This window comes from Limanda limanda, chromosome 2, assembly GCF_963576545.1.
Source record: "Limanda limanda chromosome 2, fLimLim1.1, whole genome shotgun sequence".
NCBI lineage: Eukaryota > Metazoa > Chordata > Actinopteri > Pleuronectiformes > Pleuronectidae > Limanda > Limanda limanda.
Genome location: NC_083637.1, coordinates 25,985,657 through 26,095,704, shown reverse-complemented (window position 1 = coordinate 26,095,704; position 110,048 = coordinate 25,985,657). Strand labels below are relative to the sequence as shown.

The following is a 110,048-nucleotide window of genomic DNA, read 5'->3' as shown; positions in this document are numbered from 1 at the left end:
AGACATTCAGTTTATGCACCATATACATTGGAGAGCTTCATTTACATTTTCTACGGTAAGTCATCAGATGAATTGAAATTTACAGAACACACGTAGGCACAGGGAGACAAAAGACAGATACAGTAGATCGATGAACAGATACATACAGTAAATGTTGATAATTTTCAAAGAAAAGAAAATGTGTGTGATGAAAATCTGAAAATACAAAAGGCTGGAACACCAAATTTGTCTTTGTGTATTTAAATAGGGACTTTCTGCAGAAAGGATCAACAGAGAGAGTCACAGGGATCTCAGGATCGTAGTTTGAGACAGGAAATTGATTTGCATATTCTGCATTTGAAGATAAAGCTGACAGAAATTAAGTTCTTGGACAGTCGATAAGTAATAGAAAGGTCATAAAGGTATTAGAAATGTCGTATAGGTTTCAGGTCACAAACAGCTGAGGTATGCAAAAGCTACTTTTCAACTAAAAATATTGTTTTCCACCACACTACATTAGCTAGCTAAGAGGAATGAGTTGAGACAGAAGGAGTGATGATCATCAAATGATGAAATGCTGCCGCCCACAGCCCCTTCACCCATCAGCAGCATATTTGTGTCACTTAGGGCACACAGTGCTAACAGATAAATAATGGCCCTTCAAACACATTAAATACACCCTCCTGTAGCAGTGGGACAGGGTGCAGACCCACTCCATCTTAGCCTCTGTCACATGGCAAGCAGGGGTGGGCTTATATAAACATTATTTTTTAACACCAACCTGCAGGGAGCAGCCCAGTTAGAAAAAAAGAGGGGAATGTAAATGATTGAATGAGCAAGCGGTGATGTAAATGATACATCCACCAGAACATCCATCACTACAATTGATGGGAAGTGCATGGTGTACTACCACCACCCTAAAGCTGTAAATGGTGATGAGTTGTTTGGCTTCCGCAGGGGGCTTTTACTGACACTTCATCGTGTCAGATCAGAGGTGAAACAATTCATTTTATTATTCTTCACACAGATTTCATCACGGAATGAAAACAGACACAGTTTTAACTTGCTACAGCGTGAAATTTAATTCATGCTCTAAAATGTCCTTATTTCAGTTGCAAAGCCTGGTCATCCAGTTCATTTAATTTCACTTTTCATTTTGTGCACTCGGCTCCAACTAGTGTGTACACAATGAAGGGCAAACAACTTCACACATGCATGATTTATTTCTGAAACTCTTTTAACAGCGGCATCTAATGTCCCCTAACCTCCTTAATTAACCTCATTCCTCCCAAATCAATCCTTTCAAGAGTCAAGATTATGGTCTATGAATAACTGAAAGCACTGCAATGTGCTGCTATAAGGATAAAAGTCCCAATGAAGAGGGAGGAAAAGGATTGAAGGAGTAGATGAGATTATATGCCCCAGTCACTCTGAAACCAGATTAACGATGTTTTAGCATCCAGCACACACACTTTCATCTCAGTGGATTAAGTCAGGGGGAAGAGGACACGTTTCATGTCTGAAACAGATGGGTCCAATGGAAAACTCTGGTTTATCGTTACCTTTTTTAACCCTTTGATACACAAGCTATGCACACCCCCTCTAAGGCACAACATGGGTCAAAAATGACCCGTATTGAATTACAATGTTATTTCATGCACGGCTGAGTGTTTCTTTGCTATATTTTTGGAAATCTAATTATTTCATCATTTAATATTCAAAGTTTTCATTGAATATCTTGTTTTTGATTAACACAAATCATTATTTTCATTTTATCTTTCATAATTTATGAGATAAAATAGTTTTTGTATTTTTAAATCAAGTTTACACACATGGGTCAAAAATGACCCGATGGAGTTTAAATTGTAAATATCTTTGCAATAAATTTATTTCATCATTCAGAATTTCAGGAATTCCTCAATTAACTTGTTTTTGATCATCACAAATTCTTATTTTCATTTGTCCTTTTCTACTTTTTTAATAAAAAACATTTTTGTATCACTATCCTTCCATGGGTCAAAAATGACCTGTATTCATTTCACATGTTATTTCATGCATGGCTGTGCTTCTTTGCTATATCTTTTAAAATCTATTAATTTAATCATTTAATATTTCAAAGTATTCATTAAAATATCTTGTTTTTGATTACCACAAATCATTATTTTCATTTTCTCTGTCTTCATTTTTTAACTAAAATAGTTTTTGTATTACCTCATCACTTTTACACACATGGGTCAAAAATGACCCATGTATGCAAGTGTGAATTTGATAGGATCCTTTGATTTGTAAATGTTTGTAGTTAGGAACATGTTTACTGTGGACAACTTTTCACATGCCACACTTGTCAAAACTACTTGTCAGAACTAAATCATGTTGACCAAGCTATCGTTAGCTAGAATTGACCTAGCTTACATAAGCTAACATTAGCTAGCTAAAAGAGATGTTAACAGCTAGCTAATAATATTGGACATATTTATCTTTCCCACCAGTAGAGGGAAGTAATGTTCAAATGTTATGTGCAGTTATCTTTTCACAAGATATCAAATATTTTCTTAGGTTAAACAATTGTCAAATAAGACTTACATGAATCAGATGTGCAAAAGCAGCCCGTTTAGTTCTGACAAGTAGTTCTGACAAGTGTGGCATATGAAAAGTTGTCCACAGTAAACATGTTCCTAACTACAAACATTTACAAATCAAAGGTTCCTATCAAATTCACACTTGCATACATGGGTCATTTTTGACCCATGTGTGTAAACTTGATGTAGTAATACAAAAACCATTTTAGTTCAAAAATTAAGACAGAGAAAATGAAAATAATGATTTGTGGTATTCAAAAAGATGATATTTTAATTAATACTTTGTAATATTAAATGATTAAATAAATAGATTTTAAAAGATATAGCAAAGAAGCACAGCCATGCATGAAATAACATGTGAAATGAATACGGGTCATTTTTGACCCATGTTGTGCCTTAGAAGGGTAGTGATACAAAAATGTTTTTTATTAAAAAAGTAAATAAGGACAAATAAAAATAAGAACGTGTAATTATCAAAAACAAGTTATTTGAGGAATTCCTGGAATTATGAATTATGAAATACATTTATTGCAAAGATATTTACAATTAAAACTCCATCGGGTCACTTTTGACCCATGTTGTGTATCAAAGGGTTAAACAGGACTGAAAAGGAAAAGCAGAGATTTAAAAATAATTAAGATATAAAACACACACAGTTGATGACAACAGCTGTGGGACAATGAGGACCGAATACTTGGCAACTAATCAAAACGATTGTGATGAGGAGCACAGAATAACAGTGGGTCAGCCTCGTGCTCTACCTAGAGCATCGTGTCATTTTGTTGTAATGATGCTGACAACTGTGATTGGAGCTGAAGAGAAAATGTGTGATTACAGAGGATTTGCATTTTTGCAATCATATTTTACTGTCCAGGTTACGCAGGTTGTTTCATTAAAAGTTACACCACTGCAGGAACTTTCAGGGTTTCTTAGCTGTACAGTCAGATAGTTTCATGATTGCCTCGCATCAGATTTAAAGAAAATCGTGCTGCGACTTTTCTAAACCTGCCTGATTAGAATGGTCTTTTCACTTGGCCTGTGTTAACACTCCAGAGCTACAGTACTTCAGAATGAATCCTTGTCATTAGTGAGTCGCTCTCAAACAGTTCTAACATATACTGTCACATTTGATTGATTTTGTGCTGTAATTTGTGTGCAGAGCTTTTTATAAACAGTCTATGGTGAAGAGTTAAGTCAGAAAACTTGGCAATCATCCTATCTGGATCATCTGCACTGAAGATTTTATAGTCAATGTTTTTCAACAAAAGAAAATGCATGTATTTCATTCACATATGTTGTTTATATGAAAGTTTGAATGAAATATAAACCACACAGCATTTGAGATATGTGTTCCACACGCAGTTAGATAGACATTTGTGGAATTAGTAGACAGAAGCTAGTTCAGACTTTTGGTAAAATACAGTTAATTTCTTACTTGCCGAGAGTTAGATCAGAAGGTCAACATCACATGACCCACTTTCCGTTGTATGGATTAAACAAATGAGATACAAATCAACTTTAAATGTGCTAATCAGTGGTGGCTATAGTGATCAAATGCATTAAGGGGATGAGAACATTGATCCAGCTCTTTTCTAATGTTTCCAGTGTTAATGCTATGCTAAATTGCTGCTGGATGAACCTTCATACTTAGTTTACAGACATGACATTCCAAGATGTTTGATGTATTCATGGGTTGATAATAGCAATGATGCAGACTCATTTTCATGGTTTGAAAGAAGAGTTTTACAAGATACAGGTCCCAATGAACAGTATCTGCGGACGTGACCATACATAAGACCCCTACCTCAGTTATGATGAGGTAGGAGGTCGTGCGTGGTCATTTCTCTCTGAACTAGTAAAGTGTCCCCACCTGAGGAGGAGCAGGAGTGTGTATGCTTGCAGGCGATTATTCTACAAAACAACCGGCCTTAGAGATCTCACAGGTAGGTCAGGTCGGTGGTCTTTACATTACACTAACTGCACAAAGTCAGCAGAGATCTGTTCTAGCTGACCTGGCACCAACAGTGCTGACAAACATTGTTCAACCTAGCACCCCTCCCCCACAACCCAGGTGGTCTGTTCCATATCAGGACCAGAAAAAGGGGTGAGACATGCAGGCTGCAGGGTGGGGCGGGGTAACTAGTGTTGCCAGATGTAAAATACAACAGTTTCAAGCTTCTGGTACAACACTTCAACATTTCCATCTGGCAACACTGGGGGACACTGTCTCTGTCAGCTCCTTGTCTACTGGCAAATGGAAGGCTTATGTGTGTGTGTGGTTGTGTGTGTTTGCATGTTGTGCTAGTGAGAGGTGCAATTCCAGTCACCAACAGTTGTCTGTCTGCACTAGTAAAGCCTGGCATTACATTTGAACAATCTGAACATGTAATCATTGCTGAGTCCCCACAGTGTGTGTGTGTGTGTATTTGTTTTGATATACTTGTGAGGACCAGATATTGAGAGACAACCGTTTCTTTGAGGACATTTCTGGTTGTGAGGTCCTTTTGGGTGATTGTCACAAATGAAATGCTGCGATGTCCTCCTGAGAGCCTATTTACCTCATGCTGTGTGAGTTTTAGAAAAAGTCTCAATAATGGAAATTAATTTTTTTTCCTGTGCTCATAAGCTCCGACTTATGTCACACTTGTGCACAGCACCAGGCATCTGGTAGATAGATTTTTTTGATTGTCTGGCAGGGGATTTCTGTGACTTCAGTCTCATTACTGTACTGGGTATAGAGGGAAGGAGGGAGTGGGCAATGGAGTTGCAGTCCTGTGACCAGCTAAATTCCAACTATGAAAACAGAATAATCAGTACAATAAATACAAATATAGTTAAACACACAATTCATGATGTAAAATGTGTGCACATCTTAATTACCATTTTTGGTATAGGCTTTATTTGATGTGATGTTATACCTGATTCAGACATGCATTTCGGATATGTTGACTTGTTTCCGGACTTCCTCCATAGTTTGCCTTTGACACATGAACAACACAGCAAGAAATTCTCTTCTCAGGCACGTTCACAAACACAAAAAAATCACCTCTTCGTGTAAGGAGGGGTGCAGCAGATCCGCTGCGGCAATCACATGTTTTTGTTTTCAGCACATTGACAGCGGCGTGGCCTCTTATCTCCAGAAGCTCCCTTGACATTTTTGTTTTGTCTTCTATGTGTATGGCTCCAATTTTTGCATTCTTAGGTATTTGTATTTTTCTTTTGTTTGTTTATTTTTTGCAGGCTTGCATCTGTCACTTGTTTGAAACATTGTCAATTAGCCCACTCGCAGCCAGAAATTACAATTCATCCTCAACCAAAATTATGGCTGGTGGTATTTCAACATAGTAGTCTACTAGTAGTCAGGTAGCCTATGTCCCCTTGCTATAATACCATGGGAATCCAAGATTAACCAAGCTGTCATTAATCTGCATGGCATTAGACTGCCAGCATCCACCCTGTTATCCCGGTCACTTCAATAAATGACGACAATCTGACGTGAGGAAAGCATAGAAGTTGGTGAATTGCAGCATTTCAGCCACCTCAATACAAGCAATTAGCATATTTCCTGTTTATTTGTCACAAAAGTAATGTACAGTAATGTATCCATTGAAGGAGAATGTATCACACTGAGCAGAGAGGCACAGACCACAAGAATGACACTGAAGTCGACAAAATACAACACCAGTCATAAAACAAAGTCTGTGATAGCTAAAGCATAAAGGTTTCAGCGTCAAAACTGGGAAAATCTATTTAACCCAGAATTCTCTTTATGTTTTCGTTACAGAAAAAATAAGAAATGCTGAAAAGAGACCAATAACAATAAGTAACAATGTCATGTGTGAAAGTAGCATGTGAAGAAAACAGTTCAATCCAACGTTTCAAAAATTTTACCTTCAATTTTCATATTCCCTACTGATTGGTGTTTCAGCTTTGTTCTCTCAGATGACTGCGTAGTTTTCTGTTTTCACATCCAGTAGCCCCTGAAACTTCCAATCTGTTAACTCTTGTGGATGTGTCTAAAATTGTCTTGCTATGGCCTGCAGCAGCTGCTTAGATTATTTGAGCACGGGGACTTGTCCAAAGACGATAAAATTCTTCTACCAGCTCTTCTAAAGCTCTCTGATTACTGTACTTCTTGGATGGATGAACGACTTCCTGGAGTCTTGGCTGTTTGCCTATGTGCTAAGCTAACACAGCCTGAAGGCTGTAGCTTTTCTATACCGACATGACAGTGGTAGTGATCTTCTAACCGTCAACAAGAAACTAAAACCAGTTTACAATCTTGTTGAGCGTTGAAATTATGGTGTTCCCCCTAACATTACAAAACATTTTTATTCTAGACCATATTTGTGATTTAAATGTAGACATAAACAGGCTTGTGAGGATTAATTACTGTTGATTACATTTTCAAAACCGAAATAAAAATAAATGAACATTGTCCGCATGAAGAGAGCTGCAAAATTCTTCAGCCAGCACAGGCTTCAACTATTTGTCTCTGTTTATTATGAGTGGAAATGACATTTAATTGCTTTACGGTGTCGTGACCTGAAAGGTTGTCACCAGGTTGCAGCTATTTGTCTTAACTCTGCCCGTCGATTGAGTGTAACTTCAATTTCAATGACTCTTCCTGTCGCAGTCCCACAATGAACTGCATGTTGCTGATTTTGTTCGGGCCTGGTTACTCTTCAAGAATTTACTTGAAGTGGCAAAGTGCTACGTCTGAGTTCAGTCGCTCGCGTAAAAGTGGCAATTCACTTGTGTCTTTTTGCGCTGAGGATCAGAGAGGACGCTCTGGTGGTGAAGAGATTCGAGGTTCAACACAAATCTGTTACATAAGGTGACACAGTAATCCATGTTGCTGCTAGAGATTAGAGAATAAAGTGTTTGCCTGTTGCTGAGTATTATGAGAGTAAAAAAACAAAGGGCTCTGCAGTACAAAAGATTAGTACCAAATGCATCTCTACCAGCGTGATGTTCCTTCAGACTACATTTAAAGATTTGTCATAATGATAAATATTGTCTTTCAATCATTTCTTGCCGTGATCTTCTCATCTCATTGTGAATATTTATCTGAACAAGCGAGTGATCTAATAGCCACAGTGTATCATATTCTAATCACTATAAATATACTGTTTAGCACAAGGGATGGAAGCAAAGACAGATAATGGGAGACCCCTTCAAAAAATGATTTATACATTAACTCAGAAAAAACGGTAAATGTCTTGTATGTCACAGTTAAGTGTGACTTGGTAAAACCTTTCATCTTCACAGGTACATCGAAAGTAAGATGTAGATTTATTTACAAAATACAAAAGACTTATTACTAGAATAGAGGCCTGAGGGGACTGTCGACTATCGACTGCACTACGGTGGAGAAAGGGAAGTGGGAGAAGTAGCAGAAAAGAGAGCTGGAGCGGATTGAGTGTGAGCAGTGTGTTGTGATGAGACATGAGCTCAACTGGTGGGATGTAAACAATGTGGTGCAGTAAGGACACAGATGAAAAGTGCATTAGTGTGTGTTTCTACATAATTAAATATTGCGCGTAGCCTCAACCTCCTACGTAGCATATCATGAGAGAGCCACTTTAAAATTAAAAAAACACATCACCCCAATACACCAAGATATTAGTGACAAATATGTGTAAAAAAAAAAAGGAAAAGATTGGGTCTGAAGAACTGTGACTTGTAACAACAGCTAAAACATCTTGATCTTGTGTTACTTCACATTGCAGACACAGGGAGGCTATTGTGGCTCAGTTCTAATCGTTAAAGGATTTTTAATGTTAGCTTTGCCTCCTTTGTTTTCTTTAGAGAGGGGCGATATCGGCCTTATGTGAAGTCTTTAGACACAGCCTCGATGAAGTTGGGAGCTGCCATGAGAATGGTGAAGGTGCAGATGATGGAGAAGAGCGAGAAGGCCACCAGGCATAACCTATCCACCACCGCCGCCGCAAACTTCCACTCGCTGCAGATCGCCTCTCCCTCATCCTGCGCCCTGAAGCGCCTCGTGATGTACTGCACTTCCTCCAGAATCTGGGAAATTTCCGGCATCTGCTCCAGCAGCACAGTTCGCATTTGCTCTGAGTGGATGTCGTGCGGGCACGAGCCGTTCGGGTGACCGCCACCGCCGCACGCCACCACAGCGGAATCGGTGCTTGGTGGGAAAGCCGGGTTTTCTGTGCCCATTGAGTGATAGCCAAAGTACAGGTTCATGTTCCCATTGGTTGTAGTCGTCTGGGTGGATGCCTGGCCTGGTATGGTGCTCATCTGGATGCTGCTGGTGCTGGTGTGATGAGGCGGAGGAGGGTGGGAGTACTTGTAGTTTGAGGGGCCAGTGGAGCTCACTGCGGTTTTCCTTCCGTCTCCAGGCTTCTTCATGCGGAGGAACCAAGCACACCAGTTGAGGAGAATGACTCGAACCTGAACAAAGAGACGAGAGCATGCTGTGAGTGGAAGGAAAGAGGTGAGGAAGGGAGGGGAGATGGTGTGCGATTACAGATGAAGAAGCATGTGGTAAAATGAAAAGAATAAATAAGAGGCAAAGGGAAGAAATAAAAAATACTGAAATTTATTTGCCAGTTCTGCTTTTACCAATGTGACATTTGTCAATCAATCAATTAATTCGACTTTTCTTAGTTTTAAGTTGGAGAAAGGAAGGAATTAAAGGAAAACTACATTTTCATTTGAAAATGCATTAACTCTGCTATGGATACGCCTGTTGTCCACACTACTTTAAGGTGTGTTAGAGCAGCTAAAACAGTGCAGTTTAGAAACGCTGTTGTCCCTGTTTTAGTTTGAAAACTCCGGGGCTTTGTTTTAGTCTGGATGACTAGAAACAGAGATTTTTGGAAACGATGACAGATATATTCACAATGGCTTCCTTATTGAGTCTTTTCGGTCATGACGTAGCCTTCGCTGATTTGTCAGGCTGCTATTACATCACCGTCTTCCAGAAAAAAAACAACCGGCATAGGCCACGGATACCAGTGTAGCACACAATGTGGGTAATCGATTAAAAGCATTGCTGTTGTCGTTGCTAACAGCTGTTGTGCAATTATATTCTGAATTTTACAATAATACAACTGTTAACATCTGTAGGAGATGAGCTACTATTCGAGCAATCTGCGACAATTCACAATTCCAGCAGGAAATGAGCGGGACCCGCATTCCAGTGTAAACAGAAGCATGCGCTTCCCGCTCATGTCCTTCAGGAAATGGTTTCAAACTGATAAATATCCAAAATGCTCATTGTTTAGTTTGAAAATGCCCTCTTTAAACAAGTATTTTAATCATATAATGAGATTGTCAACCTACCCATTTAGGCATCTTCCCTCCATGGGGGTCATGGTGGTGGAACTGCAGCACAAGCACGGTCACCACCACGGACAAGCCCACGATCATCATGGTGCTCGCAAAGTACTGAGCTGAAGGGGAAAACAACGCATATTACAGCAATTTATTTTGGGGATAGAGAACATTTTTTACCAATTTTAGACAAAGAAATTATAGTATGTTATCTGAGATTAACCAGTAAATTTAGAATGAAACGCTAAGTTGTGTATCTAAGGAAGAAACATAAGAGGTGAGCTTGGTATTTTGGCAGGACTGTTTCCAAGTCTATAGGCCCGTAGGTTGGTCAGTGGGGAGCTTACCCCTGTCAACATACCTACGGTCATAACAGCTGCATCACAGCGTCCTCACAGACAAAGTGGACCAATTAAATGATTCTGTATACTTCCCCATTTGAAAATATAATTGTATGTATAAAAACCTGTCAGAACAAATGCTGCGAATGCTGAGGAGCGTTTTATTTTGTCTTTAATCTGCAATGTGTTAATACGTCGACTCCAGTAAAAGTAAGTTGGGTAATGGTTCCGTTTTACATCGCTGAGCTGCCAAATGATGCGGAGCAGCATCTCTGTCTGCAGCCTCAACTCTCATCTCGTAGCTGACGGCCTTGTCTCTTTCGCTCTGTGTCAGTGTGGCGTTATACAATGCAAATCTGTTGGTGTCCTACGTATCGTCTGTGCATCTTGCATCACCAGCCTCGTGCCCAGCTCCTCCCACTGCTTTAGCACCACATATCTGACAGTTTGCGTGGGGGCTGAAAAATGTTTCTACACAAACTGCCCTGTGGTGAAAATGTGAGGTGTGAACATCACAGCAGTTTGTTATTCAGCTGCTCTTTTCATGCCACAGCCCACATTGCTCTACCGCCTGCTGGGTAAATGATTCTTTGCATCCATCCACTTTGTTGTTGATATTCTAAAAATTGGTAGGAAATATCTCTGCACTGTACAACCAACCATCCTTTATTATAATGTCCAGAATGTGCCCGGTGCTCCCTGGTGAAGGTCAGATTCTGTTTTTTTTGTGTAAATTATATCATCATTTGAAAAGATTTTGAGATTCAAATTGTATGATTTCTTCAGTCTTTATTGTCTGATTTCAATCAAATTTCATTTGGTGCAGTGTGATTTGGTTTGTTTTGTTGCCAAGGATTACATGAGAATATCAGTACCTCTCGCAAATAGAACATGAGGAAAATGTAAGACAAAGTCAATAACGACTGCCACTGAAAACTACTTCATTATCGTGCCTGGCTAACTGAGACTTCTGCCATCAGAGGCAGCTGACTTCCGAACGGCTCTCCCCACATATGAACTTGAAAAAATAATTCAGTCATGGAGCTCCTCTAGATTATCCAACTTTGTGATGCTGAGAAAAAAAAATGAATTCAACATTTAACAGACACTCCTTTTCCACTATAGGAGTATGGGGAAAATGCTATTGTGGATCAGAGTACATGATGAACAAGAAAGTTGCAATACTCGCAGCCACTAGACCAAAAGTCCCTTCACAGCCAAGTGCCATTCCTTGGGGTTTGTTCTTGTCTGAGGTCTGTCCCTTCAGTATAAAGCCTTTAGCTTAGCTTAGCATTAAGAATGGAAACAAAGGGAAAGAATCATCACTTTCAAAATGAAACAACATGAGCAATAATTAACATGCAGCAAAGTGTCTTACCAATCAGAGGAACGGAGTCAGAAGTGGCAGGCATGATCTCTGCCACCAGTAACATGAACACGGTTAGAGACAGCAGCACTGTGATGCCTGGAGAAAACAGACAGTAGACAGATAAGCAGAGGCACAAAGGGGAAAATACTTTTTTTCTTAAAAAGTGACTTGAAAGCACTCAGAATAAGTGCAGCCGGTTGCTTCAAAGGATGTGAAAACATGTGGGATTTATTTTGGAGTAAACTCTTTTTTTTCTTCCCTCGTGGGAACACCAAGTTATATATTTACTCCGAGCCTGTCTCATTGAATGACATTTTAAAAACAAGCTGGCATTTTTCTGGTCCAGGTGATAATCTTTGCTTGCGTTTGTGACAAAGCTTTTATTCTTGCTAATGAATGGAATCCAACACAGATGCTAATTACGAGCCGTAATGTCAGAATTAGCATAGAGCAGTGACAGATAAATAGAGATCCGTTTATCAACAGCATCAGGACCTGGTGGGCTGAGATCTCAGAGGCTGGGGAGAAAGAAACATCTTTGTCTGCATGTATGATAATAATAATTAATCACTGTCTTTGTGTTGGTGTGAGGGAATGTGTGTACTTGTACTCTTATATTTGTGAGGACCATTTTGAGCACAGACCTTACTAAGTGAGGATTAGAATTAGGTTTAGTTTAGGGTAAGGGGCTAGGGAATTCAGTGTCCCATCGAAGATAGAAATTAAAATTTGTATTTGTGTGTATGATTGCTGCGATTGATGCTTATGTGCGTCCCCTGCTCAGTACCCAGTGAAATCTTCTCTCCGGAGTCAGCAGGGAGCAGGAAGACCAGCAGGGCCAGACCAGAAATGAGAACGCAGGGGATGAGCAGGTTGAGGCCGTAGTAAAGTGTCCTGCGGCGCATGGTGACCGTGAACGTCACATCGGGGTAGGGTTCCTTACAGCAGTCATAGTACAGCTCATTACGCTTAGCTGGCACACCTGGGGGGCAAGGGAAGAGATGGGAAGATAGTGGAGTTATAAAATGAAATTCAAACATGTTCAGTCTGGCCGCAAAAACACAACAAAGTTGAATCTATAATTGTACACAGATTGTAGTTGGTAACCAAGCAGCTTGTCACTGTAAAAAAAGGAATTGCAATCTCGCCCATGAGTACCACTCATGATGCACTGATTTTACGTTTTATATAAAACAGCATAGATCTGTCAGACAGAGTCCCAGGTACTTGACTTTATGTTTTGAGTCATGAATGATATGTTTCCTGCATGAAGTGCAACGTAATGACTCCTGTTTGAGGGCAGACTTTGTTTTCTGAAGCTGTAGCTATTTCTGAAGGGCCCTGAGGTAGGAAAAAGGCAATTACAGGAAATTGAGATAAAGATGAAGCAATTAATAGAAACACAAATTACTGTAAATCCACATCTCTGCACACTGATGGTTACGCCCACAGCCATTACAGTAATTATGGGCTACAGTACAGACTAGAATTACATTCACATCTGAAGTTCAATGACAAACCACTCACTAATACCCCAGTGATAATCAGTGTGACCTACTCTTATGTGTCTCGTTTGCATATTTACATATTATCAGATAACAAAACCAAAGGAATACAAAATTAGCTTGGTCTGATCAAAGTCAAAATATACCTTTGTGTGTGTGCGTGTGTATTTGAATAATTGAATCACTATGAGACCAAATCTGTAGCAAGATGATTAGTAAGTGTGACTTTGGGATGAACAGTCCCTTGTGGCTCACAGTCAAGAAACTGTTGTGAATAAATATCCTTAAGTGCCATGAATTTGATTATGTTTCAAGAATCACTGTATGGCTGCATTAGCCATATCAGCATCATATTCAAACAACCAATTTTGAGGTGAGTGTCACAGAAACAAATTAGACCTTTACCCTAGAGAGAGAGAGAGAGAGAGAGAGAGAGAAGAGAGAGAGAGAGAGAGAGAGAGAGAGAGAGAGAGAGAGAGAGAGAGAGAGAGAGAGAGAGAGAGAGAGAGAGAGAGTGTGTTCAAGTGTGTGTTTTCCTATGGAAATTCAATTCAGATTAATTGTAGGGATCAATTTCATTTCATTCAAAATGTGTCACCTGAACGCTGAAGAGAAATCGCCGCTGTTAGCCATTTATTAATTTGATGGATTGCAGACCTGCAGATGCATCAACCAAATGTGTGTGTGTGTGTGTGTTTTTGTGTGTGTGTGTGTATGCTGGCATGGGCATGGGCATGGGCATGGGAATGTTCTGTGGCACCAGGATAGTGTGTATGTAGTCGGGCCGTTCTCCGCCTGGCTGTGCCTGAATTAAGTGAACCATCCCTGGGCCAGCTGTCACCTAACACACCCATGCCCCCCCATTCCCCAAGCCAGCTGGGTCCATTCATTTTGTATGTAAGTGTTTGTGTGAGTGAATATGGATTCCTCTGTCTGCCTCTGATAAATATAAAAAATTGGGTTAGTGTTGATGAGAGTTGATTTGCATGAGGAGAAAGAGGATAGTGAAAGAAAACAAGAGAAAAATAAACCAAGGAATCAGTTTTTTTAATCTTATCTTGAACTTTTCAATCTCTCTGTGTTTCTGGGCAACAGACAGACAAGCTGGGGAGCAGTGCAAGAGTTTGAGAGGCCGGGGGCAAGAAAGACACAAGGCAACACAAAGAATAATAAACTGGGCTATTCCCGATTTGAGCCCTTAGTCCTATTATTCCAGATTTTATTGACTCAAGACCACGCTTGCATATGGAGCAGGAAGAAAGTACACAGTACAGTCATGACTAAAACAATATCACAGCAGGACTGAAGCACAACATGAATTATCAACTAAGTTTTCTTTTTTTTTGCTTTGTTTATATTGTGCTTACATTTTTGTTTATTATAAATGTTTGTGCTGTAGCCTACGTGTTGGTGCTGTATTGAAATTAGCATCCCTTTGTGCTCATCAGAAGCAGGGTTTGATTTTCTTTATTTGTAAAAGAATGTGTCAAGAATTCATCGGCAATAAGAAAGTGTGTGGATAGAGCGACAGTAAACAGCAGCAGAATACTCCAGGCTGACTGAAGCAGTTATCTGCAGCTGTCTGATTTAACCAGGATTGATGCACAGGAAAGTGTCAGTACAAGGAAACACCTGCTGTCAGAGCCGGTCAACACTGACTGGACGTCTGAACTTCCACAAATATGACACTAAGGCCAAACGTCGTAAGTCTTTATGTCAAACATGTTGTTTTAGAACATATGACAAGATGTAGAATATCCCTTCTATGTTTGAAGGTCAACGTTTGTCTTTCAGTCAGGCGCTCAGGTAGTTCTCCTAAATATTCATATGTCTTCTCAACAAATCTCTGCATCAGCCCTCACGACTTCACTATAATGCCACCATGTTGATACTTGTTCAGGTATTAAATCTCTTTTTGACCTAACAGTTAATGCTTGATTTATTTTACTTTTCACTTTTATGAAATCATGTTATAAAATAAGGTAATATTGTATATTTGATGCCTGTAAACAGACAGACGCTGCAGGAGGATTGTGTCTCTGAATCCTCCCTCTTCTTTTTCTGGCATTGTGTGTTTGGCCTGTCTGTTTATCTTCTTACCTACAAGGTCCCACTCTCCATTGGGTATGTAGGTAGAGATGTCTACATCCATCATCTGGAGGTCTAGAAGCCAGCCATTGTGGGTCCAGGAGCCAAACTTCAGGTCACACTTCTGCACGTCAAACGGGAACCACCTGACATCTATGTAGCAGGTGCTCTTCAAGATGCCTGGAGAGACATGTTGGGGAAAGATTCATTTGAAACTAAATTCCTTACTTCATATTGATTGGCTCTGACAAGCTACTTTGCCAAATTAGTTTTATTCAAAATTGAATTCTTCATTTGAACATTCCTTTGAAAACGTCCACTCTGACACCAGACATAGAGACAGATAGTATGTCTTATAAATATGTCTCTGAGTCGTTTCACTTTTTCAAGTCCGATGCATCACAGAGGAAAACATCAAATCCCTACATCTATCTACTAATTCCAGATATTTCTGTCTGTCTGTCTGTCTTGTGAATGGGTCAACTTATCAGCTTCATATTGTTATGGGCCCAAGGAAGTGCAGTTACAAATTTGGTGCGATTTTGACACATTATATGTACAATACTAATAGATTTAAAATAAACAGTGCCTTGCTATCTGTACAGTGGAGGCAGGCCAGTGTGTCTCAATAGACAGACTGCAGACAAAATTAAACATGTCTTCTTCTACACCCTAAGAAAACCTATAAGAACAAATGTCTTCCCTTCCCTAAGACTTAATTCTGTAGGAACACTGCAAAATGCAGACAAATTAAAAATACCTTTTTAATTTATTTTTGCAGTCGCAAAAAAATAAACTCTCTGGAAGGCAAATACAACTTTTAAACTTACAACTGATAAAACAATTTTTGTGAGCCATTCCACACAAATGTAGTCTGATACCTTGGGCAGTGGAGTTTCCCCTCATTCATGTTATTTAACAAACAAAACCAAGTTACCATAGTTTTGATATGCAATAACAAAACATCTTTAAAAATCTAAATATGTTGGTAATAAAGATAGTAATGATGATAGATGCTAATGATGTTTAAGAGGATGAAGATGGTGACAGTTGTGATGTGGAAAGAGAGCAATGTTGGTGATGATACAATTACAACATCCACGGACGATTGTGTGAGAGACAAGATAAGCTATATCCTTAATGTGTCACCTGGTGGGATGTACTGGCAGGCTCCTGAGGCATTGACCAGCACATTCGTGTGGAAGGTAGCATCAAACCTCTCATCTGCACTGCAGGGGAGAAAACTGTGTTTAGATACAACATGAAAACAGTAATGGAGTGTTAAAAGAAAAAGAAAGTGAGACATGCTTTTATAGAAAAAAGCCAAAAAGCCAGGAAGTTGAAAGTATTAAGGTAAACACAATGCAAAAGTGTAGATAATAAAAGCAGGCCAGAATAAAGGTGACAGAGTGAGATTAAAGTGCATCCGGACCGACAGTATTTAATTTCATCCTCTGAATAAACATGGTTATCTGATATTGAGACGTCATTCAAACAGAGCGGTATTATCTCTATACCCCGAAAGCCAAGTACAGACATCATTGTGAGAAATTTACACATTTCAATCACAGTAACAAAAATCTTCCCCCACAAATTAGAGCAATTGAATTATTTTGCTTAAAAAAACCGAGGGAGCTTTAAGTTTTTGAGATAAGACATTTTAATAATTGTCATTACAAATGTTGAAGACTCTTTTATGCTGGATATAAAGTCTTTGTGCATTCATTAAAGTAAAAAGAAGCAGGGAAATAGAAACATTAACTAAATGCTTTTGATTAATCTTTCTTGAAGTGCAGATTTCAAAAGAACTCAGAAGTGCATTCAATTAATGAGTAGAAGAGTGTAGATCTCTCCGCTGAGGATATGAGGCGTAAATCTGCATTAAAATACAAATGACAGAAAACATTGGTAAATCAATCAATTAATCCACTTATTCACCAATTTTTATTGTTGAATCTAACGATGACAATGTCGGTCTATCAGTTTACCACTTTGGTTTACGACACTGACAGTTCATGGTATTAAATGACATTCCTAGACAACTATTGGACAGATTGCTTCACATTTCCAGTCCATAAACCTTTATTGCCAAGTCAGAATATTTATTTTTCCACTAATACTTTCATTTATGAGGAAATACCAGAAAAAAAGGAATGACAGTCCCTTTAGTCTTAGCTGAGGGTCTAGTGCTTATTAGCAAATGTTGCCATGTTGACACATTGAACTAAGATGGTGAGCATGGTAAATAAAATAACTGCTAAAAGTCAGTATGTAGAATGTCAGAAAGCTGACAGCAGCCCTTAGCTCAAAGTGCCAGGGAACCGACTTGTTTGAGTTACTAAGAGTCTGCAAAGAGAGCTTTATTGAAAAATACTGACTGACTGTAACATACTGACAAGCTGATATTTGGACAAATAAAAATGCAGGATTGAAAACACGACCTCCTTGACAGATTCAATGAATCAATAAAATATTTACTATCAAGGCAAAATAGTATTTATTCATATAGTATGGCATTGGTTCTTTTAGAGTGCATCCATGCCATAAAAACACTGAATCTTGTTGGCTACACTGTAGACTGAATTAGTATTAGTTTGTGAATGTATCAAGGGCTCATCCAATAACAGACAATATCCAGACACACCATCATCTGTTATTCTCCATCAGTCCATGTCTACCATTTACAGTATGAGCATTGAAGCAGGGGGAGACAGTGAGGGGCGTGCTTTAACTCCTCTGAAGGCTTTTAGTTGGACAGGTTCAAAATACATTGAAGCAAAGTGAGCTGGGACTGAGTCCAAGAGGCATATAAGAGTACAATGCTTTACCCAATACTAATGTAAAGTCACTACATCAATACAGAATAGCTGCAATCGCCCTTATCTATGGCTCGGAATATATACGGTGTATTACCATTCAGTCTTGTAATGGTATTTGGAATCCATTGACCTTATAATGATACTTTGGCGGTAGCATTTGAAATTAGAAAGCTTTAAATTCTAATAACAAAAAGAATCTATCACAACACAAATGCAGGGTACGGTTCATGTTTGAGCGATTCTTTCAAGGCTCATCCGAAGCCTGGTTGATTTTTTAAATTGATTTGGCAAACTTTAAAGCAAGGGAAGATTTATGCCATGGCAAAAACAATAGATAGCAAGCATACTCAGGTGTCACAGGATGATTCAAAACCTTAACCACACCTTAATCAGAGTAAGACATGGTCCCAAAAGATCATTAGCCATAAGGGAAAGATAAGGGCACGATGAAGGCCCTGGATCCCAATAGAGTGTTGTTGGTACAAGTGACCCCAAAATAATACATAGTGCTGCAGTGTCCTCTGAGCCAATAAAATGTCATCAACCACATTTGTATTTAATACCTGTGAACACCATCATCAAGAGGTGCTGTCAACGTCAGGAAAGCAATGCCCAGTGTAGATGTACGAGCAAAACCAGGTCTATTTGAAAAGCAAGCAGCTAGAAAGAGACTTGGTTTACATTATTTACCCAAGAAAAACAGCAAAAGCTAAAAAGTCAGTCCCTTTTGGTGCCATTTCCCAAGTGAAGAAAAAATGGTGAAATATTCAAAGTCTTGCCTGGGAAATGACAAATGGTTCCTTAATTATTTATCTGAAAAGAGTTTAGGGTAGTTCCTGTGCTATCATGGGAACATACAGAGCTAACTTAGAGATACCACCCATAGTTCCAGTATCCTGCATCCGTTTGAGTGGATATTTAATAATGCATAACTTACAAGTCTAAATGAAACAATATCATTACTTGTCTGAAGATGTGGAAAACCTGTGGACGCTGTAAACAAAATGTGTTGTATTTATGTGTTCAGAGCATTTAAACAACGCCTTGACACATCTTTCCAATATTTGCATGATTATGATAACATAACATAAAGGATCAGATGTGATAGGCATATAAATAATATTATGTGCATGAAGATCATAACAACTTCTGCATTAGGTACAAAGTATGGTGTCGGGCAACGTTACACTGTGCACATCAGGGCTCTTCTAAAGTATTGAATGGCATATGTCATCACTCTGGACTCAAGATCAGGACCAACTCTGACAGTGCTGAAGGGTATTTTGGTTTTACCAGTCTTTTCTTCTGTTATTTTGAAGTTTTGCTCCTCGTGTGTTTCCTAATTACTTCCTGTCTTTGTCCCGTTTCCCCGCCCCATTGTTATCTGCACCTGTTCCTCATGGGTTTCACCTGTGCCCAATCAGCTCTGCCTCCCTGTGTATATAAGTCTCTGTGCTTCCCTTTGTCCATGGCGGTTTGTCATCTAACATGGCCGTTTTACCACCCTGTCCTCTTTTCTTTTCCGTCATACCTCACTTGGTAGTTTTTTCTTATTTGGATATACTTTTGTCTCTGCATTTTTGAATTCATCTGCTCCCATAAAGCTTGCCAACGCACTCAGTTATGTTGTCACAGTTCACATGTTAAAACCTTCTATTTTTATTATGTGACTTAGAACCAACTTGCAGTGTTCTGGTATATAGTCAAAATTATAAAATTACTTGGCGATTGTTACATAATGCGCTATGCTAAGCTTTTTATTGAGACAGTTATAAATGCTGTTAACTTTATTTCAAAAACTTTTTGTATGAAAAGGCTGTTATTTATTTCTGCTTTTCTCAATTGAGCTTTTTATTTCACTTTTCCCTTAATTACTTTTGATCTTTCCGACCAAATTTTTCAGTTCTAATAATACATTTCATTCCTCTTTTTGCTTTCTAAAAATAGTAATGATTCATTTTACTTATGATTTATACGGCATGCATAAGGACTGTCCGTTTCAATCTGGGTCTGTGTCAGGACTGTATACTGTTATTGTTAGTGACCGCTGATCCCCACCATAAGCTGCTTAATGTTCCGTATCATCCCCGTTAGAGGAGAGCCTCTCACTTGTTTCTCCCTTTCTCTCCAAGCCAAGCTGGAACTCTCTCTCCACCCCACAATAATCCTCAATCACCTTGAAGGTAAATCCAAAAAAAGTGCCATCAATCAACTTCACATCTACTTTGTATCAGGTTGTCTTTTTTTTGGTTATGTTCGTGCAAAGGAAAAGAAATGTGTTTGCATGATTCTAAGGAGGAGTGGTGCATTAAAAACATCAATTAAATAACCGTATCAGGCCTTTACTGATGAGTAATGGTCAATGATGGCCAATCCCCAGGGCCCTTTTATAGTTGGACACACAGTTTTACTAATGGGTTATTCAACTAAGAATAGTTTGTTATTATTAACTGTAATGGATGCTTTAAGTCACGTGAAAAGACCAAATTGCGGGTCAAAAAAATCTATTATGAAACCTTAAAGACAGAAACTCAAAGATGCTATGCAAGGTAGTCATATTTATTTTCTTTTTATGCTTTCCCTCCTGTTGTAATTTCGGATTCTGTGGTCCATAATTACAGGTCTCTTGTTGTTTGTCAGCTGAGGTCTCTATCGTTCACTGGGTTTTGCTGTTTTTTTCATTGTGTCGCAGCTGTTTTGTAGAGGGTAAATGTTCTGAACATTATTTGTTTACCATGTAGGCAGCTGCCTTTAAATATCTGAAAGCAGTGTGTGCTTCACGACCAAACTGTGTACCGCGAAAAAAGACTTTGGAAAATGATAAAGTCCCTCCTTGGCAGACCTGGGGTCTGGGGGGGGACTGACAAAGTTCACACCACATTCTGAAAAACAGGCTCAGAAAGCAACTGAATTTCTTTGTATCTCTGTGATCTAGCCAGGCAGAGGAGCCTCATTTCTATCCAAACAACAGAACGGCAAAAAGTATTCAGACGGTTGAACAGGAGCAAGATTCTGTTAGAATGACCATGAATAAAAGAGCTGTTCAGGAGACAGGTTATTTCTCTTTTCCATATTATAAAAGGCTCATTCTTAGACAGAGGTATGAAAAGTAATCTGGTCAACCAGATGAATACTTCCACAAAGCACTGTAACAGTTAACCACCTTAATAAACATGAGGAAATTATATGATGTCCCAAACAGAACTAAAAGAAATGACAAATATTGGATATGAACAGAGGTATGTTACAGAAATTTTATAAAAATTGAAATAATTTTTCTTGGGCTGGATTGTTAACAATAGTCTAATATCAGTTGACATGTATTTATTCAGTTGGCGCAGTGCACTTGGAAGGCTAATTCGTACTGAACTTCACATTACAGGCAACAGATGCAAACTCCCCTGGGAGTTATAGTTTATGTCCTCCCACAGGGAATCCACTCAATCCTCTCATTAAACAAGTCTTTATCCATGAGTGAAATTGTATCTGGGGAATATTTCTATCAGCTGTGTTATTGGGAAAAACAGAACACCGGAAATCTGGAGTCACTGCCTATGTGTGACGGGAAAACAAATTGGTGTAAATAGAAGAAGGAAAAAACTGAACAGAAAGATGCTGAAATGAAAAGGCAGGAGCGGTGACAGACCACTGTGCTTATCAGTGTTGTAGAAGTTCACATTTAAAATTAACTTGAAGCTTGAAATAACAAATGGTTCTGTCAGAAAAATAAAAATACTGAATTCTCGAGATTATATTTGACCAGTAAAATGACCAAATATAGTCTAATTATAATGTCTATTAGTGTCAAATACTGTATTTAATGTATTTTTCTGTGAACTAGCTTCTACGTATTTTGTAGTTGTTCAATGTTGCAACAGATATTTTAAGCTGAGATCATATATCAAATAATTCTCAACATTTGTTTAGTTTAGACTGAGGTCCACCTGACCTTGAAGACCTTAATCAAAAAGTGGTAGTGTTTTCGTTTTAAATACTGTATTGATAAAGGGTCCCTGTTACTTTCTGCTTTACAGTGAATCAGTTTTACTATACAGAATATAAAACTTAGATCGCAGCAAAAAACATATTTACAAGATCACAGTGTAAGACATTACCTTTGACAAACCTTTACTTTAAATCTTGTTTAATCATCCAATTAAGATTTGATTTTGAGTCTTCTGGCTTTGTTTGTTTCATCAATAACTTCATTTCAAACCTTTCAAAATCTGAGTAAACACTGAGTAAACATGTTATTTCCTTCTGTTTCTGGGCAGGCTATTTCAAAGCATTGAGGCCCATGGCAATGGGAGATGTAAGGCACATATGTGATTAAGAAACAAGTTCCATATGTGAAAATAAGGTTCTTATAAATACAAAAAGCCATTAACAGGAAGTCAGTGAACAAATTAAAATTGTCATTCAGCGAGAGATGTGATGGGAATACAGATCAGAAGAGAAGGATGTAAATTCAAACCTACCTGTTATAGAGGAGAATGTCTGGGACCCAGACCTGGTGAGAAGGAAATCGAAGGTTCTGAACCCCGGGGTAGCTCTCTGGATTCCATGAAAGGTAAACATCTGTCCAGGTCTGAAATGACAAAATTAAACCTTTTTTGTATAGTCTGCTTTTTGTCTCGCAAACCTATTTGTTGCTGTTGTTGCCTTGTTTGACGATAAAGGACATTTGCAATGTTAAGTATATATCCTGGTCCATAACAGCAAAGTCTTCTCTTTGTGATTATTACAAATCGGAAATCTAAAGCTGTTCCTTCACACAGGCTAATTTTTCAACAACTGTTGACTCTTACACTTTGTCTCTTTTGCTCTGATAATGAAATCTGGCAGTGACATCTTGGCAAGCCAACAGTTGTTGGCACTGACCCCTGCACTCCCATTTGAGCCTGAACCTATGTTCAGCGAGGGGCTAACTGAGTCCATAATCAAAGTGTTTAAAAGCACAAACAGTGAGTGTGTGCTCTGTCCACTGTGTACCTATTTTCATGACTCACATCTGTTGCAAGTGAAGTGATCTGTGCAACGGTATGTATTATAGTGTGTGTTTGTGCATGTAGTACATTTGTGTATGTTAATGTCTGTCCTTTTGAGTGTCTAGTATATGTATTCAAGTTATATTTATATATATATATATATTAGAGCTGTCAAACGATTAAAATATTTAATCGCGATTAATCGCATTTTGTCATAGTTAACTCGCGATTAATCGCAATTAATCGCAAATTTGTATCTATTCTGAATGTTCCTTCATTTATTATTTTTCCATAATTTTACTTTCGTTTTAATGCTCGTATCAACATGGAAAAGTGGATTGGCTTGCTTTATGCAAATGTTTTATATTATTGAAAAACAACATTGCCAAACAGGGCGGTACAAAATAAAATTATAAAGTGCACATTTCAGGTAAACAAGGACTCAGCCTATAGTGCAGTTAAACCATGGCTTAATATTTTCTTTTTTTCAAGTTTGCTGTGAACATAGCAGTCAGTCCTCTTATTTCAGAAACAATGAACCATAACAGTTAGGTTACCAATAAAAGGTAAGCCTACTACTTCTTTGCTTTAAACTAGCTACTCAAACAGACAAGCAACAAATAACAAACAAACTAAATACACAGGCAGGTGTCGGCCTACTTTGAAATAAATGAAACACAGAACTTTGTAGGGCTATTTGAGTCCTCCCCTTATTTGTGGAAAATGTATGAAATAAGAAGTACCCTATTTTTAAATAAATAAAAACATATAGCTGCAGCCTAATAGTGTAACGGACTGGGTTTATGTTTATGTTTGGTTTTGACGTATGCTCAGTAAAACACTGTTGAAGGAGCGCTCTGATGTCTGACGGTCATGAAGGGGTCTGGGTGGGACATGTGACTGTTTGGACCAATAGGATGGGGGGATCGGGGATCAATGAGGAAGTGAAGTGTTGATGTCTGCGAGAGACGGAGTAACAGCGAGAGGTGCACATGTTCGTGTAGAGGAAAATACCAGTTACTAAACCACGAAGAAGTTCCGTGTCCTGTGGGACGCTACAATAGCTTTAAAATATATATTTTAGGTGGCGAAATATTAAAACAAAAAGCGAGAGCAGGTCAGACTGGAGGCGAAACACAGATACTGAAGCTGCAGCTGCAGCTCTGCTTTAACTCGAGTTAAAAAAATTGACGGCGTTAAAATGGGTTTGCGTTAACGCCGTTAATAACGCGTTAAACTGACAGCCCTAATATATATATATATATATATATATATATATATATATATATATATATATATAGATGGAAGCACTCAGATGTTGTAGCCATAGGGCAAATTCCCTATGGAGCAAACACAGTCCCATTACTAATGTGGCCAAAGCACACACTCATGGCTGCACATACACAAGTGGATGGAACTTATGTGTATTTTTGTGTTTGCATGGATGAGCTCTAGAGATTGTTTACTTATGTGCATGTCACTGTACATATGCGTCTCTGTTCAGAGATTTTACACTTAACCCCAAATCATAGTTTCTTCAAAGGGATCCATCTAACATGGACCTGCTGACAAATGTCTCCACTCACGCAGCTAATGACTTAATCACTAGCCTTGTCATCTCATGGCCTTAGCCGTTTGGTGCTAGAGAGACTTCTTTTCATGTTTGTTGGCTGGGAAGGCTCAACTAACAGCCAACAAAACAAGTCAGAGCTCACTAGCTCTGTAGTCTGTTAGGAACAGATGAGGAGGACACTAGGCAATGTAAGGAAACAGCTGTCTAAGAATAGGTTTGCAGTTACATAACAGAATGTTAAGGGAGCATCACTAATTGGAGACAACTAGATTCTTATTAAAAGAATGTGAAGTTCATTCATTCATCTTGAATGCAAGAGGAACTGTGATGCATTTTTAAGGTGCATATGTGATACTTAAGTCACCAGTCTATTGTAAGCCATGTATTAATTTGGGGATTTCTGAAATAAATGGTTACTCTCTTAACTCAAAGACGAAGTAGAGGTGAAAGAAATTGAAATTCTGTTGCTTTAAGACATGGTAAGGACCGCTCTAGCAAAATTGTATTTCTTATTTCAATAATATATAATAAATTTTATTTTGCAATATAGCTCTGCTCTGAGAGCTTCCCGCCCTTCCATGTGCATATGTGGAAAGACTGAGGAAGCGGGAGCACACCTCCCTACCCTTCCATGAGCCTTCATTGAAAGTGAGGCACGGAGAGCAGCAACTAAAAGACCCTGGCACCAAACAGTAGCAGGCATCAATGACGACACATTTATTAGGTCTGATTAACTTGGAATAGGAGGGGCTGGGGTGGAGTGGATGCAGGAAGAGTAGGAAGCTAAAGCAGCCTAAATAGAGCGCACAATATGAGCTTTGCCCATTGAATGCATAGAAGAGGATCAGCTGAACCATCAGCTGATGTGGGCTGGCATAGAGACCTGCTGCTGTCAGCTGATGTGGTTCGACGAAATCTCAAGGTTACCATATGCCTACATCATCAATGTCTTAAGACCCTTCTGACAAAGTTTGACATGGTTGTGGTCAATGGACAAGGAGGACTACTTCTAAGTGTAAGACGTGCAAAAAACAAGGCCTTTCCTACAGCCACCAGGGTACTCTAATTGTAAGTCATGATTGCTGTGTTAATGTCATCAAGCTGGGACTTTTGGTATACATGTGGAGTTTGGAGTAGATTGGACCATGTATGTTTGAGAACAACCTCCTGTTTTGATGGCGAATCATCAACATTGATGCCACGCCACTGTTACACCGTGTGACAAAAACTCTGAATCTCCATGTTGTTAAGATGACACTCATTGATTTTGAAGTTGATCTGATGAAAGCTCCCGGAGGAGTTTGTTAAAATACATAATGTGTAAAATTTCTAAAATGGCCAATAAATCCAAAATGGCCAACTTCCTGTCTTTTTTGAGTCGCCTCGCCATGGTACACGTGTATACTGAAATTCATGAGCTTTTGAGCATGTTTCCGCCCTGAAAAAGCGTAAGTAATAAACTGACCCCTTATTAATTGCGTTACTTTGGGCAGTTGAAGTTAATGTGAAAAAGGAGGATGGGGTAGTGGTATATGATTAGCACAACAACTCTGTACTTCTCAAAGTGCCGAGGCAGGACCTGGATGCTAGCACGGCATGCATAGCACTGTCTGGTTTTCTTTTACTGGATCTGGAGAAGTTGCACTCCAGCAGCCTTTGCCAACTTGAAACTCAATATGATTAATTTTGGTGGTTTGTACTTGTCTGGTAAAGCTTTTTTTCTTGTAACATTAAAATTGATGTTTGGTATTTTGCTGCATTGCTGCATTGATTGGCTTTGTGCAGCGCTATTATTCGCACACTCAAGAGCTTGCGTTAGCATCCATACGGTTTTTACTGTCACCGCAGAGGGCGCACAACAGTCCGACCTTATAGTTTCAGCTTTAGTTGTGCACGTACCCATAAGAGGCATGGAATGCAGTTCTCTAACACAATAAATGATTTCACTCCTTAGCTTCTAAACCTGTCTGTTGCATGTGGGAGCAACCTGTGTGCACCTGCAAACCTGCTACTGCTATAGATTGAATGAATTCAATGGAAACTGATGCAAAGAAGGTGAAATAAATTCCTGGATCCGCCAATTTATTTGTATCTACTCCAAAATGTAATGGTTGCTCTCTTTGGCCATATCCCACCCACTGAAAATGTAATAGAAATTGGTTTAGTAGTTTTTGCATATTGTGCAAAAGATATGTTTGCATAATATTCATAACAAACCAAAAGTCTGGCTTCAAAAAGCTATAAATGATTTCTCTAGATTAAACCTCTATGCCTTCAAAAAACAGTGATGTGTGAATACAATTTTAAAATATGAATGACACAGCCCAAAGGACACAAACATCACACACAAACACCTTCCAAAAAAATGCTAAATGACAACTATCACACAGTGATTACACAAAAACCACTTGGAGAGGAGACGTACCAGCTGCAGCCAGGCATTTGTGATCATCACTTGGTTCTTTTCATCCTGGAGGGGAACAGAAGGAGGGAGACAAGCAATCAGCAGCCAGTAGATGTGGCTTTAGACACATATTGAATGAGGATATTCTGCAGGGCGAGAAAAATAAATTTAAAAGTACTACTCGTTAACATGAGGTGAGATTATGAGACAGATCGGCAATGAACTCAAACTTGGTCCCAGATGGCTCAGAGCTGGTGCTCTCAATGAATGAGAATGACTCACACTTTTGTTTTTTTCTCTTTTATTACATCATTGTAACGCTATCCAAGAGAATTTGTGTTTGCCAATGTAATCATCAGACATCAGATTGGGTTACACGTCATTCAACACGTCTTTCCACAGGCTGTCCTGGCCACTTTTTGGCATTTGTGTAAACCCCTGCATAAAACCCTGATTGAAATTAATAATGGTGTAATGATATAAGAGTTGCTGTGTAATTGACCACACTAACGATAAATTCAACATCATCTATAATTTCAATTATAACATTATTGGACACAGTCATGGTCAAATTACACAATAAGATTTCAGCTTGGGCCAGTTCCTCCTATGAGATATTTCAAGGGTAGAACAGTGGCAATCAGCTTGTTTGTGCTCATTAACTTTATTGTAGCTAACTTCTTGTATGTAACCTAAGATACGTAGGTTTTAGTGGGGCCCAGGTTCTTTGTAGGCCAAAGCAAAGGAACAGTTGGAGTACAGTCTCAGGCTAGACTGACCTGTTTAACCTATAATGCAGAGAGCAGTCAAGTATTATAAAGTAAAAAAAATGTTTTGGCCATTGTGTGGGATTATGCTGCAGCTAGATGCTGACTGGAGGGACATGACTAGATTCATCTTTTTGATGTATCTTTCCCTTCTATGGCAGACAGAGTGGACATTTAATTACATTGCGTCATTTAAAAACTACTCCTGATGTTTTTGTTTTGGAAAGGGTCAAGGGCATGTCGTCTAGATGTGCCAGTCTGATGTGTACGAAAATTATAGAAGACAAAACAGGACAAAGAGCAGTTTTTGCAAGAAGCTGACAGTGACGATGAGCAGAAAGGATGGACCTCTTCAACAAAGACATGAGCTTACAGCATTTTCTATATGCGTCATCAAAACAGAAATATACAGAGGCTCCAGCTGCATTTTATGATATTTTACAAAGAGTCAGCTCATGCTGAAATGGTCGAAGAGAAGGATGGGAAAACGAGAGCTGAGAGGGAGAGGAATCAAGACTGAGAAAGCTTAAGAAAAGATAAAGAGAGGTCAGAATTAGAGGTGCAAGTTAGTAGAGCCAAAAAAATGAAGAGTGGCTGGACTTTTTCAGAATCCCACATGGCAGCTTCAAGTTATACTCGTTACATGTGGGTGCAAACTGCTTGACAGTGATAGTGAGTCACAGCAGCATTTCTTATTCTCGCTGTTCTTTTGTGTTTCTTTTTTTCCCCACGTTATCTTTCTACCCATGACCGATGCTGGAATAACACCGCCAGCTCAACCCTTTGAAAACTTCTCTTTTAATATTCCTGGGGTAAAGTCATGAAATCAATTTGCTCACTTCATTTCTTTCTATTCCTCGTCACACCAGAACTAATGTAGTTTAAGGTTTTCTTTCTTATCAAAGAGTTTCATACTATTCGTACTCTCTTCATGCTGCTTCTTTCTCTTGGAAAAACAAATCGGACTTGCTCCCATGTTGTGATACTATAACAGGGGTGTGTGCTTTGATTTGACTTTGACAAGTTTCCATTACTGGCTCATGGCTCTTTATCTAACAAATACATGAATGCCCCTGAACATGCTTTGCCTTCATTTAAATGTAGTTAGCCCGAAGACATGCACTCATTTTAAGGTTTATTTTAGTACCAGTGTGCAGTATTTTAATCCAATGTTATTACATTTGATAGACTATCATGTATAATATTTAAACTGAGTGAGTGTTAACACAATCATATTTATTTACTTGTTTAATCCACCTCCAATACCTCAGTTTTTAGTAATTATGAAGGATCAATTTTGCTTATTATAAAAACCTGCTCTGGAAATGAAGGAAACAAAACTGAAGGCCAAAAACCCTCATTCACTCTGCCAGGCTAATATTAATCTCCAAAGGCAATCTGTTACACTGTCTAACCCATTCATCTAAATAAATAAGAACAAGTAAACATTGATATAAGTTGCAGAGTGTTTATACGTAACAAACCTCAAACCCTTGAAATTCATAGGGTTAAAGAGTTAATTTTACATTCAGTTTTTCTCTCCAAAGATCTAAAGGTCTAGTGGAGTGAAGTATCTGAGTGGCCCAAATTCTAAAATTGTGAATCATTTTGTTAAACTGACTGAAGGATATGAATCACACACACACACACACTCAAAACAGGAACCCACTATATTGCTCCATAGTGTTACGACTGGTAACACACTCAACAGAGTACGTTTAACCAGTGACTGATTTAACAATTTGGGGGCCCAAGGCAAACACAGGCATGGGGCCCTTCGCATCAGTATTTCTGCATTTTTTTCAATCCTTATTTACCTAAAAAAAAAAGTCTTTCTTGTAACTTCTTCCCAACCCATCAACAAATATAAACAGTTTAACAAATGCACTCACATTAAATCTTATTTTGGTAAAAAATATGATCTCTGTACAATAATAATGGACTGTATCGTCTGTGTCCTCCTCCACTCTGACCTGCTCTCACTTAAACTAATAAACACTCATCACTAGTTATCAGGACCTGATCAGTACATGAAGTCACTTAGTGTTTGTTTGCTTCACTCCAGAGTTTATGAGACTGCATTTAAACATCATGAAAAAAGACTCGTCAACATTTTACGGCTCAGTACAACACAAGACGTGACGCTCACAGTCAGGACTCAGTGTTAAAGTGAGAGGAGTGACACGCAGACAAGATCAGACACCATTGATTCATAACCAAACACATGATCGTAACTTTCTACCCTAAATCATTCCAATAAAAAACATAACACTGCTCTTGAGTTTGTGTTTTCCCCCAAATCACCCAATCGCTCATGGAATAGTCCATTGTAGTGGGGACTGAGGGGGGAGGTGGGTTGCTGAGACACTAGTTACTCATGAATAATAGGCATTCTGATACCGCTTCATCACCAGGATTTTTAGAATGATTGATTCACGAAAAATCAAATAAATGAAATAATCTGTCTTTAAACAGCAAAGAAATCCAGAAATGAAAGCATCTTCACTGAAATAAATCTCCCATTAACTTGATAAGCATCCTATGAAGAATGAGAAAAATATATACATCAATAAACTGTTCTAGTCACACGAAGTACCTATTTTTAGAGAAAACACCCTCGTATTATCTGACACTCCTATAGTACATATAATTCCATTAACGTTCTGTATCACCATCATTATTAAAGACATGTATGAGCTGCTTCAGAAGGTGCCATCATCAACGACAACCAAAGCAAATTCGTCGTTCTTACTTCACCGTGTAGTGAAAATCGATTCACACACAATCGTCGCTCCTCTCTTTCGTCCCCGCCCTCTCTCCTACCAATCTCCTTGCACGCTCCAATCTTATCTCCACCTGTCCTTTCTGATCTGTCCCTCTTTTAGCAGCATCTTTTCTCTGCTGCTGAAATAGAGGGACCTCCTATTGTGTACACAAAGCAACATTTTTGCCTGTCCCTTGGGTGAAACGATCTGGTGTGCAGTTCTGGAGATTTTGCTTTGCTTCCACGTTGCTGTTTTTTTGCTCTATTTTGTGCCTGACCCTTGCTCGGCTGCAATGGGCAGTATCAACCCTGTCACACCCACTATAAACACTCTAATCTCCCCCGTAAATCTCCTCTGATTGGTTTTAGACAGACTGGCAAGGGATTGATGGACACTTGTTTTCAATGAAAGCTCCTTAACTGTATTTTTACTAATCATTTGACATTATTTTGCCAAGGACATAAACATGTTTTTCCATGTATGCTGATTCAGAAATGGAATTTCATTTTTATCCCCAGTAGGTGAGATGAGGACAGATTCTGACATATTTTCAATCTAGATCAGAGGATAAGTGTTTGAGACATATTGAATCAACAAACAGTGAAAAGTGGAATTCATGAATCGTATCTCAGAATACTCCACTGTGCTTGGCATTACCTTCCTGGAACAAAAAAATGATATTTGACAAGGCATTGTGACGTGAAGGATGAACAGGATGCCCTCTGCTTTTAACAGTTCAACCAATATGGCTGTAATTCTGTGTGTGAAGGATCGTGGCCTGGTTTAACACGAGCACAATGAGAAGCGTCCCGTCAAGTACTTTCTGTCTCGCGGTTGAGAGAATCAGTGTTTGTTAGGAGGAATGTTTCTGGCCGGGTGAATCTCCGTGAGCAAGTTAGTCCAGCCGGTCAACACAATTGAACATTTAGCAGCATGGAGCTAAATGAGAGGGAATAATTCATTTAGAGTCCTCACATGACCAAAAACTAATGCTGATGTTGCTTTGTAACTGCTGGATGTGGAGCAGGAAGTAGAGCGGGTTTAACACTGACCAGAAGGTCAGCGGTTTGATCCGCATCTCCCCCATTCTGCAGGCCGAAGTGTCCTGTACTGACGACAAATTGCCCATAATGGCTGTGCTGGCAGTGTATGAATGATTTGTGATAGAGAAACTGCTGCATATAAATGCACTGTATGAATGTGTGAATGACAACTGTACTGTAAAGTGCTTTGATCGGTCATCAAGATATAAATACAGATCAAATAAGCAATTCATTTCAGTTTACCACAGCAATGATATCAAATTTGTCTCCACTGCCCAAAAAAAGCTGTCATAAATTATGTCATCTTAATTATTTCTTGCTAATTTGTAACATTAAGAGAGGCTGGTACAGTGGGTACATTTTATTACCTTAAGACAGACAGGCCAGCTGTTTCCAGCCTTTATGCTAAGCATAGCTAACCAGCTGCAGCCTGTAGCCTTGTGTTAAATGTACAGATGTAAGAATGGTATCAATCTCCTCAGCAAACTCTGTACTAGAGAGTAAATAGGTATATTTACCAAAAATGTCCAACTCATGCTAAGCAAACGTATCAGCACTGCAATGTAAAAGGGCAACTAGTCAATTATAAGAAAGTGCATTGCAAATTACACTTTAGTAAAAATACATTGCACCACTCTAGTATATTTGTAGTATTGAACTATAATTAATGATATATTAATATTTAAGTAGAAATTGAATGTGTCAATGATTATATATTGTTGGGTATTTTAAGTAATAGGCTCATCTAATTGTAAAGATTAGATCAAACTGTAAGTTACAAGTAAATGAAGCAGTAAAAAAGATGAACTGAAGTCAAAACAGAAATATCCCTAGCTGATTTTCAGAGTTAAAACATGAAGTTGCACAAAATGGTAATACTCAGTACAATTAGTACAGGTTCTTCAAATGTGAAAGTAAAGTTCTATAGTTTCATTCTACCACTCGACCTTACTGGTTTCTTTATAAGGTACATGAGGCATATGGTGGCTTCTCATACTGGTTAGTGACCAGTCCTGCGCTCTTCTGTCAGTCTGTCTGTGTATCTGTCATTATTCATGGAGATGAGCCCAGTCTGTGGGCAACAACCTGCCCCAGTTCCCTGGTTAGAGAGGTAACTCGGAGCAGATGGAAGAATCAAAGGCCACACACACATGCACACACAAGCAGCTTTACATTATTTACAACTGCTGCCCAGTAAGCATTAAGTCATATGGTCTTTCCAGTTTATCCATTATTTATGGAGTCAGCAAACAGTGAAGTTAACAATACATACATAAATAGAAAACACACACACAAACACAAATATTAACCCTAATTGTAACTCAAACCTTGAACTAAGCTTAAACCTACCCTTAATTTAAATGTTTCTACCTTTAAAATCTATTAATGGAATCACTAACATTAAAATGAAACTGTCTTTCATGATACAACCTTAATACTCTTGTCTCATCCTGTTTTACCATATGTTCTTCTTGGAGACTGCCTCGCCTCTCCACTCCGTGTTTGTGGTCAGTCATTTGCAAGCTTAAAGAATGCATTAAAATGTTGTTCCATACGTGCTGAAGGAGTCTTGACCATATTAATAATAGAATGGAAATCCTATTGTATAGCCCGGTGCGCAGCTATTACCACCATGTAGCTATGATGAGGAGACGTGCAAGTCTTGTGACATGGCTGGCTCAGGGATGTGACAGGGTTGTCTGCTTGGGGTTTTTGGATGAGTGCTTTGGCAAGGCTTGGTAAGGCTAACCGGCAAGAAGTTATGTGTGGGTTTGTGCGAGGGTAGGTGCAGGAGCTGGGGAGCGGGAGGAAACACAAAGCCAAGCGCGGGGCAAACACAGATGGGACAGAACATAGCATTTAATGTGACAGGAAATCTACCAAAACCATAGAAGTGTCAATCAGCTGTGGGTATACAATGTAGAACACACGTAGGAACTGATGTTTTGAATGAAGCTTTTCTATGAAGAAACTACTTAAAATGGTGTGCATGAAAGGAGAGGAAACGGCTGTTGTTGTTAGGTCTGGAGAGTTCACAGAAAGTGTGTAAAGAACATTTTGCGAAAATAGCGTTCTCATTAAGACGCAGAGAAAAATACTGTACTGTTCTCATGTGTAAAACACAAGGCTACACCCAGTTACCTTTACTCAGCTTACCTCACACCAAACTTAAAAAACTGCTACTACCAACACTTCTTAAGCTCCCTAAATACACTGCTAAAAAAACATTAAGGGGACACTTAATCTTTACAGTATAACACCAAGTCAGTTAAACTTCAGAGATATCAATCTGTCAATTTAGGAAGAACGAGTGATTGTCAATCAGTTTCACTGCTTGGTGCAAATGAAAAGGACAACTGGTGCAATGGAGAGGCAAAAGCAAGACAAACCTCACAAAAGGGAATGTTTTTTTATGTACTGGCCACAGACAGTAGTTCTCTCTTTATCCTCCTTCACAAATTCTTCTCGTGTCATGTGTTCTGCTAGTGGCCTTGTCACAACTAGTAGAAAAATCAGGTTGCACTGGTAGTCCAGCTCTGCCAGGAAGGCACATCCATACGTGCGGTCCCAAGAAAGTTTGCTGTGTCTCCCAGCACAGTCTCAACAGAATGGAAAAGATTCAAGGAGACCGGCCTTTCTACAGGTCAGTAGAAGGGCATCAACCAAGCAACAGGACTGGTGTCTGCTCCTTTGTGCGAGGAGGAACAGGAGGAGCATTGCCATAACCCAACAAAATGACCTCCAGCAGGCTACTGGTGTGCATGTTCCATACCAAATTGTCATGAGGGTGGTATGAGGGCCTGACATCCTCCAGTGGGACCTGTGCTCACAGCCCAGCACCGTGCAGTTCGATGGCATTCGTCAGAAAACACCAGAATTGGAAGGTCCGCCACTGCCACCCCATCCTCTTCATAGGTGAGAGCAGGTTCACACTGAGCGCTTGTGACAGGCGTCAAAGAGTCTGGAGATGTGGGTTATTGATGGTCTGGGGAGTCATGTCCCTGGTGGGTCAAACAGACATCCATGTCATAGCCAACGGTACCCTGACTGCTGTTAGGTACTGCGATGAAATTCTCATAGTGATTGTCAGACCTTATGCTGGTGCAGTGGGCCCTGGGTTCCTCTTGGTACAGGACAATGCACAGCTTAATGTGGAAAGAGTGTGTAGGTAGTTCATGAAGACAGAGGCATTGATGCCATTGACTAAATTTGATTTACAGTGTCTGGGACACTGTATCGGTGTTTCCTTCGCCGCCAAGTAACACCACAGACTGTCCATGATCTTGCTGATCACTGATCCAGGATGAGATTCCCCAGGACATCAGGAGCATTCCAGACGATGTTGGGATTGCATTAAGGCAAGCAGAGCGTGTGGACGTGTTCATGACATTTGTACCACGCGACAGACAAAAAAAATAATATTTTAAATATCTCAGGATGGAAAAGCAGAGCCATACACGTAGAAGACCCAGCTTGGTGATAAGAACCGACGCCAGTGTTAATCTCCAGTAAACAAAAACATGCAGGCGATTGAAGAAAAAAAATGGGCGAAAGTAAGCAGGCATATCTCAGCACTGAGACTGGATTTTGTTGACGAATACAAGAAAAGACTGAGGGCCTGTAAAGCCATGAAATGAATAAAAGGATCAAGAGGAGAGAGATATTTCAAAGATTAATATTCTCACTTGGTTGGGTGAATCCACTGGTGGAATAAGGTTTTAGGTTGGAAGAGGAGGAAGATGAAGTGCAACAACCACAAGGTATGTCCACTAGCATGTGCCACAGTCACTGTAGATAAATTAGTTGCCTTTAGTGTAAACAAGACAAAAATATGTAACTTAATTTCTTTTAGCTCACTTTGTGATTTCTGAGACTTATTCAAAATTTGATTCTTCCCTCTGTCCTCAAGCACTCTGTATTTTACACTTAAAATGAGATGGAATCACACACAAACACACACACTCACCACATCAATGATCTGTAGCAGTGTGAGGCCAAGGTCCACCACGATTGGTGCTGAGTCGTTCTGGACCGGTCTCTCCAGCCGATTGTAGTTGACCATCAGGTCATGGTACAGCTTCCTCTGGTACACACCCCCATGACAACCTGATGTAATAGACAAAATGAAAGAAAACTGAGAATGAGAGGGATGTTAAAGAGATGAGAGGAAAGGAAGGAGGAAACAAATAGAGGTAACTCTGGGTGTTCGAGAGGGTTACATAGGTTAAGACATCAGGTATGAGAAGGGTTGGGTACGGTTCCCGTAAAAAAAATAGAATATTGGTTCTGCTTATCGGTTCCTAAACTGCAAGGACGCTGTGTGTATATCAGGACCTGCTAAGCTCACCAAACATTTAAGGAAATACAAAGACATAACCAACCCAGAATAAAATCAACTGAAAGTCTTCTTCCACACGCATTAATGCCAGTAATCTAATCAACGATATTATTGCAATTATTTCCAACATTGATCATGCGGAGCCAAATCCCCCAAGAAATCCTGATTAAATTAGTCTAGAATGCATTGCTAACTTGGCTGAGATGAGCCATTATAAAAGGTAAAAAGTCAAGTTGCACATCTAAGCTCACCAAACATTTAAGGAAGCACAAAGACATAACCAACCCAGAATAGAATCAACTGAAAGTTTTCTTCCACACGCATTAATGCCAGTAATCTAATCAATGCTATTATTGCAATTATTTCCAACATTGATCATGCGGAGCCAAATCCCTCGAGAAATCCTGATTAAATTACGATATGTTGAATGAGGCGGGGGTGAAATTCGCCTAAAAGCCTGTCTGAGGAATACCCAAAGTAAATTGAAAGCTGTTCTTGAACCATTTGGAGTACATGCATGGTCTTGGTCTCTTTTGAAAGGTAACATAACGTTTTCCCTCAACAGTCAGAATCCCTCTAAGTGCTACTGGCATTGAGTAATAGCAGTTGGAACACACTTAAGTAGAAGGTTTTTATTTCCGCCTGAATATTTTTGGGTAAACAGATGCCTGCAGATGACTCTAGCTGGGATTTATAAGCTGGAAAACACAATGGGACCACAGCATGAAGCCTTACCTAGCCCAGGTTAAAATGTTATAACAATACCACAGAAAATGAATATTTAGGGCCCGAGCACTGACAGGCACTGACAGACAGTGAAGGCCCTATTGAAAGTGTAAGGATTATTATTATTTTTCAGGCAAATTAATTGGCTTTTTGAAGGCTTTAACATGCTTAAATTCTAAACAAAATTTGCAGAAAATTTGAAAGTGATGAAAATTGACATATTCTGGAGGAATTTTCAATGGGCGTGGCGAAATGGCTCAACGGTGCCCCCCGAGACCCCTGGTTATTAATATTATTGTTTACAAAATATTGGTTAATTTATTGTAAGACAATTTCAAGGTGTGTTAAGGGTTTTATTACAAATACCAAGTCAGTTGTACTTAGGGTTGCAAAGGGGTGGAAAGTTTCCGGTAAATTTCCGGAAACTTTCCACGGGAATATTAAGCTCGGGAATTTTGGGAATTTTTTAAAAAATTAAACCCTGAGCAATAAAAACATCATTCAAAACTCTATTTTAAAGATGTATGGAATGCAGCACATGCTGCATGTTGAATTTCAACCCTCCACTGTGCATTCTTCCATCACATGCACAGATAATTCCCAGCATCCTGCACACTACAGACCTATTGAGGCCTACTGAGGTGTGCAGGACTTGTCAGGTACGTTTCGATGATATTACTCGGGAAAATATATTAGCATGCTTATTGAGGATTGTTCATCTGTTCATCTAGCCTATTTCCATTAATTTATCCATCAATTGTAAAATGTTTTTACAGACTATTCCAATTGTTTGGGTAACTATTTATATCTCTGGCATTGCATTAATGTTTTTTTAAAAACTTTTTTCTCATCTAATTCTACAGAACAATGCCACGTGCACTATCTGATGTGTGGAGACATTTCACCCCATCCAATGTAGAAGGAAAGGCTGTGTACATTTGAAAATACTGTGCAAAGACCTATGTTAAGAATGACACAACGATGCAGAAGCATATAGTCAAGTGCCCAAAGTTTCCTCAGGGCTCAAATCAGCCTATGACACAACAAAATGTTTATATTTATGTCTGTATATGACAAGGTAAACACAGTTAGTATAAATTACCCACAACATTTCCAGTTTATTCCCGGTTAATTCCCGTATATTCCCGTTAATTCCCATGGAAAGTTTCCAACTTTGAATATTCCCGGAATTTTGCAACTTGTACTTTCTGACCCACAGAACAGTCTTGGGGCAAATCATATCAAGACTGCCAAGGTGACCAGTTTCTTAAGTGTCTCTCTGTGTAGTGACCTTTATCCAGGCTTGAGTTTTAGATGTTGATAGAGAGTTGAGCTGTTGTTATAACAATGTGCAACAATATGGTACAAATGAATGTGTAGGACTTTGCAGTGATGTCAATGGAACATGATACTGAATGACTGAAACTGGTAAACTGCTTTCTTTTCGTGAGTTACATAAAAAGACTCAAACTTGCTATGACTTTACTCCTCTGTATGAAATGGTTATTAATGTATCATAGCCAATTGATGTTCGTGCCTTGCGAACTTTAAATATATTTTAACATTAAAGTCACTTTAACCCAGTTCTTACAGCAATAGCTTTGATCTCTTTGAAACATGTAAAACCTGCTGTTTGTCTGGTAATGCAGCTCTGGAGCCCTGTTTAAGGTTTCATTATTATGTGTGCCATATGTATCTATTATGTTTGCAATGCATTGCAGTACACTGTTTAAAGGTAGCTGCCTTTAAAGGTAGCTGCCTTTAAACAGTTTAAAGGTAGCTGCATTTAAACATTTTGACAAAGGCAGCTGCCTTTAAACCGTGTGGCAACAAAGCTGAGGAGAGGTAAGACCATACTGTTGCTCTTTTCAATAGTGTGTTAAAACGTGGGAAAAAGAGGAAGTGGACGAGAGAGGGAGGAGCAGAGATCTGTTTCTGTTCAGAGGGAGGAAACTATTCTTCCGTCACTGGCACCATCTGAAATGGAGCAGCAAGAAAATCAACTGGACAGAGAAAGATTCTGCTGTTCGATCTGTCTGGATCTACTGAAGGATCCGGTGACTACTGGCTGTGGACACAACTACTGTATGAGCTGTATTAACACCCACTGGGACAAAGGGGATGAGAGAGGAAGCTACAGCTGCCCTGATTGTAGACAGACCTTCACACCGAGGCCTGTCCTGGGGAAAAACACCATGTTAGCTGATGTAGTGGAGCAGCTGAAGAAGACTGGACTCCAAGCTGATCCTGCTGATCACTGCTATGCTGGACCTGACGATGTGGTTTGTGATGTCTGCACTGGGAAAAAACTGAAAGCTCTCAAGTCCTGTTTGATTTGTTTGGCCTCTTATTGTGAAAAACACATCCAGCCTCATCTTCAGTTAGCTCCATTGAAGAAGCACAAGCTGGTGGAGCCACTGTCACCACTCAGTGAATCTACACACTCATCCAGCATCAGGATCCGTCCTCGGAGGAACTTGACAGCAGCTGTGTCACAGGTCAGAGGTCCACTAAAGGCCTTTATGAGTGAGACAGGGACAGAGATTTTACAGATTTTGTCTCAAGGGGATGTTTTACTGCCAAAACCAGAGCCAGAGACCAGAGCTGGCTTCTTAAAATATTCACAGGAAATCACACTGGATCCAAACACAGTAAACACATATCTGTTATTATCTGAGGGAAACAAAAAAGTAACATTAGTGAGTGAAGAACAGTCTTATTCTAATCACCCAGACAGATTCACGTATTGGCCTCAGGTCCTGAGTAGAGAGGGTCTGATTGGACGTTATTACTGGGAGGTGGAGGTGGAGCGTGCGGTGATAGGAGGAGTTCGTGTAGCAGTGGCATACAAGAATATCAACAGAGGACGCTCAGGTGAATGTGTATTTGGATTCAATGATAAATCTTGGTCATTATATTGTGATGGAAACAGTTATATATTTTATTACAACAACATCCAGACTCCAGTGTCAGGTCCTGTGTCCTCCAGAGTAGGAGTGTACCTGGATCACAGTGCAGGTGTTCTGTCCTTCTACAGTGTCTCTGACACCATGACTCTCCTCCACAGAGTCCAGACCACATTCACTCAGCCTCTCTATGCTGGAGTTAAGTTTAATCTTGATGGAACCACAGCTAAATTCTGTAAACTCAAATAGACTTGAGTCATTAAAATCAGTGATTTAGATTCTGTTTGTAAATCTTTAACTTATTTTGTCTCCATGTTTGTTGATCAAAGTTCGTCGTGGTGACGTTTCTGCTCCACACACAGATCAGCTGTCAATCATTCCTGATGGGCGGCACCATGACGTCCTCTTATTGTTGTGTTGATAGTTGATCGACCAGCATGTTTACTTTATCACTATCCACATTCATGTGTTTCTATGTATATATAGTAAAATTAAAATAAAATACAGCTTAGACTGTGAGTAGAGCGTCTCAGACAAGGCGAGACAAAACTGCAAGGTAATAAATGTAATTTAAATTATTATTAATCATAACCAAGCTCTTGCAAAATGATACTGAATTGTAATTATTTCAAACCCTAAATAAAATGCTTCCAAATATATCTAAAACCCATAGTTTTGTCACTTTATTTATTGGGTTCTTACAGTTTAATTGAAATCAACTTTAAGCTAAACCACAAAAACTAGCAAAAATAATCATACAAAATCATATAATGATAATACCACTGTATATGAGCTTGTAAGACCCGATGAGCATGATTTTGCGGGCACATGTGTGTTGCAGCTATTAATATAAGCTCTAACTCCTTTGTGCTCGACAGAGAGAAGCAGCTTTATCAGCTTGAGTTGAAGCCTGAGCATTAATGAGCAGGTTTTCGTTTCAGGCTGAAAAAAAGGGAACACAGTCCCTTCAGCAGGTTAAATTTTGTTGAAAGACTACTTGAGACCATTCACACAGTTATTGCATCATGACATTATTTATTCATTGAGTTCGATCATTCATCACTCATTCATCATCATGAAGGAAACTAAATGTGCCTGTTCAACGCAAGATGTTGTCAGTGTATCTCAGTCCCCCAATGCTGCATTTCAAGTTTGGTCAAAATCCAGAATAATTTGACCAAATCTTTGATCCCATGCTTTTATATTGATTTTAATGGTTTTGGAAAAATAAAAATCAATAGTGCAGGTCCTGACCCAACTCCCACTCATCTTGCCAAGTTTAATCCGGATAAAAAACAACCTAAATTACCGCTGTGACAGACGGGCGGACGGACGGACTGACTCAAATGCATCAGCCTGCAACCTATTTTAAGTAATTATTACAACTTTGCATTATATGATGGACAGGGACAATGAATCAGGAAATGGTAATTAAGAAAACTATATAATGTATTTAATTTGGAAGATTTATTGTCAAAGAACATAAGATTTGAACAGAGATATTTATACTTTAACTGAGCAGTAAGACTAATAATCTGTCTGTTCTTGCACTCGGCTTTGTCTTTTGCTTGGCAGCCAGTATGTGATGATGTAATAAGACTGATAATATGACCACATGTTTCCTTTGATGTAATGATGGAAACTTCATGTCAGTATACTTTAAATATGATCAACGTTTAGTAGTTCCTTCAGCTCACTCAACACCCACATCCTTCACATGCAACTTGATGTGCATCTGGTCCTCATGGTCAAGACATCTGCAACAGGGACAAGCAGCTGTGGACCGAGGCTGAGTCTGAGAGAGCAACTTAAAGGAGCAAAATTGTGCTCATATTCAGTTTCATGATTTCAATTTGGGTTCAAACTTGAAAAGGTTTAATTGCTCTAATGTTCACAAAACTGATGACTTTCCTCTGTCCACTACTACTGTTAACTGTCTATTGCTGCAGCTCCTCGCTTTATTTGATTTTATTACGGGGCATGCCAGACTAACCACTAGGCCTCTTTTATGCAAACGTGGGGAGTTAAGATGTTTTGTGACATCACAATGTCGCCAAAGTATCAGTGACTTCTGACTATGTGTTTCAGGAGCAGTGTTTTCTGAGTAAGGAGAGAGCTTAGCATATTAGGCTATTTAACTTTGCTAATATTTAACATTCACAAAAAACTGAAAAGAAATAATAAAATAAAGAAGAAAATCAGAATAAGCATCATGTCTCCTTAAATTCAAATCTCTGGCATTGTACAACAAACTTTTTGTAAAAGTTTAGGTAGATCAAGATATTGAACAAAAGCCAATCTGTAATTTGCGTAGTTAGTTTGCATTAGCTCTGAATGTACGACCTACTTTGTTCACTATAATACAGGAAAATTGTTGTTAACCTAAATGGCCAGTTGAACCCTGTCGAAAAAATCTGGCAGTTCAATTAACTGTTGATTTGATAGAGACATTTTTCAATATTCGTATTAACCAGAAAACAATTTGCCATAATTTGATTGTCAATCTCAAGGGAGAAGCAGCAAACAAGGGCAGAGAGAGAGAGAGAAAAATCACACCTGCCTCTACAAACAACCTTCTCACACAACCCAACATTGTTGCAACAGTTCCTACAAACCACCAACGAGCCAGCAGACTCTCTCACTTGTATCTCATTAAATTCAATGCCATCAGAATAATTTGAAAGATGTTATAACAACACAAAGTCACCCATCCGCCTGCATCTCCCCAGTGACTGTTGTCCAAATTAGATGTTGTCTCAACATATTCCAGCAATCATCCAGTGACGGAAGAGACTGGAGTGCACCCCCAATGACTGAGTGGATGACTAATTATCTAATGAGGCAAAAATAAACAAAGACTGATCGCTATGTGTTTGTGTGTGAGGGTGTTGGCCAGTGTCAGACGGGGCACCCCTAAATCTTGGTGTGACAGGGAATCTGCATAATGAGTGAGAGCGGCAGCCAGCGAAGGTTTTGAGAGTCAATGGACTGAAACAAGTCGAGCTAAGACAAACTGAGATGCAAAGAAAAAGACACTGTAAAAAATAAACAAATCTCTGACTAAGGAGCACTATGGCCAATACTGATGTCAAATCTAAAAGGGTCAAATGAATCCTCTTGTTTCCTGTATGAATTATAGATAAATATTCTGAACACATGGCCTAGCTCTTACTCGTGGAAGAGACACACACATTTTCACAACCTTCTTGGAAAGACAATGTAACAGAAACAGGTAGGCTGCAGTGCCTGCATGCAGTCTGTTAGTTGTGTTGAGTTTTTCCACTGTGTTCTCAGGCAGTGGGTCTGCGATATTACAGAGGGCTTTAGTTTGCATCTACGGCAGCTTCCTGAGAGCTGGTTGTTTGTCAATGCACTGTCCCATATGCTTTATCTCAGTCCTTCAGTTCTTATGTCTTTCATTCTGTCTTATCTGCATGCTTCCTTTTATCCATATGTGCTGTATGGTTGTATTTCCACGGTTATAATGAGTCTTTAGTTTGCTTGCACAGTATCAAATAAAACGTTTGTTTTGATGATAGCTGTGAAATTCAAAGAATTAGTGCAGTGCCTGTTGTAAACACGCCTGTTTGGAATGGGCTGTTTGCCTGGCTTGGGATGCTGGGTGCAGCTTTCCATCTGTAACTGGCAAAGTGATGTGCAGTAATTGAACCGTGGCAAGTGAGGACTTGCTCTGGAATGGCGGGGTCTGGAGAACCCCAGAGCCACACCAAGAGCTGTTCCACTGTTTTTTCAAAGCTCAGTGAAGCTTGACTCAGTAAACGAACCTGGAATCAGCTGTCGTGGTCCCTGACGTTGTCGTGAACAAGCTGTTGTCATAATCTAAAAAATCACTTATGTGGATGAATCCCAGCCTTCGCTGCAAAAATGAGAGCACTGGCCACATGTTTATTGAAACCTTCTTAATATTGAATCCATCCCATGTCCTCTTAACAATACACATGCCAGGTCTAAAGGCGATAATACAAACAGTTCTGGAGATATGCAGGCCACAGACAGATTTGTAGAATTGTAAAATAGATAACTTAAAACACTTACAGTATAAACAATATAATACCCTCTAAAATCTTCCTTTTGCTGACCAATAATAGTTTTATCTCACCTAATGTGAAATAATTACTATTTCTTAGTGACAGCACTTTAATCCGAAACTTTTACGGGACTTGACCTCTGATGGCAACATACTATCATAATCTCTCACAAGGCTACAGTTTATTCATTAAATCTGTTAGAAGAGGGAGACTTTGTGTAGCCAACAAACATGGGGAAGCTCCTCTCTTGCTCAACATCGCTATACTGCCCTGTGCACTTGGCTGACAGTGTGACCCCTCACTTTAAAGGAGGTCAGAGTGGTTTTAAGGTAGTTTGGATTACTCTCTCATTATGTTGTCTATGCCTGGGGGCAACTGCAACTACTCTAGTGTCAAGAGCGATCTCGAAGCAAAAGTTTCCAGCACCGACATCCATGACAGGAAGAACTGAGGCTATCTTTAGAGCAATGGAAGAAAATATCCACTATATGTATAGTTTTACTAGGGATGAGCGAGTACAGCATTATCTGTATCTGTTAACCATATGAATTATCCGTATCCGTACTCGGAGTGGGCGGGGCCTAACCCGGAAGTGGGTGTGATTTAACCCGGAAGTGGGCTGGTTCAACATAACTTTCTTTTTAACTTTGACATTTTTTTAGGATTTTTTTATTATTATTATTTTTTTATTTATTTCCACACCGTGTGTGTGTGTGTGTGTGTGTGTGTGTGTGTGTGTGTGTGTGTGTGTGTGTGTGTGTGTGTGTGTGTGTGTGTGTGTGTGTGTGTGTGTGTGTGTGTGTGTGTGTGTGTGTGTGTGTGTGTGTGTGTGTGTGTGTGTGTGTGTGTGTGTGTGTGTGTGTGTGTGTGTGTGTGTGTGTGTGTGTGTGTGCTGCGAGGGACGTTCACTGTCTCCCGGGGAAATGAACACTCTGTGTTTTTAGTATATAAAGACGTGAATTATATTCGTTCACAAGTCATACAGACTGGTTTTGTTATTTTCACTTTACATTAACACTTAAAGTTTAGTGCAGTGTAATTGTTTGCCGTGATAATTAAATGCCAGTGTGATAATAAATGACAATTTCAAACCATACAAACTGTCATGTTGTACTGTATTTAATAGAGGTTTACTTTACTGTAAAGTAAGTGTAAATGTAAAGTGAAAATAACAACCAGTCATTATGACTTGTGAACAAATATAATTCACGTGTTTCTATACTAAAAACACAGAGTGTTCATTTCTCCGGGAGACAGTGAACGTCCCTCGCATCTCACACACACACACAGTCCCGATGCGCATTGCTCAGTGAACCTGAGTGACTGAGAGACAGAGAGCTGTTCTGTGAGTGAGTGAGCAGAGCCGTGTGTGACGGGTGGAGCGCTGTGACACTGTGTGAGGATTTTCATTCAGTCCCAGCACAGATAATGACTCTGATTACTCGTATAATAATCGTACTCGGCAAAAGTGCTTTATCCGTACCGGATACTCGTTTCAGCCGAGTATCCGGCTCATCTCTAAGTTTTACTTATCTTTCAAATGGCCTCAGTAGCATAATCTCTTTCGGATCTTTAAGTCTTGCTTATTTATTTATTTTCTGGTCCACAGCTTCTTCTACTGCTGTTAGAAGTGATGTTCCCCTCCAGGTTTTACTTGATCTTATCTTATCAGAGGCTGTTATGCCTGACTGTGCTAAAATTCAAAATGATCCTCACTACACAACTAAGTAAAATTAAGCTTTTCAAGTGACCAACAAGTGAAAACTAAATATAACAGAACATAATGCTCTTTATTATCAAACACTTACTTTTCTGCCTACTTTTCACACTAGCAACACAAAGCACAACATGCATATATTCCAATCTAGCAAAAACCGAGGTTCAGCAGTCACTGAATTACATTTTCCAAGATAGCATTCAGTTTTGTTTCAGGCAAGATAGTGATTTGAAAGTTGCAGCGCTCCGATGAACCAAAACTGAAAAAATAAAATATGCTATTTTTAAATCTTTGTGCCCAGCATGTTGAATTTCAGATGGGAGTCAGAGATGTTTACTACTTTTAGGTCATGATTGGGGAGACACATATAACTTTATGATAGTGGTGACATATGTCTCAGTAGGTAGAGCAGGTCGTCCTCTAACCAGAATCTGTGGTGTCGATTCCAGTCTCTCCCCATTGTGCATGCCGAAGTGTCCTTGTGCAAGACACAGAGCCAGTATCTTGCACAAGGCCTCTGCCCCTGACGGCTGTGTCGACAGTGTACGAGTGATGTGTGATTGAGAAAGTGCTGCACATAGATGCACTGTATGAATGTGTGAGTGTGAATAAGAGAATGATAAAACTGTACTGTAAAGAGCTTGAGTGGTCATCAACACTAGAAAAGCACAGTATAAATATAGACCATTTACCATTCACCATTTAACAAAACAAATACCAATGACATGCACTGCAAGCCCCTGTATTATTAATACAACAATCCTAAATTATTTCAGTTTCCTTAATATATCATATTTTACCTGAAAACACATCTGTCAGCAGTTATTCCTTTCAGGCCTCACAACTCCAGCAGTATGCAATTACGTAGCCTGAGAGGTTAAACTGAGGGCAACCAAAATGGTCAAATCACAAAAGCAACCATCCCCAGTTGTAGATATTTGCATGTACAATAAGAGGATGTGATGTATTGCAGCATAAGCGATGGCCACTGCTTGCTCAGCTTCACCAAAAGAATCGAAGCTGTGGAAAGTTATTTGCCGCCACAAGCAGCCACACATCCTTAACCTCGCTTCCACTTCAATTTTCTCTTGCATCGTCCAAAGTGTAACCGTTGTTTTTCCCAGCTTTAAACTCAGCGCTTGCTCATCTGCTACATGAGCCGCAACCTCATCAGAAACACTTGACATGCCAATATGGACAGAGCCCTACCGTGCCCCAAAGGCATCTATCATCTTCAAATGGCTCCCATATATCTCTCCCATTGGATTAGTGGCCGCTCGTATTTCAATTACAGAGCCAACTGGGGTCTTATTTGATCCTCAATCATTAATTCTCAGTTGTATTGTACACGGATAAAAAATGATTATTTTTAATGGCTGGAATGCTGCAGCACAAGACATGCAGGCAATTCAGTTTACGAGCTGTTCACCCTTGAAAGCGCTCGCTGCCTTCAAAATAAGTTTTATGGACTTGGTCTCCACAGTGTGCTTATTTTGTTACTGTCAGAGACAATGACCCTCACAGGTGTGACAAATCACTGAGTCAAAACCTCCCAACAGTTTGACGTGGATTATTTGACAATTTAGAAAACCAGGTCAAACATCCAAGGACTTTGATTGCGTAAACAATCATAATATTAATAATAATTATACCCTTGAGTTTCATCAGTCTCAATCGTGTCTTTAGAGGGGTAGAGTGCTATAGGGTTTCACCTCCATAAAATTGCTGGCCAATGAAGAGTGCTGCCTATTTGTTTTGCCCACTCCCCTTTTCTAAACCAACAACCGAAAAACAAACCGTCAAACCACAGTTACAATAACTAAACACTGACTCCCTAAATTACACAAGTTCTTAACAATAAGGGGAAAAGGATTATGTTGATTTAGACATAAGGTAATTCTGTTTATGAAATGACACATATGCTGCTGCTGCTGCTACACATGCATCCACAGCCTTCTGGGAGATAAAGGCTCCAAGAAATCGATCCTACAACGTACATTCCCCATAATGCAGCAGGATAGCAGATATTATATCTTTAATAAGATGCAAAGCGATGTCTTTCCAAAATCAGATTTCCACTTTATAATATTTGCTTTCTGTATTGCTCCTGTAGTCCCTCAATAATTTTAGACTTGACAAAGGTCCAGAAGACGCAGCTGTTCTTAGAGGCCGAGATACAAAAATGATTCATGTGTCAAATGAGTTGAGTACTCTTTTAATGAAGCACCACTTTCCAAGTCAAGCACTACCATTTAAAGCTGCAACAGGCTCACAAAAAACCTGTGGAGTTTCTTTTCTCAGCTCTTCACCTCCACTTAACAATGGGATCTCCCATTAGCTTTGAACCTGTAACCTACAGCACTAATAGATGAATGAAAAACACAAAAAAAACACTCGCAGGAGTTAACAAGGACTATTTTCTTTGACTGACCACCAAGCATGATGTAAAATGATAAAAGCAAACATCTCAGTCTACCAAATTTAAGAATTAGGTTAAGTACAGTCGAGAGCAGCTGTGGAAAACTATACACAATTCACAGCCCTAAGCAAAGTCTGGGCATTCCCTTCTCTGTGTGCAACATATTGGAGTTTTTAGGGACCAGAAGGAGACCCCCTGACAGCTTGCTGCTCGCAGCAAAATTAACTTGATGTGTAAGGACAGTAGGGCAAAGACTGATCAAAGCAGAATAAATCTTTAATGTCCGCCAGAGGCAGTCTAGTAAACAGACAGCAGTGGGAATGAATGCAACAAAGAAAAACAATAATGAATATAAAAAAAACACAGTGGACTACTTTCACAATGACCACTGGAGAGAATGTAGAGAAACCAACAACCCCCTGTCAATATTTACAATCTTTGTGAAAAGGAAAAATTACAGCTTGTTTTAAAATCAAGAAGCTAAAAGAATATATATAAGTGCTCCTCTTGTGACTGAAAACCACTGAGACAGTTGTCGTTTGCATTCAGCTGCTTACATGCTTTACATATTGTTGCCTTATGTTTTGACTTCTACATGATTAACCTCTGCTTAATGGATGTTCCTTTTATTTCTCATATTAATGTTGTTGATGAAAATAATGTATCCTTCACATTATCACATTAAATGGGTCAGTACACTGTTCATCTTGGATGTTTTTCTTGTCAAGACACATACCTACAACAAGATCCTGTGCAACTCAGGACCCAGTCAACAGGACACAAGGATGGTGCTACCACGTAGACAGATATAAATAAGGATTAGCCTCAGGTGCTCTTAACATCGAGGCGAGTTGGCCGAGTTTAAAATCGAATCACATTAAAGCAGCTTGTTAACAGCTATCTGTAAAAGATCAATACATATCCAGAATCTGAGAAGTAAAGGAGACAGAACAGAGCGACTGAGCAGTTCAGCTTCTTTTCCCGAAGAATATCAAACAAGGTCACTTTGTTAGCTCCTGGAAATAAGTTTTGTGGAGCGCTTCCTCTGAGCCAGCAGCGCACACCAACATTACAAATGAGAAAACAAGCTGCGTCATGAATCATGCAAAGTCTCCAGGTTAGCCCACGTGTTTGCTTCACAAGTCTCAGCTGGAGTTTGTCTCATCTAAGGAAATATCTGTCTCCTTAGCTGACATTTGCTCCATGTGTCCTGTTTGGTCCATAGTCCAATCCCTTGAGGGGAAGTGCAAGAAGTGAAGATTTGTCTGTCACTTTGAGAAAGCCATAACACATTGCACATGATTATTTTTTTCTCGATTGTGAATAAAAAACTATTGATTAGTGGATCTTTAAACAAATGATCAGTGCCTGATCATTAAAGAACTGAACATTGATTAAGGACAACACAAAAAGGTCAAAAAATACATTTTAAAGGACAAATTGTTTTAAAGCCAACTACATTTAATCAACGATAGAAAAGAACTGACCCGGAGGCCCTAGAATCAAGATCAATCAAGCTGGGATTTCCTCACCTTAAAGGTTTTCATTTAATTTGCAATCATTTACACTTAATGATTATAGGAGCAGCTGTTTTTTTAAGATGACGGTTTCATTTTTGCACGTTTCTAATCAACTCCAGGAGCAAAGACAGATTTTTTTCACAGGTTTATTGATTTTTTTCCCCCCAGAGTGATTAGACCCAAGCCGAGTACTGACAATCACTAGCATCACTACACTTTTTTTTCACAATTACAGTATGCATGAGTGTATTCCAGCCAAATGATCCAGTGAAAAAAGTCTAATCAAGACTCCATGACACACTGCACAGAGAGAATCTAATACCAGAGAACTGTGTCTGAAGGACACAATAACAGTTAACAAAGGAATAAGCCATCTTTTAGTGTCAGGATAGTTTAAATCCTCATTGTAACGTTGTCCTACAGATTGTCAGCAAAGCTTCGTAGAACACTGGCACTATTTAGGAGGGAAATCCTTCACTTAGATCTGTGATGACAGACACAGAATTCTCTTGGCACAAGCTTTTATGGGGGCATGATCTCCAATTCTTGTCAACATTTGACTGTATGATCAATTTAGGCACTTTAAGGTTGATTCCTCTTTAATCTGGTGTTGGTGTGGTGTCTGTTGGGAATAAAGACTGAAGCCTCTTTACATTTATCATCACTTGTTTGCATGTGGGGCCTTTTTTCTTTTCCACTGCAGTCCAACCGTGCAGGAATAAAATGTTCAGAAGTTAAATGTGCATATTAAAAACCCATCTAACTACAAAAGTGTAATGTAAAGCAGGGATTCAAACATATTAAAGAGATTTATCCTCCTCTGAGGCTACTCCACTGTAGTCACGCACCGAACAATCCTTTAGCTGCAGATTACACGGAGGGGATGAACGGCCCCAATGGACTCCATGCATCACCCCCTCCTTATTCTGGGCCAGATGTTGTCACTGTAATAAAGGAGGCTCTCCGGTAAAAACACAGACACGCATTTTTGCAGCAATTTCTTAAACTGCGGTGCATGTTGTGCGTTAAAATTGTTATAATATCTCAAGTCAAATCCTGCGCATGCATGTCTCTTTTACAGTTGTGGATGCAGATGTTCCTCCAACGCCAGATGGTCAGCTAACAGGCCAACTTAGCCGAAGACGTTCTTAAGTGCAGCTCTCATCCATCTGACATCTTTAAATGAAAATGGTGCTAAAAATGTCAAATCAATGAATAAATAAGAGGAAAGCAACAAACAAGTTTCGTCCCTTCTGTTTTGGTTTCATCGGACATCTGTTGACAGGCACGCAGCAGACAGACACACATCAGTGACCCACCTTGACAGCACAGCGTCGCCCACAGGTAAACTCCAATCAATACACATCCTGTACACTTCCGAGGCTCCATGTCCGCTGAGCCCGCTGGAGATGACAAACTTCAGGGAGGGAGTGCAGCTCTGTGACCGCTGCTGCTGCTGCTGGTGCTGCTCTCTCTCTCTCTCTCTCTCTGTCTGATCCTGGGCGCGCAGAAGCACGTACGCACGCACACACTCACACGCACTCGTCCCCCTCGTTGTGTTTGTGTTCCTCAGAAGTCAGTTTGTGCTCGGCTCTGTGCTCCTCTCCGTGCGCACAGCTTTACTTTTTATATCAGATATGTGGAGCGTTATCTGGTTTGCGGTGATGACGACAGACACCTGTCAGCCGGCTGCTGCTGCGCACTGTTCGCACATTACGCACAGTGCGCAGTGCCGTCAACTTCGCCGAGCTTCATCCCCTCCAGACATTCCAGGCTTTTCCTCATCTGCTTTATGGATGCTGAGTCAGAAGACCGCGCACAATCTCAACGACTATTTGCAAGGGAGACTTGGGAAAACTTTTGGTTCAACTCATCTAAATGTCTTAGCAAAAAGGAGGGATCCTGGTCCTCTCCTTTTCTTGTGTGGGAAGATGAGACTAATGTAAAAGAGCTACAGCTAGAAATTGTGTGATCATAAAATCAATCAATCAATCAAATGTTATTTGTACAGCCCAAAGCCAAAACAATTTCCCTCACAGGGCTCAACAAAGATTGAAATTTTCTGCCTTTAACCCACAACAAGAGTGAGACGAAAGAGGAAAACCTCAGAGAAGGTCATGTGTAGGATTCCTCAGGTAACAGAGCATATCAACAAAATAACAATATTTACAACATTAATGATAAAAGACAACATCTAACACAAATAGACAGGTGGAACAATGTCTAAAAGAACATTTCTGACAGAGATGAAGCGATTAGCATGGACAATTCCAATGATAGCATAATTTAATGGCAGTAGTCAGTGTATCTAAGTAATTTAGTTGTAATCATAATGCACAATTAGGATCCACGATGTGGCCGCAGCTGCGATCCTACAATCTCACTTCAGGCATGAGTCTGAAAGGAAATAGTTTCATTTCAAGTTTGTGATTCAGGAATCTTTCTACGTCCAAAGTCTTTATCATTCATGGCAAGTATTGTCCTCATATGCCTCCTCATTTCTCCTCTGACGGCCTTGTCCTCTCTAGCAAGGAGAGTCAGCTGCTGATAAAACAAACCTTTATATAGCACCATTATTTTTCATTATCCTGTTTAATATCCAGAGGCAGCTGTACAAAGTTACTGTATGGGGATTTGGGGGAATCAAACATGTAAGGTCTGTCCGTTGTGGCGCTTTTAAGTGTCTTTGTGGTCAGTTAGCACCGTGAACATCTTTCTTTCCTGCCCATCTTTTCCTTATAAGGATGTGTGTCCATAAATTTGTTTTTTTCTGAACCCAGCGCATCTTTCAGATTGGGTAGAGGGGATTTGGGGGTCCAAGCAAGGTCCAATTGTCTGAGCTGTTTGCTCATTCAGCAGGTGAGTCCTCATGGACGAATGAGATGGCAAAAGAGGAGAGAACAGGAAGCAACACTGTCACGAATCAGGGCAGAGTGGGGACAAAACACGCACAGTAAGAAGATCCAGGGGGCAGTCCTCAAAACATCCACAGTGTCAATTCTAACTACTCTACAGGTCACCTTTGACAAAGCATGTTTACACATGAGGGCTGTGGATGTTGTCCCCTGTCACTTACATTGAAATTATTTAAAAGGGATTTTATGGACAGAAGAGGGAGAACAATTACAGTAATAACGATAAAAGCACTTGGTAAAGCTCGAACCTCCGCCGAGGCCAAAAAAATTCTGATAGTCTTGTGTTGATAACAGAAATGTAAGAGCAAAAATGACGTGGTCTGATATAATTAATTTGTCAATAAACATGTATGAAAATAAAGCTGTTTTTAGACATGCACTGAGGTCCAGATTATCTCTGGACATTCTCCGTGGGGGCTCTCTGAGAGTGAGAGGCTCTCCACTTCTCCAGAGTTTGTCCTGCCCAGCCCCCTTGTAAAAGATCAGGAGAAGCAGGAGTTGCTCTGCACGATTCACCACTAGTGAGTAGATGTGCTGATGACTTCATGCGACCGATGCAAAAATGAAAACACAAAAACAAATATCTCAGGATGACGAAGTGGTGCCACAAGTGTAGAAGACACAGAAGACCGGTTCCGTCCTTCCACCAAGTTTCATGGAAATCCTTTCCATAGTTTTTGCGTAATCCTGCTGACAAACAAAGAAATATACAGGGGTGAATACAACCTCCTTGTTGGAAACAAAAATACTTTCTCAATCTCATTTTAGGATTTATTCAAAAGTTATTGAAGCTATCCTTCAATTATGAACCATCTGGTAATGAATCGGCACTGATCAATGAGCCCTATACTGTTTCTTTATAGGGCTCAATCTCATTGCACGTCACTCCTTTGGAGATTGTTTGAATTATGTCCCTTTTCCAGTCAATGTTTTAACAGCTTTGAATCCCAAATTAAAAATAAACGACTTTAGAATAACACACATTAGCTGGCGGATATCATGGACACCATCTGTAAATGTTTCTCTGTTGAGTTATGAATATTTCTTCGCAGCAGTGGTGCAGATGATAAATCAAGCTAGATGATCATAATATCACGTTAGCACGCTACGCTGGGTGAACCTTTAATCAGCACAGCAGCCGTTCAGTGTGGTGAGCTTTGGTGCCAGTTGCTAAAACATATTGCATCATGTAATTCCCTTGAATGAGACTTCGGTGTGATGCTGTCAGCGAGAAGAAAAACATCCTCTGGCAACACAGGCTGCACACTTTACACCACCTTACACGAGACACTCTGTGTGTGTTTGTGTGTGTGTGTGTGTGGAGGGGGGGAGGGCGTTTTGAAGCCTCACTATAGAATACACAGAGCTGTTAAGTTGTTGGTTGGTGTGCTCATTTGTTTGCTGATGTGTTAGCTTACTCATACATGCCACCCCCGCTTTCTTTGAGTCTTAATGTTCTCCCCTTTCTCCTTCTGTCTTCCTCTTAGTCATCCTTTCATTCCTCCTCACTTTCTCATGTCTTTTGCTTTCTTTCACTCTTCACCCATCTGCCACAACCCCCTCAACCCCTGCCGATCCTCCTGTCTGTCCTTTCTCCTCCTCCTCCTCCTCCTCCTCCTCCTCGACCTACCATATTTCTTCTTCCTCTCTGTTTCCTTCCTTCCTTCCTTCGTCTGTTCTATACTTTTCAGCCCTGCTTGTGAGCATCAGATGCAGCGATGTCCTCAGACCATTACGAGGACGCCTGCAGCGCTTCTCGAGTTCTCACTATCTATCACTTCCTCTCCCTCTCCCTCATTCGCTTCAGCTCTATGTGTGTAAACCACCACCCCCCCCACCCCCCCCCCACATCTCCTCTCCTTCCTTCTCTTTCTCTTTCTCTTTGTGTCTCCCTCCGGCTTCAGTCTGGACACATTAAACAAATGTCCTTTTGGCTGAGCCTGGAGGGATAGGAGTTGGTACTGGGCGTGTATTTGGAAGTGTAGACCGTGTGTGTGTGTTTGTGTGTGTGTATGTGTGTGAGCACCTGCTTCCATCCCTGTGTATGTGTGTTGTCTCTTCTAGTCCAACTTAAGGAGACCCCCAGCCCCTCCCTTCATCTCTCAAAGCACATTAACATACAGCACACAGCGTAGCCGCCTCAAGCACATGCCATAAATATCATAAACATGTAAGCAACCTCCCATGCAGAATCATCAGGCATAAGGCAGACTCCTGATTTACGCTGAGGCTTATGCCCTTGCATATGTGTCAGCATAATTCATCACCTTACATTAGAGTGCACTGTACATATGCAAGCTAGGTCAAATGACCAGACTGCAACTACTGTCTAAGAAGAGCTAAAAATGTATAATAACTTAAACTCACCTGCTTTTGTAGTTGTCTAATATATCAACCTGACCTGGTACATTGCTACTTGGCAACAGTAGAGTTTTAAAGACTTTATGGCCAATGAGTAAACAAGGAAACTTACTCATTTATATTTACATCCACCAGCAAAGAGACACTCTGGTCTCTGATCATTTTAATCCAGCTGAGTTTATGTGGAAACCACAAGAAATTCAAGGAAAAAGGTGGAACGTTCAGTGTATCGATAAAAGAAAAGTGAGAGTGCAAATAAATCATGACATACTGTACATGAAGGATGTGACTTACACATCTGCTGAAGTGAGACTAAAAATAGCAGATTTAAATATAAGATCTGTGTGGAGCAATAAGGAGACGTGACGTTCCTGAAATTATTGAAAACTCTATTGCAAGGATGTTTGGTTGGCCTGTGGTAATGCTGGTTGCAGCTGTCTTTTTAAAACTGCAACTGTGAGTAGCTTGCATGTACGTTTCAATGATTTACTTAACTACTGCTTTTTTTTCATACAGTGGACGGCTATTTCAGGGCAACAAAACAAACATTTTATTTTACTTTGACAAATTGTTTAAGAGAAAGTGATTCTGTGAATGCTGTTGACATGACAGAGATCAGCATCTGCGACGCCAGTGAATGTCCGTGTCAGTCTGATATGATGACATAAATCCTCAGGTGGGAAAGATATTATTACAATCCTGGCCCCGCGGGCTGCCAGCTGTGTGCTATTGTTTTTCCAATGACGTAGAAGACGACAAGTTCAACTCGGTCCACAGGCTGACAGCAAACTTCCCTACCCCACTCACTACAGGCTCTGTTGGAAAAATGATCACAGTCCAAATCACAGGAAATTAGATGCTACTGCCTGCTGGTATCTAAATTGGTAAACCTCAGTTCTTGGCATATGCCTTCCACAGACAGACAGACAGACGGAGAGACATGTTTGGAACTAGCAAGAAGATAAATAAATGCACTAAATCCGTGGATTTTATATTGTTTTTCACCTTTTAACATTGCTTATCTAAGCCTAGATAATCTCCCAGTTCCCCTTTTATTCTGATATGTCATGGCTCCAAATGTTTATTTAAAATAATTTCAAAACAGTCGTAAATAAATAATGCACATTCAGTCACTTTTGTGCAGATTCTCTACGATATATTGTAAAATTTGTTTTACAATTGGATGGAAAATTGGATGAAGAAACAAAAGCTACTTTCAGTAACTCTGGAGATCCTCCACAGTTTCTCTGAGGGTTTATGTGTGAACACAAATCTCCCAGTGAGAGGCTCTGGACTTTCTGCAGACTTAATAACAGAGGGCCAAACAGAGGAAGTCTTCAGAAAGCCCGGAGGCACTCACCGCGACATTTGTGATTCACAGAGAGCAAGTATGGGGGTTGATGAAGCTTCTGACACGAGACAGACGCAAAAAATAAAAAGAACAAAAAGAAAACAATTGTCTCTCGGTGAAAAAGCAGTGACACACAGGAAAAAGACACTGACGAAGATTTCATGAAAATTAGTTGTGATAAGAGTGTATGCTGTTGTCAATGTGCTGTTAACAAAATCATTTGATCTCTACAGTAGAATTATTGTGTCACTTCCTGCCCCTGTCTGCTGCACCACCCCTGACCTGAATCCTGCGGAGGATTTGTCACTTATGGGAACGTGTCTGAGCAGTGACCCCCCCGCTGTGCTGTGCATGTGTGACAGGTAAACTATAGAGAAAGTCTTATCTCGATTTGTCAACAACACACATCTTGGATATACACCCATTCTTTTCTTTCACCCACACAAATATAAAGATATTGATTCAGAGCATTGATGGAACAGGGTGTTAAGCTCTGTCATTTCACAGCAAGAAACCCAGCTGGGCTTGTCTCTGTCTATGTGCATGTTAGGTTAATTGGAGACTCTTAATTGACCGTAGGTTTAAATATGAGTGTGTGTTGTTGAAAATGGTTGTTTGTCTATATATTTCGTTTTTGCGATACACTGATGACCTGCCACAGTTTACCTGTCGCCCAATATCAGCTGGGATTGGTTGCAACCCTCAAAGGATAAGTGGTAGAGATGATGGATGGATGGACGATGAAGAGCAGCTTTAAATCCAGCGACAAAGTTGTAAAATCTACAGTGTTCCGTTAATGAATGCAATGATCGAATGTGAGCCTCTACAACAGACATTCTACAACATTTACTTACACAGGACCTGTAGCCTTGTGTTACAAAATCCATGAGCATTAGGTCTAACATAGTTTACTCTCCGCAGCAGTGCAAGATTTAATCATTCTTCACTAAAAATCTTTCTTTGCCTATTTTCCGTCTTTAACTATTTCTTGGCTCTCCTTTATCTTGTCAGAAGCATCAAACATTACTTTTCGCTCAGACTGTCTGCTCTCGTGACAGGAGACATACAAGTTAAAAGGTCATGTTCAAATCAGGCTGTGTTCTGTCTGAGAGGCAGATGACACCTGTGGACGGGGCGGCCGAGGTGAGCAGCTGAGCTCGTTTTGCTTCCTACCGTGACCTTTTTACTGGCAGAATGAGTCATGTTGTCAGAGAGTGACAAGCACACAGGGTTCATATATGTGATGGGATAATGGATCACATGTTAGGGCTTTGGTCACCGGCCTGGTCAGGTCTCTCCCAGAGTCCTGGAGTTGATGTAAGACTGATCTTGTGGGGTATGTGTTTCTCAGTCCAGAGGCGTTTCATCCACAGTGGTGATAACAGACGAGAAGCAGAAGATGGAGTCATTCTATACGCCCAGAAATAAGCCAAGAAAGTGCTCTTGTGGACACCTTCAATTTTGTTCCTCTTTTCATTTGCAACTGGAGCTGTAATGTGGATGCCGCCGAAAATATAGTAAACTCGTCCCTAGTGAATACTAAACCAGGAAGAGACTGTTCACTGTTGTTCCGCGGGAGCTGTTACTGTGTATTCTGGGGCTACCTCTCTGTTGAGCAGTGCCATGTCTAAACTTACAGCAGTGAACATTCACTCACTTGGCTCAAGTCACCCTGTGGCATATGGCAAATACTATAATGGGATGGATTTATTTCTCTTATGAAAAAGCGGTTTATCCCAAAAATGTTAAATACTTTAGGATAGAAACTTGGCTATTGTTACTATGATAGCACTCTCATATCACCTCTATGCTCAAGTGCAGGCTCAGATAGCCTTGAGCATGACAGCGTTTTAATATTTGACCTTATTTGTTATATTTAAACATTAAATCAAATAAATTCTGTGATTTGATATAAGTAGTATAATTACGTGAGTATAGAGAAAGCATCATGGTTTGCAGCTTTAGAAACAAACACAAATTGTCCTTTTCATGAAAATTACTTGTATTGAATTATGAATCTTCCCAACTCCACCAGAGGAATTCAATGAAATATTTGGAGGAGAAATAATTCCCCTTTAAAATATTTTGGATGATTTGCATTAGGTCACAGGTCTTCTCCATTCAAAGACCTGAGCTTGTTTATTTATGTGGACTCCTGAGGGTATAAACAAACAGACACACACACACGTGCGCACTGTCCCCTTCTTGTGCTCCCAGACGCTGTCTCACAAACACACACACACACACACACACACCTGTCTGCCTGAGTCAGATCTGTAGCTGTGAATAATAGAAGAGAATAGCTGAGGTCAGACTGTTCAAGTGCGGGGAAACAGGAGAGAGGCTTTCACTTAAGCATGCCAGCCATTTTTAATAAGACAGAGAACAAACTCATGTCCCAAAGAAACTAGGCCAAAGCACATAACACAATGATATCACCAGGCACTGACACTTGTAACAAGTTTGTGTGGCTGACAAAAGCCTGTGAGCTCTACAAGAAAGTGACAGCAGCTGAGAACTGCTAGTTTTTTGGACAGACAACCAAAAAAGGACAATAGATGAGGTTAATGAATTAGCTGCTGTCTCATTTTGTTATGATTACTTATTTTGCCTCCTAAAGCAAAACCAGCAGCACAGGATAGAACAGATATTATGATGATGTACGACCTACAACATCTCTCCACTACAAATATTTGCTCAAAACTATTCAATATTTGGACACTGTTAGAATCACAGTCATGATTGTAATTTTATTTTCTCCATCACTGTATGCACACGCCGCTCTGTCAGACACATAATGACTACACCACATTCAAATATACAGTGACTCATCCAGGCTGATACTGTACATTAAGATATATCATTAGTGTGAGAACATGGTCGCAAAAAGGTAATTAATAAATATATAGGCCATAAATATGCATCTGTGCTGCAGCAGCCTAATAACTAATGGGTCTATTAATCCTGTCAACAGGGCTTGGAAGTGTATCTGTCTGACAATAAAAGGGGTTTGCTGCCATGTAGTGTTGATACTATGTAAGTACACTCAAATTTATACACCCAGTCCATGTGGTCTACGAGTTCATGGTATCAACAGGGTCAAGGCCCGAAAAGATGAAATGTACTCTTAAAAAAATTAAAGTTTGCAAAGAATAGACTATGATCAGGTCATTGCCCGTACTGCAGAACAATAACAGAACCTAGCCTATTTTCGATCAATATATCAAAACAAGTGGCATAGCTTTAGCTTTTTTTAGGTCTTTATTTACTCCTATGAACAATTGACAGGATGTTTTATCTTGTCCTTCTTTACATCTATTAGGGTTGAAAACAATTAACAAGAATAAATCTGCCATCATTGTTTCTATTCTCTATCCCTGATTCAAAACTCTCATTATTACATGCTAATAATAATGCTCCACTGCGTCTTCCAACAGAATAAAATGTATTCTCATTTCAGCCAGATTGCATTATTAATTCTGTTCCATTAGAAATATTTTAGACTGTTGCTCATTTAATATTACTTGGGATGTAAATATTTTAACGCAAATGAAATTTACTTAAAATAAAGTATTAATGAAGTTCATCTGATTTTTTATACAATTGAACAATGTGGCAGGTGTTGCCTCAGGCTGTGTCTCTGATCGGCCCCCCCCTGTGGACTCCCATTTCACCCACTCTCTCTGCATTTTGTATGTATTGCTTACTGACTAGCAATTAGCATGTAGGGAATTAATTATACTGAATATAGACTGAAATAATGAAGGCATAATGAAAGCTTTGAATATGTCTGTAAGTGCTCTTCTACAAAATGAAACCATGAGCTGATTATTATTCGTATGTACTTCAGTGCTACAAACAGTATTACAAGGCAATCGTTTCAGTTAACATTATAACATTGTAACCAGTAGCAACTCCCACTGGTCCCCCTTAGAATGTTGGCCCCCCTGAGATCATCGATTGCCCGGTTGTAAGCATCGAGTGAGTATGAAATTCAGACTTCTTACATCAGATTTCTTTTTATTGAGATGATCATTACAGCACATACAGTAGAGTGTAGCTGGGACGACAAGGTGAATGAGACACACAAAACAACTCATTATGCATGGAGTGATATTGTGCATGTTGTTACATGTATAATGACAATGTTACACTAAAACAAACATGAATATTTTAAATCATACACGCTACTATAACCCGCTTATTGCTTTAACTCCTCTGTGCTCCAACAAATAAAATTAGTTGCATGTAGAACACTACAGTGTTCAGTTGTCATTACAGGCTGCAGGCCGAACTGCAGGGAGGTAAAGGTTTGCAGCTAGAGCTCGTTCCTACAATAGAAATGTACAGAGTGAATGTTTTATTGAGCATTATCAATAAATCATTGTTCAAAACAAACTGAACACCAGGGATGAGCAGTTTTTGGAGAGTGTTTCGTGTGTGTGTTCATGGCGAGCTGAAGTACAACTGCAGAGCAGGGGTGAAGATGAGAACAGTTCCCAGTATTGACACTGTGAGGAAAGCCCAGAGGAAGATCCTGTCCAACACCTGAGCCACAAACTTCCAGTCTTGTACGACCTGTGAGGGAGAGAGAGACAGATGAGGGAGACAGACAGGACGAAGCAAGAGAGACAAAAGTCTGCAGACTCTTTCTGCTTCACGTGTGTTCACAGGGAAAATATTGTGCAGCCAGGTCACAACACAACTCACTTATCTGTTGAAGCGTCTAAATCAGGAGACACATTTTAGGTTGGCGGTAACAATGTAAAAGTGTTAAATGTAACACAACAGGCACTGAAACACATTCATCCCACACTATCCGTCATGTCAGCCCGCTCTCACACCTCTCGTATGAAGTGCTCCTTTTTGATGTGGCGGCTGATGTAGCGCACTGAACTCGTGGCTTTCTCCAGCATGGCCAGCCAGGCTTGGTTCTCGTCCTCCTTCCTCTGTTGACTGGTACTCTGTCCAGGGACCCCCCTCCTTCCTGCGCCTTTCTTGGGCTTCGGCTCCGGGCTGGTCATCTCCATATCTGGATAGTGGTATCTGCAAAAAATGGAAACAGTTACAGTTCAAATACCTTTCAGATATTGAATGTAGTCGATCCCGAATTATCTGTAGTACCTGTCAGTGTGGCCCCTCATACACAAGAGTCTGGGCAGTTTCTGAAGGAAGAGGCTCTTTACCCAGGGGGCCATGGGATGGTAGCTGGCAGAGGAGCGGTGGTGGACGTTGATGACGAAGACAGTAACGATGATGGAGAAGGTGACAAAAATCATGATAAAGAGCAGGTACTCTCCAATGAGAGGGATAACCTGGGACAGAAAAGAGGACAGAGTTATATTTTGCTATGTCTACTTGAAAACCTACTTTATTATTGTGTGTGTTGTAGAATTAGATCAGCACTATTCATCTAAATAAGACATTGGCTGCATTGGATATCCATCAGAAGAGTTGTGCAGACATGATTCCTGTGATTGAGGAGCATCTTTAAACGTAGGTCGCTCCTTTCTAATACCGATCTTGAGAAGGTCATCCACGCTCATAAATCATCTCGTCTTAATTATTGCATTTCTCGACGATCAGACGTCAGCCATAAATCAATGTCACGATTCAATTAGGTCAAAACACTCCTGCTCATCTTTGACTAATGATAAGAGACACAATTACACAATTCCCATTCTTTCCTCTTATCACTCTCTTACCAGTCAGCTCTGATGTTCATTTTTAGATTTTACTGATCACTTCGTATCTCAGCTCCTTATTACGTTGGCGAATTGCTGCAGCCCGAGAGCCAGAGCACAGCTTCAGATCAATGGGCAGCGTGTCTGTGTAGAACCCCCTGTCTTATGTCTTGTCCATAAGTACATGAGTAATTTTGAAAACCCTTTTAAAATCATTGTTGTTAGCCTGTCAGAGCTGCTAATAACTTTTCCAGGCTGCTTATTGGCCATCGTGACTTCACCGTGAGGGTTGTATAGCTGCCTGTTGATACTGCAACCAAGACGGTTTTGTTTTCACCCCTGTCCGTTTGCTGGCTTCTTTATTATTGTCAGTAAGATGATACAAAAATAACTTGTTGCACTACCACAAAACCAGGTGGAAGGATGTACTATGGGTAAGGGAAGAACCTTAAGGGAAGAACCCCAAAAATGTGGATGCAGATCCATATTTATTTTTCACTTAATAACATTGCGAGAGAGGCCATTTTCAACATTTCCACAGTTTCCCAGGGACTTTATGAAAAACACAAATCAGGGAGCTGGTCTCGATGAGAAATTTAGTGCAGCTTGATTGAATTTAAGGGGAATGCGGGGCCTGCATGGAGGTATGAGCTCTACTGAATGCCATTCTAGTTTTGGCATAGTGACAGCTCAGTCATGTGGACAGTTTAAAAACAAAACAAAGGTTCCTAGGCTGTAGAACCATTCCTGTGTTAATATCTATATAATACAGTCACTATTTTTCACAATAATTTGTTTTTGATTTAATAAAACTGTATTCATATGAATTCTTTGAGGTATTTTAGGCAATTCTATTAAAAAAATGTATACGATGGCTCCTTTTGAAACGGTAATGCAGATTTGTTTTAATTTCTAGTTTTATTTACAAAGCATGGTAAGTTTTTTTTGAAAGGTGAATATATATCGTCATTATTATTATCATTGTTTACTCTCCTAAAGCAGTAACTTGTACTTTATCTGTGTTAATGTCCCACATTCACTTTACTGCTATTATCTTTGTCATCTATAATAACGATAAATAATCCAGAAATAGAGAATTTGGGCTCCATAATGAGAATTGCTTTGTCGTAAAAAGACAGTGAATTTGAACACTTTTTTTAAGCTGCCTATTTCAACAGAGATCTCTATTGGACTCAAGTCAATAGCATGTTAATTGGGTTGACATTTAGTGTAAGATGCAGGTAATGGATATGGCTGTGATCTGTGTTAATTAGGACATGTTGCAATTAAGATTACAATTAGGATAAAGCAGGGAAGATACAAAAAAAAAAACACAGCACAGTAAAAACTTTGAAATGAACTTATCTCTCAACAGAACAACTGTTCAGACTACCCACCTTTGAGGATGAAGGGATGATTTCCTCTATGACCAGGAGGAACACAGTGAGCGACACCAGCACAGATGTGGAAAGTGACAGTTTCTCTCCTTCGTCCGATGGCAAATAAAACACCAGCACAGTGAGAAAGGACAGGCCGAGGCACGGGATGATGAGGAAGAGGGTGTAGAACAAGGGCAACCTCTTAAGGATGAAGGAGTAGGTGACAAACGGGTACCAGTACACCTCATCCCTTCTGCTCCCTCTCATCCCTGTGGCGTTGAGGATCTCCCACTCGCCGTTATCGAAGAAATCTTTACGGTCCACATAGTGATCAACCAGTACCAGGTCCACCATGTTTCCATCGTATGTCCAGGAGGCGAACTTCATGGGGCAATTCTGTCGGTCGAATGGGAAGAAGGTGACGTCCATGGTGCAGGAGGACTTGTAGCTGGCAGGTGGAGTCCAAGTTATGGTGCCGTCCCAGCGCACAATGGCTTTGGTCATCAGGGAACCCTCGAAGCGACCGTCAGCACTGTGAGTATATGGGTAAGAGATGGATTAGAGGCAGGGACAGCAAAGAGGAAAGGAAAACTGATTACGTTAACAAACCTCAGAGAGTGCTACTGATACTGACATGTGCAAAGAGCTGCATAACTCACTTTTCATATAGGACGATGTCTGGCAGCCATATTGTCTCTGAAGGCACTCTGATGGAGGTAATACCTGCATAGTCATCTGGGTCCCACTTCAGCATCACATCAATCCACTCCTTAAAAAAGAAAAACACAACCATGCATTTTACAATGATTCGATAATTGGCTTGTAAATTCAGCACCATGGACAGCACCAGATTAATTTATTGACAGCCAATGGAAACAACTCTTGTTTTTCTGGTATGTTTGTCCTCCCCAATATGTTTATTGCCTTATCCACAACCATGTTTGTACATCTTTGATTCAACAACTTATTGAGTAAATTAATTAATTAGTATTTATTTATTTGTTAATAACAATGAAGGCGTTCAAAGTGCATTACATGAGTGAGAGAAACACAAGGCAATATAAAACCACACATAAAACGGAAAGAGTAGGATAGAAAAATTTGCTAGAATTCTATTAAACTGATTAAATAAGAGAATAATATTTACAGTGCAGCTGCATTGGTATGATTCATCAGCTATATTTGTATAGTATACAAATGTACATTGTCTATTGTAAAATACCTTTTCAGAGTAGTAAAACTAGCTCATCTACAATATCTGGTATCTCTGAATAATAGTGTTCATCATTTACCTGCCAGAGCCAGACGTTTGTTGTCATCAGCTGGTTCTTTTCATCCTGCAGGAAGAAAGAGTGGAAGTTAGAATTCTTTGTGGCACTTGCTTTGAAACGATAAAAAAGGCTAATGATGAGGTGAAGAGCAAACCAGAAGCTGCAGACAAAAAGTTGAGCGGGATTAAAGAAAATACTTGTTAAGCCTAGTTAGAAAGCACTTAATCAACTTGGTTAATTGCCACTATGAAATTAACAACTCAGGGGTTAAGCTTTTATAGTATTTATCTACAATATTTAAATTGAGATGCTTAAATCACAACACAATGACCAACACCACTGGCAAAACTAATATGGTGCTGCTGCTTCTGTTGCTCAGTATAAAGTTTTCACATTTTAAGGTTCAATAATAACTGACAGTGACACAGACGGTGGTGAAGAGAGAAAAGGGGGGGCGGGGGGGCATGGTGCTGATTGTGTACTCATCCTCTGTGCAAAGAGATCTAGGGATTATAACAGTAGTTTAACTATAATACCACAAGATGGCACTATCCTGAACAGGATTTCTGCATGGCAAGAGTACAAACATCAAATGCTGATGTAGTCAAAATATGACCCTCTGTGGAGTTAGGATGAGCTGTGTGTGAGTGTGTGTGTCCTTGTGTAAATAATACATGTGATCTGGTTCCTCTCAGCCTGATGGCCTCATTATTTCTCTGCTGCTACCAAGGACCACTTTGGACCTCCCTCATAACCTTTCTTCCTCTCTCTTCTCTTCACCTCTCTTTCCCTGTCATCGGCCCCTTTAAATCCCACGGCTCCTCATCCTTCGACAAATTTATCCTCGCAGTCATTCTCACTCAGTGTGTGTCCTCTGTGTGACAGTTCCTCCGTTGACCTCCCCCTAATAACCGCTCCTCTCTGCCCTTCTTTGTCTTTTCCTCCTGTTTTTGATAGCGGTGTTCAGCTTTACTTCCTCCCCTCTGTCCTTTCCTTTTGTTAAAAAAACAAAACCTTCAGAGGGACATAACATAATTCTATTTACTCTGTTACATAAGGCAAATTTTAGCTCCAGTTTGCTCAAGTGCACTGAAGATGTGATAATTGCACAGACAGTTAAAAACCCTCATCTATCTAATATTAATATAATACCAAATGAATGTCAAGGACAATATGGGTGCCATCATTAAGATAACTGATAACTGGCTCATTCCCTCAGTCAATTTATTTTTAGTTTGTTTTGAACATTCTTAACAACCCGGAGTGAGTTTACGTCCTCTTATTTACAACTAACACATGGTTTGGTTAGGTTTCGGCCTACAAATGTTGGGAAAAGAAATTCACAAAGTTTAACTGAACTGTTGAGTTCACTGAATATTTAAGTCTGATTTTACCTTTTAAACATTTTTTTTTTTTTTTAGGTTTCTTGTTTAAAATTCCAGAAGGTGGTAGATAGAACACAGATGACCTTGGACTTTCATAAATCCTGTAAATGGTCAAATAAATTAACCAAAATTTTGCTTTTGCGAGGCTTTTCAAATGCAAGACTGATTCACTCTCTTACTCTCCTCCTACGTCTGTAGCAGAGATGAACTTTATATTGTTGTTGCTATCTTGAAGACTGATCATATAAATAAACCCTAAAAGAACTTGACATTTATATACACTTCCTCCCGCTTGTGTGTTCATGCCTGTGAGTTTTGTTCCTTACCACATCGACCAGCTGTGAGATCTTGAGACCGAAGCGGACAGTGATGGTGTCGTTTGAGTGTAGTACGGGCCGTACCCACTTCTGGTAACCCCTGAAAAGGTTCCTCATTAACAAGTCCTCCATCTCAGCCAGCGACATAACATCCTCCTGAGCTGGAGGGATGAGGACAGAAGACAGAAGAAGGAAATACGGGAGAGAAAGTGTTACTGGGCATGAAAAACAACATTATAAATCTATCTTTTTAAGTTGTGCGGAAATTGGAAGATGTAATTAAGTGATGGTAAATTAATCTGCTTTGCCATCTACTTATATTGAAGAAAAACAAGCATCTTCAGCCACTCAAACATGAAATAATCCCAGAAACTGTCACATCTGACAATTTGGGAACATTAAATGTTATAATTAATTAAGGCAGATTTTCTTTTGATCAACCTAGTGTTCCATTAATCAAGTAATTGTTGCATTTTAGGGTAAAGAAAACAACAATTTGTACAAGTTAGATGAAAGACACTCGTGAAAACATCACTAAGATTATTTTAAAATTCTATTTCTGCCTATAGACCCCTTTTACCTTAATCTTACACACTGGACCTTTAAGTATTGAAGCATGCTATCATTTGCTTCTTATCACTTGACGTTGACACGTTTAAGCCAAAGGGCCTGTCACTCGTTTTGCAGGTCTTTGTTCATAAACCAAAGTATTGAATTAATTGAGATTTTGACCTGCTCATGGCAGCACATGAAAAATTGAGGGATTAGAAAAATGGCTACAATTCATCTTAGACAAGAAATGAATGGGTCAAATTTCCCACCTTGCTCAAGTTGTTGAGACATCTCAATTAAAACACAAAACTTATGATTAGAGAAATGGTTTTGGGAATCAACCAGTCCATTGAGAAAGAAAACAGGGAATCACCAATTTTCACCTAGTATGCACAAAAATGTTCTGACGAACCATTTAATAGTTTTTGAGATACTTCAGTCTGGACCAAAGTGTAATTTAATCATTGCACATTAAACGTCTTGGTGTTTTAGAGGCTATCTGGAACCACAACCTTGGTCTGTGGGTAACTGTATCAGACAATGAATCATACAAATTATTATATTTAAAAAAAGTAAAAAAGCTCTAATTACAGTGAGCTCACATACATGTTATATTCATGTGCACAGATGCACAGGCTACAGATGTGTTCTTCTTCCCAGTCTCACATGTTCCTGAACATGCAGAGACACAGTCGAGCATGAACAAAGTGAAGCACCTCTCCAGAGTCTCAAAAAGGAAGTGAAAGGGAAAATTAAGTCAGGCCTTAAGAGTCAAAGACACACACACTCACATACTGTCAACCCTTGCCTGACAGCTGGTCATGGCCGAGCGAATGCATCTAAGCTCCCAAGGCTGACAAAATGATCATGTTGACATGATCACCTCAGACAGAATGAATTTCCAGGGGAGAAGAGCTGAGCTCAGAGCTCTTTGTGCAGTCAGGCACGAGACATAATAGTCGGTTAAAGAGTGACGCTAACACCGAGCAGGAGACAGTGCAGCGAAGGGACCGTGCTTCCACTCCGCCAGCCACTGTTCAAATGCAGTCAGCTGGGAGATGTCAGGTCTCTTAGGTAGACAGTTACAGGAAATACACTTTTTCCCAGAGAAAGAAATGTATAATGTGCTCTTCAGTTTGGTTAACCTTCACTTAACTGTCAGAACCACTCTATAGGTGCATCTATTGAGGGAAAACAAATTGGTGCGGTGCAGTAGTCAAGAGCAACAGGACAGATGTCCTGTCCAATTGTACTTACAGCAAGACCTATCCCTTCTCTCTGTTACTCATTGTGTGTAATTCAGTTGAAGCTGACTGTGTCACTCTGGATGCTCGGAGCGTTATGTGGTATTTGCACTTAGGCTTCTCCCACAGTAACTCAGAAGCTCAATAAGCTCAGAGCTCCCAGCGTTTGTCCACATAAGAGGGCGATATTTGGCTCTGCCTGTAGCTGCAGTGTTGCAACAGAGTCTGACAGACAGAAATGAGAAGTTCGAATCAGAGGCTGCTCAAACATGGGGGTTGGAGGAGAAGAGTGGAGAGAGCTGATAAGGGACAGAGTGAGACAGAGCGACCCGGAGCGATTCCCTGCAGTCTCTGAGAGAGACGGAGCGAGGAAGCAGAGAGGAGCTCAGTGAGCAGAAGTTAACAGCGGCAAGGGGAATGACAACAGACAGCAAAACAGATAGCGAGAAGAAAACAAATTCCCATGTCAACTTGACTCTTAAGCTGAGGCTTTACACCGACCGACCCATCCCCTCACATTCCACATGTTTGTAGACACACATGTAGTGATCATCTCTGTGCTGCTGCTGCTGCTGCTGCTGCTGCTGTGGTTAGTGCCAAGAGAGGAGGGGTTCAGCATTATGTCTCTGCCTTTAAACATGCAGCAAAAGAGGAAAATCATACAACAATAATTTTATTTTATTCTGGTTTAGGTTGTCATTTTATCAAGGAGCTATTTCAGGGATGGGACTTAGGTTTAAGGCTGCAGTAAGAAAAGATGATGCACATGGGTCTTTTTTACTTTCCAAAAAGAGCTCTCGTTAGGTTTTGGAACATCCATGTGAAAATTGAAACCAGATCGGTTAAGTTTACGTTTTAATGAGTTACATTAGATAAAATAGCTCTTTGTCATTGGCTGATTTTACAAACAGTTTATCAGCTGTTTCCAATATGAGGACAGTTTCATCTTTATTTTTCTTAATGTCACCAAATCCCATAAGAACACCAAATAAAACAACAAAACACTCTATTTCTCTGTAGCTAATTGACTTCTCGATCAGTTTATGGCACAGAGTTTTCAGGGTTTTTAATCATTAATTTTCCAATGTTATCTCTCACTGTGGGTTTTCAGTAAAACATTTTCTAATAGAAGTTAACACAGGTTTTTCAGCAGTGGATAAATAAACATTTGGTGTATTCATAGAAAAAAAAATAATATATATATGACCTTGATGGTAAATAACAGCCAAGAGCGAGCTGACATTCAAGGTTAGGAATGCTATAGTGAGCGCATACTTTAACTAGTTGAAGGCTAACACTGTGATGGTATGCCAGAGGCAATGGTGACGAAAAATCGGATAACTTTAAAGGGATGTGTTGAGGTTGTAAAATAGCTTGAGGATGAATACGCACCATACATACCTTATTCATTGCATAGCAGATTCACTGCAGGGCTACATATTGCATTTAAGCTCTCAATATTTGGTGCTGAACAGAAAATAACCTAATTCATCATCCAAAATGCAAATTATGTAGGACCAAAGGTACCGACCCTCGCTAACTGATTGCTGTCATGTTTCCGTGGTAAATGCACAACCAGGACAACCGCAGGAAAGGGATTCTAGTCTAGCTTGGTTAAACTCACCAGTAAGTGGGGTTGGTCAGTCAGCACTGAAATGAGCTGCACAGACAGTCAAACTACAAAAGCTGTAACTGGATTTTTTGTGACTCACTGGTGCCTCGGATCTTGCTCTGTCATCTAAAAGCATTGGGGTGAAAGACAACTGTTTGTGGAGCCCACTGCCCCTGACTTCAGCTTGCTTACAGAGGATAGCTGGTCACTCTCCTCGGCTGCTATAGATTGTCAGGGTGGACTGTTATAGTGCCAGTTTGCATCAGGGCCAGACAAGGGCAACTGGCTGAATCCAATAATATCAGGGAGGGTGATGATCAGGCAGCACAGACAGCAAGAGGGGATGACTGCATGTACAAAATGCAGTCTTAACTGCATTTTGCAACTTAGTCTGGACCACAGGTACACAGACAAAGCTATGAAGCAATTATTTTTTTGGAGAACCAACTGCAGGTGGTAGATGGCATCACTTATCTATGGGTACGTAGGTTTGCAGAGAGGAGGGATTTGGAGTTTGGAGAAGCCGAACAAAGCATTAAGAGTCCTTTGTAGTGACTGAATAAAACAAACTCAGGTAAGCAGGTACATAATCCTGCAAGGTTGAACATCTGGTCTAGGTGACCAATTGTGTGCTTTGATACTTTCACAGTATTTATAAAGCACTTTGCACCTGGACCTGCTCAATAGTATGAATACACATGGAAATCTCACTTTCTACAATGTGGAGTTTTAAAAAGGATGCAGCTAAAACAAACACCAGGTTTTCCTTGACAAAATTGGTGCTTGTCACCATATCTCACAGATTTGTTGGAGGCTCAGGTGTGTTATGCTTAGTTGCTAATGAAGTGTTAGCCAGAGACAGGCCTTTATGATCCAGGTGTGATTGTACACAGGTTTTTGGACAGGCTGTCTCATGTATGTGGTGTCTGTGACAGGCGTTAGGGGGTTAGAGAATGGTGGATGAATAAAATCAATGAAATGTCCTACAAATCTTCTGCAAATCTTTTGCAAAAAAATAAATGTGGCCTTTCCTTTCCTAAAGATGCAGTTTTGTAACCAGAATTTAAAATTAAAAGCCTTGTTAAGACTGATTACCTCCCATTGCATCAGATCCCCAGCACAGCACTCAGTTTGCAAAGGGCTGAAATGGAGCATCAGCTGAATCCTATCTACCATCTCTACAGGAAGCAGCTCTGTCTCAAGATCCTCATCAACAAAAACACAGGAGCCAAACTAGTCAAACACAGCGGGATGGATTATTCTAGAGCGCCTGCTCCCTACCTCCGATAGAGGCTGTGCCTGTGTGTGTGCTTGTGTGTGTGCGTGTGCGTGTGCATGTGTGTGTGTGTGTGTGTGTGTGTGTGCGTGTGTGTGTGCGTGCGTGCTTGTACAGCTGATTGAGCAGAGGTGAAGGGGAGATGATATTGATTGGAACCTACAGACGGACGGCTGGGGGGATGGGGTTGATTCTCTGTGAGGACATTATGATGCATTAGTGTGCGTATATGTTTTTTCTACAAAGAGGACATGGGAACAAAACGCACACAGCGCGGACGCACAATATGCATGTGTGCATGTTCAAGAGATGAATTTGAGTTGTCTGATGATTTATGGAGACGCAGGGGTGACCCGACGGACAAACAAACAACCCTACCTCCTCTTCAAGCTGAATCAACCCATTGGAGACACAGTGGTACGATCACTTTGACCATCTGTTCACTGTGGATGCTCAGTGGGACGTACCACCGAGCGGGGTAATAGCATATGTGGGAAACCAAGAGCTGAACCTTGTTTTCTGCAACAGGGAACATTTTTGATTCTACAAACAAGAAAAGCATAGATTGAGAGCAGAGAGGGGAAGCAAGCTTTACAATCTGACCTGCAGCGTTGCTCTAGTTTACCCACAATGCAACAGGACAGGTGCCTCTGGGGGGGAACTGGCTGCTCACTATGGTTAACCCCATCAGTCATTGACACCCTTGAGGAATGTAAGAGCGCACATGCCAATGGGTTGGTCACATATTGTCAAAGATGTTGGACATCACCTGGGCAGAGGTTACCACAGGTGTGCAGAGAACACACATCAAAACAGGGAGTGATGACTCTTGATTATTGATCGTTGATCTGAAAAGACATCCAAATGTTATGTTTTGGAGACCTGCACAAATCTGTTTTCACAAAACCATTTTTTAAAAATATGCATATAAATCAAATCAAATCTTCTCTTTTCAATCTGCTTCCACATAGCGTCATTAATCAAAACCCCTCTGCGGGAAGATTAGTGTATGTTTAAAAAGTGCCTCCTTGTGTGTCTAAGTGTCGATCTGACACTGGGACAGCAGCTAATTGGTCACTGAAGATAAAATTCATCACATTCATCAACTTGTCATCCCACCAGCCCCCGTGTCTGTCTCTCTCTCTCTCTTCTTCGCTCTTTTACACAGGCACGCATGGCAAGGGGTTCACAGCATGTGCTGCCAAAAGCCACTCCATATCCAGATTAGAGTGGTGGAGCTAATATCAACTAAATAGAGTGAGAGAGGGAGAGATGCAGCAGTTGTTGGAGCAGTGTTCTGTAGCTCAGCACCACAGTGGCACAACATGTCATCCCTCACTTTTCATCAGAGCCTGTGAGACATTACCTGAATCACTGCTTTGTTATGTAAGGGACTCCTTTACCCCCCCTTTTACTAAATGTGCTCTGATCCCACATTTGAATCTTGGGTCTTGTTCCACAGCCTCTCCTCAGCTCTCATAAATCCCCAAACCCCCCCCCCCCCATCATTTCCCCCTGCTGCTGACTTAAAAGTGCGAGCTGGATGCAACGTGCCGATCGCATCCTGAAACTCTTCATCTGTTTCTTCTTCTCACAGAAGCACGGGTTCTTACCATAGACTGTAAAGGTTCTTACCTTGCACAGTGTGCTGTCCGGGAGCCAGGGAGAGGAACCACAGCACCGCGACCGCAAACTTCATCGCTCCCTTCCTCCTCTGGTCGTCAGCACAAGCGGACGGATGTGTTCACCGCGGCTGGGGATCGAACCATGTCACTGGCTCGCACGCTCCTGCAGGAGGAGAGCGGGACCTCCGGAGGATCGTTTCTGCTGGTGATGAAGCATGAAGGGACGGTGGCTCTGTGCAACACGGACCGCCTCCACACTGTGGAGCAGCTGCAGCAGCTCCGCGTGTCCGCCCCCCCCCCCCCTTCCTCCAGCACCTCCACCCCCCACCCTGATCTGTCGCCTCTCTCACTCTCTCTCTCTCTCTCTTTCTCTCTCCCTCTCTCAGTGATGGATGGTGCTGTGTCAGACAGTGGGGGTAGGGGGCGGCACAGAGGAGGGCAGATGTGCATGGTGGTCCCCATCCAGAGGTGAATAGAGTAAACGCCAACATGATAAATGTTAAGGACAAAGGGGGAATACAGGTTCAATAAATACGTGTTTTGATGTTTTGTGTTCATGGCCCAACATCCAATGATGACATAATAACAATGTGATAACAGATGTGGCAGATCCAGGGTTTTTCTAAATCAGGGGGCAGCAGAGGGGCCAATTATATGTTCTATATCCACTCACAAATCCAATCACAAATCCTGATTCAGTGAGTGGCACACAAGGGCGCCGCTAGAAATGTTTTAGCCCTGTGAAAGAATATAATATTGCTCTGTCCATAAGGTAGATAATGCATTATGTGTCCTACAATAGTATTCACATTCATTCATAGAAATACAGTTATCATAACACACTCGCAGTCAGCTGATTGATTTGGAACAAGCTGGACTACTTTATAGGGTTTATTGGAAAAAATTATTTGACATAAACAAGAACTTAACTTTTTATATATTTACAGCCTTTCTGAGGTTTTTGGCCTAGCTACTGTATTTCTTTGTATAAAAGTAGTCCAATGTACTCAAATAAATACAAGTACTACAGTATAAAGCCCTGCATCATCCACTCCTGCAAATATTTCACAATAAAAAACTTTTTAAAACAAATTAATGGATTCAGTCAACATAAACGGACACAGGAAGTATTACAAACGTTTATGTTTGTGATATATATTTAACAGAGAAACATAGAAAATGTGGTGAAAGTTCATTTTCACTGTTTATTCTGCTATGAAACTATTAGTTTATTTCATTAAAACTCTTACATGTCTAGTTTGGAGTCGATTGCACCATGTATGTCTGAGATACAGAACATCGTGTTTTGATGGCGTGTTAATTAAACTTTTACGCCAACAGTTGCACACTAAACCATTCACACTGATGTGTTTAACTCCAACACTGTGTTAATTGATCAGAGCCATGAATCCTGTATCTATATTCAGAAAGACATACATAGGAAGATATTATCTTACTTGTACTATTTATTTACAAGATTAAACATATTTCCCATATTTCCATCATTATAATATTTTGGACAAACCATTACCTTCACATCCCTCTCTTCTTTGTACAATGATTGTCTGCTGGTTCAGGAGTTTGTCTTTCTTCTAGACCTTCACTGTCCCCAGCTGCTGTTCCTCTCTCCTACACATCCTCTCAACAAACTTCAGCTCCTTCTCTGTCTCACTGAGCTTTTTAAAGATCGAGTCTGCTGCAGCTTCACCTCCTGCCTCCTCTGTCCAACCTTCAGCAGGTCGACCTCCTCCTTCAGAGCCTGTCCACCTCATCTCTCTACTCCAGCTCGTCTCTGCCTCCACCTCTCTGCAGCTCAGTCTCTCAGATCTGACAGACTCTTCTTCAGCTCCTGATCTTTGGTGGTGAGTAAGGCCAGGCAGTCAATGTAAGCGCTGGTTTGAGCTCTTTTTCCTTATTAGCACTCACGATGAGCTGGTTCTTGTGTATCAGCTACTTCTCCAGCCTCCTCTGTCCGATCTTCAGCAGGTCGACCTCCTCCTTCAGAACCTGGTTCTCCTTCTCCACCTCCACCTCTGTGCTCCGGCTCGTCTCTGGCTGAGGTGGCTCCTGGTGAAGACTTGCCTCAAGTCTCACACACTTGGCCTGACACTCAATGAGCTCGTTCAGGCAGTCCACGTAGGCTCTGAAACGATTATGTCGTTTCTTGGTCTCTTTTTTCACAAGATCCTCCTTTTCTCTCAGCTGCTCCTTCAGAGACGAGGTTTCCTCTTTGAGTGCCTTTATCTCATCCATGGCTCGGATGAGTTCGGCTTTGAGGCTCGTCACAGTCTCTTGTTGTTGCATATTTCACAATGGAGGCAAGAATTTCTTCTTGATTAAGCACAGAAGAAACTCGAGTTCAAAGAATTGATTCACAGTTTCCTCTCGTCTGTTCGGTTGGTTGTTGACTTCTTGTCGAATAGTAGTTGTGGAGGATTTGTTCTTGCAAGGTTATTCTGCTCTCGTCTGGATCTTGACTGCAAAAAATGATTGTCTACAGGTGACAAAATTAAATAGTGTTTAAGATTTAGGTGACATTGATCTATTGACAGACATTCAATACAAAATAATTGGCACAGAGAGAGAGACACACAGAGAGATGGATGGTGTGGTCTGAGATGACGCAACAGCAGGCCCGGGCACACGCATTTTGAAGCCTGTTGCGGTTGGTCGAGAGAGCGATCAATGACCAAGCGCACCTATCCGCATTGCATAAACGCTTCACTTTCTGCGTCTGTCCGCTGGATCACGCTCACTAATCACTCATTACGGTCCACCCCATCGAGTGAGACCCCATAGTGAAAACTTTATCTTAATCGAATTTAGTTTTAAAACGAGGCTTACCTCCCTTTGGCAGTAGGTGATGCTATCGCTATCACTATACTAGACTAATAGATCTGTTCAGGTAAAAACACTCCTTTAATCTAAGACATCAAAAGATTCTAACATCACTGACACTGTTACATTAAAGCAAACTGACAACTTCAAGCGACTTCAAGTGTTCTTTTATATAAAGCAGCCAAGAGAAGTTCATCAAAGTTTAAAACATATCACTTCCTGTAGCCAGCAGGTGGTGCTGTAATGATGAGACATTATTGATATCGATCTGATCAGGCAATACTGTGAATGTGTGAATGAGGTTTGAGGCTGAAAGAACAATGCACAGAGGAGTAATAAAAAATCCCTCTTTTTTGGCCAATCATCAAAATGTCTCACCATGCCACGATTACACCATGTGATGAAATCTTCTACACCGAGGTATTTCATATCTCCATCTTGTTGAGATGACATTCACAGAAGTTGAAGTTGAATTAATGAAAGCCCAAGGACAAGTTCATCAGACTTATGTGTTTGTTATGAAAAGACAAATGTCCCTATCGATTTTTGTACATGTCGGCATATCTTAGTGCCGGGGCTGCCCTTTAGGGGGCGCTGGTCAGCTATTTTGTATTACACAAATGTATTTTGAGGGAGACTGAAGCATGAACACGGAAGTTACAGCAATTTCGTGTTTAACGGCGAATTGATGAACTTTGATGCCACGCCACTAATATGGCATTTGACGAAAAGTCACAGTAATCTTATGCCATTATCAATGTCTTTGACACTTTTGACACAGTTTGACATGGTTGCAGTCAGTGATGAGGAGGAATGCTTCTCAGTGTAAGATGTTCCAAAAACAAGACATTTCCTGTTGCCACTAGGGGGCGCTGTGGTTTTAATTGATAATTTATGTGTAGATGTCATCAGGATGGGACTCTTGTCTTACGTGTCTAGTTTGGAGTCGATTGCACTATGTATGCATGTTAAAGAATTTCTTTTGAAAAACGGCCAAAATGGCCACTAAATCCAAAATGCCGGGCTTCCTGTTGCGTTTTCCCATTGTACCTCTCAACTTTTTTTTTTTGTCAAGTCATGATACACCTGGGCTACGATTTTTGTGTAGATCTCTGAAAGCTAACTGACGGGCTTTTCCTTTGATTATGCCACGCCCATTTCAAATTAATCCAGAATACAATTACTTTTTTGGGTTTTGAATTTCCTCCAAACATTGGTAAGAATTTGAGCATGTATAGGCCTTGAAAAAGCCCAAAAGGGAAATACAAATCCTTCGAAATACAATAGGGCCTCCCACCGTAGGTGCTCGGGCCCTATCTAGTGGAAATAATGTGCTCTCTGAGGGTGCCCCAACGTTGCACATATAAACAAAGCCACACATCATTGAATATATTTTGAAAATAAATTTGTACTTGGAAAAAGCTTAACATTTTTAAATGCTGAACAAATGATCCTATTTACTGTTGATATTGTTCCAGCTGGGACCAGTGCCCACCTGGCTCCAGCCCAGGATCCGCCCCTGGTCAACAGTCAGTGACTCTGCACTTAACCCATGGCCATATAACGTGTTTGTATTATTTTGAGCCATCAGTTTAGTTGGGGAGTGATATCGCAGGTAAATGCCTTGAATTTTTATACTGCACAGAATATACTGTTGCTGGATGCTGGTGAACTACAGAGTATAAAAATAATATATTAATCACTTTATTTGCACATTGTCTAAACAAGGTTACAAAGTGCTTGACAAAATACATAGTAAAAAAAGGTAATGAATTAAAATTAAAGATATAAAATTCAGTTCAAATTTTAGCGCCAAATCAGTACATATTAAGGTCGAGACCTTATAATTTATTGAGAAACTCAACAGTTCCCACAATGAGCAGCACTTTGAAGCTCCCTCATTAACTGGAGGAAAACTCTGGCAGAACCAGACTCAGTGACTGTGGCCATCTGCAGCCAATACCACAAAGATAAGATAATACAGAACTTTGTTTATCCCGAAGTACATTCTTGTGCCAGATATTGCTCCTAAATTACAATAACAAAAAGTAAAAGCAATAAAGTATTTAAAAAAAAGTGAAGTATCAATGTAGCAATTGTATAGGAGGACCACTGCCTAGATATATAAAGTACATACATTTAAAAGAATAAACTGGAAATGACAAAGAAATACTTCGCAAATTATTAATTTAATGATAATAATGGGAGTGATATTATATGTGAAAAAATAAAAGTGATATTGCAGCTAACGGAGTGTAAATAACATATGATAATGAAAGAGCGATATTGCATATAATGTTGAGCAGTTAAATTGCTCTGAAAGTGCACATGCACATGGTATTTATTGTTTTCAGTTTCTGATGTTTCAGCTGTCTGGGTCTCCAGAGAGAGAAATAAAACAGGCGAGTCTGACCTTTCAGGTAAAGGGCATCTATGTTTGTTGTGTGGAGGCTCAGATATTTGTCCACAGTGTCCTCCTCGGGTTCTTTGCATCTGAAATGTCATCAACAACTCCTTGTGATGTTGAGATGCACACTGCTCCACAACACTTCCCATGGCACTCCATAGAGCCCACAATGGCAGAGTCGTCAGAAAACTTCTGTAGGTGGCAGGACTGTGAGCACAAGGCTATCTGAAGCCAGATGTTTCTCCCCCTCTGCGCATCTCACTATGATGCCTGACGTATTGTTCTGGAGCCTCAATATTCTCTGTCAGTCCTGTGAGGTAGTTGGTAATCTAGGCCACCTGATTTCTTCAAATGTAAGGTCAGATGAGCCACTACTACTACTACTACTACTACTACTCAATATATTAATAAATAATGATGATATCATGAAGAACGGGCTTGCCACTCAGTAAAGCTGAATAAGTTAATGTTAAAATGAGTTGAGAATTCTTAACTTCAAATAATGACTTGAATGAATGCAGTTCATTGCACTCAACTCTCTGAATAAAGTTTTGAAAGACACAAAATTAGCATATAAAAAGGTTTCCCAGCATGCATTGCTTGGGGTTTGAAACCGTAGACTGTAAAGATATATACTAATCTGATACCTCCCACTATTCACCAATGATACCAAAATGTCTTAGATACAAACATTACAAACTCGCAGGAGTAATTGGTATCTCCACACTCAAACCAATCGCGAGTCCGTCTCAGCTGTTAATCATGAAGTTTCTCTTCATTACAACCAAACTCATCAGAATCATGAACATTTAACAATATCTGAGTGATGAGAACTAGCTAAAATGACAGAATTTTTTTTGGGAGAAATAGTTATCTGAAATGTACCTTGTTTTTTATTTATTTGGCCCATGTCACATTTGGGGTTTATGACCTACACTGCAGCCAGCCACCAGGTGGCCATCAATACACTTTTGCTTTACTTTTAGAGAGCCATCATGTCGTCCATATACAGTCTGTGGTTAAAAGTCTCCTTTTTGCATTCTGAAGAAAACAGGTATGTGTTGAAGTTAGTCCTGAACAATTAGCCTCACCTAATGTAAAGTGACTCTTTTAAAAAGTGGATTTGGCAGCTGCTGAAACTAAACTAAACTGAACTGTGGTTACTTAGCTGAATGATTCAAGTAAAACTGAAATGGTGCTTTGACGTGTTAATGGGTTGTCATCTCAAATCAGTGTAATTTGCAGCATCCCAATTTTTTTTCAAAAGGTTAATGACAAAGAGTTTCTGAAATGTTTAGGTTGGTTTAAAGCTTAGTCTTTGGTGTGAAGCCAGATACATCTTAATTTTATTGTGAATTGATATTTTTTACTGAATTCATCAAGGGCCCAAGTTCCAAAACTTCACATGAGGAGATTGTGATGAGCTCCAGGACTCACTACTTTGCTTGATGAGCAACACTTATCGATGTCATGAAGCACTTTAGTTTATGATAAATGGCTTCAGATCATCTTTCAGGGAGCGGTGACCTGTAAGTTTCCTCTCAGAAGCCCATCACATTGTTTTATAGACAGGGATTGTGCACATTATCGTAAATCATCAGTGAGTGCAATTTGATGCCTCATTCATTCAGCTACACACACACACACACACACACTCACTCTATTTACATGTTGTGCCATACAATGCCATGCCATGCCATGCCATGCCATGCTATAATCTCTTTACTCTCAAGGGACACTGAGGGTGAGGCTGTGAGCACAAAGGAGGTCTGAATCCATGCTAATGATATGAGGGCACTGAGTGAAAACAGGATCCTGGATGACTGGCAGAACGCTGACACATCACATCCTGAAACCAAATCTGGTTAGAGCCCATAATGTATGTGGGACGAGTGGGAACCCTGATCAAAGGCTGATTCCCGTGCAAATGAACCCACAAGACTGGAGGTGGTTGAGCAATTTAAAAAATAATGTGTGTGTTGTTGTGGCAGTGCTATTGCCTTTCGCTGATAAGAGGCAAAGTGGCGAGGATGAGGACTCTCTCCGGCACAGTTTATCTAATTACCAGCTGTGCAAACCAAGCAGATGAGGTGATATACCTATCGATCCTGCAGAGTGTTTCCATACCCTGCTCGAAAATTGAGAAATGTGCTTCTCCTCCGGTTTGATTCACGCCTGCTCACGGTTAATGGTGGGGTAACAGAGAGAAAATAGGAGCTACGTGGATATAAACAGGTTTTACAATGAGCTTAGCAGTTTTATTTTCCTCACATGTGATATAAAAATGCACTGTGTCACTGTGTAAACAGCAACTAGCAGAGAGCAGAGAGAGTGTGCAGAAAGGAAGTGATTTATTGAGGTGCAAGGGGCCGACAGCCAGACCAGCTGACGGAGAACCGAGCGCTCGCATTCATTTGCTCTCTGTCATCTATTCAGACAATAAAATTAAATAAGCAGTTGGTCGACTCGTAAACCACTCGTGGCGAGATGGCGGAGGAGATGGACTCCCTCCCCTAATTAAGTTAGAGCTTACAGCAGCTGGAAGAAGAACTGCAAGGTGAATCATTCTGCGCCCACACACACACACACACACACACACACACACACACACACACACACACACACACACACACACACACACACACACACACACGCGCACACACACACACACACTCACACACAGATGCATAGGATTTGATGGTTCATTCACAGATAACAGAAACACACACTTCTTTGCTGCACACATGCAGATCACGTGCTTGAACGTCTGCCACTTGGCTGCGTTTGTTGGCTTTGTGTATCTCATTAAATGTTGCCTTACTCAGACACCTGATCGCTGCTCGGCTGATGCCAAGACTTGCCCGAGGGGGAATCCACACACGTGTGCGCACACACACACACACAAACACCGACACACCGATCAAGATCAAGTGGGCACATCCTCCCTGCTTATCTAACACACAAACAAACTCTGCCACTTCTGCATGTCGGCAAGGGCTCCAGTAATCTTGTTATCCAGCGATGGAGGTACATGTAGTTCTGGATGTTCTTTCAGTTGCATACTACTCCAGTAATTAGTTTCATTCCCCACCAATCCAAGCAGATTCAAGTTTGGAAAATGAATCTGCATGAAGGTCATCAGTGCCGAAGGGAGGTCTGTACTTAATTATGAAAGAAATGCGAAAAGCATTTTGTAACAGAGCAGTGACAGAGCAATCTGTTCCTCACGTCTTTTCTTCTGTTTTGAAAGTCTGTGTCACAGAGAAAATCATGGGATTCACTTCACACATTTGCATGATTTTCCAGAAAAACTGTATTTGTCCCTGAATGCACTGACCATGTTTGTCTAAGAAAGTGCAAGCGGGCTAACCTAATGCAGCGTTGTTATGCTGATGAATCACTGTGGTATTTCTGCTGCGCTCTAAGCTAAGCACAACAGACATGACAATGAATCCATGCTGCATTTGCTAATATTTGAAACTTCAGCTGCTATCATTTGTCACACCAATGTTATGTCACATTGCTTATCCTTTCCCCCCCTCCTGTCTCACCTTTTTTGCAACAGTATGTTCTTATTATTTTTATTTCAAAAAGCTTTCATTCAATAGTGAGGATTTTTCTTTTGCTTGATATTCTTCTTTCACACTACATCTTTAGTCATTTATTCCTGTGTTCCCCCCTGTGTGTGTGTGTGTGTGTGTGTGTGTGTGTGTGTGTGTGTGTGTGTGTGTGTGTGTGTGTGTGTGTGTGTGTGTGTGTGTGTGTGTGTGTGTGTGTGTGTGTGTGTGTGTGTGTGTGTGTGTGTGTGTGTGTGTGTGTGTGTGTGTGTGTGTGTGTGTGTGTGTGTGTGTGTGTGTGTGTGTATGGCGTGGAAGCCTCAGGCCTTTGTTTTTGTTACAACCTCATTACAACAGACAGTCTGCCTATTTCAAGAAAAAATGCAATTCAGAAAAACATATATTAATGCATTTCCCCAAGCGTAATCTGCGAAATAGTGCACATAAAAAAAACCACACTATTGCTTGGTGCGTGTCTCCCTCCAGACACACAAGAACCCCATCCAAGCAATCACCTGAGCAAAAGGTGACAACAAAAGGCTGGTGCAAAACCTCATCTACCAGTGGTAATACAGTGTGGATGAGTGACCAGTGAGGAACAGCTCCCAGAAGAATTAAGCTACATCTTCCTCTGCTCACTTGGTTTTCCTCAGGGAGAGACAGAGAGTGACGGAGAGTGTAAAGGTTGGAGATGGACAAACAACTAGAGCATGTGCAGTGACCTCGGTTGAGATTTGGATTTCAATAGGAGTTTTACTGATCCAAAACAAATCCAAATCCAGTCTTTCCTTGTGTGCCAGTAAATAGTTTAATGTAATAGTGATGTCTCTGATCTCATACAGTAAGCATAACTAACTATAACATGTGTAGGACACAAGCAGAACATATTATCTCGTTCAGATTGTTTTATCATACTGGAGCAAATACACAGGCAAGAACAGGTACGTGAATGAGTACAAAACAATGGTACTCCACACATTCTGCACATGCTGCCCTGTTCGTCTCCCAAGAGGAAGCGCTTTATAAAGCCACGTAGTGCGAAGGGATAGTTCAGGGGACGAAGAGCTCTTTGTAAAGAGCTGGTACACATGTCTGCACGTGCACATGTTTACACACAAACAGCAACAGCATGTCTCAGATGCTTACGAGGAGCTAGGGGGGGGAAATGAAAGTGACACTTCAGCATAAAATCCATATCCAAGCATGGAAACATCAGAGCACAGTGAAAGAAGCAGATGAAAAAGGAGAGCTAGGGGAGCGACAGAGAGGGGTCGTGGAGATCGCAAACCGCGATCCGCCGCTGATTATGACAAAGCGATAAGCCTGATTTTCTGCCCCAGTTGCCGTGGCAGCCAGGAGCAGCTGCAGTGGCAGGGTAACATTCGCTCTGCCGTTCCACTTCTGCAGTCCCCGAGCCGGTCGATTATCAATGATATGGAAAAGCATCGTGGCGGGCCCGCTGCCCTGCACATGCTGGAGCCACGGAAGAGAGGGGGGAGTGGAGGGGGGGGCAGCAGGCTTCACTGAGAACAATGGTGAGGGGACATGTTGCTGGCTTCATTAGTGCACCAGTTGCTTAAAGGCATGAGGGACAAGATATTCACATTCACACAAACACACACATGCACACACTAGTTCTTACTCCTTAGGAGGTAATAATATTGTCTGACATGAGGTCCCTGCAGAGATGCACTAACATTACGCATCTCGGACAGATGTGGATCAGGAGCAGTTGTCCAGAGAGCATGTTGAGGTGTCATTGAGCAAGACACTGACCCACCAGTGTCTAAATGTGTGGATGAAACACATGTTGTTAAGTTCTCTGAGTGGTTGATAGACCATTTAATGGATGATGCACCATTTAATGCTGCATCACCTCAAGATATATGTTCCCCTTCTAATGTGTTGCAGGTGTTGATGTCATTGGACACGTCATTTATACCTCTGCAAAGACTCTCATGGGTAAATGTGGGTCAATCATGCTCGTACAGGAGCTGAGAGGGCCACCTCCCAAATCTCCACAATGCATCATGTGGACCAATGTGTAAAAGAAACAGCCACAACCCAGAATGCATTCAACTGTGTGTGGCACTGAGAGTCATGATCCATCCATGAGCCATCATCCTCAAAGTATGTTGTACTTAACTGTAGTACAAAACTTTGTGAAGCTTGATTGAAAAAAGAGGGCTGTTGGGTCTCTGTGGAGGTCTTCGCCCTATTGGGTTCTACTCAGTTCTATTTGGTTTGAAAAACAAAACATTTTTGTTTAAAACCGTGGAAATGTCTGTGGTTTGTTCAAGAAGTTTTTGTGTTTTTCGTCCTCATTCTGAAGGGCCAGGCGAAGTGTGTGATTCGATTTTAAATATAAACTCTGAACAATGCACCAGTGCCTGGACTCTTGCCTTTATCCCACTATCCTTGACATAACCCTTAAACAAGTTGTACCTCCAATCTTGAATCACTAGCCTTGTGGGGACCACAGATGAGTCCCCATGATAAGACCAAGTAGATAGAGTTACTGAATGTCCCTACAAAGTTATTGATACAAGTATATACTGTTGTGAAATTGGTCTGAAGGGCTGATATGACGCAGGAATGAAGTTATTAATAGTGAAAACCTCTCACTTCATTATACCTGTCAGTCATGAAACATCAGCTCTGCTGAGTGCTGGAACATGTCGAGAGTTGAACTGACGTTTTGTTTGTCAAACATTTTGTTTGTTGTCTGAAGACAACTAAAGGACCTGTCAGGGAAAAACAACTGCCGCACAAGAATGCACAAGCGAATACACAAAATGAACACACACATTCAAAATGAAGGGAGGGGAAGTGGCATTAAGTAAAACCAAGCCTGTCATTTCCACTCTGCCTCTCGACCTCCTCTCTACTGAAGCTGTCACAAAAATATTCTGATAGAGATACAGAGATCTGACTCAGTGCGACTCACTGTCTGCACTCAGCGATGCAGCATACCCTGATACTCGCATGCATGCTCCATCTGCAAACACACACACACGTACACACACACGTACACACACACACTCACACACACATGCACACTCACACACACGGATGAACACACTTCAAGCTCCTCTACCACCAAAGTTGTCAAAGAAATGTTCTGGGCTGAGAGTTAAAGGTACGACACAACCAGACTCCTCTTTTTTCTTATCCCTCTGTTCACTGCAACACACACACATACACACACTGCAAATCTTGATGCATGCATGCTCATCTGATCCACTACACACACTAAAACACACCTACACACATACACCACAAAACTTCACATTGAGCTGTCATGTAGATACTCAGACTCTCAGATTGGAGTCACTGTCTGTAGCTTTTCTGTCAGCATAAAGCCGCCTCTCTCTCCCTCTCTTTCTCTCTCTCTCAAACACACACACACACACACACACACACACACACACACACACACACACACACACACACACACACACACGAATATACACAAACCCCAGTAATCTACTGTATAATACCACCATGGAACAGACCAGTATTTGAAGCCGCTGCAGTATCCTGGGGGTAAAGCTGTGGCAGCTATCAAAGAATAATGATTCACCCAGCCTGTCTTAATATGGGATATTTTTTCCTCTAATATACTGACAAACTCACACACACACACACGCAAACAGGGAGAGAGTGGTATTACTATATGCACACTGAAAATAGAAAAAAAGCTTTGATTTATAAATACTCTTGCAAAAACGTCATGAATATTTTTCACTGGATTTTTTTAAATACCTGTTCCCTACAAACGGGTTCACATCCTGCCACTTTACCAACCACTCCACTGTCTCCTTCTCAGGGGAATTCAAATTGATTAACTAGCATTGACAACCTTCATTCCAGTGAGCTAACACACTGGATATGAAGAATCCAGACCTTGATCTGTTGCTGAGAGAAGAAGATTAATCTGGTAAATCTCAGTGGAGGAGCTGACAGAAGCTAGACAAAAAAAAGACTTAAGTGAACACAGATTGTTACTTCATAGCTTTACGAGCAGACTGTGAGAGTACAATATTTGTTCTGAAGTATAGAAAATTATGGAGATGACACTCAGGGAAGATCAGCTGTGTGTCATTATGCAAACATTTCTCTTGCTGCCCACTCCTGTTCGCTGTAGAGCTCTCAGAGACGGGGTCTTTGATGAGGTTTCTAATGAGTGGGTCATTAAAGAACTGTTATGATGAGTCCTCTCAGAGCAGTTTGTGCCGCCGCAGTGGGCTGGAGGAGCTTGTGATTGCAGTTGTCTTGTGTCAGATCATCCTGTAGTTTACATGACTTCCCTGAAAGGACCTTTTGGTATCAGGGATCTAGCATCCTGAGAGAGCACTTAACCAAATGAGCAGCAGGAGTGGCTGAGTGTATTGATGTTAAACTGTTATGCTTTTCCCACAGATTTTCAGATTTTCCCACAGTAAGACTAAATATAAAATATTTTTGAATACTGTCCACCCTTGTGACTCCCACATTAGAGTGATTTTGACAAGCACGTGTGTTGTTTTCCAGTGTAGAACCTGCTGGTTTTCACATATTAATGGAACTAGACTGTTTCTAAACCTGCCTGTTTGGAATGGGCTGTTGTCTTGGTCTGTGTTAATGCTTCAGAGGTACTCCAGAATGACTCCTCGTCATTAATAATTCTTCCTATTACATTTCTACAATGTACTGTCACTTTTTTACTGTTTGTGTGCTGGATGTGTGTGCAGCGCCTTTCATTAACAGTCTATGGTTCAGAGTGAAGTTATTTTGTGATCATCCTACCTGGTTTATTTGCAGTGAAGTTTTCTCATCAATGCTTTTCTTAAAAGTAAACTCAATTATAAAAGGGTGAACGATTTACCCAACTAGCAGTAAAAAAAAAGTATACATTGCATGTCAGTTATTTCATACATCTAGTGAGCAATCAACACAATCATCTGACCCAAGTTCACAACGTCAGCAACAAAGGGAATGCTGTGCTTTTACTTTGGAGACAAAGTCATTCTGTGAATGTTGTTTCCATGATGGAGATTAGCACCCTTTACAGGTCAGTCCATCTTAATCTATCTCTGTCCAATATAATAAAATAAAAATCAAATTATCAAATTGATGTGGTGGTGTTTTTGATCCACGGTTTGACCCAGTTACCTTACTGCGCCTGTTCTGTTGAGGTTTAACATCACACCTTCCTAGACCCAAAAATAATACACATACCAAGTGTGCGGCCAAAAAAGTGCTCACAGGATATGCTTTCCACAGACAGACAGACGTCAATGCAATAACAGTAGGTAGTGGTGGTAGTTCAACATTTTGGGAAATGGGCTTAATGGCTTTCTTGCAGAGTTTCAGATGAGAGGATCACAGGAGAGAGGAGACAGCTTGTCTGGCTCTGTGCAAAGGTTAAAAAAAAAAACACCCACTTAAAGCTCACTATTTTCTTGATTGAGTTTCATTCGTCTAATTTGTACACATACAGAAAAAAGTGAAGCTGTGGGTTAATGGGAAGTTATGCTGTATCTGTTTCTTGATGAACAGTAGTGAAGGGAAGTGACCTGCCTGGTTTCCTGGCGAGCTAGCAGGCGTGGTGGAAGTCGGCTTGTGCACCGCCATGTCCGACACAAAATTAGTGTAAGGGTTTGTCATGTATGAATAACTGACAGCTTATTCTTCTTATACCACCAGACTTGATGTTGCAATGTTCCCAGAACTGAGTAAAACACAAGTTGTTTTGAACCAGAGATCGCTGAATGCTATTATATTAGTGACATTATAACACTTACTCACACAGCTGTTTGAATATAATCAATAACAGGTTGAAATGTTTGAGTAGCAGTTGTGCTTGGTTTCAATGGGTCCCAAAACATGAATTATTAAGAGACATGGGGTTCTTCCTCCTTAGTTCCAGGCAGCTTGTCTGACTTGATGCTAATATTGCTGCATTCTGCACTGCATTACTACACAATATATTGTTCATAACAAACATCCTGATACTATTTGCTGTCCATATATTGCAAAAATACACTGATCAGCCATAACATTTTCACCAGTAACTGGTATTACTGGTATCAACATTTCCCTGCTGACCCTGGAAGAGCCTTTTCTGTTATGCACAGGGATAAAAACCCATCTCCTATCCCACATGATTTGCCATCATCCCCTCCATCTTGTCTAGATGGGGAAAAACAAGGAGCTGACATGTTAGGTTGAAGTGTGGAACTGCCTTTGGGAACTGGGACATGAAAACCGGAGTGTGTCTCTGATCCCCAAGACCAAAACTCACATGCCAGAAGGTTTTACCGAAGGAGTTTTAAATATTAAATAAACAAGAAAACATGCTAAAAGCATGATGAGAGAAATAGTTAAGTATGTTGACAGATGTAACTATACGGCTACTATAGAATTGCACTGATCCACACACATTTAGACATATAAAGAGTTAGGGACAACAGGAAAGGTCTTAATCATGTTTGTAATCAATAAGAATCTTTATGATGAAACCAGAAAAAAAGATAGTTAATTTTGAGTTTTTTTCTTAATTGTTAATTCTCCACATGCTTAAATCAGGTTTTCAGAATAGTAAAATGTACTAATCGGTTCAATGAGGGCAAACGAATAATCGGTACAAGGAGCTTAGTGGAGGACTCAGACACTTGACTTATACTGCACATGGCCTTATTGGTGCCATTTGCAGTTTCCTTGAGCATCTGATGACATCATACCACTTACTCTCTGCGCAAACACTTTTTTGCAATATGGTAGAATATCAGTAGTCATTTTTGAATAATTAAAAACATTTAAGAGGCTTTACTAAATCCATATTGTCAAAGTTAGAAACAAACTGAGCAAACCAGTTTAACTATTACAGGCTTTAAGCTGAATAATTTGACTTAGGCAGAATAAGCTCCAAACAAAACACTGACGTATTATCACCTTAACAAGTTGTTTATGATGAACCATGAAGCAACATTAGCATTCTTTTACAGTTGTGTCTCTGGTGATGTTATTACCTTACTCTCCTTTTTGCTCTGTTGTGTCTCCACCAACTACTGAAGAAAATATTTGTTGAGCAGGGAGTTGACACATTTGTCTTGTTCCCTGTGTGGTCCTGCTCTGCTCTGGGTTTATTAGAATGTATTTTGTGTTTGGTTGCAGCCGAAGCAAGACTGATCCATTTTTTATGTAAAACTGTTGAGTGGTGCAGAACATTTATTTTATAATATCTGACTTAGTTTCAATCAATTTGTTTGTCACAGAGTTTTTTATAGCAGTGTAGGAAAACATCACTAAATATAGTATATGTTTGCAGTGAAATCATGACATCCACCCCGGTATGCTGTGTTGTTGTACATCTCCCTCCCACTGTTCTGTCTGAAGTGTGCCTGGGAGAGCTGTCGAATTTAACATCGAGCATTAAATCGTGTGATTTCCTGCCTCCGCCAGCCATCAAAGAAACACCTCTCTGCTGCGGTGGACCATATCTCTGTCTTTCTACTTTTCCTCTCTGCCTCCTCCTCCTCCAATATCCCACGGCAAGCTGATTTCTCAAAAAGGGAAAGTCTGCAACACCCTCGTAAGTACAGGAGGAAAAAGTTAGGTAAGGATTTCCACACACTAACACCTTACAAAGTTTTCAGAACCTGTGTGTGTGTGTGTGTGTTGAGTTTGTGAGTTGACTAATGCCAAGGAGGTTATTTTTTTCACCCTTCCTGTTTGTTTGTATGTTGGTTTGTTTATAAGTAAGAATACAACTTGACAAATCTTGGTAGAGGGATGTGGTTTGGGTCAGGGAAGAAACCGTTCAATTCTGGTGTGGGTCAGGAATACGGGGCAGATACAGGATTTTTTTTTTTTATCCATTTCCTTAACATTTTCACCTTTTTCCCAGGAAAATAATTCAATCAACTTTTCAAAAAGTCACACTTATAGGAAATGATATATATATATATATGAATGTGTGTAAATTGACTGTTGGGCCTTGGTGGAGCTATGAGCTATACTGAGTGCCTCTATGTACATGTCGCTGTACTAAATTATAATTTAACTGATAAGCATTATTTTTGAAAGGAACTGATACTGAATTGTTTCCATCTCTTTTTTCAGCAACTATATGAGTCTGGGCAATGTCCCATAAAGCAACAAAGCTTCAGATAACACAGTTTAAAGCCACACATCTGAATACACGTTTTATTAGAATATTAAAATTACGACATTTTAACCAATTTTCAACAACCATAAACTCTGAAATTAATTTGATCAAAGACTATCTGTTGTTCATCCTCTACAAACTACAAAAATTAATGAATGAGTGAATATATATTAAACGTGTCACATTGAACAAAGCATGAGGTTGGTTTTTCATCTATTTTCACAACTTGGCTTTTAATCAAGTCATACGACAAGATTTAATATGCCAGTACGGCATCGAAAGGCAATCTTCTAGTGGGACTCAGATGTGAATTTGTATAACATATGATAATATTTCCCATTAGGATTGAGCTCCATTCCATTTTTGCAAATCCCAGGGGAAAATAGAAAATGAATCACACCGAACAATGTAATTCCAATTCTGCCTGACATTCCAATTTCCTCTGACCTCCGTTACTAAGAGCCTCCCATTGTAGATGGCACTTCATGGTACCGTGTTATGCTGCTCCATGAATGTTTTTCATTTCTCCATGTATCGTCTGCTTTTCAGCATAAAGCTAAAATGAATTAAATCCAAATCAAATTGCTGGCTTGTACACAAATTGGGAAATCATGTAACAGAGCACATTGAAGATCCACGTTTTTATTCAACACAATGCTTCTTACAAGAAAATCCGTTATAAATGTGTTAGTGTTGACCAATTAAGAAAATCAATCGAATCTCACAGGTTTGGGTTTGTGTCTTTGTGCTTGTATTGCTCATGAAGTGCAGGTGAATGTTGGTTCATGTAATGTTCTCTGCCCCTACAGAAACATTTTGTCCCTACAAAATAAACAATTACATTAAAAGACAAAGACTTTTCAGTTTTTTGTCATTGTTGGAGACCAAGATTTGGCAAGGCGAGCCTGTTTTGTGACTGTCCCATCATCCAGGGAATGGGACACAGAATAATCCCATCAAAAGGCTAACCACTGATTCAGACAGATGTTTGCGGAGCCAATCACAATATCGGATTTATGATACCGTCTTGAACAATATGAGAAGTGACATTTTAATATTAGAATATTTCTCAACCTGTAGAAGTTTGTTTGCTGCCATACATATAGTCATTACTGCCCCCTGTGGTCAAGTGGGTGTAAACAAAACCCAAGCATTTAGGTCCTAGCTACAATCAAGAGAAAGTGTTAATGTAAAACAATTCTGCAACTTTAGGATTTGTTTTAATACCAACTAATTGTAAAGATAAACAACATGACAGATCCCCAAAAGTAAATCCAAAACCTCTCTATCACCCCCTGGTGGCTGGTGACTGCTGTACGAATCTTACACCCAGCCTCCTCCATGTTAGCAAATTACACAATACAGCATTTTAATAATTGGGATTAAACACTAATTGAAACATGCATGCAGTGTGTTCACTATTGTATACTGCCCATTCAGTCCAGTTCTTTTGGTAAATCCTGACAAACACCAGAAAATTAAAGAACCATCTTCTTCAATTGACAACAAAAGAACAAGAAAAAGAGATAAAGTGACGAACTCCACTGGCACACACTCTCTGTTCAATGATGAAAATGTTATTGTTAAAATAAACCCGAAAAATAACTTTAACTGAAGTAAACACCTGTTATTTTCTGTGCACCACTTTAATACTTGCTTGTGTTTATTTGCTTGCATTTTGTACATTATAGCCAAGTTAAGTCTCTTTTGTCAATGGGATGCCTTCCTAAATGACAAAAACACAAATGTCTGTGTGAGAGTTAATGCTGCTTTATGTGCAGGCAGACACACGTCATCCCTTTTGTTGCTGGCAGCACACACACATTGTCTTTTCTCCATTTTATATTCAGAGTATGTTGTCGATATAGGAAACAGAGTAAATTAATTATTCATATCACAGTTATAATGATTACAACATTATCCCCGAGCCGTCTCTTCCCTGTCTGCTGTGCGAAAATGTCATTGAGTTCACATTGTCCCTGCGTGTCTGTGTCGTTACCCACTGATGTAGCTCAGCAGCGAGAGTTGATCACGCTGTGCTAGATCATGTTGTAATTGATATTTCCTGTGGCCATTTTCAAGTTCAATATAGTTAGGTATTTTTATCTTAATGACAACTACATGACTCGGGGAGAATGTGCTACTGTCCTCCTGTATGTATTTCAGTTGGTTGACTTATTGAACACACACTCAGCGTTAAGTGGTGTGGATCTTGTGTTGCTTTGCAAAGACTGTATTTCAGCTGTTACTCCATCGCGCATGTTCATGTTCTACAGTCACAAACACAGACTCGCAGATTTGCAGATAATTACCAGTAGACAGGCCACGCTGCATTCTGAGGCTTTTGAACCACTCAGTTACTGAGACAGTTGAACTCTCTGAGGGTGTTATCTCTAACATGTCTGGGTCGACCGAAATCAAAACAGGAAAAAGCCCTTTAACTTCAATATATTATTCTGTGTCTGTCCGTGGGGCAACAATTAGTTGTGTAATGCTACCACAACTTTCTTGCTAGCTCTGTCCCCTCTCTCTGGCTCTGCCACTGCATCACGGAGGCCTCTGCAGCCTCTGGGCTACAGTCATGTGTTTCATGCTCTGATGGCACCATAACTTACCATAAAAGAGATTATCCAGTGAGTCAAACTGCTCTCTGATATCCCCTGTGTGTGTGTGTGTGTGTGTGTATGTGTGTGATTATGTCTCCCATGAATTACTCTCACATGCAACTATTCTGCATTAGAGATGTATGACCCACGTTCAGTGCCAGTGTGTGAGAGTCAGTGGGCAATGTACTGTATGTCGTAACCTTTGGTAAACTTTGATGATTTCACATTTTAACAACAATTTTCAATTTAGTATAGAAAAAACAATCCAGGTGGCCAAAGCTCCTGTGGCCATACGTATGTGGACAAACCAAACCTGCTATGATTTTCCCAACATTTCATTCCAAATCCGTTCTGACAGCCTCATTAACTCATTCAGAGCAGTTTCCTGCAAGTCGAACGTTCATCCAGAGCATTAGAGGAATACCGGCATCACTGTTGGGTAATATTTAATAAAGGTGCACTTTGAATGAGGAGATCTGACAGCGGTTATTTATTAACACTATTTCGTTTTTCTATGATTTTATTAATGTGCTGTTCACTTATCTCATTTAATAAACAACAGAACTATTAATAATGTACAATTTATTATTATCCTGTCCGGGGGATTTTTTTATTAGTTTAAGATTATGGTGACGTTTCATTCATGAATGCATCAGTTGAAGATTGTTTTTACTCAGCTTTCCAATTCATTATTGGTAAGAACTACTTATCAATGTGAGTTTCTGTTAGGGGAGAAACAGTTATTTGTAAGGCCCTTATTGGTTTTTAACCTCTTACACCACACTCATGAAAATTGCCAACAGTTTTTTAATTAGCTCAGTTAATCCATTTTTTCTCATCATCCACCTGCAACATTGAACAACAATATAAAGCTCAGCTCATCTTTAACCTCTGTGTTTTTTAAGTTTTAATCTCACCTTATTTTACCTCCAGCCGTCCTTGATTCATTTATTTTATTCAATCCGATTTAAATGTGATATTTAATTTTTGTATTGATTCTTAAGACTCTTGTTTTAAGTATTTGGTAAATTTAACTGTTTCTTTTTTGTCTTCTCTTGGTGTCTTGAAATGTTTTGTGGGTGTTCTGTACTCAGCTGTATGTAACTTAGGTTAAAGTAAAGAATGAAGGAAAACTTTGAAACACATTTTTAAAAACGTGTTTTACTATACCTGTGCTCCTACAGTACAACAATGAGCTTACACATATCAAAAGTACACAAAGTATTTGCTTCTTTTTTATGACAATGTTTGCATGCTGTATGATTTTGATTTGCAAAGAGGGTTGTATGAGAGAAAATAAAGAAGAATGTAGAATCTGGAGATATTAAATATCACATACAACCCAAATAATATAGAAACAAAAGACATTATTGTAACTGTAAATTTGATCTTCAGTTCAGTCAGACAACTCACGTTCGAACATGTATTGCAGCATTACAACAGATTTAGTGTTTGGCGTCTAGGCTCCAACTTAATCACTCCCCCATATGATTACAAAGGAATGATGGGAGTGATGAGCAAATACTTGTAACCCCCCCGTTGTAGGCTACAGGTGGATGCTGGGGTAGTGGAGGGGCTGAAGCAACAGGTGGCAATACTGCAGAAGCAGTGCGAGCAAGAGGGGTTGATGGGAAATGTCTCTCTGGTTAAATAGACCACCTGATAAGCTTGATAAACATATAAAAAGTGTTTTGGATGTAAATACCCTCAAAATAAAGCTGAAAGTCTGCACTTAAAGCACACCTTGATTGTTTCATTCATAATACATTGTGGTTGTGTACAGAGCCAAAATAATGACAATTGTGTCAATGTCCAAATATTTATGGACCTAACTGTATGTCACATGATATATGTAACATGATTGGCGCAGCGCAATGCGAGTCCTGCCAGAACTAGCTCGCCGGTGTCGCCACATTTATAAAATATGCATATATGAGAATTACTGATTCATTTTAATAATAATAATAACTTTATTTGTGTAGCACTAAACAACTTAACGAAATAACAAAGTGCTTCTCACAAAAGTCCATGGAAAAAACTGAAGAATCGATTGTAATAAAAGATGTTCTGTTCAGTTAAGAGCCAAAGCCTAACATAATAAGGTCGAGACCTTAAGTTTGTAGAGAAAACCCAACAGCTCCCAACAGTAACCTGCAGCAGCCGTCTCTACCAACGCTACTTCACTTTCCATATGTAGACTATAGCTGAGTGATTGGCCCTCTGATAGATGGATGTTATTATCCTGCAGTGTCAGGGATAATGCTGTATTTTATCTCAACACTATAAATTATGTCTGAATAGCACTAAAATGTCTGGTTTTTAATTTGATGTTGCAACTGGAGATTTAATTATACCTCTGGTGACTGTTTTTCACAGTAATGGCAACAGGACCATTGTAAAACCTCTACCAGGGAGACAAAGTGAAGAAATACTGCATTTATTTTTCAGTTCCACAAAGATCATTTGTACAAACATATCAGCAGATTTTTTCAGATGCATCCGGACATAACAGATAAAACCGAAAATGGGATAAATGAAACAAAAAATGTTTCTTTGTTGTGCTGTAATCTGAGAATAATGTTTTTGTGGTCAGAGCAATCAAAATGTACGTCATGCTTTTCCCTGCACCGCATTTTTGCTCTTAATGGTAAACTTAATCAAAAGTGACAAGAAAAAAAAGATTACATTAGCCATGGAATTGGATGATAGAATCCTCTCGCGAATTAATAAATGTGCTGCTATTTCAGGAGCAACTAATCAAGTACAAGTTAATCCAATGTTTACCAGGCCAACCAATTACCTTGTGGAACATTAATCAGAACATTTATAAACACATGGTTTCTAATTACAAAAAATAGAACAGCTTGCCCTTGTTTGTTAAAAGCGTTGACAAATGTGGCAGAAATCGGAACACTAATTGGAAATGACACGTAGAAGCAGAGAGCGTGATCAGCGCTGACAGCGAGCGGCTTGATGAATCAGAGCGGGGAGCGGGTACGACAGTCATCAGTCAGCTCGATGGAGGGGGCAGAACAATCTAGCTGCTGGAGGTTTGAGTTCAAGGTGGGAAAACTGTTTGTCTCGTGTCAACTGGATGTGGAAAGTTGTCAGGTCACTAACATCTGTGGGAGGTTCAGGTTCCCGTCCTGAAGGACTAACAATGTGCCAAGTTCTGATCCTAGCCTAACATACGTACCTCTGTCGATCCACCACTGCTTGCAAGGCCTGAACAGCAATACTTAGTCAACATAAATAAAAGACCTCAATGTGTCTGTTTGACATCTTTTTTATCATATAAAGTTTAAAAAAATTACTGTCATAGAAATCATTTCTGTAGAGATGGCATATAAAATTTGCAGTATAGCTACAAAATGGAGCTTGATCTGAACACAGTTAACAGCTTAAGTAATAAAAGCTAATTCAAAATTCCACTTACTGTCATTAAGTACAAATACAGCATTAGAACATAATAGAAATGGATGTTATTACGACGCTGGCTTTGAAACAATCTAATATTTGTATATGTATTAAGTCTTTTCAGCAGCCTTCAATGAACATCATCTGCCATAAGCCAATAGTTTGCAGTTTCAATATTATGGTTTAACAGAAGAGAGGAGTTTATAGTTTATAACGAAGAGCAAGTTTGTCTCCTTTATAAACTAACTATCATTTAACTTGGTATCAAAGTGAGTATTGTAGTAGATGATGATTATCTAACAAAATGAAAGAAAGCTCATTGACCATGCTTCATTTTTTTTCAGACACCAATGAAATAAATGCTGAATGACAACTGCACTGATCTACTGGAACAGAGGCTATAGACTGGATGTGAGGTCGTGGCTGTGGCTCCCTTTCATTCCTCAGGGTGCAGTTATTGATGTTGGTCATGTCTGGATTGTTACACTTTATTTGTGAAAACTTTTTTGTCCAGTGATTCATTCCACACAGCGGCATGAGGCAGGAGATCATTTCAGTCAGGATGGAGCAAAACAGCCTAAACTCTAACAGTAATGAAACTAGCAGAAAGAGTTTGACCACCAGCTTGCATGGAATTTACTCTATGGAATGTGGTGTAGTTAATGTTTGACATTAAGATCAAACATTTATTATATAATTATTCATAATTATGATTTTTTCCTTTACCTAAATTAAATTGACAAGTAAGATGAAAGAACAGGTTTATTATTGGAAGATATTATATTATCCCTTGATTTCTTAGGCGGTCATCCAGAAGCAGAAATCAGTGTTTTGTATGTGGCAATTTTATTTGCATTAAATAAGCAGCCCTAAAAAGATTAAAATTAAGGCTTGAAAAACTTTTTGTCCGTTACTGACCAGCCTGCAAACCTAAAAAGATCGAGAGCCCCTCAACTTCCCTGCTCCTGTAGTCACTGCTTTCTGTGAAAGGCAAGAAGCAAAATCAGCACATCAAATAATGCTTTGGGACTCAAAACTCTGTTTTCTTATTCGTCAACTGAGAACTGAGAGTTAGTCACTTGTTCAGGATTGGTCGACACAGGGTCGCAGCAGACCCTGCACACTCAGCGGTTATGAGAAGAAGCCAAAAAGCGGCTGGATGAAGAGGCCTGTCGTTCCCAAGATGCACACGGTCACAAACACCCAAAGGAAGATTCTATCAATCACCATGGCAACGTACTTCCAGTCATCCTCCACCTATGAGCAAGGGTAGGGGAAAGTGTGAGAAGACAGAGGAAAGTGTCAGTGGATATTTCTTTATTAGAAGGTGAAGGAAGGTGCACAGCAAGTGACTCAGAATCTCAAGAGGTGGGAGGTTGTGGGAGCCAATCGGGTGACGTGAGGATTACACATGTGGGATGGAAAGACCAAAAAAATGAGGAGGAGAGCAGAGGAGAGAAAATAGTTGAATATTTCTTGTTAACCAGCAGAAAATAAATACATAATTTACACATGAGGAAATTACTATGATAATCACATTCAAACCGCAGCGTCAAAAGAAGTGACAGGCGTTTAGACAAAGTCTGATTGAGGCGCAAGTTTTGCATATCAAAGGGTGCTGGTCCCCGTTGGGAGATTTCACTCGCATTATTTATTACTGACAGAGAGAGGAGGGTGAGCTCTCCACTCAAATCTTAAATAATTTTGGCTCTGACTTACACTATTGTTAATTTATGGAGCAGGTGAGCATCTGCTGCAGGGCTTCTCCGAATCACAGCACAGCTCTCCCAGGCCCCTGCTGCTCAGGGTTTTTGAATGAATACACTCAACACACTTTTCTGTTTGCTTTCTACGAGCGATTGTAGATTTATGCAAAGTTTAGAAAGACTAGAATATCATATCTCCCATAAGGCTTGGCTCTGAAGTTTCATCAGCTGTATTTATTAAAATAGTAAGGCTCAAAATAGTCAAATTACACTTACAGATTAATAGTCTGAACAATGTGTACCGCCGACTTTTAGAACGACTCTGGTTCCAGAAGTTAATTTCCTTTTCTCCGTTGACGTTTCAGAAAATCTGTTCAGTTTTATGTCTGGAACCAGGCCGACTAGCTATGAGATGAATAGTGACCATAAAAATATTTTGATTCGGAGCAAAAAATGATGGAAAAACAAAGAAAAGTACATAATTATTTAAAGAGTGAAGGAACTACGCATCCCATAAACCATTGTGAATGATGCATTGTTGTAGTGACTGTTATTCATTTTAAAAAGTGAAATCATTCCTGCTCTGTGCAGACAACATGATTTTTGCGGTTGTGGCAGTAAACAAACAGCGAGCTCCACCAATCACAGCAGTTGCTATAACACCTCTTGTAGGTGGTGATAAGTCTACCTGGGAGGGTTATAATATTGGTCATCAAGTTAAACTAAAGTTAAAATCAACACATAAGTAGGAGTCTCTTTTTATGAATAAAACAGCGACTTGAATTTGTGCCTTTACCAGAAAAAAACGTATATTACTTATACACGCCAGTGTGATAATGTTCTGGTAAAGGTTTGGTTCTAAACTTTGATGGTTTGTCTTCACTATAGATCAGACATTTTTTAATCCGGCTCACCGAACTTGTCCAAATAATTAAAAAAAAAAATTTAAATAGTTTTTATTTTAATTTTTTTAATTTTAATAGTTTTGCTTAATTTTTTAAGAAATCTTACTTTCTTGATTCTTGTTGTTCTGGGTTTGAACCCTCGGGGTTGAATGCACTTATTGTAAGTGGCTTTGGATAAAAGTGTCAGCTAAATTAAATTTGCCAGGGAGTGTGGTGTATAGGGCTCGAAAAGGCACATGATCTCCCTTCACCTTTTAGCTATGCCCTGTGAGCCCTTCTGTAAAATGAGAGGATCAAGGAAACAAAAAGTGGACAATGAGTGCAGAGTGTTTAACTCGGAGTCGACAACAAAATACTTTTTTACTGAAGTCCAATCGAAGGCTGTATGCCTGATATGCCGAGAAACTGTTGCAGTTTTCATGGAGTACAACATCAGCCGTCACTTTGCTACGAAGCATGCTAACTACGCTAGCAAGCAGTCAACGCAAGAACGGGTGGCTGCAGCTCAGAGGTTGGCGACTAATTTAAAGACTCAGCAACATTTTTTTTCACAGACAAACAGCGATTAAAGAAACATCTACCAAGGCATGTTTTTCGGGGGGCATTCAAAATAGCAAAGGCTAGCAAGCATTTCTCTGAAGGTGAGTTTTTGTTAAATTTCCTTGCAAATAAGTGCTTTGCTACTTGGTGAAGGCCAAATCCTTTCATGTAATGATTTTTCCATGTCATTTATATTAGTTCACAAAAATACTCCATCCATCTGTTCCTGGCCCGGCCCCTCTGTCAAATTTTAGAACCCATTGTGGCCCGCGAGTCAAAACGCTGCCATCTGGCTTTTTAACTTCATTTGGATCCAGAGCCTGGGCAGCTGTTATAGTGGTGTGGAGCTGTGGAATCGAGGTCCACCATTTCACCACCAATCACAAGACAGTGTCAGCTGTCAGTCATGACATTTCACCCATAGCTAATTTAAACCAAATTACCGGAGAGAGGAACACTTGAACATACAGCAGTATGATAAGAACTACTTGAAATGACGAAAAACATCTTTGAGAAAAATGTAGTTGACATGTATTTTTACTTTTTAGTTTAGCCCATGTTCCTCTGCTAACATGTAGAGGACAGAGTTTCTTCATAAGTTAGAAAAGGAAGGACTCACCTCTTTGGCCTTGTTGCGGCTCCTCATGTTCTCAGCGATGTACTTCACGCTCTCTATGGCCTGTTTAATCTCAGGTGAAACCACAGAGAAGGCCACCACCGTGTTGATGCTCTGCGGACTCAGCTGTCGCGGCATCTTGTCTGAAGTCTCTGCACTCTCGTTTCCATGCTGGCACGGGCAAGGGCATTTCTTCCCAGTGCAGCCATCCACGGAGGACAGCTTACTGTCCCCAAACTCCAGACAGTTGAGGGAGCCTCCTCCGACCTGCTGAAGATCACAACCAGAGTTCAGATCATGTTTCACGTCTGGCTCCCTCTCAAAGTAGACACTGACTGGCAAGAGTTTGGCACTTCCAGTGGAGTTGGAGATGTAGGATCGCTGAGAGACAGCTGTGGGATCATAGCAGTACAACTTCTACAAGGTGATATCATGGAGATACATGTTTCTTTCCAATGTTTTGGTGGGGAAAACTTTCTCTTTCTCCTCAGAGCTCACCCTGAAGAACTTGTTTAATACTGTATGTGTGTTGGAGCTGAATAAAAAAAATTTACTAGTAGAGAAAAAAACGTGTATTGCATTAGTTAGCTTTCAGGAAGCAAGTAATTCAATCCCAAAGCTTTTCAGTATTCCACCAGAGGGTGTGGGAGTGGTTAGGCCTGGTAGAGCTTCTGTCTGTGTGTGAGTGTATTTTTGCAGAAACTTTTCATATATGGTTTTGTGTTTTCTGCCCCTTGCAAATGAGATGGCTCAATTTTAGGGGCTCATCCTAACAATGTATCACAATAATAAACAGAGAGGGAAGACTTTTAATGGATTTAGCAAACAAGCTATCAAATGGTCACTAACACTTGGTTTCCGAATGTCATCACCAGAAAGCATGCTACTGCTTACCATGTGGTAATATATTGCAAGAGAACCAGAATAAAGACACGGTTGAAAGGGCGGACAAGTCAGAGGATTAGTTTTCATGTTTATGACGTGTGATGATGTGTAAAGTCAACCTCAGCAGTCTCACCTGTTAACATCTGTTTGTATAAGAGCTTGAAAACATAACGGTGGAGGTATTTAGTGATGTTTCCTATTACATAAAATATGATATGAAATGTCTTGAGCTAATCCTAACCATTGGATCTTAAACCAAGCCTCTATTCAAAAGCCCATTAAAACCACATTAAGTTCAGGAATCTCTAACATATTTTCTTTTTCATTTCTCCATATTATTAGTTGACCTTCAGGGGATCACCACTTAAAGGTGAATTCTGTGGTTTATTAAACAAGTCCTATTAATGTGGGTCTTAGATCAGAGCTTTGATCAAGTGAACAACAAGTATGAAGGTCAATCAGCATCTAGGGACCACTTACCTGCATTAAATTCTTCTTCCTCTTCTTCCCTCCTCCGCCTCCTCCTCCCCCTCCAGCTCCTCCTACCTCCCCACTGCTGTCCAACCCCCCAGCCTTGCTGTCTTCATCAATCGGTCTCCGCATCAGCATAATCCTCGGCAGCACTTTGAGAAACACCGAGCGCACCCAGTCCGGCATGGTGTGGGTCATCGGCGTGCGATAGTGTACGTTCAACACGAACACGGTGATGACGATGCTGAGGGTGACGAAGATCATTGTGAAGAGCAGGTACTCTCCAATGAGCGGGATGACCAGCGACGTGGAGGGGATGGTCTCGGTGATAACGAGTAGGAACACAGTGAGGGAGAGCAGGACGGAGATACAGAGCGTGACCTTCTCTCCACAGTCAGACGGGAGATAGAAAACCAGCACCGTGAGGAAAGAGATGAGGAGGCAGGGGATGATGAGGTTGATGGTGTAGAAGAGTGGCAGCCGCCGGATGTAAAAGGAGTAGGTGATGTCGGGGTAGATCTCCTCGCAGCAGTTGTACTTGATATCATGCTTGTAGCCCGGAGCATCGATGATTTCCCACTCGCCGCTCTCCCAGAAGTCTTTCAGGTTCACCTAGGGGATGGATAAAGATCCTGTTAACACTGGGTCAGTGTATAATTTCCTAAAAAGACCCTGTCATTGTGTTGTTTTTTTCTTTTGTTACTTTGACTGTATAAGAGGATGCAAATCAATTAAAAACCAATTTTCACCTGGATTTTATGTCCTCACGCATCCAAAACCTGTTGCTGCGTGCGCTGATCACTGTGATTTACAGTAAATGAGGAATTCATGATACAGCTCTTAACAGCCGAGAAAATTCTCACGGGAAGTGAAAACAAAAACGTTAATGATTATTATTGATAAGTCCTTCTAAGTAATTGCAAAAAGAAAAAGGTTAAACTACAGAATGTTGAGTTTTACATTTTACTTTCAAATTTCAATTATCTGGATTTGTCTTTCGTCTTCTTTTGCTGGATTTAAAAATGGAACATGGTAAATGGACACTTTCAGGACTTACTGTGACAGTTTCATAAAAATGAACCACTCACCGGAGATGGACTTTTTTTTTTAAACAATTCAAATCAAATCAGCAGAGGCTGTGAGATATCCCTCCTTCCACTCATCCATTTTTTGTGCATTTATGTTGTAAGAGTACACTCTGAATGGACAGCTCACCAGAGATGCTGAGATTTATTGACTAAACGCTGGATCCTACACCTCCCACAATGCAACTCATTAGCACTTTTCATTAAACTCACTCTGGCTCATAAATCCCACTTCCTTTTAACTCCGTGCTTCCAGTTTTTAGCACATTTCCTTGTATTTTGGCCAATATTTGACACTAGTGACATCTCTATTTCATCATCAGGTTATTCTCTATCTCAGGCTTCCTCCAGAGCTCCAGGAGACAATGTAAAACTGTGTTCACAGACTGAGTAGAGCGCTGCATTATTAGAAAACCCGTGCATAAAATAAGTGGAGTTCAAATTTAACAAAAACCTGAAAATAATTAACGCGAAAGACATACAGGGGAGGAAAGAAAGAAAAGCTGAAGCACAGATCATTTAATGACATAGGCCATACATCTCACATGGACACATGCACGCTGACACTGACCTTGGATCCAATAAGTACCAGGTCAATCTTGGCTTTGTCATACGTCCAGGAGCCAAACTTCATGGAGCAGTTTTGATAGTCAAAGGGAAAATAAGTGATGTCCATGGGGCAGGAGGATTTGAAAATGGCCGGAGGAACCCAGGTGATGGTGCCATCAAACTTCAACAGAGCCTTGGTCTTATCTGCCACAAGGAAGTCACCTACAGCACTGTATATGTCGTGTGTGTTAGTGTGTGAGTGTGTGAGTAAAGTGTTTCCATGCCATTAAAAGTATGAGGCGATATGATAGAAGCATACACGGGTGTGGAATAGGACACAAAGGTTAGAGGAAGGCAGAGACATTAAACAATGAGAGGAGATATGGGGAGAAAATGGAAGCGAGGAACAAAAGAGAGAGGGGGAGATAAAAAGGTGAGGTTACAAAGGTAGGAAAGAGAGCATTAGGCAATTGTCGAATGTAAAACTGCTCTGATTAACATCATGAATGGTATTGTAAGAAAAATGATACATGAATCCACAATTACGTGAGTTGAGATTAAGAGAATAAAACAAGTGGAGCGTTCACAGCGGAAATTAACCCTGGAAAACAATCATATCGAAATGTGATTACAATATAATCTGCTGCAGAGTTGAAACCGATGGTATAAAGTCCAAATGTGCATAAAACATTTGGACTTTAATGTCATAATTTGAGGATTCTTATATGAAAACAAAAATAGTTTGTCTGTCATTGTTTTCCAAACTCACTCACATGAGAATTTCTCACCATGGTCATTTGAAGCTAAATGGCTCGCAAAATAAACCTGATCCTGAAATACTTGTTTTTGGTGACTTGATGAATGTGATCCAATATTCACTCCTGTTCTAGATGAGTTTGGTCATTATCAAAGTCTGAGGAAACAGCCTCTAGTATGCACAACTGCAGCTTAAACTATGAGGTCTGGCTGTCTGCGTGGATGTTAAAGCACGAGAGAGAGCACGCTGCAAATAGTGCTGCACACAGCTTTACTATGCAGCAACATAGCGAAACACCAAGTCAAAGATATCTTATGTAATTATAAGGTGTAAAAATTGTGTTATGTTAGTTATAAGACTGATACATTGAATTTTGGCAGGCTGCGTGATAATTAATGGGAAACATTGCTTTAGCGGAATAATGTGCGCTCAGAGCTCACTTCCGTTGTTCTCTGGTTTTATCACGATGAATGTTGCCTTCCACATTAGATGCAGATCAGACCAATTGTTACTATAAACAAATTGACTGGTGCAGCTCTCAGGTCAGAGAAAAGTCTTGGGGTTAAACAACATTGACAGTGAGTAGGATACAAATTACAACATTTAACCGATCGTCCAACCTGACATCTCTTTGAGTGAGTTTGAGGCCCGATATCACCGTTATTTCATTCTGGCCTTTGTTCCTGAGAGTCATTATTCATGTTTTGCATGGCCTCAACTTGTTATAATGGTGTTTGAAGCTAATGAAAAAGATAACTGTGATGATGTTGACATGCTCACTTGTTGTAGAGCACAATATCAGGTCTCCAGATCTTGTTCGATGGAACTCTAATGAACTCGATCCCGTCAAACTCAACCGGCATCCATCGCAGCTTGTAGTCATTCCATATCTGAGGGAGAGGAAGAGAAAGGTATTTTGAACGTATCACGAGTCAACCATCTGTTTAGTGTTTGGCGTTGTACACTGTGCACAGTATCAGCCACTGGAGACACACTCCCTCTGGAAAGTATTTTCAAATATGTTTTTAAACTGCAGACAGAACCTCTGTAACAAACAAATGTGCAAAATAATATTTTTGAAGCAGTTCCTTCTGGGAATAGACTCAATCCAGCTGTAGCAGTAAATACAAACACATTCACTATTGTCACTTATGCATGAGGAGCATCTTAGAGAGAAGAGGAGAATGTGAGTAAATAGCTCATCGAAAGAGATGAAGGATGAGCGCATTCACTTGCTGTTCTGTCAAAATACCTGCGGGTAACATTTCATGAGCCGTAGATCCATTAGTCTGGGTTATTTGCATGTCATTCAAGATGAATTCATTCATTAGCAAGGCTGATAAATACCCTGTTGCGAGCGGAGAGCTGTTAAATTAACCACTTCATGCTACACTGGCTTTTCCATTTATCTATCCCGGCAGTTTATATCATGATTGGCTGGAGATGTAATCCCTGATAGGTCAAAGAGAGCAGTTTATTTTTATACATGATATAAATAATTATACATTTACTCTAGTTGACATGACATTCAAGCAATGAGAGAAGCAAACAGGCACTAAAAACCTGATGATGTACTTGATCTGAACTTTACTTTTTAATGCCGCATAATAAACAAACAATAATCAACAAATCAACTATTCTCACAAATGGATGAACAATTTGAAAGCTCCTTTCACACAGTCAGTGACAGAATTTAGTTATTTAGAAAAAAACAAGTATAAATATGAATGTAATTTATTCTTATTTATTTGATGTAAGGGATGGTCTGACTTCCGGAAATCCGACATTAACATGCATTTTTCACCAATTATAATAAGCTAGTATAGTGAATTAATTTCTGTTTTAGCGAGGGATTGACTGAGATAACAAGAATGCATATTTGGTCATATTTACCATAAATTTAATTAATTTCCCTTTGTCAGTAAATGTGTTATTTCAATAGTATTGTCCATTTATGCATATGACATGCAAAATAACCTAAATAAATTACTTAAATTTATACATGTATATTGAATTGGTCATTTCTTCCTTTCATTGCCTACTGATTTAATTGCAATTTTATTATTTGATTTATATTTTATAACTGAATGTAGCTTTTTAGATATAAATTTCAATTTACATATCTTTGCATTAATTAAATCCACCTATAAATACATTTAATTGTATATTAATGTAATTGTGACCCATTAAGTGTTTAATAGAAGCTGGCAAACCATTAAACATAGTTCTGCCATCCTGCTGACCAATACAATGGAGAAGAAAAAACTACAAGGAAGAAGTCGTTCCACATTAATACCAGTTAAAATTAAGTGCTCTTAACGCTGACATAAAAGTCAGTTGTGAAGCTTGGTTTTAAAGAGTATAGAGTGAACACATTTAGAAAATGTTAGAGATGAAACCCCCTGCAGTGCAGAACAGATGCATTACAGTCATCAAGGGGTAGGGGGGGGGGCTCTCTGAAACATCCTCCATTGAAAACCCACTGGCTGCGATTCAAAGTCTTGATGAGCGACCATGGTGTTGACACAGCTTCTCATTAGTGATGCCTTGTTATAAATAAACAGCAAAGCCATTACAACCAGCAGATGAGATCAGCCTATACAGGCCTTTCAATGAATTTTAATTGGGAGGCTCAGAGATCACAGAATGATATTTTATTTATATTTTTAACACCGAACCGCATCAGTATCAAACTGAGGCCTTTCCATGTAGTGCAGTTACTCAGTGACATAAACCCTGGCAGTGTCTATAACGTGTGTACTGGGAGAAATGGAGACAGAGAATGGGAGAAAAGGAAGGGGGGAGAAGCACAGGGTATCAGAGAGGTGACAGTTCTAAAGACTGTGGAGAGGTTATGCCTACAGGTCATCACTATCGGTCTGAGGAGAGGCCGAGCGTGACCAACCATATTGCTGACATTGATCAGCAGCTGATTGTATTCAAGTGTCTGTGTGAGAGGTGCTTGTATTCTTATTTACTTGTCCTTTCTCCTTTATTCTAACTGTGTTTAACATTTCACTGACGCCATTCACACACAAACACAGGGAGGCACATGCACACAAGGCAAACATCACACACAGGCAGTAACATTCACAAAGAGAGAAAGAGAAAGAGAGAAAGAGAGAGTAGCATTCCATATTGATGTCTGCTTAGTATGTATAGATATGTGTTAACACACGTGACCTGCCCTCAGGCTACCTCTGTCTCTGCAGACCCGACGAAGAGGTCATGTCAATGAGGGCGTGTGATTACTTACATGTCTGAGCCATAAGTTTGTTTCCATGATTTGATTCACCTCATCCTGCAGAGACACATGGAGGAAAGGGTGTGTGCTTGTTAGCCTGCAGAACCCTGTGTTAAAAAGCAGAGCGTTGAAAGAAAATACAAGAAAAAAATGAAAGAAATGGAATTCCTCCTCTAATCTTGTCTACTGCAGCTGGAGCCAACTAACCGAGCTGGTCGCCCAGGAGTGAGTTAATAATAGATGGAGAGGTTGCAGATGTCCCTCCCTCTCCACCTTTACCCCATGACCCTTATTCAGTTTTGATGTGCAGGGCTGTGATATTTTCAGGCTTCCACATGACGCACATCGGCCATGCAGTAGCCAATACACAAGCCGAAAACATGTGCGCAGACACACACATGGCGACACATTCATTGAACGCACCCACACGAGCACGTGCACACACTCACCTTTACATTAATCTCACCTTGCCGAGCAGGCAGATAGAGCAACATATCAGTCCAGTCTGAAAAGGGCTCCTGCAGGCAATTTTCTCTTAATCTGAGGATTTCCATTCAGAGCTGAAAACCTCTTTTCACCGGGGGATACGCAGCAACAACCCCCAACACACTCACACACTCACACACACACACACACTACACCAACCCGTCCCCAAGCCGTGTTAAACTTCACACTGCCAAAGCAAAACAGCAGCTTATAACACGACTGGGTGCCGTTTTCAGAATCGAGGAAACGGAGCAGACTAAATAAAGACTGTATTCACTTCCCGCTTTCACTCTACTCGTTCCGCGGCTTATCTTTTAGCTTCTCGGTTTTCAAAGGTAGTGATAAAGACGCTCATGGGAATGCGTCTCACTGTCGGCACAGGATCTCAAATACTGTTGAGACACAATGATCATTTTATAACATGGCGTAAAGATCTGAATGAAAAGAATGAGAAAGTGTGTGTGTGTGTGTGTGTGTCTGTGTACATGTGTGTGTGTGTGTTGGAAATGAGCTTACAACTTTGACCAGCTGCGAGATGGAAACCTCAAACTCCACAGTGACTGGGTCGGAGACGTTCTCCACTGGTCTGATGAACTGGTTGTATCTTCTGAACAGTTTCTTGAACAGCCGGTCCTCCGCCTTGGATGAGAAGCAGTCTGAAGGGGGCAGAGGAAAAATCCCAAAAAATTCAGTAGAGGTTTAACTGTCCAAGTCATCCACATCGTCCAAGTCAGTTGTAATCAACTCAAGTCATGCTACAAAGAACATAGATTAGAAACTGGGAGAGAAATAGACGTCAGCCTCGTCTGATTTTGACGCAGCGTCACTTCAATAAGTCCTTTGAGTAAATGTTTTATGATTTCTGATGAAACCATCTATAAAGAGCTCTCTTTAGATCAGAGTTTCTTTGCTTAGTTCATCAGAGACGACTTTGAACAAGTCTGTGGTATGGAGATAACTTTCAGGGTTTTTCTCTGTGTTTTCTCTGGTTTAATTAGAGTAAGAGAATTGAAGAATGTTTTCTTACAGAAGGCCACAGTAGCCATGACCGTTCTGTATGATATGTCTGCAACATAAGAATGTGTTTCTGTATTACCGCTCTCACAGGGGATATGGAAAGAGGGAAGAAAAAAGCTCATCACTCCATCTGAGACACTGATGCCTCACACTGTCCTTTCACCCTGAGCTGAGGTACGTGACGTTGAGTTCAGTCTCACCACTTCATTTGATTTTAATGTCAGTTCAGTTACCCATGAGACCTCAGTCATGAAGTCCTGTTTCCTGACCTGCCTTCTAGAGTTTAACTTACTGCTGCTCTACTGACCTTCTCCTGCATTTGACATCTCCCAGTTATTCACCATTCACCACCACTGTCGTAATTACATATGTTTAACTAGTGTTGCGACATTCCCTGAACGATCCTTTTCAACGGCTCTTTGGTAGGAACAAGGGAACGGAGTCATAGTTGAGAGCCATTTGCTTTTATCAGTGTGCCCAAATTTCATACACAGCGAGTGAAGCTCCTCCCCTTTGAGAAGGGTTAGGGGGAGAGGGGACATCTCACCTTTTATGCACTACATTGATATCAGAGTAAGCCCTTGCCCAATAACAATGTCCCATTTCTTTCTTCAGGATTGTTTAATGTATTTTTGAAGTGTTTGTGATAAACCCAAGATGGTCCTGTATTTGTGAGCTGATGTTTAGAAACTAAACTTTGCTTCAGGCTGTGTGACAGTGTTTCGTCGTTGCCTGCTCCAATGATTTCAAGATTCATCAATCTTTGATGGAGCCTGAGCTTTGAGAGGAGATCGTCATTATGAGAAACCATTGTATCTGACCTTGAATTCCTGTATTAATTGGTTGAAGTATGACATTAAAAGGCCATACTGTCTGCTTGTTAAGGTACCATTATGGGCAGGTGGTATATTACCATATCCAAGACACTCCAGAATAGAATCTCATTTAAGTTCAAATCAAATGCAAGGACTCAATGGAGATGAATCACTGTGACAAGCATGTCCTCTTCTCTTCTCCTTACTAATGATAAATGCAGAAAGGTAGGAGTTGGCAGTTGAAGGGATTCACCCTGTATGTGAACATGATTTGTATTAATTTACCTAAATATAGGTACGTGCTTGGCTAGACTGCAGCTTAAGTGTTATAAACATAGCCACGATATTAAGGGCCTTATTTACTAATTATCCAGGAAGGAAAGGAGAAGGCCTGAGGCACGAAACAAGCACGTCTGCCTGAACAATGTATGACGAGCTATTTTAACCCAGTGCAGAGGAGTCGCAGACTGGAGCCTGAGGACGGGAGGAGATGTGCTGAAAGTTCTTTTTGTAGCACATTCTCAATGTTATTTAAAAACACGGTGGTCTTCTAATTTATTAAATGGTAATAAATGTTAATGTAATTATGCAAATATGTATCATTTTATTTATTTGTTAATTTGATAGGGACAATGCTCATAACAAAAAAATACCAAATGTAAATACGCAGAGGTAGCAAGAATGCTAATTTACATCTGTCGTCTCAAGGCAGGTAACAAAAAAAAGAATGCGAGACAGTGCAAGTAACAAACACAGAAACACAAATAGAGAAAAGGACAAAACACATTACACTCAAGCCTAATTAAAAGTCACACTTCTGTTATGCCATGAGCCATAAATCCCTGCCCTCCCCCCCCTTTGTGCCTTGTATATTTTAAAAGACATATTTTGAACTAAATGCTGGGTCAGCGCCAAGAGGAGTATTTTCACGGTCACACTAACATGAATGCAGGCGAATGATAACTGCTGGCGAATTACACATCATCGCTTGCTGAATGTGGGCAATGTAGAAAGTGACAGCAGTGAAAGCCAAGTGGGGTCAACCACACAAATGTTCTAACTATTCAACTCCAGAGTGGAAGCTTTACATCATGTCATTCCTCCTGAATGCTCTACTCAGGGGATACGCCTCACCTGAATGTTCTGGACATTTACCTTATGATGTGGATGTATCTGACCTGGACTATCTCCTCATGTGTTCTTCATATGTGAAAAGAACACTCAATGGTGGGTCCGGACATTTTCCAGAGTTCATATCTGAAAATGTCTAAAGGGATGTCACACAGAGACCATGCTTGTTCCCTATCACCTTCTATAAATATCTACACCACGTCCTTCTCTGCTGGGCAGGTCTCAAGTTGTTTGATGGAGAAGAGGGTGAAGAGGGATAGAGGGCAGGAGAGGCCATACAAAAATGGACCAAGCATGAAACAACTAAAGCAACAGAAAAATAAGGATAAGAATGAATTAAAGCAGTGAGACAAAGACGTCTACCATTCAAAAGAACTTTGTAGATTAAATGCCACCTGAGACTCCAGTAGGTTCCTTTGTTATTTTTCCCTCTAAACTGAATAAAATGTCTATCCTCATTTGACTAAAGGCAGTCAAATTAAGCTTGGGACAGATGAGTGAAAAATCCCTTAATTAATATGGACTTCTTTGGAGAAGGATGATGAAACACCGCTGACCCCATCACATCAAGATCCCTCCCTCACAGGCAAGAGATAACCCTCGTCATGCAGACAACAGTGACACCAGAAACCCAGATGGTGCTGAACTCCTGGTGACTGCTCTCTGGAGGAAAAAGACGTGAAGAAAGAAA

General features: G+C 40.2%; 3 protein-coding genes across 6 annotated transcripts in view; all 3 read right to left on the bottom strand.

Annotated features, from left to right (window-relative positions):
* Positions 1-8,387: 8,387 nt before the first annotated feature.
* LOC133021779 (neuronal acetylcholine receptor subunit alpha-7-like) lies at positions 8,388-50,590 on the bottom strand. Its single transcript, XM_061088760.1, has 10 exons — positions 50,521-50,590; positions 35,493-35,632; positions 26,972-27,016; positions 22,464-22,573; positions 16,316-16,395; positions 15,179-15,346; positions 12,361-12,555; positions 11,583-11,669; positions 9,873-9,982; positions 8,388-8,978 (listed from the first exon to the last, which is right to left on the bottom strand). The coding sequence occupies exons 1-10, from the start codon at positions 50,588-50,590 to the stop codon at positions 8,388-8,390; spliced, it is 1,596 nt and encodes a 531-aa protein (XP_060944743.1).
* Positions 50,591-60,274: 9,684 nt separating this feature from the next.
* On the bottom strand, positions 60,275-64,225 carry chrnb3a (cholinergic receptor nicotinic beta 3 subunit a). Its single transcript, XM_061088772.1, has 6 exons — positions 64,184-64,225; positions 63,551-63,660; positions 62,910-63,423; positions 60,953-61,143; positions 60,673-60,874; positions 60,275-60,406 (listed from the first exon to the last, which is right to left on the bottom strand). Exons 1-6 carry the CDS (start codon positions 64,208-64,210, stop codon positions 60,275-60,277), a joined length of 1,176 nt encoding a protein of 391 aa, XP_060944755.1. The 5' UTR covers positions 64,211-64,225.
* Positions 64,226-96,281: 32,056 nt separating this feature from the next.
* Positions 96,282-110,048, bottom strand: part of chrna6 (cholinergic receptor, nicotinic, alpha 6) — a 20,018-nt gene continuing 6,251 nt past the window's right edge. The window contains exons 2-8 of one of the 4 annotated variants that reach the window (XM_061089957.1): positions 106,911-107,050; positions 105,921-105,965; positions 103,445-103,554; positions 101,930-102,137; positions 100,276-100,885; positions 98,921-99,177; positions 96,282-96,407 (exon numbers count right to left, since the gene is read on the bottom strand). In XM_061089957.1, the coding sequence (XP_060945940.1) occupies positions 96,282-96,407; positions 98,921-99,177; positions 100,276-100,885; positions 101,930-102,137; positions 103,445-103,554; positions 105,921-105,965; positions 106,911-107,050 (1,496 nt within the window). Of the gene's footprint in view, positions 96,408-98,920; positions 99,210-100,275; positions 100,886-101,929; positions 102,138-103,444; positions 103,555-105,920; positions 105,966-106,910; positions 107,051-110,048 lie in introns of all 4 variants that reach the window. The other 3 variants (XM_061089949.1, XM_061089964.1, XM_061089973.1) reach the window with 3 other exon arrangements.

Coding starts and splice junctions, on each gene's coding strand:
- LOC133021779 (XM_061088760.1), bottom strand. CDS start 50,590: ATGGAGCCTCGGAAGTGTACAGGATGTGTATTGATTGGAGTTTACCTG. Junction 12,556..15,178: donor TGGAGAGTGGGACCTTGTAG/GTAAGAAGATAA, acceptor CTTGCCCCCCAG/GTGTGCCAGCTAAGCGTAAT. Junction 8,979..9,872: donor GAGGGAAGATGCCTAAATGG/GTAGGTTGACAA, acceptor CTCTTTGTTCAG/GTTCGAGTCATTCTCCTCAA.
- chrnb3a (XM_061088772.1), bottom strand. CDS start 64,210: ATGACAACAAACGTCTGGCTCTGGCAG. Junction 63,661..64,183: donor CAAACGTCTGGCTCTGGCAG/GTAAATGATGAA, acceptor TTCTTTTTTAAG/GAGTGGATTGATGTGATGCT. Junction 60,875..60,952: donor ATGAGGGGCCACACTGACAG/GTACTACAGATA, acceptor CATTTTTTGCAG/ATACCACTATCCAGATATGG.